Here is a 144,179-nt window from a genome sequence, read left to right as displayed (position 1 = left end):
ACAGCACCTGGAGGGGTTTGCTGCTTGTCACTCACAAAGTGTTGTGAGAGATGGCCCAGGCTGGAGAGTTAAGGGGGTACAGTGGTCCCACAGTCCCAGGCTGCTCCCCGGGGATCCCATCACAGTGGGGGACTGGAACTGGAACAAGGAGTCAAGAGGTGGGGGACTGGGATGTGGAGCCCAGGGTCTGCTAGTATGAGACTAGGATATGGAGCTGAGGGAAGAAGGGGAAGGGGGAGACTCAGACTGGGACAAGTACAAGCTGGGGGGTGGGGGCAGAAGGGATTGGGCTGGACAGCACAGCAGAAGAAGGGTCTGTAATCACTAAAGCACACTCCTCTCAGAACCTGGAATAGGAATCAGGACTTCTGAGGTTGAGCAATCCTCCTCTAGCAGCAGATAGCTGTAAAATCCACTGGCAAAATGTATACCTCTAATGGCTAGTCCATACAGAGGATGACAACTTACTATTGCTCATAGTTACTTTATTTTCAAGTGGCAGAGGTCTCTTCTGTGGATCTTAACATAACTCCTTACATATTATCCATACATACATGATGATCAGTGTGACACAAGCTTTCAATAGAGATCTTACATGACACCCTTTGACAAACTATTATGTAGAGACCAGACCATGGGGAGCCCTGGAACCCTATGTGCCTCTGTGCCCTCTGCCAGTCAGCACCAAGAAGTCACAGGGTCACTGGGTTTAGATGTACATCTGATAGAGAATCCATTGGTACAGTTATAAAGTATAATCAATGTCTCCTTGTTGTCTGCCTTTAAGTTAGATAATGAATAAAACTGATCAGTTAAACTATTGTTTATTATTCTGCATATCATTGGTAGAGGCCTGCTGATATGGTTTTAAATAACACCAAGAACTTAGGAAGACAGAGAGGAAAACCTTGTATGGCATTTCAATGAGGTGTCTTTCATTCTCATTTTATGCCAACAAACCAAAGCAAAGGGCCTGATTCTCTTCACATTTACACGGGCGCAAATCTGGAGTGACTCCATTTAAGTAAGTAAAGTTACGTTGATGTAAAGCTAAAGTATGTAAGAGGAGAATCAGATTCAAAGACTTTGTGTGAAATTATGGATGCCAGAGAGTCTCATACAAAATTTGCTATAGTCCTATATCCAGGTTTTCACTACTGGGAAAACCATCATCAAAATTATAATAAATACAATACAAGTACTCCTAAATTTAATATACACACATTTCATTATAAGGAGGAGCAGGGAGTCAAAGAGGAAATGGGCCTCCATAGCTTAAATTAAGAGACAAAAATGGCATTTCCATACTTTTAGTTATGGAATTTTTTTGTTTTAACTGGAATAGTTCTTTGTATACAGAAAAATAACTTTAAAGCTTTTTTTTAAATTTGTTAATTTCCTCGTGGGTTTTGTTTGTTTTTTAAGTATGAGCCAATGAAGAGTTCAGGAGCTCCACAGGGTTCCCAGGCCCAGCTCTCCCTATTCCCTGCAGTGTGGATCATAAGAGCTTTGCAGAATCTGCCTGCAGTGTAAAGGAACTGAGGAATAATATCCCTTTAAATAGTTTGGGAAACCTCTACTGGGCCACCCAATCTTCCGTTGTAGAAGCCACCCAGAACCCTGCCAGAGCAGCAGTTTACAGTTTTACTGTATGTTACCTTCACCATAATTACACTCAGGGGAGTGAGGATTCCCTCCTCTATATATTGTTAGAAGCACTGAGGTTTTCTGCAACATCACCTTCTTAAGTATTCTCTGATAATTCTGCAGAGAAATTACCGAAACAGAAGATCCTGTGTCAAACTTCATTGTAAGTCATACTCCTTCTATTTGTAAAGGAAGTCAAATAACACTCCATTTACTGTCTTCTAAACCGTTGTAGAGATGCTACAACATTCTCAGAGGATTCCATATTATCTGCAATCTGATCAATTTGAAACTCTCTGGAATTGCCCTTGTGAGATGGTGTTTGTATTTTTTCCACTGACCTGCTCATCTTCTGTGTATACCCAATTTCTTGCAGTTTCTACATGGTTTGTCTTTACACCAACAACCTTTAGCATTGTGAGACTGTGTCCCACAATGAAAACACACAATCTTTGAATGTTCTCCATGTTGTGTTTTCTGTTTGATGCACAGTTTATTTGTTGCATAGATTACATGCTGTTGTTGCAACTCTTTGCCAATTTTAGGAGTAATCTCCATCGAAACAGCAATTTCTAATGCACATTTTAGGGTCAAATCAGATCCCGCCCCAAGAAGCAGCAAGCTGAGAAGAAAAGAGCAGTATAGATAAGTCCTCCAATCTTGCCTAGACAGGATGCTCTGGAGCAGCCATTTTGGAAGCTAGAGAGACCTGGTCCTCCATGGCCTGGAGGGGCTAGTAACAGCCAATCAGGGACCTTCTGGCCCAGATAAAAGGAGCTGCTTGGACTTAGCAGTTTAGTTCTTGGTTGGGACCTGAGAAGAGAAGAAGGGTGTTTGTCTCTGGTGTGGTACCAGAGAAGACCGTGAGGATTCTGGTCCTGAAGTAGGGCTGGAGACAAAAGGGGCCTAGTAAGAAGAGACCTAGGGAAATAGAAGTGATGGACTGGAGCAAGCAGTGCGTGGCTGCTGTGTATGGGGTCCCTGATTGGACCTTGGAGTAGTGGATAGGCTCAGTTTCCCCTACTGGCCACAGGCAAAATGATGTAAACTCCAAGAAGGGGACAAGTCTTTTTGGGAGCCTGAACAAAATGTTGAATTTAAGGGCTTGGAGCTGGGGTTGAAGACCCTAATGAAGGGGAATAAACTGCTTATTTGTTGGACTCTGATACCCCAGAAGGGGTTGATTTAGATTTTGTGACTCTGCCAGAGGGCCAAGCCACTGAAGCCCCACCAACCTCTGTCTGCAGGGGGTGAGAAAAGGACTGCAATACCACACCCATCTGGTAGGATGTGGTTAAGAAGTGAGTGCCTACTTTACAGTAATGTTAAATAGATGTCAATATTGGAAAGTAGGGTGATGGTTTGTTTTGTCTTTTGTTTTTTCTAAGTGTCCTGTAACTCTAAACCACTTTGACCAATTTTTTTTTTTCAATCACTTCAGAAAATTCTCCTTTTTCTTTCAGAGAACTTTTTAATTTTTAGGCCAAACTAAATTGCTAGCCAGAGTCATAAAGGGTCTAAATATAGGGCTTACTATGAAACCCAGCTAGAACCTTAACCATGACATGACTACAGTCCCTTCATAATAAGGGTACAAGTTCCATAGTTAATACTGATCTGAGTTGCACACTTAACTAGAACAAGAATGATTTTGGGTTAGTGAAATGATTAGGAGCCAGGAGATCCATTATAGCTTAAAGTGAGGTGGCACTTAAGGGTTGATATAGCTCCCCTTTACTAAAATGAGGTAAGGGAACCAAATTCTGCACAAGTTCTGCTGTGCAACCCACAATAATTTTCTCAATTATAACTGAGAAATTGTAGGATTTGCCCTTTTATATCTAATACACCTAAAAGAGGAAAGAAATCCTCTTTGTGGAGGGACAGATTGTGGCCAGCCCCAGTAAAAGTGCACAAGTGGCTTTGAGCCTCCTGAAATGGAGATGAGCACAACTGCAGCCCTTAGAATCATAGAATCATAGAATATCAGGGTTGGCAGGGACCTCAGGAGGTCATCTAGTCCAACCCCCTGCTCAAAGCAGGACCAATCCCCAATCAAATCATCCCAGCCAAGGCTTTGTCAAGCCTGACCTTGAAAACTTCCAAGGAAGGAGATTCTACCACCTCCCTAGGTAACGCATTCCAGTGTTTCACCATCCTCCTAGTGAAAAAGTTTTTCCTAATATCCAACCTAAACCTCCCCCACTGCAACTTGAGACCATTACTCCTTGTCCTGTCCTCTTCTACCACTGAGAATAGTCTAGAACCATCCTCTCTGGAACCACCTCTCAGGTAGTTGAAAGCAGCTATCAAATCCCCCCTCATTCTTCTCTTCTGCAGACTAAACAATCCCAGTTCCCTCAGCCTCTCCTCATAAGTCATGTGTTCCAGACCCCTAATCATTTTTGTTGCCCTTCGCTGGACTCTCTCTAATTTATCCACGTCCTTCTTGTAGTGTGGGGCCCAAAACTGGACACAGTACTCCAGATGAGGCCTCACCAATGTCGAATAGAGGGGAACGATCACGTCCCTCGATCTGCTCGCTATGCCCCTACTTATACATCCCAAAATGCCATTGGCCTTCTTGGCAACAAGGGCACAAGGTGTTTGCACCTAAGCACAATTAGTGGCACAAGCCTCCTAAGAGTGGTAGAGAAAGGCAGGCCCACGGATGCCCTGCCTTTCCACAGTGGTCAGCAGAATTGCTAACTGTAGAAGGAATTGCATGCATTTTTCAGGGTGGGGCACCAGCTGCATTCCCACAGCTTGCATTTGGGTAGGGTCGCTTCTGCACTAGGTCTTCCATTTTTGATACCATAAACCCTCTTAGTTTACTCCAGAAGATTTTGGCATACCAAGATGCATATTATTTCTTCATTGATTCTTCATTCATTTTGGGTCTCTCTCTCCAGTGTTTCAGAGTACCAGCCGCGTTAGTCTGTATTTGCAAAAAGAAAAGGAGCACTAGTGACACCTTAGAGACTAACCATCCCATGACTTGAGCTGTAGCTCACGAAAGCTTATGCTCAAATAAATTGGTTAGTCTCTAAGGTGCCACTAGTACTCCTTTTCTCTCTGTAATGTGTAAGTTGCTACCCTCTCACTTTAACTACTCAAAGAATAAGTTTGCCTGTTCTGCCTCTTATCCACACTATTAAACAGAGAATGCCTTTGATTGCCTTATTGCTTTCCTTTGTATTATATGTGGCTTTTCTATGACTGCGATCAGCTGTCCTTTTTATAGCTAATCCTGTTTGCGCCGAGGAATGGTCCTGAAGCTCTCCTGGTTCCATGCTGTGGGAAGTAAGGGATGGATATTTGAATTCTAGATCCATCTTAGAGTGGCTTGTCATCCACAGATCCTGAACAACTCAGCAACTTTTGTCATACTCTTAATGTAGTGAGCATAAAACACACAAAGAAAGCTTTATAACAGGGGTTCTCAAACTGGGGGTTGGGACCCATTAGGGGGTCACAAGGTTATTACATGGGGGGGTCATGAGCTGTCAGCCTCCACCCCAAACCCTGCTTTGCATCCAGCATTTATAATATATATATAGAGTGTTAATTTATAAGTGGGGGGGGGGGGGTCACACTCAGAGGCTTGCTTTGTGAAAGGGGTCATCAGTACAAAAGTTTGAGAACTACTGCTTTATAACCATACACAGCGCTTCTCCCAGGCAGTTCTCTCTGAGTTAAATAAGCACATTAGCTGGTTGTTCTGCAGTTTGTACTCACAAATTTATGCCTTTTTTTTTTTTTTCAAATAAAGTATCACTCATTTTGCATAGCACAGTATTCTGAGAGTTCACGTTGCAAGATGGTCAGATTGCAGGCTTTACATATAGCAAGCAGGGTAAGTTTGAAATAAAAACTGGCATTTTTGAGCCTACTCTTGCCTCCTGTTCTCTTACTGAAATGAAGTAAGAGAGACAAGGTGGGTGAGGTAATATCTTTTATTGGATCAACTTCTGTTGGTGAGAGAGACAAGCTTTTACACAACACACTGCTCTTCTGCAGCTCTGGGAAAGGAACTCCCAACGTCAAAGCAAAATGAAATGTGGAACAGTGTTAGCATAAGTAGTTAGCACATATTGTCAGGGACCATCACCTCTGAAGTCCTAGGAGAAAAAGAAGGGGTTAGTGGGTTACAGACTGCTGTAATAAGACATAAATCCAGTGACTCTGCTCAGTCCATGACTTTGGTGTCTAGCAGAGTAATGAATTTAAGCTCCCAGATGCATCTCTTGAAAGTGTTGTGCCAGTTTCCTTTGAGGATGATGATTGATAGGGTCAGGTATAGAGCAAAAAGAAATCTTTCCTGAACACCTACTTCTGGCCTTCAAACAACCCTCCCAAGCTCATCAGAAATAAGCTCCCCACAGACCAGGAGACACCAACTCAAAGCGGCACCAGACCCTGCCAGAACAACAGATACAAAACCTGCAGACATATCTCCACTGCTACAATGATCAACAACCCCCCAACCCAGTTTTCAAAATCTGTGGATCCACTGCACCTGGAATGGTCCCTTACAATATGTGCTAACTACTTATGCTAAACAATCCCTTCCACCTTGCATTTTGCTAGGAGTTCCTTTCCCAGACCTGAAGAAGAGCTGTGTGTGCCTCAGAAATTTGTCTCTCTCACCAACAGAAGTTCATCCAATAAAAATTACCTTATGCACCTGTCTTTCTAATATCTTGAGACTGACATGGCTACATCTACATTGCATGAAACGCAGTAACACCATTTGTCCTCAGTAATATTGAAGCCCCGTGTAAGAGGGTGGAAACCAGTTTACAACATCTTATGTAGAAAGAATACAGACTAACAGGGCTGCTACTCTGAAACCTAACATCTTATGTGTTATTACTACTAGCAGAAAGGCCATGCTGTTAAGGTGTAATTAATAGTCACTCGTGCAAAAAAGCTGAAAATGGCTGAGAACTGGATGGTAATAGACAGCGAATCCCAGTGATGATTGAACCTGATGATATTCTAAACAAAAAGAGCTCTGTCACTGTTTCCATAACTTCACACTGACTCAACAGATCTTCTCGGCTTCAAACTGATGTTTGAGGTTAGTGTGCTGATTGTTTTGGGAGAGTAGTGTAGGTAGCCAATATGGGCTGCGTGTGTTTGGTGTTATTGTGGATGATGGTTGTATTGATTTGTGTCTAGAGGATGTAACAAGATTAGCTGCCTCCTCAGCAGCTCCTCAGAGCAAGAGGTCACTTTACGGCACTCTCTGTTTCCCCCTCTTCAGGCCCCCTTAAGAACTGCACAGTCCCAGGTATTTCCAACAAAACTACCCCTTCTGGGTGGGGTCTAGTTTATGTAGTCTGGCACCCAGTCTCCAGTGGCTCTCTGGGCTCAAAACCCTTCCTTCTTTACTAAGGGAACCCCAGAACACTCCTTCTGAGGCTCATGTTCTTCTTCTCCCTGATCCCTGTGATTTACCCTTCACCCGTTCCACTCAGGCTGGCAACAAAGCCTGTCATGAACAGAAGTCAATGGTGTCTCTCCCCTGGTAGTTCAAAACAAACAAAGCCTTTCTTTAAACCCATTTTAAACCCGTCCATCCCAAGGTATCTGTCATTCCTCCTCTGATTCAACTACCCCTCCCACGCTTTACCTGGCTGAAGCTCAGTCTTCTGGCTCTAGCTTCCAAAGTGCCCTGGCATCCAGCTCTTCCTTGCAGGAGGCTTCCTCTTCCTATTTGTAAGTGAGGGAATGGTCCCGCTATTGTGGGGAACTTTCCTGGCTTATACACTACCCTAGTGGAATTGGCTAGCGAAAGGATCTGAGTCCTTGCTCCCACTCACTTTACCCAGAGGCCTGCCTGACCTTGAAGAGGACTCCTCTTCCATTCTTCTGTGTGGCAGAGTCCCTGTAACCCCAACAAGGTTGGGCCTAGGATTCCTGGGGAGCTCAACCCCCAATCTTGTCGTGGTCACTTAAGACAGGGGCAAGGGTGTCCTCACTCCAGGGTGCTCCCTCCTCTCTGGATGTTTCCCTGATCCACTGATCATTGCATATAGTTCAAGCAAATACAATTTATTAAACAGCAATCAATTTAAAAAATAAGGAAAAAATGTGAAAGGTTCAAGGAAAACAACCCCGCTCTGTGGCATGGGAATATCACAACCAGCCGTCTCTGGAATGTAAGGGAAGTTCACCTTCCGTTCCTCACCTGTGACAGGCCTCCTTCCCAGGCCCTGGCTGTGCTGCAGGGATGCCACGGGTCTGGCGGCTCTGGCGGTGGCCACATACCTTCAGGCTCTAGGTGGCAAGATCCTTCTGCCCAGCATTGGCCCCCCTGTCAGGGTAATGATCCCCGCCCCCATGTCTGGCCTGCAGGCATTTCCATGTACTGGGCTCTCTGTCCAGGGTCCCCCTTTGCTCTCCCCAGCTGCTCAGCGCACCTGGCTCCAGACTGCTCCAGCCCCAGCCCCAGCCCCAGCTCCACTCTGCCTCAGCACTGCTTTTGGTCTGCTTTCAGCACAGCTCTCTGGCTGCTCCTCTGGCTTTGGCTACCATGGCTCTACTCCCAGCACAGATCTGCTCCCTGGGCTGCTCCTCTGTCCCCTCTGACTCTGGCTGGCACAGCTCTACTCCCCAGCTCAGCTCAGCTCGGGCTCCAGCTCAGCCCTGCTCTGGCCCAGGCAGCTCCAGTTCTCAAGGAGGATGGCCTGGCCTCCTGACTCCCTCATTAGCCTGTCTGCCCTTTAAATCACATTAAGAAAAGGAGTACTTGTGGCACCTTAGAGACTAACCAATTTATTTGAGCATAAGCTTTCGTGAGCTACAGCTCACTTCATTGGATGCATACTGTGGAAAGTGTAGAAGAAGCATGCTTTGTGTGTATAAAAAGATCTAAAAAAAAAAAGATCTATAAAAAGCTGTAGCTCACGAAAGCTTATGCTCAAATAAATTGGTTAGTCTCTAAGGTGCCACAAGTACTCCTTTTCTTTTTGCGAATACAGACTAACACGGCTGTTACTCTGAAACCTTTAAATCACATTGACTTGGAGCGTTGGCCTCTTCCCATTGCTCCTGGGGACTGTCAGTCTCAGGGTCCTGATTTCCCATCAACCCTTCCCCTTTCTTTTGGTACTGGGAGATGGCCAACCAAAAACCCCACTAAGTTTTAGTAAGGGGCCAACAGTCCTCTTACATATTTCATGTTCCCCTCTGGCTTGTCATAGGGAAACACTTGTCCTTTATCAGGCCCCATCAAGGCTGTAAACATGGCACTGGTAGGTTGGAGCAGTTCCCTCTGAAAAGGCCCAGTCCACCCTCTGTCAGGGGCGGGGGTTGTACAGGGAGAATTGCATGGATTTGTGTTGGTGGCAAATGAGGGTTTGTGCTTCAGTAAGGGGCTGTGTGTTTGTGGTTATTGTGTGTACTGGTCATGTTGTGTGGCTGTGTTGATTTGTTCTAGGCGGGTTGTGCTGGGAGATTTGTATTGATTTGTGTGTATTACGGAGCCAGTAATCCACCATCTGTGCTGTGTTCCTCACACACAACCAATGAAACTGTTGCATATAAACTAGTTGTAGAGTAAGGATGGTGATTGGCTCACTTACTTCTGATACCACAAGGATCTCAACTCTTGGCATGGTATAGATACATACAGCTATAGTAAGGTATGTCACACAGATGTAAAGTCAAAATGGTTGAGAACTTAAAATTGGACAGTAATAGACTGTGAAAGGCCCCAGAAGATTCATACTAGTAATTTTCTAAACAAGAAGAGCCCTCAGCCATGCTTGTATCTGTTTCCATTTTAGGCTTCAGGGTGACAATCCTAGAATTTTATTATATAGATACATTATTATTTATATGTCTCCCAAGAGCTTACATTTTAAACCAGTTTAACCTCAGAAGAACTTTATATATCACATAGGGTGGCCCAAAATTGGTTCCATGAGCTCATTCAATGTGTTATAAAATGTAAATTATACAAATACTATATAACAGCCAATTGATGTAGTCACATAAACTCTAACTCTATTAGACTTTGCAGAGAGTTCAGAATACTTTCCTTAACCCAAAATGTTTAGTTCAGCCACCCTAAATAAAATTATGTCCCAGTATTAGTTGATTAATTTAGGGTAAAATACATTGCAGATATGATGTAATTATCCAAATACAAGCAAAATAAACTCAGGGAATTAAGGTAAATTTAAAAGAAATCCAATCTTGTTAAGTATGAAAATGTAGTCAGGGCACTTAAATGCTGCCTTGTAGCAGCACCATGAGGGTAAAAACAATTGAATGTGTCTTTAAAAATCAATTTCAGTTAACGGGGGACCACAAACACTAAAATGCTTTAATCATAATTATATAGTTATTATATGGTGTCACTACAGATTGTTTAGAAATCAGAAGAATATGTACAATACATTATATATATTCTATCTGTTTGAGGTAAATTGCAGTTTCCTCCTAAGGTTTATCTTATCTAGATAACCTGTGGCAAAACTACAGCTTGTTTATTGTATCTACACTAGAATTTTAACATGTTAATTCATGTGTTTAGCTCACGTATTAAAAATGCACCTTTTTTCCTTGTGTAGACATGGTCAAAGCAGCATAGTTAATATTGCACATTCTACCTGAATGCTCTTCTAATATAGCTTTTGAGTGGAAAGTATATAAATTCTCAGTTTTCCTAGAGTTCAGTAATTTCACATGGTAAATTTTGTTGGGTTTTTCTTCATTTTTTCTGGGTCTGTATACTCCATAGTTCATTGTCCCCATCCTTCATACCACTACACAGAGCCCCTGCTCCTTGGTTAACAGTTTTGATTTTGATCTAGAGAGCACCAACACCCTGACCTGGAATTCCCATAACCATGTAACTCGGTCTATAGATAGCAAAACTTTTATTAAGAGGAGAAGGTGTCAGTGACTGGAATGTGGGCACTCATTCCTAGTGTTTAGAGTAGACACTGGTAGCCAAGAACCAAAGCCTAAGTCAGAAGCCAAGTGCCAGACCCAAGGGTCAAAGCCAGTCAGGAGCCCAAACTGGAGCCTGGGATTAGAGTCAGAGCCCAGATACCAGAGCCAAGGTGCAGAGTCAAAAACAGACGTAAGGAATTGGAGCCAAGGATCAGAACCAGCTTATGTGGGGCAAAGGAAGGGACAGGGCTAGGGCCAAGGCTGGAACAGGGTGGGAGCTATCACAGCCGTGGGCAAATTGTTTGCGCAGCCGCTGAACTGCTGCTGTTGCTGGGCTTAAGAAGTGGTTTGCTAACTCTTCCAGCCAGTCAGGCAGTATGGCCAATTAGGCAACTTCCTTCCGGCCAGCTGTGCTCATTAGGTTGCCTGGAGACTGGCTCTGCAGCAGTTCTGCTTCCTGACAGTATCCCCCCATCCCCATTGAGGGTGCCTGTAGGGCAGAGGTTCTCACAACAAATTTGTTGGTGACCTCAGAGTGCAGCCACCAACTCTGGCTGGTGGCCGTGCTGACAATTTTTCCTAAAATATTTAATTAATTTTAGGAAAACAAATATATGCACATATATATGTCCAAATCATTGTAATTTATTTATGTAGTTTTTTCAGACTCAGTAATAAAAATAATTTACAGTTGTCTCTATTCCTTACTGGATATAAACAGAATAGAAACACACATAAGGTGCTTTGCATGTTCTTGTCCTTTTTGTTGTTTCTTTTGGTTGCACTTTTTTTTCCCCCCTAAGACTTGCTAGCTGGTAAGTCTTCTGCTGTGAAAAGTAATATTTGTATGTTTGTTAATATCACTTTTCACAGTAGACTTACTCAGGCCCTGCAAGCCCTGGGACAAATTAAGCCTTGGATGGGGAGGTAGGCATGGAAGTAGCAGGGCCCAGGGACAATGCTGTGGGGGGGGGGGGCGAGCCTGGGCCAAAGCCTGAACCAGAGCCTGCCACTGTGTGGACAGAGCCTGAAGCCCCATGGCTGAAGTCTGCCTCCCCTACCCGCGGGGAAAGTGGGGAATTCACCAGCTGCCTGCACCTCCAGCGTTTCTGTCTCTGGAGCAGGGCAGAGCCCAACCACTGCTAGCGGCCCTGGGAGAGGGGCCACTGCTCTGTACGCCCCCATCACTACCCAGGAGGCTTTGACTGCAAGGAAAGGCCCTAGTGGCCGCAGGCAGCCACGTTTGAGAAACACTGCTCTAGGGGGCTTGGGGCCCAGTTTCTCAGGGTCCTTCTGATGGAACTCTTGAAAGAGGTCTGGGGCATGGATGATCTTTACCTGTTCCCTAGATCACTTGTCCAAACTACAGCCTTCACAGTCCACTAGGTACTTGAGCCTTCCCCTAGCCTTGATAGGAGTTGAGGATTCAGTGGACCAGGTACTCCCCCTGCCCACAGACTGTTCTGGATGATGGTGGCAGGTTGGACCTGTTTGGGTGTAGGTTCTCACTGTAGGGCTTTAAAAGTGAGGTGTGAAAGATAGGGTGCATCTTTAAGAACTCGGACAGCTATAACCTGAAGGCAATTGGGTTTTCGTTCTCTGTAATCTTAAAGGGGCCTAGATATTAGTAGTCTAATTTGGTGAATGCGTGACTCAATCTAAGGTTCTAGTTAGAGAACCACACCTTGTCCCCTATGGCCAGCCTGGAAGCACCCTAATGGTATTCTGTTTATAGGCTTCTCGGGAGGACAAGTGTTCCTTGAGCTCCTGGTGCACCTTGTAAAGGTGGGAGGTGAAATTCACAGCCGTTGGTAGTGGGGAACTCACAGGCAAGCTTGCTATATTTTGCAAAGAATGGGCTATGTGTGTGTGGGGGGGGGGGGAATGAAGGGTTGTATGGATTGTATTGTTATATGCGAATTCAGTGTAACACTGCAAGGGAAGCCAGTCATCCTAGTGGTAGCTCAAAAAGCAGAAAGACTGCTCCATGATTTGATTGATCCTCTCTGTTTACCTATTAGTCTTCAGGTGGGAGGCAGATGAGATGAGGAACTCGCTGCCAAGGAGTCTGAGAAATTCCCACCAGAACTGGTAAATGAACTGGGGACCCCAGTCGGACACTATGCCTGTTGGTAACCAGTGGTAGTTGAAGGCATTTTCCAGGAAGTGCTGAGCTGCTTCCTGTGTTGTAGGAACAGTATGACACAGGATGAAACATGCTATCTTTGTTAGGAAGTCAATGACAACCAGGATTATTGAGTGTCCCTGCGAGCATGGCAGTTGTATGATGAAGTCCATTGAGATAGTAGACCAAGACTACAGAGGTGTGAGCAGGGCAGGAGGAGACCTGGGGGCATTGATTGTAGGTTCTTGGTACAAGCGTATTTAATCCACCCCCAGAAGCTCATTGAGACCAAATTCCAAGTCTTGAATTGACCAAAATGGCTGGCAAGCAGCAAATCATGGCATAGCTTCAATATCTAAAGCGTATGTTGTTCCTTCTGAACATAAAAACAAGCTTTGTGATAGAGGATGCAATTCTGTAATTGGAACTTAGAATTGGGTCAAGTTCCTGCCTCATTAAGGGTCTGGCAGATCTAGGTCACAAATGGGTTGTTGAGGGGCAGGGAGTGGATGGAGGACATTAGATTGCTGTCCACAGTCCCATTGGTAAAGTTGGATGCTTTGAGCATGCCAGGTTTGAGATTTGAGATATTCAGCTGGGAAGGCAGATGACCTATCCTGCAAAGTTCTTGTCCCTAGGCACCAGATTACAACAAAATCAAAGCGAGCAAAGAAGAGGAACCAGTGGATCTGACAGTCCATAGGTATTTCAGGCTCTTACGGTCCATCAGGACATGGATCAAGAATCATACTCCTAGGAGATGGCGCCACTCCTTGAAAGCCACCTTGATGGCCAGCAGTTTATTTTAGCAAGTATCAATTTTTTGTGGCTAGGGTTAGCTTCCAAGAATAAAAAGCACAGATGGAGCTGATTGTGGGGGCCCACATCACAAAATAATACTGCACCTATGGCAAAGTTTGAGGCATTGGCTTCAAACGTAAGTGGTTTAATGTGATCTGGGTGAATCAGGATAGGTTCGAAAGTGAATGCCCTCTTCAGTTGATCAAAGACTGCCTGAGCCTCCACAGGCTAGGTGAACCAGCCCCCTTTTTGTAGGAGCACCTTTATGGGTGCAACCAGTCCAGAGAATCCTTTAATAAATCAGCTTTAGAAATTGGCAAATCCCAGGCATCACTGCATCCTGCTTACCTCCTTGCATGCCACCTTACGCGGATCCATGGTGAGTCGCTTGGGTGAGACAATATATCCCAAGAATTCTATGGTGTTCTTATCAACTCACGTTTCTCGGGCTTTGCATAGAAGTGATTTTGGTGGAGTCTTTCCAAGACAGTGTGCATGTGATGATTGTGGAGGTCCTGACTTTGTCATAATTTACCGAGACAAATATTCTTGTTTTCTCAAATTCTTCCAGCATGTCCCTAAAGATGACACTTACGAAATGTTGGAAGGTCGCCAGGGTGTTGCACAGTCCAAACAGGATGACCAAATACTCAAAGAGGCCATATTTGGTATGGAAGGCAGTCTTTCCATTTATCTCCTTCCTGGATCTTCACCAGGTTATAAGCTTCACAGAGGTCCAACTTTGTGAAGACCGTGGCAAAGTGGAGTTTTTCAAAACAGCTCATTAATAAGTGGTAAGGGTACAAGATTACAATAAGAAACCCTCCTTAAAGTATCTTGGGCAGTAGTCCTTTGCCTCAGTTTCCTACCTTGCAGTGTGAAAGTTCAACTGATAAATGTCCTTTTAACACTCCACTCATGGTTTGTTGTCTGAGGTCATCAAAGTCCCAGAGTCCAGGTGAACATTCTGGTGAATTCATCTCCCACCCTGGGGAAGGGGTGGTCACATGATATCTTTGCCTCTATTCACCGCTGCTGTCACTGCCTCTGCCCCTGCTCACAATCACTGCTGTCACTGTTACCTCTGCTGCTGCTGCTCTGCCCTGTTGTGAGCTTCCTCCCCCTAGCCCAGTTCTCAGTGATTTCACTGGGTAGTGGGGAACCTCCCTGCTGCTGCCGCCTCCTTGGGTGGTATTGTAGATCTCCATGCTGGCTCAGATGCTTCAGTCCACCGCCAGCCAGGCCCCAAGTGCTGGGTGTGAGTAACTAAAGCCTAGCAAATGTGGGTGGCTGTCCAGCCCTCTCTCTCTCAGGTGTTTACAATCTAGCTGCCTCCACAGCCTTTTCCTTAAAGGCCTCAAAGTCCATATTGAGGTATTTGATGCATAGGGAGCGCAAAGGCTCCCAGCCATTAGTGCCAGCTCCGTGGGTGATCCGGGGCTGGAGAACCCACAGGGAAAAATTAGCCCTCTTTTCTAATCCAATTTGACATCAAATCTTCATAAAACTGTTCTGCTGGCTGGTGTTGGCAGCAACAATGGCCAGGTTCCATATCTAGGGATTCCTCTTAAAATTTCAAAACAAAACTGATTCATGCCCCCACCCAGAAATGTGGGAGAATCAAATACCTCTCCTAAGTGCCTCTAACACTTTAGTTCCCATTCACAAGCACTAAGTTTGCCTATCACAAAAAGAAAAAACTTTTATGAAGGGGAGAGGGAACATGGTATTAATTTGGAAAAACATAGCAACAGTGATTCAAAAAAATATGCAAAACATAAGTAAAACACCCACCCTGCAGTATCTTGCCTCAGTTTTCCTCCTTGCAATGTGAAAATCCAATGGACAAATGCCTCTTTAATACACCACTCTCCCTTTCCCCTCACCTCATTTGTGGTTTGTTGTCGGCAAAGTCCCAGAGTCCAGTGATGCATTCAGGAGGGTTCACCTCCAGCCCCTTTGTGGGAGGGATGTTGCTGCTGTTGTGTCTTTTGTGCAGTCCAGTTCCACTGCGCCATGACCACCTAGCCCAGCTATTAATAATCACAGCTGTAGGATTTGCTGGGTAGGGGGCACTTGTGCTGCTCCTGCATCCCTCATCACACTGCTTTCAGCTACAATGCCATGTTCTGAGGTTCCACTATCTAGCCCAGCTCTTAGTGATTTCAGTTCTAATAATTTCACTGGGTAGCAGAGAACCTCCTTACTCCTGGGGGAATTCTGCACCACTGCGCAATGCAGAAATTAATATAAGGCATGCAGAATTTCCTTTCCCCCACAGAAATGGGCTGCAGTATTGACAGGTACTTGCTGATGGGTATTTTGAAATAAATTACTAAAATAACTGAAACTGGTGTGATTATGTAGCATTATTTTGACAAATAAGATTTGCAGAATTTTACAAAATTTTAAAATATTGTGAGCAGAATTTTTCATTTTTTGTTGCAGAATTCCCCCAGAGTACCTCACTGCCACCTCTGCATTGTCTTCGATCAAAACATGATCTCCATACTGGGAGTAAGGCTTATTAGTGATTTCAGCACAAGTAGGCAGTGAGAAAAAGACTCTCAATTAAGTCTATTTAGCTCTTCCTTAAAACACTGGAGAGTCAAAACCCTTAGAACAGTCCTCACCACCAAATAGGAACATCTATTCCACCCCTTGTGACTTTAACTTGGATTTGGTACCCCACCCTTAGTGAATGAATGAGGATTAAGTGTATGTCTGGAAAGAAAAAAGTTGCAGTAGCAAGTCTCAGTACCCAGATCAGCACTCTTGGGCTTGCACTATATAAAATGGCAGTGTAGGTGCACTCACTCAGGCTGGAGCTTGGGTTCTGAGACCCACCCTGCCCTCACAGGGTTTCAGAGCCCACGCAGGAGCATCTACTCTTTTTAGCACCATAGAGCCCGAGTTTGCAGACATGAGTTCTGAGACTCTCTGCCTCCGGTTGTTTGTTTTTTTGCTTGCAGTGTAGACATTGTGACCCCTCATTTAGGGCATATTAAGTACAGCTCTGATGCCCTTTAGTCACACAACATTTCATTAGCTTTGCATCCCACACTTAGGTGAATTTTAATCCAAAATGGGCAAATTGATCTTAGCAAAGTAGGTATGTCTATGCAAATGTCTATGCACATGGGGTCTTTTACTCTTGTTCATCACTAGATGGCAAGAGAGCTCATTCAGACCACTGGTTTACATCCATAACACATGAAATGTTTATCTTAAGTTATCAGATGTGCAGTGTATTTATTAAGATCTATTCAGAGCGATAACTATTGGAAATGGAAAAACATTTGTGACTGCAACTTGAAATGGTCACACTTTAAAACGCAAATATATATACTGGCAAGAACTTTAACTTGGCCACCTTGGTGTTCTGACCTTAATGCACAGCTGGCTTTTTTCCCCCCCCCTTGGTTTTTGTTTTGAACTTCACTTTGTAAAGAAGTGTGTTCTTCTCAGTTTATCATACATTTGCTTACTAAGGTGTTCTTATCCCTTCCTCAGAAGCATCTGGTATTAGACACTGCTGGAGACAGGATAGTGGAGTAGATGGACCCTGGGTCTGATCCAATGGGGGGCAAGTCCTAGGTGTTCTACTGTAAACAAATCTCTTTTAAACCTGCTTGTATTCTACTTACTTTACCCCATTCTTTGGGATCTCATTTTTTCCCCTTTTCTTCCTGGTTCTTAGAAGAACCCCTGTGGCATGCTAATACCAGTTTTATTAACACTAAACAAATTCACTGTTCAAAGAATTGATTGAACCCCTTTAAGTCTGAACAATTGACTGCTGCTGGAGTTGTTTATGATATCAGAAGGGGTGGAGCTGCTTCTTGCAAGAACCAGAAAAAAAGGGAGACAATTAGAAGGGAATGCCAAAAAGATGTAGCTTTTTTTTTTTTTTTTTTTTTTAAATTGAGTGCTATTGTCCTGGTTTTCTTTAAAGACCTACTTAGTCTGAATCACACCACAACACACATGCTAAACAAAGTAAGAGTAGTAATGCTGGCTATGCTTACACTGTAAAATGCCCTGTTATGTTTACTTTGGCAGACTTAACATTGAATTTACAGTCAACATCAATGCAATTACATTTTTAAAGAAATTACAAGAAAAGAAAGTGAAATACTTAGACAAATCTGTACAGTTAAGCCACATTTTATACCAGTATGATTCTGTCTGAAAGATTTTTCACGTGAAATCTCACCTGTAGGAACAAACATTTATTTAAACTGCATTTACATGTATTGCTAAATTTTAAAGTAACAAATTTTCCAAAATATTTCATACAAAATTCTGTTCCAGCATAGAAAATACAGAAAAATTTGTAAGTGTCATTAAAAATAGTGTACTGTGGCAGATATGATTTTTTTAGTGAAAGATTTCCATGTGAAATTGTGTTTGCTCTTATGGACCATAATATTGTGCTGGTTTTGTAAGTGCAGGCATGACTTGTTTTGCTTGTTGAAGACCATTTAAGATCCAGAATTCTGGTTGATGTAATTGTCGGCTGATGGGGATATGTAGCCCAAAGGCCATATGATTGGTCATGTGATCAAAGCAAGGCCTGTTAGTAGTTTTGGAGAGTCAAGGAAGATTGTAGGGAGTTGTTCTACTAGAACATTCAACAGGGGACATTGGCTATGAGGTCTCACCTAGTAAGGGCTTGGGAAAAGAGCCCACATGGGCTTATAGTCAGTAGATAGTGAGCGGCCCTGGAACTTCCTAAAATTTTTTCACAGGCTATGGAGGATCCTTGCAACCAAGAGGTTAAAGGACTGTAGTGAAGCCTCATACATGGGAAGAGAGAACTACACAGACCCTAATGAAAGGGCAGGGAAACCTGAAGTCAAGGTATGAACAAGAGGGGAGTTTCCTGTGCAAGTAGGAAATTAAATCTGTATATCAATAAGCCAGAGCTCAGAAGGGGATATTTGTAACACTAACTGTGTGGCATATGATTATCTCAGAAGCACAGGAGGGGAAACTGAGGCAGTAGCACACCTATCAAAGGCTCCCCTGGGGCACAGTTCCAAAAGTGAATGAAAAACTAACTATGTGCATACCCACCCATATGGAACCTAAAATCTTTCATGGTCAAATTTGCATCCCCGCCTTCCCAACTGTACAGAGCTCTGCTGTTTTACTTCCCTCCACTTGCTTTTCATATATTTCTCCCATAAGCACTGCTCTGCTTTCTCACCTACACCTGGAAAGTCCTTCTAGATTCTGTATGACTATTTTCCCTCTCCTCCTCTAAACTCTCCTAAAAAATCCTCTTCATTGCAAAAATCTCTCCACCAATAACCCATACTTCCATGCTAACCCAATAATCCTATGTCATCACCAATTAAAACATAAGGAATTAACATTCCATGTTAATTGGAAAAAGGTAAATATAATGCCCATATTTTAAAAAGGGGAAAGGAGAGAACCCGGGGAACTACAGAACAGTCAGCCGCACTTCAGTCCCCAGCAAAATCATGGAGCAGGTCCTCAAGGAATCAATTCTGAAGCACTTAGAGGAGAGGAAAGTGATGAGGAACAGTCAGCATGGATTCACCAAGGGCAAGTCATGCCTGACCAACCTGATTGCCTTCTATGAAGACATAACTGGCTCTGTGGATATGGGGAAAGCAGTGGACGTGATATAGCTTGACTTTAGCAAAGCTTTTGATATGGTCTCCCACAGTATTCTTGCAAGCAAGTTAAAAACATATGGATTGGATGAATGGATTATAAGGTGGATAGAAAGCTGGCTAGATTGTCGGGCTCAACAGGTAGTGATCAACGGCTCAATGTCTAGTTGGCACTCGGTATCAAGCGGAGTGCCCCAGGGGTCGGTCCTGGGGCTGGTTTTGTTCAACATCTTTATTATGATCTGGATGATGGGATTAATTGCACCCTCAGCAAGTTTGCAGATGACACTAAGCTGGGTGGGAAGAGGTAGATACAATGGAGGGTAGGGATAGGGTCCAGAGTGGACAAATTGGAGGATTGGGCCAAAAGAAATCTGATGAGGTTCAACAAGGATAAGTGCAGAGTTCTACACTTAAGGAAGAATCCCATGCACCGCTACAGGCTGGGGACTGACTTGCTAAGCAGCAGTTCTGCAGAAAAGGACCTGGGGATTACAGTGGACAAGAAGCTGGATAGGAGTCAGCAGTGTGCCCTTGTTGCCAAGAAGGCCAATGGCATATTAGGCTGTATTAGTAGGAGCATTGCCAGCAGATTGAGGGAAGTGATTATTCCCCTCTATTCAGCACTGGTGAGGCCACACCTGGAGTATTGCGTCCAGTTTTGGTCCCCCCGCTACAGAAGGGATGCGGACAAATTGGAGAGAGTCCAGCGGAGGGTAACAAAAATTATTAGGGGGCTGGGGCACATGACTTACGAGGAGAGGCTGAGGGAACTGGGGTTATTTAGTCTGTAGAAGAGAAGAGTGAGGGGGGATTTGATAGCAGCCTTCAATTACCTGAAGAGGGGTTCCAAAGAGGACGCAGCTAGGCTTTTTTCAGTGGTGGCAGATGGAATGGGTTACCTAGGGAGGTGGTGGAATCTCCATCCTTAGAAGTTTAAGGCCCAGCTTGACAAAGCCTTGGCTGGGATGATTTAGTTGGGGTTTGTCCTGCTTTGAGCAGGGGATTGGACTAGATGACTTCCTGAGGTCTCTTCCAACCCTAATATTTTATGAACCTTGCAAAAAAAAAATCAATATCATAACTTTGTTCAGCTTGTCTAAACTGGGAAACTATATTTTATAATACATCCTTGAAGAGTCGTAAATAATACGGTGTTAAACATTGAAGGCCAGATTCTCTGGTACACTATCATGCCACTTTAGTCAGTGGTTAAGGCTAACTTGACACACCATTAAACATGACAGTCCCTTTCTACACTGAACACCGCATCATGTTTAACATTGCAACTACTCAGGATTGTTGTGTTCTTGCACAATGTAATTTCCCAAAGTAGACAAATACATTCTAGTGTAAACCTCCTTTCCAACCCTTGCCTGATGTAATATCTTTCTTGTTATGTCACATCTAAAGACTTTTAGATATTACCTCTATACAGTTATGTAGATCTTCTCACATGAATAAATAATTGCAGTTCTGCTTTTGCACAGAGGAAAATGTTATAAATACAGATGCCTATATTCTGTCCTCCAGAAGAACCTATGGGAAAGAAAAAAGTAAGAAGAGAATTCAGTTTGGTAACCTACCTGGAGAATCTTTACAGTACTTGCCCCAGACACAATGATTTCAGTGCAATGGGTGTGACATTCTGAGTGTACCTGGTATGGCTCATTAAGAATTACAAGGAAATTTTGGTTCTACCCTGGCATATCTGAAGGTATCTGCACGGAGAGCCTTCTCATTCATATTGCTCCCCGACCATGGTTGCATGCTATCCCTGTCCTCAAGTTGTGAGTGGGGATGAGATGCTGTGGAGAAGAGGTTACTACAGTACTTAAAGGACAAATAATATCTGTGCAGATTTCGGCTGGAAAATCTGCTGGGTATTTGTGTTTTTGGGGAGTGCATGTGTGTGAGAGAGAATGTAGCGAAGCGACAACTCACCAGTGCGGCACCTCCTGCTGGTCATCTTGGGAACTAGCTCTTCCAGCCCAGGGCACCTTTTGCCGGCCAGTGTCTTGCCTGCCACTGGCCCCATGTCCCTCCCAGATCCCGGTGCCTCCTCACCCTGGGGTGCTGCCCCCGGCAGTGTCCCCACACTCTGGGTCTCTTCTCTCAGGGAGCCCCCAACCCTCTAAACCCACCTTGCATCAGTGGCTACTGCCAGTCATCATCTAGCCCCCGCTCACTGGGGCTGACTGCAGGGTAATGGCCACTCATCATTGGCAATGAGGTTGAACTAGCTGCCTCTGCCTATCCTCAGGCTATACCTCTGTGGCCCCAGTACCTTTCCTGGCCTTTAGCAAGGCCTGCAGCCTGGAGTTTTTCCAGGCTGGAGACCCCTAGCTCCTCTTGCCTTCCCCTGGCACTCCTCTACTCAGGTACCCTGCTCGGCTCCTAAGCAGCCAATTCCTTCTCTCTCTACAGCTAGAGAGAGACTCTTTTGCTTCTAGCCCACAGCCCTCTTATAAGGGCCAGCTGGGCCCTGATTGAGCTGGCCACAGCTGTGGTCAGCTACACAGTCAGCTTCCCCCAGCTGTTCTTAATCCCTCTCCCTGAAGCAACCCTCTCCAGCACTGCTTTTAACCCCTTCAGGGCTGGAGCGGGGTGACCATCCCGCTACAGTGAGAGAAACATAATCATAGAGTTTAAGGCCTGAATGGACCACCAGAGCATCTAGTATGACTTCCTGAATATTACAGGCCACTAAACACCATCCAGCCACTCTGCACCAAATCCAACAACCAGAATTGACCAAAGTATTACAGCCGTCAGGAGGCTAAGCTGTTGTGTGGCATAGGCTGTGAACAGGAGGGACCCAGGTGTATCAAGGCCTGAGGTGCCTGCAGTGTCAGGGAACTGATTTAGTGAGCATGCAGCATAGAACAGCAGCTCCTCTCTTTTGCCTGCCTCTGGCCAAACATCCCCCAATACTCATGGAGCCCAACCTCATAGACTTCACATAGAAAGGCTTCTGTGGGTTCACAGCAGTTGGAGAACACATTCCATAGACTTGCCCCCTGGCTCCAACCATCCTGGGTTATAACTCCATTTTACCAGAAAGTCTACTCCTTATGCTGCCCTCTTTAGCACAAACTGTGGAGAGTATGGGAACCAGAGTTTCCTGTAGTGAGCTATTCTCCCACCTACTTTTTACACTACTTACTGATACTAACTGACTAGACTATCAGCTTTGCTGCTGCAGTTGAATTTTACAGGCATTAGAGCTGGTTGGGATTTTTTTTATAAAACATTTTTCTGCTGGAAAATGCCAATTTGTCAAAAATTAAACTTTTCACAGGAAAGGGTTGGTTTTGACAGCTGTCCTGTTTCCAAAACATTTTGGAAAAAAAAGTTTCAAAATTATTGAAATATCCTGTTTCAACATTTTCTAAACAAAGTTCTGTTTTTCATTTCAAAATAACTTCTTGTATTGAATTGAAATTAATTTATAATTTAAAACATCCAAAAAATTAAAATGTCAAAACTGAAACATTAAGAATGTATCAAAATGAAATGTTTTGATTGACCCAAATCTGAAAGTTTTTGCTTTTCAACAAAAATTTGGCTCGTCATCCCAATTTGGGAGTGGAAAAATGGTCAACATGTCAAATTCTCACAGGATGACGGGAAAACCATTTCCCAGCAAGCTTTTTATCAGGCACCTCCCATTGACAGATATCAGTAAACCCAAAGATGTTTAAAACAAAGTATTAGTTAAACTTCTAAAAAAGGAGAGTTCAGCCTTTACTGACTCAAATACAAATGCCCTCCGTCACCAAGCAGAAAAACTCATTGAGCCTGGACTTGAAGAAGAGAAAGAAACAAATCATGTGAAGATGCATCATATGTTCCAGGACAGTATTCCACTGTCTGTCTGTAAGCCTATTTGTCTTTTTTAATCAAACTCTTTAGACTTATTGGACATTTACAGCCTCAATAAAGTTTTGGAGTGTGAATCCATTCACAAAAAAAAAATGTCCTGGTGCCTCATTTGTTTGGAAAATTATAGGAATAAGTTATTGTGCAAAGCCTGATCATGTAGGAAAAAGTAGGCAAGAAATGTTGTAGGCAGCTTGAAGGGAGATACAAAAGCATACTCTGTAATGCAAAGATCAAGATGCAAGAAGCGAACTCTCCTGTACATTGCAGAGGGGGCGGGGGGGATGTTGACTGAAACAGGAGAAAGAATTGACAATGGCCAGGAGTCTCAATCTCAGGTTTGCCTCCCTTCCTGTATCTATCACCGGGAGTTTGTGTTCCCAGATATGACTCAGACCGGATAAAGGTACAACAAGTTTTATTAATGGGGTGGCAAGGACTCCCCAAATAACAAAGTGAGACAAATAAAATAAAGCAGGCTGTATCAATAGGGATTTGTATACAGGAATTAAAATGACAATGACTCTACCATCTCTAGCAGCTTGATCTGACGATGTCTTCTCTTCTTCAAGATGGATGCAGCAGGGCAGGGCAGCTGGATCCCTCAGATGGGAATAGGACCTCAGGGCAGGAACAGATGAGCGTCTTCTCAGATAAAATGAGAGTATTCAGGAAATTGAATCCCTTCCCCTCCCTTCACCTGCGTCGTTGTGCATGGAGCAAGCAATCACAATAGGAGATGAAATACGTGCATGTAGGTGAGAATATCCCCTGCTAAGATGACCCTGGTGGGGTGAATGGCCTACCCTCAGTCACTTACTTTGTCTCAAACAGACAGCAAAAAGACTCTGCCACTCAGGCGGGCAGCCCCGATCTAATCTGAGCACCACCTTATATAGACATTGAGTTGCTAGGCAGATTAGCTGATTGACAGTAACTAACTTTTTCCGCCTAAACATAAAAAGGCGCCAAATTCGGAGTGAGGAGGGGACAAGAAGCGTTTACAAAATGGATGCCCAGTTGTCCTTTAGAGGATCCAAGATGGCCTTAGGATTTTTACCTCTACAGTCCCCTCCTTGGCGATGATGGAATGTAACTATTTACATAATCAGAAGTCGCCATACTTACTAGGGCATATTGGAGTATCTGAACCTATGCTCAAACTTATTAAACCTGGCCTTGGTCCAGGCAAACAACAATATATACAAAATGAACAGAATTAACTGTGTGACCAATATTACAGAAAATGGATGTGCCAATAAATGCCATCCCTCAGACATACCAGTTGGGTCAGAGAAAAAGGAGCTCCACCAGTGGGTTACTCCTGCTGTTTTGAGTACCCTGTTTAAAACTGCACCAATTTGATTGGTGGAGTGATGGACAGCTAACATGGTGATCCTACCTTGTTCCAGCATGTTACTGATTTGTTGAGCCAAATCAGGGTGGTTAGCGAGATCTTTTAGCAGAGAAGCATTGATATCTAACCTTACAGGTTCTAAATGCTTATATAAATGGTACGCTGTCCTTATGGTACGAGATGTTAACTTTTCTGACTTAAACATAATATCACCCCTCAACTGTTAACACAAAACATAAACACAAATTAGGATGTAAAGGATTTCACACAGTATAATAAGAGTTAACCACAAAACACTTACATGTACTTCTTATACACACACAGTGGTCATTGATAACTGCTACTTGTGAATGAGCCCTTGGTTGTGGATGTAACTCATAGTGGCACCTCCCTTCCTCAGGACTTAAACAGATGTGTGCATCTGGCGTTACTTCAGCAGGGCAGTTGTACCCTATCGAGTGTCTCCGTAGACAAGAACTCACATCTATAGCATGGTACTCCATATTTACAGGGGTTACCCATTTAGGAACATCAGTAGGTAACATAACTGAATCCTGAGCTATTATTTCTAAAGTAAACAAAGGGTACACCCACAGGACGGTGGCATTATTTATGGTTAGTACTCTGGCAGTTATTTGCTGAGTGCTGGGAAGGAAGTAAAAATCGATAAGTTCCCAACAAGCTGAATAATGCTTTTCAAAAGAGGAAACATCCTTAATCATTTTATTTTTAATTTCTACTGGGAGAATTCCTTGAAATCCAGACCTTAGTATGTTGCTTGTGATTGGCTGCAGCCATAACTGAGCTTGGACACACGAGAGTGACCAAGCATTAGAGTTTTCTAATACTTCAATGCCTCTGCCACCTTATGCCAGCCCTCCAATTGTGTGGTATACCATGTTTTAATGATATCAGTGATGTTACATGATAGATCTCCCACCTTGTCAAGGGCAGATGTTAATGGCTGACTGAGAGATGCTACCTCGTGACCCAGAGCCCCAATTTTCGCTGATAGAGACCCTATGCCAAGGGCACTCACAACCCCTAAACCTGCACCGGCACCTCCCAGAATTTTAGCGGCGAGGTCTTTTCTTACCCTACCTGGGTTCAACACTTAAGAGCCAAGATTTCCAGCCCGAAATAGATGGTGCCACAAATGGGGTGCAGTTAGACATGATCCTGGAGATTAGGGCTTGCACATCAACAACCACTCTTTTAATAGAATATACAGGGTTGGATACAACCATTCTTTTGAGATTCTGGTTGATAACCAAAGGTCCAGCATGACTGAGATGTGGAGATGGTATTATAGTTACCTCAATGGTTTGAAGTAACCCAAAAGGACCTGCTGGGGACCAGCTTCCAGAATCTTTAAATGTCATATTTGCACTAAGGACACCAGTGCACTCAACCATAAATATTACTCCTGGCTCTTCACTTAGACAAAAATCATTTTTAACACTGGGAGATTTACAAACTTGAGAAGGACTGCTGGCGCAATCAGCAATGATTCCATAAGATTGCATAGCAGTGTGTAACCTAATGTACATTGAAGACTGATGGAACTGAATGGAGAATTTGAATGAGGAAGGCCCCTCTCTCATGAAAGATTCCATATTGGAGGACAAGCACATGCACCATTGGTAATAGCTGGTCCCCCAAAGCATTGTTGTCCTGGTAATGTCATATTCCATGTACAGCTTTCTCTAGGTAACAAAACTTGTCCCAATGGACCAGTTTCACTACTCTCTATGTTACGAGAAGTAGATTTGGTACCTATGACTTTGCCCACAATATTTTCGGTTTCCATGATCCAAATCAGGTCACATTGACAGTCATCCTGAACAGTATAGACCGTCACAGGAGCTGTATTGTTCGCTCGCTTTATGCCGCGGATAGCTTCCAAGGATGCTAAAAAATTTGGAGTAGCCCACCCAGTTGTTCCATCACGCGCCAGTTCAATGTTACAAAAATAATGTTCATTAGGTTTCACATAAACTGTCGTATTGACATAACTACAAAGGCAACCATCCAGAGTATTTGATGAATGAGGTTTTCCTGCAGGTAAACAGAAAAAACATTTGTTAAGTATTCGAGACATCTGGCTCAGCTCCCTTCCATGGCTTTAATTGGCTAGAGTGAAACCATTTTACATGTCTTTTCTTTTTGTTAGGGATCTCTATTTGATATACATTGGAGCGGGCCTTCTTAACAATTGCGGGTAGACCTACCCACCTAGGACTCAAAGCATGACCCTTGTCGGAGTAATATTTGTAGAGGACCTTATCACCTACGTCCCACTCAACAACCTTTACATGCTCGAGTTTTCTATCCATTACTTTTAATGTTTGATTTCAGTTGGGCAGCCACTTGTTGTTGTATATCACTGATACTATGCAGTATTTGAGTCACATAGGTGTCTATCTTAAGCCTAGGTTGGTAGTTATCTGGGGCCTGTCCCCCTGCCCACCAATGTTCTGGGGTTCTCATGGGTCGTCCCATCATTGTTTCAAACGGGGTAAAGCTGTGAGACGCTATCGTTGACCTGATGGCCATGAGTACGAGGGGAAGCCTTACATCCCAGTCTTTTCCCTGGAGAGAGATGACCTTCCTTAATGTGGATTTGAGAGTTCTGTTTGTTCTTTCGACTGAACCAGAGCTTTGAGAATGGCCTGGAATATGGAGGCTCTGTTTTATTCCTAAAGCCTGACATAGCACTTGAGTGATTTCTTTGGTGAAATGTGGACATTGGTCTGAGTCCATTTCGAGAGGCAATCTGAACCTGGAGAAAGTCTCTTCCAGGAGAACCTTAGCGGTTGTTTTTGCTGTGCAATTTTTAGTTGGGTAAGCTTCCACCCATTTAGTGAAAATATCAATGATCACTAGACAATATCTGTGGCCTCTGCCAGTGCAGGGGAGAGGGCCAATATAGTCAATTTGGATTCTACACCAAAGACCTTCTGTGAGATGGTGCTGCAGGGGTCCTTTTGCAATTCTTGGTGTTGCGTTGTTTTCCGCGCATTTTAAAAAGGATTGAATGTGCAAGGTAACGTCCTTCCACATTCCTGGCCACCAAGCCACAGGTGTTATACGTGCCATAGTCTTTTGGGGACAAAAATGGCCTTGCTGGTGGGCCAAATTGACTAACTCTTTTCTTAAACAACTGAGCATTACCAGCTCTGGAAGCGCGTTATCATTTTTTCTGAGAGCTAGGATAAGCACATGCTTATCTAGTGTGACAAAGTTCCTCCTCTACCTTGGTGGGTCTTGCGCTTATTGGCGGATTTGCTCACCTTGGAGCTTCACAGCAGCCCTCAGCTTGGCCGTTTTTCTGAACCCACAGTCCAGGTCAACTCCTCCTGTGTCTGACCAGGAGTTGGGAGGTTTGGGGGGAACCTGGGCCCGCCCTCTACTCCGGGTTCCAGCCCAGGACCTTGTGGACTGCAGCTGTCTAGAGTGCCTCCTGGAAGGAGCTGTGCAACAGTTACAACTCCCTGGGCTACTTCCCCATGGCCTTCTTTATTCTCACCATAGGACTTTCCTCCTGGTGTCTGATAATGCTTGTACTCCTCAGTCCTCCAACAGTCCGCGTTCTCACTCTCAGCTCCTAATGCCTCTTGCTCCCAGCTCCTCACATGTGCACCACAAACTGAAGTGAGCTCCTTTTTAAACCCAAGCCCTGATTAGCCTGCCTTAATTGATTCTAACAGCTTCTTGATTGGCTGCAGGTGTTCTAATCAGCCTGTCTGTCTTAATTGTCTCCAGAAGGTTCCTGATTGTTCTGGAACCTTCCCTGTTACCTTACCCAGGGAAAAGGGACCTATTTAATCTGGGGCTAATATATCTGCCTTCTATTACTCTCCTGTAGCCCTATGGCCTGGAGGGAGAAGGAGGGAGAGGGCTGCTGCTCCCGATGCTGATACTGCTGCTGCTAGGCCCTGGGCTCTCCCTGCTGCTGCTCCTGCTGCTCCAGCCACTCCCCTGGCTGGGCCAGACACCACCCCCCTTCTTTGCTACCTGGTTGCTGGCCGGCTGCTGGACCCCCCCACCCTCAGGTGCTGCTACTGCTCCAACTGCAGCCCCTTGCGGGGGGGCTGCTGGCCCGCTCCCCAGAAGGGGAGAGTGAGGGACCCCAGCCCCAGCCATTGCTGCTGTGGACACCACCACCACCTGAGAAGGATCCTTTCTGCCTACCTGGACCACCACCTGGAGTTCCTAGAGCTGCTGCTGCGGAGTTTGCTGCCTAGAGCTGCTGAAGCCCCGAGGAGAAGAAGAGGACCATCTACCAGTGGGGGAGCACCTAGGGACTTTGCAGACCACCATGGAGGGGGCCTTTCGAACTGAATAACTTTCAAACTGTGCTCTTGTGGTGAAAGGGGGTTTTGACTGTCTTTGTAGGGACACAGGGTGTGGCGTGGAGCTGCCCCCCGATCCATCTGTGTGTCCCCCAACCCCCACCACCACCACCACCGCTGCCCCCTCCACCACCCCCACTGGCTGTTTACCATCTGCCTCTGGACTCAGCTGCTTGCTTGGTTTGCCAGGCCCTGATTCCACCATTTGGGCCAGAAGGAGCAGACAGCCTAAACAGGCTTTTTGTGCAAGCGCACGTGGGCGCACATGCCCCCCCCCCCCCGGACTGCCCACCTCACATCTTTGCCCCTTGCTACCTGCCCCATTTACCCTTTGCAGCCTTTTGCCCCCCTTTTACCCCAGCCCCCTTACTAACTTCAATTTGTTTGCATGCCCCGCCCATTTCCCTCTGCAGCCTTTGTTTGTTTGCCCCACCCCAGCCTCTGAAGCTAGCCCCTTGGTTTCCCTGTCCTACCTCCAGCCCGCTTAGCCCCTTGCTCCGCGCGCCCATGCCCCCTCCCATGCGCTTGTGCCACTCCCCTTTTTAGTTTAAACCCTCTTCACTGCACTCCCAATGCTGTTGTATCCCACACTCCCCTAGTGCAGCTAGAGGAGCCGGAATCCCACCCAGTATTGGTTATTGCCCCTAACCCCTGATTGCCCCCCTGTCCAACCCACCCCCTTTGGCGCCCTCCTCCCCTGCCTGCAGCCTAGCAGGGAGGAGTGGTCAACCTGCTTCCCCTTTCCCCTCCTCCTTCTGGTGTCTCCCCTTCCCTCCCTGCTCATGATGGCGGGGGCCAAGACGGGTGGGGCTGCTCCAGAAAACCCCACTGCACCCCCTCACCTGCCACCCCAATGCCCCCCCAAGCCTCTACCTCCACTGCCGCAGCCAAACCACCTGCTACTGCCCCCACTGGGGCACTGGCAGTGGTGGACACCGGGGTGACCTCCGCTGCTGCCACGTTCCTCGCCCCCTCCGACCCTGGGGAAGCCCCCCCAGCCGGTGGGAAGGGCCAGGGAAAAAAGAAGGGTAAGGGCCCTACAAAAAAGACCAGGCCCTCCATGGCAGGGGCTGCCCTCACTACCACGGCCCCGACATCGGTCGTGGCGTCCCTCCTCGCTCTTCCCTCCACCAGCTCTGCGGGTGTCCCTTCCCCAGCCCCCAGGACATATGCCCAGGTGGCGGCAGCCCCCCCGCCTGCCATTATGTCATCTCTCCTGCCTACCACCTCTGCTACCATCTATAGCAGCTGGGGCCCCTTCCCGACCTTGACCAGGAAGCACGGCATCCGTTGCCTCCTGGTGCCCGCTTCGCCCCATGTGGAGACCTATGTGCGGGCGTTGGCAAGGGTGGTGGGGCCCATGGCCATTGCGGTGGCCTCCAAAATGTATGGAAAGATCGTCTTCTTTTTAGCATCAGAGGCCGCCACCCAGGAGGCGGTGGAGAAGGGCCTGGCGGTGGGTGGCGTGTTCGTCCCCCTAGAGCCTTTGGAGGACCTGGGCGTCCGTCTGTCCCTCCCTTTCTTCCCAATGCTGCCCTTTTACCTGCCCTCTCTACCCTGTGGAAACCCATCTCCATTGTGAGCCCTCTCTCACTGGGCTGCAAAGACCCCATCCTCCATCACTTCCTCTCCTTCTGCCGGCAGGTGCAGCTTCAACTGCCGCCAGCGGCGTGTGGTGGAGAGGCGCTTGAGGGGTCATTTCTAGTCCCCTACCAGGGGGCCCATTACCAGGTGCACTACTCCACGGGGGAGACCCAGTGCTACCTCTGCTGGGCGATGGGGCATGTCCAGAGGGACTGCCCCTTGGCCCAGCAAGAAGGGGCATCCGGGAGCCCCGAGCCCTGGCAGGGTGCCGGCCCCGTCATCGCCGGCGCCCCTGGCTGCCTGGCCCCCAAAGCCACCCCTCCTCCTTCCCAGTCCACCACTGCTCCCACTATGCCCAGATGAGCGGGAGAGCCCCGCCTCCACCACAGACAATCTGGCGGGGCCTCTGGAGGAGGGTGCGGCAGGGATGTCGCCGGGAATGGGAGAGGGTCCGCCCCAGGGGGAATCTTCCCTCGTGCTGCCCCACCATTACCCCCCCGAGTCCCTGAGCCATCGCCCCTGCCCCCTGACTCAACCCCTGTTAGCCAGCCCCCAGATGATGCCATGGAGGGCTGAGCCCTAGTACAGGGGAAGCGGGGCAAGCGGAAGGCTTGAGCTCCTCTCCTCCCATCTGATGCAGAGGCCACCCAGAAAACCAGAAAGGGGGGCACTGATGCCAAGCCTTCCGCTTTGCCCACGGGTGCGTTCCATCCATCGGTGCTGGCTGGGAAAGACGTGGCAGCAGTGGAAGGTAGTATCTCCTCTCCACGGGAGTCCCTCCCCTCCGAGGCCCCGAGGGAGCCCCTCCTGCCCTGGTACCATCTGAAGCCCCTGTGAGCCCCGAGGCGACCGTCGCTTCGGGTGCCAGCGTGGAGAACCCCAGGGTGGCAGAAAGCAATCTCCCCTCCATATATGAGGAGATCGAGGCCCTGGGTCTGACCCCGGTCACCCAGGTGGAGGACGACCCTTTGCCAGCGGGCCTCAATCTGGGCGACCTCACTCCAGCCCCCCTTTCCCCATGGTCCCTCCCCCTAACCATTCTTTCCGCTCCCACCTCCGAGGAGCCCCTGGACTCCTCCATCAACCCGGCCGCAGAAGGCACCCTGCTGACGGCCGCCGAGCCTGTTGAGGCAGAAAGGTAAACGCTGAGATGGAGCAGTGGACCCGCGCTCCACCAGATGCCTTGAAGTGCAGGTGGGAGGGAGCTCACCTGCCAGCCGTCCCCGACCACCAGGACAGAGCTCTTGACCCAGCTGACCCGGGCGGAGGAGGCTGCCGAATAGATGGCCTGGCAAGCCTGCACCCGTGCCAAGTCGCCTGGGTCCTGGACCACAAGGAGCACGTCGTTGGCGTACGCCGACAGGACCAGCCGCAGCTCCAGCTCCTGCCGCACCAACCCTGTCAACCTCCCGCGGAGGAGACAGGGGAAGGGCTCGATCGCCAGAGCGTACAGCTGACCCGAGAGGGGGCACCCCTGCTGTACTCCTCATCCGAAGCTGACCGGTTTGGTCAGGGTCCAGTTGAGCCTGACCAGACACTCTGCGGAAGCGTACAGCACCCAGAGAAAACCCACAAACTTGGGTCTGAAGCCAAACGCTTGCAGAGTGCTCAGGAGATACCCGTGGTCCGCCCTGTCGAACACCTTCTCCTGATACAAGGACAGGAGGGCGAACGACAGACCATCCCTACACCCGAGTTCCAAAAGGTCCCGGACCAGATATAGGTTGTCAAAGATGCTGTGGCCCGGGACGGTGTAGGGCTTGTATAGAAGGCTCTCGCCCTCCCGCACATCTCCACCAGATCCGTGAGGGGGGTGCCATCTTCTGCCAGACGCCTCTCCAGCTCTAAGACCTCCGGTTCCAACTGCTCTATCGCCGCATCCCTCCGTCGGCTGGCGCCCCAGGTGTAGTCACGGCAGAAGAGCCGGGCGTGTACCTTCCCCAGGTCCCACCACCGCCGCGCCGAGGGAAAGGCATGCTACTGCCCTCGCCAGGCCAGCCAGAACTCCCGGAAGGACGCCACGAAGCCCACATCCTCCAACAAGCTGTTGTTGAAATGCCAATAGGCCGGCCCCGGCCTCTCCGCGCAGAGGGAGGCCATCAGGGTGGCTAAATGATGGTCAGAGAATGGGGCCGGCCGGATGCTGGAGGACTGGGCTCGTGAAAGGTGGAAGTGTGATAAATATATATGGTCCAACCAGGAGTGGCGCGACCGATGGGCCTCCACCCGGACAAAGGTGAACGTGGAAATGTCATCCGGGTGGTGGTCACGCCAGACGTCCACCAGGGAGTGATGTTCTACTATCTCCCAGAGGACGTCCGCAGCGGCCAGGCACTGCTCGGTCCCTGAGCGGTCCCGCTCCTCAAGGGTGGTGTTGAAGTCCCCGCCCAGGACCAGGCACTCGTGAGGATCCAAGGTGCTGAGGAAGGCGGACACCTGCTGATAGAATCACAGCCGCTCCGGGCCCCATGGACCCAACCGACCTCCCCGCCCCTTCACTGTGAGCCGGCTTTTCCTTGATTTTTCCCGACACCACGTACTTAATTGGAGTGTGTGTTGTTCTCAGGACGACTGGAGTCAACCCCATTAATTACTCCCAGTAACTAATCGCCCATACCAGCGCCAGGACCTCCTTCTCACAGGGACTGAATGTACGTTCCACCTGAGTAAGAACCCTTGACCCATAAGCAACTGGGCGTAGTCCATTGCCTTGATCCTGTAGTAACAGCGCACTGATCCCTTCTCCATCAGTAGCCAGTTGCAGGTGAAAGGGATTCTCAGGCTTAGGAAAAGCTAAAGCCGGAGCCTTTGCCAATGCTTGCTTTAAGGTGTGGAATGCGGTTGTAGTGGGCTGGTCACCCGCTCCTGCCCTGAAGGGCTTGAAATCAGCCCTGGGAGAGGGCTAAGACTGCGAGATGGCTGCTGCTAGGAAAGCAGCAAGCCTCAGCTGATTGGGGAAACAGCCACAGCTGAAGCCACGCCCCAGTCAGACCCCAGCTGGCCTGTAGAAAAAGGCTGTGAGCCAGAGGCCCAAGGAGTCCCTCTCCAGGCTGGGAGAGAGCAGGGCCTGGCTGCCTACCTGACAGGGTACTGAGAGTGGTGCAGTGCTGGGCAAGGAGCAGACTGAGGGTGCTCCAGGCTGGCAACTCTCCAGGCTGTAGGGCCTGGTCCAAGGCCCACAGAGGTACTGGGAGGCAGAGGAAAGCAAGAGGTCTGAACCCCCTTGCCTATGATGAGTGGCCTTTACACTGCAGTCTGCCCCAGGGAGCGGGGGCTTGGTGATGACTGGCAGTAGCCCAGACTGAGGCAAGGTGGGGATAGGGGGTTGGGGGTTCCCCAGGAAGGGGAGACCCAGAGGCAGAGTGTGGGGGTACTGGCAGGAGGCAGAACCCCAGAGAAAGGGCCACTGGGGTCTGTGAGGGTCTGACGGGGGCCAGAGCTGTGCGGATCACCGGCCTGCAGAGGGCGCTCCAGGCTGGAAAAGAGCTAATTCCCAAGGACGACCAGCAGGAGGCGCCGCAGGGGTGAGTCTGCTCCTTTACAGCGGTTGATGAGTATCTTCCACCTCCATTCTCAGCCTTTCTGGAACAATCTATAGAGGGGTCTGGCGATGGTGGCATAGTCCTCTATAAATTCTCGGGAGAATCCCTTGAGGCCCAAGAATGATAGCAATGCTGAGATGTCTCTGGGTATTGGTAGCTTACAGATTAGCCCAACTCTTTGCCTGTCCGGCTGCTTCCCATTTGGGGACAAATGGATGCCCAGATATGTTACTTCAGTTTGTACCAGCTGAGCTTTTGCTGAGTTGACCAGGAAGCCAGTGGAGTAGATTTTCTCCAAAACTGTTTCTAGAATTCGCTGATTCTCTTCATGGTCCACTGTGGAAATCAGGATGTTGTCCACATAACTCAATATCTGGTCTTGGTCTGACATTCCTCTCCAAATCCCGGAGACACAGCGGTGGCATATACTTGGGGTGTTCTGCAGGCCCGGGGAACACGGGTTAAAGTCAGTTGATGTCCCCCGAAAGTGAAAACGAACTTATGTTGGGACTCTTGGTGCATTGGTATACTGAAGAAGGCATTGACAAGTCAATTACTGAGAAATACTTGGCTCCAGCGGTGATGGCAGCCATGATGTCAATAAACTTTGCCACTACTGGGGCCAACTGAGGAATCACCCAGTTCAACTCCCTATAATCTACGGTGAGATGCCATGTTTTTTTGTCGGCTTTCATCACCGGCCAAATAGGTGAGTTGCAGGGACTTTCTACTACAATCAACACATTCTGTTGCACCAATGCTTCAGTTGTCACCTTCAAACTCTCTGCATCTTCTTCTGGGCATCTGTATTGTTTTAGAGGGCATGGGTTAGGTCCTTCTATCTGCACTTCTGCATGTATGCGTCCACATTGCAGTTTGTTATTCTCAAATGCTCCAAGGTGTCTTTGAACTACACAATTGACATCGTGCTCTAATTGAGGTATAAGAAGCTCTTCGGGGCCTTTAAAGCAGACACTCTATGGGAAGCCGGGATGACACCATGCTGTTTACCCTTGCCTTCCATGAGCAGTTGTCTACTGGGGAGATCTACAACAATACCTAATCTCTTTAGGAGATCAGTCCCTAAAATCCCCTGTCCGTCGGGCAATCTTTGTATACCAAAGGTAGCTTTGATGGTAACTGCTGTCAGAGTACATAATATGGGCACCGTAAATGGGACAGAGCAACTCCCACCACTATAACCCTCCAGCGTCTTGCTTGATAATATGGGAATGTGATTGATTCCCGGGTTTCCACAAGAACTCAAAATGGAGACCAAAGAGCCAGTGTCAACCAACATTTGCTGACTGAAACAACCAAACCCACCCTTAAACAGAGCCATTGTAGTAGGCTGTCGCCACTGATCCAGGTTAACTGGCTCTTTAACGGGGGAACAAAGAGAGTCTTGGCCCCATCACAAAAGGTTCGGAGATGCCAGTGTTTGTTGGTTTCCGAAGTTCTTTCTATGCCTAACCAGCTTTGCCAGCAGCTCGTCTGTTGAAAGCCCATCAATATCCTCCTTAAGCTCAAACTGAAGCAACTGCCTCCAAATCATGGTGCGGAAAGACTTGGCATCATCTCTAGACAGTGTTTCCCCTGAATGTTTCACTGAGCTAGGTTTTTGTGCAGCAGGGCTCCTGGGGTAGCAAGAATTTCTTGGGCTATACTGGGGGTTCTCTGCCTTATGCTAGGAGCTTCTCAGGTTAGCTCAAGAACTTTTGGTGTACTCCTTCCCTTTGTCGGTGATCACAGACACCCATTTCTTAAGGGCAGTAGGGAAGGCCTCCTTCTGGAGCTCATACGCCACCCTTACTTTCTCCTCCAGCTCTCATAGGGGAATGTTAGCTGGGTCTATGGATCCCAGGGCAATTCGCATGGTTGATGTTAGACCTTGAAATGCCGCCTCCACAAACTCAGAGGTGTAGCATGTCTCTGAACTCGCCAGCCAGTATAGCAGCTTTTTGTGACTTAGATACTTTTCGGGGCGTTCTCCGGCTCATTGACAGTTTCAGAGTAATAACGTCCTATTACATTTTGGCTGGGGTAGTAGAAGTTTAACACACCCTCGTACAGTTTCAGGCAAGAGGGGACATCAGCTACCTGCAAGTGCAACCCGAAGTCTTCCCCAGTCATACACTCCCTTAACAGAGATGCGGCATCTTCCTTGATAACATTAGGGAGGGCACAGACTTTAGCTAACCAGTCTAGTGCCATCTCTCTGGTTAAAGGGCCCAGGGCTTTACCCATAGCATGGGCCTGATCAGGGGTGTACACCTTCAGTTCCTGCCTGGTTTCTATTGGTTGGGCGGAACCAGGACCAAAGCTGACCACAGTAATGGTCACTGGGGCCATAGGAAGACTCTTCCCCTTCTCGTATGCTTCTTTTGGGAGAGCAGTTGGCAGTGCTGTTGGTTTGGCTGTCTTGAGGGGAGCTCTAATGTACTCCTTCTCTGATGCTGGAGAGCTGCTGTTGTGATTACCACAAGACGATTCCCCTCTGCAGATGAGGGCCTTGCTGACAGTTCTCAGGAGGCCCCGAGTTTTTTCGAACTTCTTTGTCAGCCTCCTTGTCTCATGCTGACACTCTAGGTGGTCAGTGGGTTTACTTTCCCTGGAGCTCAGTTCTTTAAGAAGCTCCCTAATAGCTGTCTGGGATTCTACCTGTTGGGTCTGATAGGAGAGAGCTTCCTTCTCCCTTTTTGCTAGTGAGATGGTTAGATCTTGGATCTGGAGCTCCAGATGCCCCAGCTGGGACATGTAGGTGGTGTTCTGTGCCTCCAGCCCTTCTAATTTGTACCCCAGTTTTTCTATTTCCTGATCCCATGCTTGCAGTGGGTATTGGAGGTCACTGATCTTGGTAGCCTGTGTCTTTCCGCTCTTATGGAGCTCAGCACTGGCTAAGTACAATCTGTAGATCAAGGCTCTTTTCTTTACTTTTCAGGAAGCAAAGCAAAGCAATTTGGTTTATCATTGGCCATAGCCTGCCATGTACGGGATAACACACTGAATGCTTCCCGCCCATTAATTAACACTTCGGACCATGGGTTTTTGCCCTTTCAAAAATAATGGACGCTGGAAAACAAAGAATTTTTATTCCGTTCCTCTTCCCATCCGGTTGCCCCTAAGGTTCGCATACTACTCATGGGTAACCTGAGTTGTTCATGTTACCAGTGTTATACCAATAAAATAAAAACCAGCAGGATCTTATTAAAGGGGAAAAGGCAAAATGCCACATTTATTGTGAATACAGAAAAAATCATAGTAAGCAGTTAGTTATAGCTATAACATTCCATTCAATTTCATATTTATTCACACATTCATTCATGCACACACACACAGAGGTTCTGCAAGGTTGTTATCATAGTTACCAGCCTTAGAGTTGCTCATGCCAAGCCACTGGCCAGGTGGCCTGGACATGAGGAGGGAGCAGGGCCTTGTCAGATGCACATCTGATGCTCCTGGAAGTTGGTTTGCAAAATCAGACCCCAAAGTTCTCACTTTCTAGAGTCCATTTTTATAGGAATTCCTTCCTATGCCAGTCTATGGGAATTGCTTCATCATGCTGTTGCTGAATCAATCAGCAGATGGCACATTCCTGACGGCTCCGTGCTGCCAGATGTTATCTTGTTCTTTGGTTCTCCCATTCTTGAGGCTGTTGGGTGGATTCCAGTCTGCCCTCCAGGGGTCCTCTGGTTATTTCCAATTGACGCCTTCTTCAGCCGATGGACACTGGATTCTTAGGCTGGCACCTCCCTGATCATTCAGTTATTATCCACAACAAGCATCCATCCACATACATCCTCTATCACTATTTTAATCACAATTGTTAACAAAGCGAGATGAATACAACAAAAGGGCGGGGAGTCTCTGGGTGCTGTTTCTGTTGTTACAGAGTATTGCTTTGAGTCTCTCTCTCTGTGTGAGTAGTTGTTGTTACAAAGAATTGCTTTGAGAACAGACTCTGTCTTAGAGTGTACTAACACAATTAGCAGCTTGCAAGTTTCACATATAGAGGGAGAGAAACCGTACCAAAAACCAAGAGACCTCTTAATTAGTAATACCCTGGAATTTAAACTATGGGGAATCAAACTCATTTGTGATTTTAATACAGAACTTCTTTAATATGATCCAATACCAGGACCTTAAAGCTTATTACAGCTTACTGCCGTTATCGCTGCTCGGCACGGCAGTTCCGCACTCCACAGCTCCTCCTTAGGCGCGTAGGGGTACGTGGACCCCTGGGACAGTGTCCATTGCTGTCCCTCTTCCAGTGTGGGGGAGTCAGATCTCTCTTCTCAACAGGGGATATCCTGCCCTCCGTAGGCCTACTGCCTTTCCCAGCCCTGGCGTGTTGCCGGGGCCTTGCTGGATGGTGATCCAGCTGCTCAATTCAAAATGACCATAGCCAAGTGGGACACAACCACGCTCCTTGTGGCCGGTACACAGACCGCCCACTGTGGGAATCAACGGCCCGTGCTACTGGCGTTTCCGCCCACCCGCTGGTCTCTGCTCTGAGTATGCCTGAGTACGTGGGGCCAATGCGGTCTGCGGGAAGAGCGGCCAGTAAGTCCCTTGGCCCGCGCCGCTTCCCGCAGCCCCCATTGGCCTGGAGCGGCGAACCGCGGCCAGTGGGAGCCGTGATCAGCCGAACCTGCGGATGTGGCAGCTAAACAAACCGGTCCGGCCCGCCAGGGGCTTTCCCTGAACAAGCAGCGGACTGGCTTTGAAAACCACTGCTTTAGAGGATCCAAGATGGCCTTAGGATTTTTACCCTACAGAGCATGCAGGGTAGCAGGCAAGGAGGGATTCAAGGCAGGGGCAGGACAAAGGCAAGGCTGGGTGCAAGACAGGAGTAGCAGGAACAAAGTAACGCAGGAGCAGGCACAGTGATGGGCATGAGTGTTGAGAAGCCAGTGACCTGCTGCTACTGCTGGCTTCTGCAGCTGATCAGGTGGTGTGGCTAATCAGGCAGCCTGCTGCAGGCCAGCTGTACTGATGAGTCTGCTTGGAAACTAGGTCTGCTGCAGGCCCTGATTACTGACAGTACCTCCCCAGGGGCCTTGAGATCTGATTTCTCAGGTAAGTGTGATGAAAGGTGTGTAGGAGTTTCAGGGCATGGATATGTTCTGCAGGTTCCCATGAATGTTCATCGGGGCCATATCCATCCCAGTTAATTAGATATTGTAGTTTTCCTCAAATCTGACAAGAGTCTAGAATCTGCCAAACCACATATTCTTCTTGGCCCTGAACAGTTATAGTCAGAGGAGGGGGGTGCTGAGAGCCATTTAACCAAATTATAAACCCTGTATATATTGGAAACCACTTCAAGCCAGGGGGTTGTGGCAGCACCCGCAGCAAGCCTAGTTCCAGCACTTATGGGGACAACCAATCATCCTGATGACAGTTTCGGAAGCAATGTAGGTACTGTTCAAGAACCTGACTGACCCACTCCTCCTGCCCATTGGTGCTGGGATCATAGATTGTTGAGGTTAAGATCTGAAAACTCAGGCATCATAGAAATTCTCACTAGAAGTGGGAAATAAACTGGGATCCTCACTCAGAAACCACACCTGTAGGCAAGCCATACAGATAAAAGATGTTGCTCACAAACAGGCAGGGTGTCTGCTCAGCAGAGGGAAGTGCTCGACATGGAACAAAATGCACTATCTTCGTTAAATGGTCAACCTCCATTAGAATGGTAGTGTGACCTTGGGAATGGTGGTAATTCCACGATAAAATCTATTGATATGATGATGACCCAAGGCCAAGGTGGAGTGGGTAAGGGCTGGAGAAGACCAGCAGTCTTGAATGGGGAGTATTGGTCCAGGCGGAAAGGTCAAAAGACTCTGTGTAGGAGGACCCAACAGAGATGTGTATAGCACCCACCGAAAGTTCCTGGAAACCAATTCTTGGGTCTTGAAATGGCCGAAGTGGCCTGCTAGGAGAGCTGTGTGGCAAATTGTAGGACTCAAAACCAAGTGGCCCCTTCGGGCACATAGATGCATCCCTTGTGGTATAGGATCATGTCCTGGAATGTGAAGCCCATGGAGGTTTGGTCCTGGTCCTGGTCTAAGTCTTGACGGGTTTGGATTGCAAAAGGATCACTAGGTAACTGAGAGCAGATGTAGGTCAGAGGCCACATAACTTCAGAAATGAAGTTTGAGGGCTTGAGAATCATGGACATAGTCTCCTCACCAGGTTTTTAGTACTCATTTTTTGGAGACAAATGCATCCGCCTTCTTGTTCCTTGTCCCTGTCTAGTAGGTGACTACAAACTCAAATAGCATGAAGAAGAGAGACCAGCATGCCTGCCACAGTTTCAGGTGCCTGGCCATTTTTAAGTATTGCAAATTTTTATGGTCTGTCAGGACTTGGACTGGGAACTAGCACCCTCCAGAAGATGACACCATTCTTCAAAGGCTGCTTTGATGGCCCCAAACTGGATATGACACAGAGGCGACATGTGGGGGGTGCGCCAAGGTTTCTCCCATGCAGTTGGTTCTGCTATCTCCTCACGGAGGAACGTTGACGGAATGAGGGGTGGTTGTTGGATCATATTAAAGAAGTTCTGTATTAAAATCACAAATGAGTTTGATTCCCCATAGTTTAAATTCCAGGGTATTACTAATTAAGAGGTCTCTTGGTTTTTGGTACTGTTTCTCTCCCTCTATGTGTGAAACTTGCAAGCTGCTAATTGTGTTAGTACATTCTAAGACAGAGTCTGTTCTCAAAGCAATTCTTTGTAACAACAACTACTCACACAGAGAGAGAGACTCAAAGCAATACTCTGTAACAACAGAAACAGCACCCAGAGACTCCCCGCCCTTTTGTTATATTCATCTCGCTTTGTTAACAATTGTGATTAAAATAGTGATAGAGGATATATGTGGATGGATGCTTGTTGTGGATAATAACTGAATGATCAGGGAGGTGCCAGCCTAAGAATCCAGTGTCCATCGGCTGAAGAAGGCGTCAAGTGGAAATAACCAGAGGACCCCCGGAGGGCAGACTGGAATCCACCCAACAGCCTCAAGAATGGGAGAAACAAGATAACCAAAGAACAAGATAACATCTGGCAGCACGGCGCTGTCAGGAATGTGCCATCTGCTGATTGATTCAGCAACAGCATGATGAAGCAATTCCCATAGACTGACATAGGAAGAAATTCCTATAAAAATGGACTCTGGAAAGTGAGAACTTTGGGGGTCTGATTCTGCAAACCAACTTCCAACCAACTTCCAGGAGCATCAGATGTGCATCTGACAAGGCCCTGCTCCCTCCTCATGTCCAGGCCACCTGGCCAGTGGCTTGGCATGAGCAACTCTAAGGCTGGTAACTATGATAACAACCTTGCAGAACCTGTGTGTGTGTGTGTGTGTGTGTATGAATGAATGTGTGAATTGAATGGAATGTTATAGCTATAACTAACTGCTTACTATGATTCTTTCTGTATTCACAATAAATGTGGTATTTTGCCTTTTCCCCTTTAATAAGGTCCCGATGGTTTTTATTTTATTGGTATAACATGGTGCCAGGAGCTCTGTGCCTGCTGGGCAGTTTCCTCACATGGGCTGTGTAAGGGGAGGGCAAGAGAGCACTGACCTCACAGCAGAGCTCCTGCTTCAGGCTGTTTCCAATAAGAGCCAGACAGCTGAGCTGCTTCCCAACCCAGGTGAGTGCTGAGCTGCTCATCCCAGTGCATGTGGGGGGTGGGGGCAGGGGAAGAGGACGATGGGACTTCCCCTGCAGAGAGCCACTGGAGCCAGGTCAGACCCACTCTCAGCAAACTCCCCTGGCTCTAGGAAGGTTTGCATCCCCTGCCCCCATCACTCCTCAGCTGCGGGGAGAGGGGTCACTCTATGGGGAGCTACCCTCCCATCTGCCCAGCCCCAGTGCATCTGGACCCCCAGCATCCTCCCACTGAGCTCCCCACACCTGAATCCCCACACCGTCGAGCCTCACCCCCTGCATCCAGAGCCTCCCCCCACTGAGCCCCTCCCAAATATAGAAGTCCTTGGATGTGGTGGGAACAGCATGGATCTTGGCAAAGTTTAAGTCCATAAAATTACAGGAGGCCTCCGAGTTGTCTAGGGTCTGTAGAGGGATCTCGGGGCTTACTGGTAGTCAGATTAATAGAGATATTCAGAGAAACTGACTCAGGGATCCTGTTGTGCCAACTGTGGCCCATGGATGCTGGGAACCACCGAAGTGGGGAGAAGACCAGCTCGGCTTGGACCCACTCCTAAAGGCTGGGGACGTGGTCTTTCCCGGCCCTGGTTCTGCCTTAGTCTTCACTGGACATGTCAAGGCAAGATGGCCAGGTTCTCCACAATATAAGCACAAACCTAATGCTCAGCATTGGTGCTTCTCCAAGTTGGAGAGGTGCGGATTAACCTGGTTGGTTTTCAGAAGCTCTGATGCCAGGGAAGACCTGCATATTTGCGATGTCAGGGGCAGGGTGAATGGCGGCTTCCAGAAAATAGAGGTATGCTAATGACAGTGCTCCATGAGGTGAAAGTTGATTCTGATGCACAAATCAATCAGATTGTTCAAACTGGACAGAGGCTCCATCCATGCAAACTCGTCCTTTATATCCTCATTTAAACCCAAGCGGAAATGGTGATGCTGTGCTGCCTCATTCCACTTGGTGTCAGAAGAAAAAATGATGAAATTCAGCAGCATAGTTGGTATGGGCTGGCCTCCTTGCCATAAGGTGTGAAGGGCTGCCTTGGTGGTCTGCACGTAGTTGGGGTCACTGAAGATGATGGACATAGCTTGAATAAATTCCTCTAATTGTCACGAGAGGGCCGGACTGTTTCAGGAAGCCAAGGCCAAGGCCTGAATCAACAAATTTAAGATGAGTCTGCAGGGGCCTTATCCATGGGAAATGATTGGTGGTGGAGGAAAAACAGTGGCTGACATTGGTTCAGGAACCTCTGAAACGTGTCCCAATCTCTGTCAAATTTGGCAGGAGGAAGTCCCCCAGAACTTACACCAGCAGTTGAGGTATATCTGTTAGGATTGATGGGCTAGGCCTGCTGCATTCTTCTCTGGCCATATGCAAAGTCCTCTCGTGGGGTGGTATTGGTGGAGCCTCCTCGAGCAGTGCATCTTGAGTTAGCATCTCATTAATTTGAACAGGGCAGTTTCTCCTCTCGGATCTACTGTTTTAGGTTGTCTGCAGACATTGCTGCATCAGTTGTGTCATCCTGTGTTCATGTTTAGGAAGCAAAACTTGAAAACAGGAGAGCTAAACCCTTTTTTTAAAATGTAATCTGAGATTCTGATGTAATCACATGTCTCCTGGAGCTGGGTCCTAGGCACAGTCCTGTAGTCATGCCACAACCTGACAGAATGATTGATACTTTGGGGCTTCTGTCTACTTTTATCTAGCAGAAGGAAAAGATAATTTCTGACATCTTGCAGTTCAAGATGGGCCTGCTGGCCTGCTAGGGGACCATGGGCAAGTCAACTCACTTCTGTTTCCCCATCCATAAAATGGGGATAATGTAGTTACTTCCTTTCAGTCGGTATCAAGCGGAGTGCCCCAAGGGCTGGTCCTGGGATCGGTTTTGTTCAATATCTTCATTAATGATCTGGAGGATGGCGTGGATTGCACCCTCAGCAAGTTTGCAGATGACACTAAACTGGGAGGAGAGGTAGATACGCTGGAGGGTAGGGATAGGATACAGAGGGACCTAGACAAATTAGGGGATTGGGCTAAAAGAAATCTGATGAGGTTCAACAAGGACAAGTGCAGAGTCCTGCACTTAGGCCGGAAGAATCCCATGCACCGCTACAGACTAGGGACCGAATGGCTAGGCAGCAGTTCTGCAGAAAAGGACCTAGGGGTTACAGTGGACAAGAAGCTGGATATGAGTCAACAGTGTGCCCTTGTTGCCAAGAAGGCGAACAGCATTTTGGGATGTATAAATAGGGGCATTGCCAGCAGATCGAGGGACGTGATCATTCCCCTCTATTTGACATTGGTGAGGCCTCATCTGGAGTACTGTGTCCAGTTTTGGGCCCCACACTACAAGAAGGATGTGGAAAAATTGGAAAGAGTCCAGCAGAGGGCAACAAAAATGGTTAGGGGGCTGGAGCACATGACTTATGAGGAAAGGCTGAGGGAACTGGGATTGTTTAGTCTGCAGAAGACAAGAATGAGGGGGGATTTGATAGCTGCTTTCAACTACCTGAAAGGGGGTTCCAAAGAGGATGGATCTAGACTGTTCTCAGTGGTAGCAGATGACAGAACAAGGAGTAATGGTCTCAAGTTGCAGTGGGGGAGGTTTAGGTTGGATGTTAGGAGGGTGGTGAAGCACTGGAATGGGTTACCTAGAGAGGTGGTGGAATCTCCTTCCTTAGAGGTTTTCAAGGTCAGACTTGACAAAGCCCAGGCTGGGATGATTTAGTTGGGATTGGTCCTGCTTCGTGCAGGGGGTTGGACTAGATGACCTCCTGAGGTCCCTTCCAACCCTGGTATTCTATTATTCTATGATTCTAAGAGAAGAGGAAGGCGATGCTTCCTATCCCTGATGGATTATTAAGCTTGCCAAATTCATCTGGCTTTCACCTGTTACCATGACTGCAACACACGAACAAGGCTGATTGCCTATCCTAAGGGCCCTACCAAATTCATGGTCCACTTTGGTCAATTTCACGGACATAGGATTTTAAAAACCGTTAATTTCATGATTTCAGCTATTTAAATCTGAAATTTCATGGTGGTGTAATTGTAGGGATCCTGACCCAAAAAGAAGTTATGGGGGGAATCGCAAAGGTTATTGTAAGGGAGCGTTGCAGTATTTCTACCCTTACTTCTGTGCTGCTGTTGGCAGTGACACTGCCTTCAGAGCTGGGCAGCTGGAGAATGGTGGCTGCTGGCCGGGACCCCAGCTCTGAAGGCAGAGCCGCCACTAGCAGCAGTGCAGAAGTAAGGGTGGCATGGTATGGTATTGCCAGCTTTACTTCTGTGCTGCTGCTCGGGGGGCGCCGCCTTCAGAGCTGGGCGCCCAGCCACCAGCCACTGCTCTCCGGCCATCCAGCTCTGAAGGCAGCGCAGAAGTAAGTGTGGCAGTACTGCAGCCCTCCTAAAATAACCATGCCACCCCCCTGCAACTCCCTTTTGGTCAGAACCCCCAATTTGAGAAACACTGGTCTCCCCTGTGAAATCTGTATAGTATAGGGTAAAAGCACACTAAAGACCAGATTTCACAGTCCATTTTTCATGACCAGGAATTTGGTAGGGCCATACCTATACTGAGTGCCCCAGAAAGAGACTTCTTTTTTCTACATTAGCCATCCTTTTTTTCTCAGCAACTGCTGTGGCCACTAGCTGAGAAATCAAGATCTCAGAGATTTTCTCCTCTTCTGCTCCAGAAGACTGCATATCAGAGGCAAACAGATACAGGAAAATAACTGCTTTTGGTTGCATTTAATGTGGAAGGGGATAATACATTGCAGTGAGTATTCTGACATACCTATTTTGCTTCAGTCTTCACTAAAAAAGTTAATTATGGTCAGGTGCTTAACACAATTAATATTAACAACAAGATAGAAAGAACAGGTTAATGAATGTTTATATAAGTTAGATGTATTCAAGTTGGCAGGGCTTGACAAAATTCACCCTAAGGTATTGAAGGAACTAGGCAAAGCAATCTCTGAACCATTAACAAATTATTCAACAGTAATCTATGCTGCTGTACAGCCAACCTCGAAAAGGCATGGTCAGGCCATATGCAGCTAAGGCTTCCGAGATAGTGGCAGTTATGGCTGTCCTATGCAAAGAAAAACAGGAAGAAGACATTTGCATCTGCTCTGATTCAGATTGGGTGATCTGAGCCCTAAGTGACTGGATGCCTGTGTGGATTCAGCGTCAGATGCACTCGGTAGACGGAAAACCCATATAGTATGCTAATTACCTTCAGCATGCCTGGGATCTGGCATCCAACAGGTTGGGACAAACTTACCTGTGTAAAGTAAAAGCCCACAGCAAGGACCACATAGAAGTGTCAAAGCTGAATCATCAAGTGGACCTTCTAGCAAAGGAAGCTGCACTTCTCAACGAAGATCATCTCTGGATACACACGTCGCCACCTATCTCCAAGGTCCAGCCATCAAATCCTAATGCAAACAGTCAGTTTGACATCAAGCAACTTCAGCAGCAAGACCAGCAAATCAAAAGTCTGCTGGAAAAGAAGGAGTGTAAAGGTTATTCTGTCTACCTAGTGTGACAGGGTCGGGCCAGATGGCTACAGGAGAGTAATCCTATTGAGATCTGGGAAGTGGGCTAAAGGATCCCCCCCCCGGTCCTGGGGATCCCCCTCCTAGGCTCTTATTCAACAATCAGTTTGCAAGCTCGTAGGAAATTAGGTTGGTTTGGCATGACTTCTTGACAAGTCCATGTTGGCTATTACTTATCACCCTATTATCCTCTAAGTCAGTGGTGGGCAACCTGCGGCCCATTAGGGAATAGAGAGTATGCTTATAAGATGTGTGGATGATTCCAGGCTGGGTGGGGTTGCAAGCACTTTGGAGGACAGGATTAGAATTCAAAATGACCTTGGCAAATTGGAGAATTGATCTAAAATCAACAAGATGCAATTCAGAAAAGACAAGTGCAAAGTACTTTATTTAGGAAAGAAAAATCAAATGCACAAATACAAAATGGGGAATAACGGGCTAGGCAGTAGTACTGCTGAAAAGGATCTGGAGGTGGTAGTGGAACACAAATTGAGTATGAGCCAACAATATGATGAGTTGTGAAACAGATTTACATAATGTGGGGTATATTAACAGGATTGTTGTATGTAAGACATGGTTAGTAATTGTCCCACTCTGCTCAGCAGTGGTGAAGCCTTAGCTAGAGTATGGTGTCCGGTTTTGACACCACACTTTAGGAAAGATGTGGAGAAATAGGAGAGAGCCAAGAGGAGAGCAACAAAAATGATAACACGTTTAGAAAACGTGACCTGAGGAAGGGTTAAAAAAACTGGGTATGTTTAGTCTTGAGAAAAGAAGATTAAGGGGGGATCTGACAACAGTCTTCAAATATATTAAGGGCTGTTATAAAAAGGACGGTGAGAAATTGTTCTCTATGTCCACTGAAGGCAGGACAAGAAGTAATGGGCTTAATGTGCAGCAAGGGTGATTTAGGTTACATATTAGGAAAAAATTTCTTATTATAAGGATAGTTAAGTACTGGAATAGGCTTCCAAGGGTGATTGTGGAATCCCAGTCACTGGAGGTTTTTAAAAACAGGCTAGACAAAGATGGTCTAGGTATATTTGATCCTGCCTCAGCAGGGGGATGGACTAGATGACCTCTCAAGGTCCTTCCAGCCCTACATTTCTATGATTGTACCACACATTTCCCTGCTTGACTGGGATACAGCTGCACAAAAAGTTCCAGATGACTTGTTTGTTTGGGTAAACTGCCTGCCCAAGTCCATCTCCTATTTTTGAACACAGTTTAAGTGACTGGTAAGAAATAGCTGAGCGCATATTATATTTCAGATGTTGCTGCATTACACAGTGGAAAGATTAGTACACTGCTTTCTATTTTAGTTGGGAGTCTGATTATATCTTTCTTGTAAGCTGGAGTACAGGCAAAGTACTTTAGTTGGAAAATATTGCCAAACACATATTCTGTGACCTAGCAATGTTTGTGAGGGATACAGCTTTCAGAGTTATTTCTTTAGAAAAGCTAGGATGCTTTCCTCAAGCTCAAACTGGTGAGTCCGACAATCAAATTTCTGGCAGCCTTTGTTTCCTTGACCAAGATCAGCATTACTTATAGGAGTAAAAGGGAAGGCATATTCAGAGACATTGGCTTTCCCCCTCACTTTTTCCAGATTCTAATGACGGCCTGCAAAGAAATGTTGTAATAACTACATTCGATTGGGTTTGATGGAGCATCTTGTAAAGGTGGTATGTTTAGAAGATTACTCTCTCCATTTAGACCCAGCAGCCATCCATTGTATAATTACGTTTAGTAGTGAATTGAACAGAGAAAGGAAGCCCACTCATACATTTTAAATTAGAAGTCCTCATCATCTTATTTCTCTAAGACTACAAAGGATAGACCAATTTATTCTAGGTTTCCCATTTTTTCTTTCCAGGTGATTTGATTAAAATTATTGAGACAATCCTGGATTTAGTCACCAGATGGCACTATAATGGTATTTTCTTGTAATCATAGAATATCAGGGTTGGAAGGGACCTCAGGAGATCATCTAGTCCAACCCCCTGCTCAAAGCAGGACCAATCCCCAATTTTTGCCCCAGATCCCTAAATGGCCCCCTCAAGGATTGAGCTTACAACCCTAGTTTTAGCAGGCCAATGCTCAAACCACTGAGCTATCCCACCCCTGCTCTCTGAATAACTAAAAGTGACCCATAACATTGTCTACAATGAAAAATTATTGCAATTGAAAAAAAAAAGAGTTCTAACACCTCCAATGTTTGCAGTTTTACTTTGAACTTTGGCATGGAGATAGTTCTTTATTGGCCTCATGAAAATACCTTCAGATTTTTCCAAGTTAAAGGTTTTGACAATTGCCCCTGCCTGTCTTTGTCTCACACACAGCACAGGTATTTTTGGAAATACACCAAAATCCCATAACATGTCATTGGCATGGCACATGCAGCTTCCTGTCACTTCAGTATTTTCCATTCAGAGCTGAACCTTCAGACGGGACAGACAAAAATGCATGATGATGGTCTTCATCCTCTTCAGCCTGCTGCAGCTTTTCCCTATCCCTATGCATTTTGGCGTAGGTCCAGGAGAATATATAATGTACTAAAACCCAGCCCTCGGTAACCACAGATTCTAATCTAGTCTCATCTGTTTTACTAACTGGTGTTAGAGTAGCAGCCGTGTTAGTCTGTATTCGCAAAAAGAAAATGAGTACTTGTGGCACCTTAGAGACTAACCGATTTATCTGAGCATGAGCTTTCGTGAGCTACAAAAGCTTTTCTTTTAACTGGTGTTAATAATTCTGTGCCTTTCACAATCCTTATTACTGATCACAAACTGACACATTATACAAATTGGGAATACAGCACAGATCGCTATCTAATGCAGCAGAACCTGTCTCAAAATTAAGAACAAATAAACTGGTTGTGTGAAAACATGCTTATGTTGCAGTCATGTATCCCATCTCTCTCTACCCCCTGCTTGTTTGTTCTGAGTCTTGTTTATTCCAAGGGCCTGATCCTCCTAAAATACACGTGCAAATTAGGGGAGTACTGCTAGTAATGTTCTGCAGGTGTGTTTGCAGGGTTATGGTCTAAGCGAGTTAGCACTTCAGGGCAGTGACTACTATAATGAGACCCCAAACTTTTTCAGGCCTTTAGATATAACGTAGCTTTACGACGAAGGACCCAAAACTGCTTCACTCGCTGTAGAGAGAGAAAAGGAGTACTTGTGGCACCTTAGAGACTAACCAGTTTATCTGAGCATAAGCTTTCGTGAGCTACAGCTCACTTCATCTGCATATGCATCCAATGAAGTGAGCTGTAGCAGCTTACGCTCAAATAAACTGGTTAGTCGCTAAGGTGCCACAAGTACTCCTTTTCTTTTTGCGAATACAGACTAACACGGCTGCTACTCTGACACCTGTAGAGACAGCCACTCACCCACAGCCGCTTCGATAGAGGCTGGCTGCCAAGGAGGGTGCGGCGGGGATTTAAAAGGGCAACCCCCAGCGCCTGTGAAAAGCGCCATGGGGCGAATGTCCCAGCGCAGCGAGAGGGGCATCCCGTGACACAAGCAAGCCTGCCCCACCCCTGCCCCACCCCTAGTCCCAGCTTCCACGCGCTCGCCTCGGACGGTCTTCCCCCCCCCCCCCTTTCTCCCGCCAGTGGGAGTCACTGGGCAGGCGCAACGGTTGAGCAGTTGGTGGGAGGGGCTTTCCTCAGAGACGTTAACTCGTTCGGGCTGGCGCCGCCGCCATTTTGAATTCGCTCGCTGGTGGTCCGGTCAGTGGTTGCGGCGGCTCCGTGACCCCCTCAGAGCGCGAGAGAGACCGAAACATGGCAGCGAACAGCCGGAACTTGAAACAAGTGCGGATCGAAAACAGCTCCCCGGCGGCCCCGCTCGGCATGGTGGGGGGCGGCGGCCTGAAGGGGATGCGGGGCCTGGAGGCGGACAGCGAGGTAGGGGCCATGGCGCCGGGCAAAGAGGCTGGCGACGAGGAGCGGGAGGTCGGGTTCACCATCGACATCAAGAGCTTCCTCAAGCCCGGCGAAAAGAGCTACACGCAGCGCTGCCGCCTCTTCGTGGGGAACCTGCCCACCGACATCACCGAGGAGGACTTCAAGCGCCTCTTCGAGCGCTACGGGGAGCCCAGCGAGGTCTTTATCAACCGCGACCGCGGCTTTGGCTTCATCCGCCTGGTAAGGACTTCTTCCCCCGTCCGTGTCTGCGAGGGAGTGGGACAGGCCTCGCCCCTCCGGCCGCCTACAGGACTCCGGTACTGACACCGTCCGGGGGGCAGTGGGAGAGGCCTTGTCTCGGTGTTTGCATGTCGTACAGGGATTGTATGTGGGGGATTGGGACGGACCTCGCCCCTAAAGTCGCCTAACCTACATCTCCCTGATACTGTGTGGAGGGGGGGGGGAGTGGGACAGTGCTTGTGTCGTCGCCCCCCCATGGCCTCCGTGTGCGTGTTGGAGGCGGAGTGGGACAGATGGTTCCCTGCAGCCTCGTCTCCTTTCCCTTGTCAGTACAGTCCGTGCTAGTTTCACTGCCACCAGCCTTATTGCTTCCCTTCTTCTGCTCCTCCGCCTGGTACAGTTCTTTCTTTCATGCCTTGCCATGGTTACTCTTCCATACACTAAAAAGAAAAGGAGTACTTCTGGCACCTTAGAGACTAACCAATTTATTTGGACATACCACTGAATGCATCCGATGAAGTGAGCTGTAGCTCACGAAAGCTTATGCTCAAATAAATTGGTTAGTCTCTAAGGTGCCGCAAGTACTCCTTTTCTTTTTTGCAAATACAGACTAATACGGCTGCTTCTCTGAAATCTTTCATACACTGACTGCCACCTGCCTCACCGCCTCCATTTCTATCCCCAAGTAGTGCACACTGTTGCCTGTCCACTTACATGTCCAGCTGCCTTCACCTCCCACCCACCAGCCCCACTTGTTCTACACAGATAAGCTGATACTTTTACTACCTTTTAATTTTCAGTAGTAGAAAATGGGAAATGCTTCTTTGAATAAGAAAGCATGTTTAGTTGGGTTGAGATGGTTGGTCCACCCTTGTATTGCGTTATTTCATAAGTTTCTTTGTGTGATTAATTGGATTTTTCCTGTTTATGATGTAGCATGAATTAAGTTTTATTATACTTCAAGGAGGAGACTCTGGATACTTCTCCCACTCCTTTTGTTCTTTATTTCTTTGAAAGCCAAATATGTGAAGTCTGAGCCGGGTAGGATTATTTGCTGTAGGCTTCCATTCATGAAAGAATGAGGCTCAATTTCAGAGGTTAAGTTATACCATTAGCATTTTAGTGAAATATATTGTGAGATACACTTACTGTTTCCTTGAGATCCTTTAGAAAAGAAGAGCCTACATTTTCAAAAGCTACTAGACTGGTACCAGTGGTTTTGCATGCCCCACTTAATGGTCTCCACTTTAAGAAACCTTAAAGGGGCCTGCCTGGTTTTTGGATTATATGTGCTCATCATTTTTGAAAAACTGGTTTCTGGTGTATCATGAAAAAATTGAGGTAGTCAAAGCTAGGTTATTGCCCACAGGTTTTAAAATATCATCAGTCTGTCTGCTATGCTGGGATGCTTTTCATAGTCAAAGCTGCTGTCAATAGAGAATGCACAGGGTGGTGGGCATAGAAAAGGAGAGTTAAGATTTTTTGGGGTACTTAAATTGTCAGTTTCCAATATTTTAGATTTTTTTTTTAAATTGTAAATTTGACATTGATTTTTCTAATGTGTAAATACTTGTATTTTTTAAAATATTGCTATACAGAGGCTTTTTTTTCTTGAATATATAACTGGGATAGAATACTGTCCCTTTGCTAGTAGTAGCTGAGAGGATTAAGGAATGGAGCATCTCACGTCACTCTTTTGTAGTCTTTTTGGCCAACTGAATAATTTTGCAGAGGTTGTGAAGAAAGCTGTCTCTCACTTTCTTTGGCTTGATTCCTTTAGTACAGTAACTTGGGGTATAGGTGAAAGAAGTGAAAGAAAAAACTCCAGGATAAGAATGGGAGGGCAACAGAAGGGAAAATTGACACTTGGGTAGATAGATGCAAAAGGCACAAAAACAAGTGAAGGGTAATAAATACAACAGGCATAATGAAAATCCCTAGAGAAAACAAAATACTGCTTCTAGGATGTAGATTGTATTTGACTTTATTTCAGCAATCAGTTCAATCAAAAGTGATAGTGGATAAAAAGAACGGTAACAAAAAAAATAAAATAAAAAATTCCCTATAAATTTTAAAATTTTTGTCAAAGAGTGAATGAGGGAAACTTCCCCCCTCCCTCTCACAGAGGCAGAAATGAAAATAATATATATGTCCCTATGAAAAAAAGTTGTGTGAAAGTTCTGAACTCACTTTGACTGTCCATATAAAGAGTTGCGTACTTTTCTGCTGTAGGAATGTTTGGGGAATCATCCTCTAGCACATGCAAGCAAAACTAATGGATTTAAAGTACGATATATTAGAACAAATTGTATGGAAAAACAAATGCAGATTGCTGAAATCATTGAACAAACGGAATCTGAAAAACTCTTGCTTTGGGAAGAGGATACTTTGAATGTTGACCAATCCCCCCCTTAATTTTAATATGCTCATAACTTTAAAAAAATGTTTTAAGTAATGGTAAAATAGCTGAAAACTAATAAATTGACTCAGTATCCTTGAGGCAAGTATAGAATGGATTCATATAAAATGTTTTTTTTCCCCCTCTTGGAAAGGAATCTAGAACACTGGCTGAAATAGCAAAGACAGAACTTGATGGTACTATTTTGAAGAGTAGACCACTTCGAATTCGATTTGCTACACATGGAGCTGCCTTAACAGTCAAGAATCTTTCACCTGTGGTTTCCAATGAGCTTCTGGAACAAGCTTTTTCTCAATTTGGTCCAGTGGAGAGGGCTGTTGTTGTAGTAGATGACCGTGGCAGAGCTACAGGAAAAGGTTTTGTAGAGTTTGCAGCAAAACCTCCGGCAAGGAAGGCTCTAGAGAGATGCAGTGATGGGGCATTCTTACTAACAACGTAAGTTACAGGTTTTTTTTTTTCTGGTCAGATTTGTGGGTGAGAGTTTTATAATGTATAGAAAACTGCAACCAGGAGCATGGCCATACCTTTTATTGTGTTCTCAGAACTTGGACACCAGATTTACTGTGAAATAGTTGTCAGCTGGAAGGTTGTTTTGAGTATTCACACCAAGCATACTTTGCTCAAGAATTTTTTTCTGAATCCCAGCTAGTTATGAACTATATCTATAGCCATAAGATTTATTTGGTTATATGTAAATACAGTATTTTCATGGGTAGGTGTTATTTTCTTTGTAGGTTCTTTAATTATTTTCCAGTAACTTTTACTTTCTCCGTACCTATTCAGAATTCTCCAAAGGTTATTAGATTCTTTTTGGTTTCATTCTTGACCATGAAGTTTCCAATAACAGTAGTGAAAACTGACAAGACTCTAGTTGGTGTTTACTTTGCAGTATCTTGGCAAAACTATAAGAAGCACTGAAGTTTTCTATTTGCAGACTTAGGAGGAACATGACCCTGCATCTGTTCATATTTTGAAGGTTATGTTAGCAACTGTATGGTTTCCTACTAACTGGACATGTAAATTTTTCAGGTCTTGCTATTATTGATAGCACCTCATCACCTTTTTTTAATCTCTTCCTTCATACTTTTGTAATTCTGCCTCTCCACACTTTGCCATAATGGCAGAGGACTATCAGTGGTGGTGTGACTGCTTGCCTACATGCATTTGCCAGCAGCAGTTTTATGCTGCTTTGCTGAATATGGTTGAAATTGCAACTGCTTAGGAAAAAAATGTATTGTGCAATTATCTATAACTTTTCTCATTCGGGTGAGTGACATAATGTTTGAGTGAATAAAAACACATGATTTTGGCCTGAATTAAAAATCCAAAATATTCCCTAATGGACTAAATTACAGGCATATTTAGTAGGTCCCTGTAGTGGCTGCTACATTGTGTTGCAGGCACATTACATATGGCACTCATTACGAGATGTAACTGATAATGGAATCATTATGCAACTGTTTTGTAAATATACTTTTGTGCAAACTGCTGTGCTACAAAGATATAGGATAGGGAAAGAAGAGCCATGGAAAGAACAGTGTGGCTACCAGAACTTTACATTACAAGTTTTAGTATTCCAGAAAACTATCATACAATGAAACAATTTGTTACACTCTAATTTATGTAGCTTTTTGGGTTCTTTGTGAAGATCTACATAATGGGATGAGATTTTTCACATTTTTTACTCACCCAGATTGGTTTATGCAATTGTATTGAAAAACTCTTCTATTATATGTTGAATGCCCTTAATAATCAGGGATCGAGGGGGCTTTTCAGACCATTGAGGGCCAGATTTTGCCACCCTTGTGTTTCTGTCTTGCTCTGTGACTATTTCCATTGAAATCAATAGGTCTGCTCATGAAGCAAGGTTACTCAATTTGAGTAAGGGTGGCAGAATCAGGTACTCATGGTTTAATTTATTTTTTTTTCATGAAATCTGTTTTCTTCCATTAGCATTTGATTCTCTGCATAAGCTGAACATGAGTATGCCCTATGTTGTAATGGCAATGCCATCCTATTACTTTGAATAGTATTGTGCATTCCTGTAAGGTTTTCATTATTTGAAGCCCCTCTACTGTTCGTAAAATAACAATATTAAAAAGTCTAGAACTGACGATGTTGGGAAAGTAATGGAATTGGCTTTCCCACAAAAGCAAATCTCTATAATTTGTAGCTTGTTTGTGTTTGATACTCTGGTGCGTATAGCTCATGAAGGGAAGATGTTGATTTCTAAGAATATGGCACTTTACAGAACAGGACATTTAAAAGTCAGTTATGCTGAAATTATTTTTTAATTGTAGTGGGAACTCTGATGTCCACTTATCAATTCTATTTTTAATTGTGCAGGTAACTTTCAAAAGCATCTCTGTATTTCTTGTATATCCGAACAAAGCTGCTGTTTGTTTGTATTGTGATAGCTTCTAGGAGTCCCTCTCATGGACCCAGACCCATTTTTCTACATTTGTACAAATGCATAATAAAAAAATGATTCCTGCACTAAAGAGTTTAGTTGCCTGTAAACAGTTATTTTTAGTTTTTTTCATTCTTTAAATTGCTCAGTTTATTTTTCCATCAGAAGGGCAGTTGTGTTTTCTAGATAAAGTTGGCTTGTGTAAGACAAATTTATTCACTAAGACGGTGCTTTTTTAAAATTTCATTAAACATGAAGGAGTTGTACCTAACAGACCCAAGAAGTCATTTTTTAGAATGTTTCCCAACAATATTACAAAATGTAACTTGTTTCAATGTGGATTTCCTTGGTTTAATTAATGAATTAAAATATTAACACAGAAAACCTTTAATATTTCTTTCAGAACACCTCGACCTGTTGTTGTAGAACCTATGGAACAATTTGATGATGAAGATGGGCTACCAGAGAAATTAATGCAGAAAACACAACAGTATCATAAGTAAGTTGGATTTAGATTCAGATTTCATTAAACATTATTAGGTTAGCTTGGTGAACAAAAGTTTATTAAATTTTACCTTGATGTGTGGAGTGAGGATGGGAGAGTGAGTGCTGTTTGTCTAATAAGCAGATTTTTTTTGTTTTTAAATATATATACAATTGTTAGGCTTTCCTGATTATGAAGTGCAAACTCAGATAATAGGCACTCAGTCCCTGATCCTGAAAAGATTTGTGCACGTTTGTTTTTACTCTGAGCAGTCTCATTGACTCTGTACATCAGTGTTCCTGCAGGATCAGGGCTTCAAATACCGCAGTGATGGTTGCAATAAAGTAAACTGTGTAAGTCTTGAGTGTCAGGAGAAACCAAAGTTCTTTTAATTTTAGTGTTGAAAGTTGAGACTCTCCCCAAGAAATCCTGATTGGTGGAGCCAAAATGCTTACTCAGATGACAAGGAAAAATAGAACGATTTATTTTTAAAATAGTGTATGAGATAAATATTTTGGTTCATTGCTCTTTAATGAATTATTACAATAGAACAAGCATTTGAAAAGGATATTGTGAACTAAAATTTTGATGGGCTTTAGTTTTTGAAGGCTTTGAGTAATATGTTAATACAGCAAGCCATGACAAGTTTTCAAACATTGGTGTTAAAAAAATCATGTTTATAAGCCACTTTCTTAGCAGCCTGATAATTATTAGTTTAGTTGCATAGCCTTCTGCTAAAGCATCAGAAATTTTCAATATAATGCAAAACAAGTCTTCCTTAAAAACGAATAAATTTACATAGGGTTTGATTTGGACTATTTCTCTGGTCATGCAGAGTAATCTTACTGCAGAGTCCTACCATAAAGTTTTGGGACTGAGTTCTGAAAATGAGCTGCTAATTTATAATTACAGAAATTGGCAACTTGATTTAAAGTTAGAAATTAAACCAGAATGTTTGATTAGGAATATATTTTGCTACTGCAGCTACTTTATAAATAAATTTCTGTACATTTTAACTGTGTACATTTTTATTAGGGAAAGAGAGCAGCCTCCACGTTTTGCTCAACCTGGAACATTTGAATTTGAGTATGCTTCCCGATGGAAGGCTCTTGATGAGATGGAAAAGCAGCAGCGAGAACAGGTTGACAGGAACATTAGAGAAGCCAAAGAGAAACTAGAAGCGGAAATGGAAGCAGCTAGACATGAACATCAGTTAATGCTGATGAGGCAAGGTAAAAATCAGATACTCCACCAACTATAAAAAAAAAAAACCTGTTTCTCAAAAAAGGTTCCTTCGCATAACATATTGAGTGATGAATCTCAGTTGTGTGTGACACATGTAAATGTTTGAGATTTTGTTAGACTAAATATTTCTTGGCTTTTTAAGAAAATACTTAGAGGTTGGAAACAGTTTTTCATTTGAACCAAAATCAAGTCTACTCATCTTTTATTTTCAGAGTACAATATAATCGGATGTAAAACTAACTCCACTTACATCTAAATACTGTGTGTGGAGAGGCTGGGTAGCTTCACAAGTTCAGTAGGAAGGGTTTTTTAGTTTAATGTTGATTGTGATCCTGGGCTGAAATAAGTTAGATTTTGCACACTGTGTATAGAGAAATTGTGTGACTGGTGCTGCTCTATTATTTTCCATTTCTTATACATATGAGTGTTGAGGGAGATAATTTTATAGTTTTAATAGCTGAAAGCCTTTTGCTTTGATGCCCAACTTAGGAACCTGGTGATTCAAGGAGTATTCCATCCTCACCTTCTTGATTTTTAGTTTTTTTTTTCTGCACAGTTGGAAGGACTGTCAGACTTCTGAGTAAATAACACAATAGCGTGTTTCATTACAAAGGATCCAAAAGCTTTTAACAAACCAGACACGTACAGCACTGAAACCTGTTGGATAGTGGCAGACCACCGGCACAATGCACAACAGTGGAAGTAGGGGAAACTGGCCAAGTGTATCTGGGTAAGCCCTACGAAAGGTGTTGTGGGATCTTCTGATCCACTTTGGGGAGATAACAGCTGGATTTTCAAGTTCTTATCCAAAAGACCACTACACTACGTATCATGCAGTTTTATTCTGTTTATCTGTTACTGTTTAGGCTGAAAGTCTGTATCAACACTTAAGGGATTTGAACCTCCAAGAGAAGGGAAATTATACGGTCATGGAATGATCACTTGTTAAAACTAAACATGAAGAAAAGACACACAATTGTGACAGAGGGGACATATTAGTTGCCTAGGCTTAAGGTTTGAAACATCTACATGCTCTGAAACCTTCATTATCCCCTGGCTTACAAAGCTTGACCCAGTCAGGCAAATCCACATTCCTTTGTCTAAGGCAGGCTGGTTTATCAACTCTCTCAACAACATATCTCATTGACTTTAAGGCCAGAAAGGACCACCATGATCATCTATTTTGATCTCTTGTACGTTGCATGCCACAGAACCTCTCCCACCCACTCCTGTAATAAGACTCATAACCTCTGTCTGAGTTACTGAAGTCCACAAATCATGATTTACGTTACTGAGAATCCACCCTTTGCACTAGTTTAAACTTGCAAGTGACCCGTGCCCCATGTGACAGAGTAGGGGAAAAAAAACAACAACCTCAGGGTCTCTGCCAGTCTGACCTGGGGGAAAATCCCTTCCCAACCTCAAATATGGCAAGTCAGTTGGATCCTGAGCATTTTGGCAAGATCCAACAGTCAGACTCCCAGAAAGAATTCTGTAATAACTCAGAGCCCTCTCTGTTTAGCGTCCCATGACTGGTCATTAGGGATATTTGCTACTAGAAGTCGCAGATCGGCTGTATATCATTTAGGCAGTCTCGTCATACCATCCCCTCCATAAACTTATAAAGCTCTGTCTTGAAGCCAGTTAGGTTTTTTGCCCCCCACTGCTTGTCTTGGAAGGCTGTTTCAGAACTTCACTCGGATGGTTAGAAACCTTCATCTAATTTCAAGCCTGAATGTGTTGATGCCCAGTTTATATCCATTTGTTCTTTTGTCAGCTTTGGCGCTTAACTTAAATAACTCCTCCCACTCCCTGGTATTTATACTTTTGATGTATTTATAGAGAACAGTCATATTTCCCATAGTCTTCATTTGGTTAGGTTAAAGAAGCCAACCTCTTTGGAAAGCCTACATTATGAGATGAAAATCATTCCTCTGATTCTAGTAGTCCTTTTCTGTACCTGTTCCAATTTTGAATTCATCATCTGGAGACCAGAACTGCACACAGTATTCCAGATGAGGTTTCACCAGTGCCTTGTATAGTGGTAGTAACACTTCCCTATCTCTACTGGAAATATCCTGCCTAATGCATCCTAGGATTACATTATTCTTTTTCATAGCCACATTGGCAGCTCATAGTTATCCTATGATCAACCAATACACTCAGGTCTTTCTCCTCGTTGCTTCCAGTTGATACATTCCCAGTTAATAGCAAAAAAAATTCTTGTTGTTAGTTTCTAAGTGCATGACCTTGCACGATTAAATCCCATTTCATCCCATTGCTGTTACTCCAGTTTTCAAGATCATCCAGTTCTTGTATGATGTGTTCTTAAGATAAAATATCTTAGGAAATATGTTCCTAACACACACCTATAACTCGTTGTACAAACACCTGTACATAAATTACACACTATTCATGACCAGCATGTCACTAGCTTTCATAAAAGACCTTACTTGATGCTCTTAATTCGATTGCTTATTCTTTGGGGTTCAGATCCACCGTTCTTCCAGTGGGGTGGATGGACCCTGATTGTCACACCTTACTACTAAGGCTAACATCCGTTATCTCCTGTTCTGCTTCTGGGTCAAACAAGCCCCAGTGTTTTTTTGTGGAGTCCTTTCTTGAACTGGAATTTGGAATTCTTCTACACATTCTGTCTGATTCTGCTGGTTTGGAAGATCAGCTGAGACTGAGCCAAGCCCAAAATGGGTTTTGGCAGCTTTGTCTTCAGATGTCATAGGTCTGGTGTGAGCACCACTTTCCAGTTTACTGGACCTTCATTTTCAGACTGGAGTAAGAATATCCACTTGAACCTCAGTCTTACAAGTTCTTGCTCAATTTTGGATTGCTGATATGCTTGATGAGGATGTTTTTTAAAAAGTTGATCAAGTACATTTGAGAGTTCTAATAAGCTACCTGAGTTGTGGTTTCAGCTTCCACCTTCCAGGCTTAGGCAACAGTTCTCAAATGGTAAAAGTCCAAGAGTTTGAAGGAGCTGTGTTAAGTCTGATATTAAATATATTAACAGTCTGGGAAGTGTGTGAGCAGTGAGGTAACATTGGACAGATTGCAAGTTATTTAGGTTATTCATGTCCAGAGAAGACTTCAAGGAACATCATAGGGATTTAACCAAGTTAGGTAAATAGGCAACGAGATGGCAGAAGAAATTCAAAGTTGGTAAGTGCAAAGTAATGCATGTTGGAAGGAAAATTTTAACTACTCATACACTTTACAGTGTTCTAAATTAACTGTATTGACTCGGGAAAGGGATTTGGGCATCATGTTGGCAGCTCAGTGAAGACCTCTGCTTAGTGTACAGCTATAGTCAAAAAGCAAACAGATAAATAAGAAAAGGAATAGGAAATATGAGAAAAATATCTCATTATATAAATTCATGGTGAGGCCTCATCTGAAATATTGCATGAAGTACTGGTCACCTCATCTCAAATTAATGTTGCAGAATTAAAATGAGTTCTGAGAAGTGAATTGAGAATGATTAGGGGCATGGAAAAACTCACATGAAGAGGGATTGAAAAGGCGGATTGTTTAGAGGAAATATGTTGAAAGTATATAAATTAATGAATGGTGTAGATAAGGTAGATCGAGAGCTTACATTCTCTCATAGCACAAGAAGAAGGCAAGGGGACGTTCAGTGAAACTGAAAGTTGCAAATTCAAAACCGATAAGAGGGAATGATTTTTCACACTGTGTGTAATCAGACCATGGAACTCATTGCCACAGGATGTTGAGTCCAAGAACTTCTTTGTATTAGATGAGGTCTGGATGCTTATATGAACAAGAGAATCCAGAGTTGTTGTAGTTAATGGGGAACATGATGATGGTGATGAACTAAAAAAGTACTGTAAGGGAGATCAAACCAGGTTTTAAATTATTCTCTGTTTGGGATTAAGATGAGCTCTTCATTGAGGGGCAATTACTTTACATCTGCCTGTTTTGGAGGTTCTTGTACATTCCTTTGAAACATCTAATGCTGGCTACTGCTGGAGACAGGAATTGCTGTATTAGATAAGACCCGTGGTCCATTTAAAAAGAAAAGGAGTACTTGTGGCACCTTAGAGACTAACAAATATCTTAGAGCATAATAGTCTCTAAGGTGCCACAAGTACTCCTTTTTCTTTTTACGGATACAGACTAACACGGCTGCTACTCTGAAAAATGGTCCATTTAGTCCAGAATCCTATGTGCTCTTGGCCCTAAAGGTAAATTACATTAGTTAAATGCATTGACCATTTTGATATGAGTTAGTAGCTCGTTCCTTAATCACATTCAGACTAAGTAACAGAATGGTAATTTTCTAATTTAAAAATAAAATCACTTTGTAATGGTGGTGACAGGGTGGATTTGATTTAAATCAAATTGATTTAAATCAGTAGTCAGGAAGACTCAATTTAATCAAAACAAGCATATGAATTTTTGAATTTAGTTAAATATTCAAGTTTTTAAAAATCAAGTTTGTTTTTGTTAAAATTGTCGATTTTTTTTTTTAAATATTTCATTTAACTGTTTTAGTTAAAACAATCAACTGGGTCAACATGAGAGACTTAAAATATTGGCTTCTGCAGCTAACTCAGTCGTCTTCACCTTCATTTTCCTGTTTGTTCATAATCTGGAAAAGAAAAACAAGCTTTCCTGCTTTTTCAGGTCCCAAACAGTTTCTCAGTTTGGAATGAATTAGTCCAAAGGAAGAAAATATTCTTTCTATACTGGCAGAAGAAGCTACTGCTGTTAAAAGTGAGATTGTCACTTCAACGGTCTCTGAATCCAAGTGCTTATGTGACTTCTACCAGTTCGCTGGTGTGACTTTCTTTAAAACATCATCAGCAACATATATTTCTTGAATGGTTTTTATTCTCGTATTCTTTTACGGCCTGTTGCCATTATAGGTTTTGCCTTCTAGTGAGAGAATGGTATGGTAGATCTCAAATCAATGAAGGCTACACTCAAAAAGACCTCAAGGCTTCTGAAATTTGCTGCTCAAACAGTTTCACTTTCATTTCTGCTGCATGTCCCTCCCTTCTCACATTTATCTTCAGACTTCTTCTCCTTGTCCAGATCTATTCCACCCCAACAATTTTCTATTATTGAACTTTATGAAACTTTGCAATTTTAGAGAGAGGGGAGGGATTGACTCTGTGTACACAAATTTGCAGAGGGACGATAGGGTTGAGGTCTGTTTCTCACCTGTGTGTGTACGTATAAACAAACATTTTTGCTCTAACGAGCATGTTAGCTCTGGAGATACAAATCCACAGTTTGAGAACTGTAAAACTAAGCATCTCTGATGGTATCTTCTAGACTGAGCACTGAGTCCCATTAGGTAGATAGAAAGATTAACCTAACTAATCTATACAGAAGCCCTTGGAACCCCATAAGATTGGGTTCCTAATCCATGAACTATTGGAATTCATTTACAAAACTTCTTAAACATTACGTGAATATGTTATCTGCTACTATAGAATTAGAATTTATAATCCCTATTCCATGATGAGAATATCTTTGAGCTATAACGTATCTTAATTAAAACTATCTTTAGATAAAATGCTTTTTGAGGGGAAAAAACCTATCCAAAAAATCTAATTTAAATTAAAAAAAAATCTGATTTTTATTCTTTTTTAAAATCATTGATTTTTATCCACCCTGGGTAGTGAACATTTTGCAATGTGCATTCCACTACTGACACTAGAACACTTGCAACCACTGAAGTCAAAAGAATAATTGAGGGCCTTGTATAATATTTAACTTTTTGCAGATCTCATGAGGCGCCAGGAAGAACTGAGACGTTTGGAAGAACTTAGAAATCAAGAGTTACAGAAACGCAAGCAAATACAATTGAGGTATTTTGTTTTATTTGGTATTGATCCAGCAAAGTGCTAGACATTCTAAATTTTAGGTCTAAGTGAATGAAGGTAGGTATTTTAGTTTATAGGGACTGATTTTGAAATCTAGTTCAAGCAGTGTTTTAAAAAGAATGCTAGAATAATGCTTCTCTGCAGGTGCAGAAGAATATAAATATGACATTTCAATCCAGATATACTTAAAAATAAACAGACTATGAAACAGAGGGCTCACACCAATTAGAAAGTAGTATGTTTAATAATTCTGTGGGTTTTATTATTTCTTATGGTCAGCTGCGCTCAGACTAAATAGCGTAGGATTATATTAATTTGTTTTCTACATTCCTTGTGCCAATTTCTTTTAAGATTTTATAAGAGGTGCATTTGTAGTCAGATATGAAGTTGAATTTGACTCATTTTGGGGCACTGTTCTTCAGTTAGATTAAAATGATAATACAAAATGATGCAGTCTTTTTAATTTATGATAGAGATTTTTCTGCAATAATTACCCAGTTATAACTTTCTCATATGCATCTCTGTGCTCTGACATCTGTCTCTGAATACTAAAATAAACATTCTTTTTTAAGATCTGTTTTTACAAACGTGGATGATATTTTATTAATGTGCTAAGATTAAATAAAATTGGAGTAGGGGCTTAGTTACTTGAATTGAGTTTACCAATGCCTTTTGGAAGAACTGTTTTCTGATGCTCCTATTGCTTATTTTTGCATTTAAAAGTAATTTACTGTAGTGAAATATGTACCAGAATGCAAAAAACAAATTTCAGGAGTTATTGATAAATTGTAGTTTTTAATGTTGTTAAAAAAAATCATTTAGGATTCTAAATCACTATTGGAAATAATTGAAATTCTTCCAGCAGAGACTGTTCTGTATTTATAAATTTGAACTTGGTAAAAACTGAGCTCCCCGTCTTCCCCCCCAAACCCATTTTTTTTCTCAGTTTTCACTGTTGACAGTACCATCATGTTTTCAGTTACCCAGGCTTAAACTATCATAACCATGGCAAGCAGAGCACACACCTATAATGCTGTTAGGTATATACCAGGTGTGTGCCAAAATATTTCAGTGAAATGTCAAAGCCCAAAAGGTGGAGTGGAGGACTAGTAGTAAAATGTTATGATGCTATATAATGATTTAATTAAAAACACAACTTCTTATAGCTTAACTTAAAATTCATTCACTTTAGCCCTGAAAGTCTATTGAAACTCAGGTATGAAGAGGTCATGAACATAATTTACACAAGTTTATGAATAATTTTAGACATGAAGAAGAACATCGACGTCGTGAAGAAGAGATGCTACGCCAGAGAGAACAGGAAGAACTGAGACGACAGCAGGAAGGAGGATTTAAACCAAATTTCTTGGACAATGTAAGTAGAATTCTATTTGATTAAAACCTGAAGTGCAGAAGAACCTTTAGTTCTTTTTCTGTATTTTCAAGAATGATCATATTGAAATGACTTCCTCTTCTGGCTACTTGTACTACTTTCATGTGTATGCTCTTATTTCTGTAGCAAAGAGACCACAGTGATCAATAGTATGGTCTCATTTTATCCCCCATGATTTTGCCTAGGGTTCGTATTGACAGTGCTCTTATTCCTCCTGGTCAGTTATTCAGAATTTTAACTAAGCGAAGGTTTTTAGATATTCATATATTTTGTACATTCAGGAAGTATTATCTCCTGTATAATCCCGCAATCTAAACACACTACCACTTTTTTTCCAAGGTCAGACAACAGTTTTTCGCTTCTGAATGGAAATGCAGATAATAGCTAAGGCCATGTCTACATGGAGAGTTGCACTGGTTTTATTAAAGGCATTAATTTTATATCACTTAAGTTAAAGTGGTGCAAACCCCTGTGTAAACACTTATTTTAGTTTGAGTGGTATATTTTGGTTTAGATTAAGTCTGTTAGGGAAAATAAGCCACTTTTAAACAGAAATAAGAGTATTTACGCAGTGGCTTGCATAGTTTAACTAAATTGGTACAAGTTTGTCTGTAGACAAATCCTAACATACAGCCCATCTTGATTCTCTCACTGTGGGTGAAAAAAGGAGAATGGTCTTAAAATTAAGCCTAAAGGTAACCTGCAAAGAAAAAATGGGCATATATTCCTTTTCATGAACTGGGTTAGGTGGCCTAGTTGTTAGAGCACTAGTGTCACTACCCAGTGGGTAGGTCTTACAGTTCAGGCCCTCTTTTAATTAGAGGTGCAGTGAGGTGGGCAGATGGCTTGGATTTCTCCTGTAGTAGAGGCAATGGTGTGGGGCCTGGGCCTGACCACTCAACCAGGCTCCAACCTAGGGGCCCTAGGAGGGTCAACAGCATGTGACCCACAAAAGCGCCCTCCAAGTTACTGTCTGCTTCCCCCCACCGCCCCAAGTCCAATATAAAGTGAAAAGAAAAGGCAACCATACTATCAGCCCTCAGCAGGGCTCTGCACACAGTCTTATTTCCTCTGGGAGTCTTCTCCAGCTCCCTTGTCAGGAGCCTTCAGGGTAGGTCTGTCTACCTCCCTCCTGAGCTGGGTTGTTCCCTTTTCAATCCTTTCTCTAGTTGGAGCATGCTCTGGCGGGGCGTGGAAACCTGGGCCCAGTCCTGTCTTTTAACCCCTTTTAGCCCAGTATAGAGTTTTTATGCTCCATCACATTTGGGAGATACTGATGTCTGGAGCTCTAGTGAAATGATGACATCATGAGAGAGGGAGAATTTTAGACTCTTAGGCCTGGTCTGTGGACAATTATATTGATCTTTTAGTTGGGGGAGGGGTGACTTTTCTACAGAAATACTTAAATCAGTACAACACCTCTTGTGGACACAGTTGTAATGTTGTTATAGCTATCGTCTTTGGGAAGGGGAATAAAATATGCATGTATAAGCCATCTTTATGCCAATATATCTCCGTCTGCATTATGGGACTTGTGCCACTTTAAATATCCAATATATGTAAAGCAGTACAATTTCTGTATAGACAAGGCCTTAGCTTTTGGGTTGTTTTTACCATGTTCCTCAATGATTTCATATTTTGGAGAAAGAATATCATTGTTAAATATTCAGCACCATCACACTAACTATTAAGCTTGAAGAGAACCCAACATGCATGTACTGAGACATCCCAGGAGGTTCTTTAGCAAAACTATACAAAACCACGTTTGCTATTCCAAGCAAAACTCCCTTTTTTCACCCCCCCCCCCCTTTTTTTTTTTTTTTGAGGTGGTGGTGATAGGAATGGAGCTAAAAAAGGCATGGGTTATAGTTTTCTGTGAGGCATTGCCAAGTGCTATTAGAGGTTTTGGTCAGATCTGTGTTTGATTACACCTCTCTAAAAAGCTTGTTGCAAAAAATATTTCAGATTTTTTCCTTCATTTCTATACATGCTTGCATTGTGAAAAAGAAAATGTGTATGCCTTGTGCATGTTTTTTCTTTTGGGTGAGGGAAGTGATAGAAGAAAAGGAGATTTCAGAAGTCTGAAGGTTAAAATATTGCTATTGCCCCTTCCTGTGTAGTTTTTAACGTAGGGTTATATAGGATTTATGTATTATAAAACTTACAAAATTATATTTAAATAAAGGGATTAAATATTTTATAACAGATCTTGAGACTATACTTGTAATGCCAGATTTGACTCTAGTTCACATTAGTGTCTAAAGGACCCACAGCATATAATCTGTTACATACAGCATGTCTTTTACCTATCATTATCTTTAAGGCTGTATGAATATGAACCTCAGATCCTGTCATTTCACTGAAATTAGACCCTCCGTTAAAATTGATGTCCTGAACATATACCGGAATGTAGCATGAGAAGAGAAAGGGATGGCTTAAGTGGAAAGTATTTTAATTTATACTGTTCCACACATTGAAGTGGTCAGGATGCCTTTTTGGGGGAGCAAAGCGGTGGTGTACTTACTGTAAGCTCTTTTTGAAGAAACTTGGGTAACTGTTCCATTGAGTGCCACTCTGAGTAATTTGTGATCACCTGAAACAGTGCTGCTGCAGGAAATTGTATGTATATTTTGTAATAGTCATACAGTATGAAGCTACTACAACTGGTATGAGTTACACAAAAATGGTTGCACATAAATTTATTTTAAATTGGGATATGTCATATGAACTTGAAATGGCAGATTCCAAATACTACTATTTAACTATCTCATGGTTTTCAGGTCATGTTTAGTGATTCTAGTATTGTAGTGATAAGTTGACTTTCATTCCAAAAGCATTTTTAAAGCTGTGCAAAAATTAAAATACAGTAATTTACATGATTATGGAACTTTTTCTCTAACAGTGGTTTCTAATGGAAGGAATCCATATTATACTTACACAACTTTTACTTTTGAATGTAGCAGATGAAACCAATTTCGTATATGTACATTACAGCACATCTGTAGATAACTATAAATAACAGTAATTTTAAAGTGTGAACAAGAGCTTCTTTATTAAAAACATCTGGTTTTGGAATAAACCGGAAAGATGAACAGCTAATTTCAGGATATCGTGAAGGGGTGAATCTGAATTCTGCCATCAGATTAATGAATAGGTTTTTTTTCTATGATCATATTCCCTTTAAGTGATCAGTTTCTAACTCAGACTTGTAGATTGTAAGAAGATTTGATCTGCTAATTTGTCTTTGCATTAGACTGCCATTTTATCAATATTGAGAATGTTTACTTCTGTATTTGAAGCCTCAAACTTTGATTGTTGTGGATGAAACAGTAATTTCTATAATATGAATATATTCATGGATGATTTTCACTGTATCCAGTCTTTGCCAGCAAACTGTAATTATGGCATGTTTCTTTAATCCTTAGAAGATCATACACTCTAATATCATTTTTGTATATGGAAAGAAATTAGTAATTGTTTCTAATACTTGTTTTTGTTTCTTAAAAGCTTTGAAAATATAAGCTTCCTTCACTTATATCCTATCCTTTTCACTGTTCAGTTTTAAAGAAGGACCTAAATGGTAAGTGTAATAATTACCAGAATTGGAACCCTTCATGCAAGGATCTTATATTAGGCTATCTTCATTCACTAGGTTACTTTCCATATCTTTAATTATTTTTTCACTCTTAAACTTTGATTTTCAATATGTTCGACTAAAAGAGCACTTCTTTTGAAAAGAGTTTGATTGCTATTTTTTAATATGCTCTACTAATTGCATTTGATTCAGTTATTAGTCAGTGTTTCTCAGTTTTATTTTGAACTGACAAAAATATAAGCCAAAAAACATTTTCTGATTTAAGCTGTTTTAAGTCTTTGAAAGGCTGATTTGGTCTGCTTCCTCAAAGAAGTAATATTGAATTTACAAAATCAGGAATCTGCTTGCTCTCTGGCTTAATGGACGACCTTTTCCAAGGGTTGTCTAAGGATTTACTTCAGTAATTAGTGTTACCTGTAATGCAGCGAGAGTACCCTTAAATCCTATTTTTTATACTGTTTAGGGTTCTGGTTTCTTAATGTCTAAAGGTTGGTGCTCACAGACGTCTGCCTTTATAGCTCAAAGATCACTATATAAATTCTATACAATTTTCAGTCATTGAGTTTTGTTCTAATTTAGTTTGGAAATTGTTACCTTTTTCCTGCTTAATCTCTTCAGATAACTGGCACTTTGCATGAATACTGTTCCTTGCTAGAAGGGGAACTTGTCTACAGTGGATAACAAATGCAGCATTTTATTTATTAGCCACATAAATATTTGCTTTATAGTGTGATATTTCTTACCCTTGAGCACAAATAACTTCAAAAATTATACTTTTTTTCATAGATTCATAGATACTAAGGTCAGAAGGGACCATTATGATCATCTAGTCTGACCTCCTGCACAATGCTTAGTAAACCTATTCAAATTGCATAATGTTTAAAAACCTCTCAGTTGGATGCTAAAGTGAACGTTGTGTGCGTATGTATCAAAACCATTTCCCCAAATGTTCGTTTCAGTGCTTAAAATCTGTTCTTTTAATTCACTTTCCTCTTTGGGTGGGAGACGTGGAGATGATCATTCTGAACCAGTACTAACAAAAATATTGAGCTTTCTGGGCAGGTCTACCAAAAATAGGCAGAATATGCAGGAATTGTGTTCTTAGAGAGATGGTTCTGCAGCAGCGACATAAGAAAAAGTATATATAATAAGATCAAATGGAGTATTGTAACCTGCTAAAACACTAGTTATAAGGATTGAACAATGCCATCGCACTTAAGATCTATGTACTGATCTTTAAAAGAGGAAATCATGGTATAGACTTTGGTGTTTTTGAAAATTTTACCCCAAGTTCTGTTTTCAAAAGTGACATAGGCGTTTAACTGAATGTCATAGAAAGTTAATGGGATTTAGGCTCCTAAGTCACTTACTCTTCTAAGAATTTTGCCCCTTGGTCTTTTAAAAAATTGTTAATTGTAGATGTTTAGTTGACTTCCCATTTGTTTCCTTACCTGAACAGTGGGGCTTCTACCTATGTTCCATAGACTTCAGAGTAAGGAGCCCGCCACAGCAGAGGTTGCATGAATAGAAGTATCTCTAGTAGCTTCAAAACGCAGAAGCCCTAAAAGAGCTGGGAGCAGAACAGAGAAAAAGAACTTATAGTGCCATCCTTTTCTCTTTTCCCCCTCCCCCACAAACAAATGGTGGCAAGTGTTTTTTTAAGGATTTTTTCCTTCCAACTCCATTGCAAAACTGAGTGTAGGGAAAAAACTTGTTTCCTCTGTTTCTTTTCTCTCTTGAAGGTGCTGCTGTTGTGGCTGGCCCTGTCTCATGCTGATGTGCAAATAAACACCAGTAATAAGCATGAGTTCTACTTGTGATGAGATAGAAAAGGAGAGGGTCAGTTGAGGGCCCCTAAACAGGAAAAACAGGATTGGTCAATTACACACCCTGGCCCTTAGGTTAAAAAAAAAAAAAGAAAAGAAAAGACATTAGTGAATAGAACTGCACTTCAATCATTCTGATTTTCTTGTACATCTAAAGGCCGTGCTAACTTTGTGAATTTTGAATGCAGGGTTGGGCACTTGTGGTAAAACTAATATTCTTTTCTTCTTTTAACCCTTTTTTGCCCTTTGAAGAAATTCTCTTGTGCCACATAAATACTTTAAGTAAACAAGGTCAACTGAATGTCTGTTCAAACCAGTGTGTGACAGCAAGCCGTCTACTATCAATAAATGCCAATTAGCTTCTATAATAATTTGGTCAACTTAGAGTGTGCTTTTCAGATCCTGACTCATCCAAGTAGTCCATGAATAGTACTCTGTTCCTCAGCATAAACTGCTGTAAATTAAACAAACTGCTTTATAAAAATGTTACTGAAGTGTTTCACTTAGAAATGTTCTCCTCATTGTAATCCAGTATACATACAGATGCATGTAATGATAAATTGTTTGTTTGACACCTTAATAGCTTTTATAGGTCTTTTAAATGTAAAACTGTGTTCTGAAAAGACAGATTTGACTAAATGAAACTGACAAAACTAAATGAACAAAAGTCATGACTGTGACACTTTCCTGCTCTGGCTTTTTATTCAGTGGTGGATCAAGTTCATTTCCTGGAATAAAGTCCTGTAGGTTGGGGGTAGGGCAAATGTTTTTAAATGTGTGGCATGTTTCAGCATTTCTTTGTAACTCTGTTAAATTGGTTTGGCAATACCATTAAAAAGTTTCCTTTCAAAAAGATGGTGGTGATGCACGCTGTAGGGAAAGCAGTTACTTTTTTTTTTGCCCTTACGCTTCCTCCATGCACAAAACTCCCACTGAAATATATATTGCAGCCTGTAGATGGTAATGGACACAATTCTGCAACAGCCATTAAACAAACATTAAGAATACATCAGTTTTATTTTCAGAAACAAAACTTCTCCATTTTCAGATTACAAAATAATTAAAAGCTATAAATGGTGCAGTTATCGTATTTTCTTACAGTAGGGAAGAACACTGCATGCATAGTGTAGATCCCACTTTTTACAGCAAAATGTCTATTTGTGTTTGTATTTTTCATATATATATTTTGTTTAGCAAAGCTGTATGAAAGTGGTCTTCCAGTTTTGCAGGTAGCTGCTGTATTAATGAAAGTAAACATTTTTTTGAGTATTAGTATGGGAGGATACTGTCTAAAATTCTTAACCTGTTTCTCTCCTTTTCTCATTGTTTCTGCAGTGGGAGGGTGTAAAGCAGGTAGAGTCACCACCCAGCTACACGGGAAAGCTGCATGTTCATAGAGAGAGCCTGCTTTTATTAACAAAAATGTAATTCCAGAATAACACTATGAACTCTAGTCTGAGCCTTCTCTTTAGAACTGGGTGCTCCTGAAGTTCCTACCACCAGGACCTGTCTGTTGTAGACTCTGGTCCCCTCTGCCAAAGGTTTATTTCCACATTCCATATATTCAAGATGGAGTCAATAATTAGCCTGAAATTCCTTATAGGTTTCCAACACCTGCTAAGATCAATGGTTCCAAAACTTTACTGGTTGACACATCTCCTTATTTTTATTTTTTTAAAGATATTTGAAGTACCACATTCAATTTTATTTCTTTTGTGCATGTTTATTTTTGGCCTTAATAGGTTTACTTGAATATTCACAAACTTGTACTAAAATAAATTTTTGAATTTGGCTGGTGGAGATCTGCCTGGGAAAAAATTAGAAGAGAAGGGGGATTAGCTGGGGGGAGTTTGGGTGGGAGAGTTAGAGGACAGTTGATCAGGAATTATTTGACAAAACATTTTTTGTCGGGAAATGCCAGTTCATTGAAATTTTGCAGGCACCCACCTGCTTTGACAAAAATTCAGTTGGAAAAAGATTTCTCGAGTTCAAGATGGAAGTACTGGTGCAAACCAGGCTCTCACCCATCCCTGAATAGCTTGGTGGTCAGGACACTCTCCTTGGATGTGGGAGACACTGGTTCAGTTCCCGGCTCTGCCTAGTTTAGGTGTGTGCCTTTAACACCAGGCTATTTTGGGATTTCTCTCTCTTCTGAAGTTTTGTTTTTGTGAAACAACTTCAGAAGCTTTAATTTTTGTCCTGATGCACAATGGGAGAATTTTTTGAAGTCAGAGGTTAGACTGAGTGTAGTTATTTTGGTTGGAGTGCAGGGAAGGCTCTGATGGTGGGTATGTGGGGAGTGCAAGGAAGGCTAAGAAGGGAGGAGCGCAGAGGTGGTAGTGGGGAATGCTTTACCTGGGAATCAGGCAGCTTCAGCTCCTATCATCCTTGTTCCTGGTTCCCATCCAGTTCTTTGAACCAGAGATTTCTGCCAATTCCACTGCAGCCCTAGGCTTCCGTGGAGACATTCCCACAGATTTCCTCTTGCCCTGGTCCCTGGACTCACAGTTCCTTCCTCTTGGTTAAGGGATTCCATAGCCCATCTTCACTGGATTATGCTAGGATTCAAGCAGGCTTCCCCAGCCCACCAGTATCTAGGTTACAGCCTTTTCCACGGAAACTCCCTTGGTCCTTGAATTGACGCACTGTGTCCTCTTCGTCTCAGGCCCCCACAGTTGTCCTCTCTGGCAGGAGTGGCCAAACTTATTGACCCTCTGAGTCACATACAGTAATATTCAGAAGTTGGAGAGCTGCAAGATGTGCACAGCCTGTCCCACTGGGCGGTGCCTGCCAGGGTGCAGAGCTTTTTCCCCATTGTCCGTTCTTCTCCCCACTGGGCTAAAGCCCTTAGACACCACCTGCAGGGCTGAAGCCCTTAGTCCCACCACCCCACTGCAGGGCAAAAGACCCTAGTTCCACCACTCAGCTGCAGGGCAGAAGCCCCTAGCTCCACCCTGCCCAATCTTGTAGGTGGAGAATGGGGAGGAGGTATGTTGGGGGCTCTGGGAGCCGCATTTTAACTGTAAAAGAGCCACATGCTGCTCACAGGTCATAGTTTAGCCATGCCATGGGTTTGGGTGGTGATTCAGGCAGGCTTCCCCAGCCTGCCAGCTTCCCTTCTGATTCTGGTTCCCCTGTCAAGGAGTGTATCTCCTGACTCAGTGCTCCCCTGCAGTTCTGCTTTCCAAGATGTCTACCCTCTCCTTAATCTTCTTGGAAGTCACCTAATAGCTGGATTTTATGGTATTAAGGAGGTAGCTATCTAACACCTGGCTCCCATGCCTCAGTTAGTTTGCTGCTCTCCTGAATATCTTTTTCCTTAAAGGGGCTATATAATGGAACAGGGTTTGGCTGGCCTTGGGCCTCATTTCCCCTTAAAGGGGGACAGACCACCCTGTTCCAGTGTACCACTTCAAACAAGGTTATATACACAGTTTGGGAACGTCAGGAATAGGTCAGTAAGAGAATTCCAGCATCCTGCTTTGTGGTAGGAAAACTTTCAAAAACAAATCAAGCAGAATTTTTTCCCTTGCTCAGATAGTATTTTATGCAGGTTGGGAACTGATTTCTAGTCTTATATTGGGCTTCTAAACACGTGTCATTAATGTCATTTTTCAGTAATATAGTAACCACCGACTTTGGCTCAGATGTATTCATTTAAAGAAAAACTTGAATTTTAGTTGTAACTCGCACTTCATACAGAGTGAAGTAGGAATGTTTAGATTCTTTAGAACGTAGTATTGAGTAAAAAGGTTTTGATTTTCCTATGATATGTGCAAAAATAGTCTTACCCAGGTTATTTGGAGGTATTCAATATACGGTTTTAATCTTGGTTAGTTCTTTTTAGTTTAATGTTGCAGTCATATTTTCAGTGTTTGTACAGAATATTTTTGAACAAAATGTACATTAAATTTCAGTTTTTTCATAAGAACATACAAACAGGTGATTTTAGAAAACAGAATTTAGAAGACTTGTCAGTTCATACATACTAAGCTTTTGTCTGCATCATGCAGTGGGCAGGATCACAGTAAAATAAGCAGAAATCACTAGTGTGAATCCATGCAACTGTTTCTTCAGACTCACAGTTTTGTTGAGTCTTGCAGAAGGCACAGAGGCTATTCTCTCACCAGTTCCTTTTTCTATACTTTTATATCTAGTTTTCTTGGTTTAGTTCTTTCAATATGGTTGACAAATCAAGAAACTGAAGGAAAAGCTCTTGTAAATATATTTCTTGTGTATGCAAATGCACTCAAGGTGAGTTGATAAACATCTTGTTTAGAGCCCTAGACAGCACTAGCATGCCAACAGAGACCTTAAATACAGCTGACACAAATATTTTGAGTTAATTGTGGTTTGCATGCTCATTTTATACTATCACATGATTTTATTTACTTATGATGTCCTGCTTCATCCATTTTATGTCTGATAACGGTGAAGCCCTCTCCTTTTCTGTGAGGCAGATGAAATCAAATGATGCAGTTTCATTCCAGCACTTACTGTTAATGCTCAAGTCCTGGACACTAAATTTACATTGCCAGTTATGAAGCTCTCCATAAGTGACCACCAGAAAAGTCTGATTCCCAACATTGGACTCCTGCAAGAGCATACTGCTCCAGCAAATCTTTTCTCTCTGAGGATAACACTGCTTCCAGAACTTCATCAGCAAATTAGGGCAGCTTTTGAAGAGATGAGGATCAGGTGGTCTGTCACTAGAAAGTGTAAATCTGTTTTTTTAAATGGGACCAAAATTAGTTATTTATTCGCCCAGCCCTTTTCTCTCCCCTCCCCCAATTAGTGAGGATCAGTTTGCTTTGAAGACCCCATATATATATGTGTGTATATATATATGTATATATATATATACACACACACACACACACGTGCGCGCACACTCAAGCTGAGAAGAGAGAAACTTTTAAGTTTTAGCCCGATTCGTCCATCTGTCTGAGCCATAGAAATCATATCTGTGCAGATTCTCTTGAGATTGAGAATTCTTGGCTTGATTAACAATCCAGTCTCCTGTTTCTGTGGTTAGGAAAGTTTGTAATTGTTCTAAGAACCTATTATCTAGAGCGAGGGATAATCTACCATCTAGCAGGTAGGATAAGTATATCCAGGGGAATGGTATCTTTTCTTGTCAATATTCGCATCTCTGGAATTCAGTTTTGGCACCCATCGATGGAACTATTAACATTCTCAGTGAATACAAGGAAACCTGGTTTGCAGATCTGGGTTACCTGTTTAGATACAGGTGCAGACTCTCCCACAGCTTCCCATCTTTTTTTTCTGGGACATGGACCTCATCTTGGACTTACAGATGCTAAGGCTTGATGTGTGAAAGTTTAACTATTCAGTAACAGTGGGGTTAAATTACTTAATTTTAGGAGAACCAGGATGTGCATTATATGATTTTGTGAGTGTCTTTTGATGTCAAGGTGCGTGTTGTCCTGTTAAGTAAAAATCCTCTATCTTTTTTGTAACTGTTTTGATCAACATTGAGAATTACTCAAGCTTCAGTTCTGTGCTTTACAAACCTAAGCTTTATGCTCTCACTGGTTATTCAGTAGAGGCTAATGCTCTTATTGTCTGATAATTTTAATCTCAGACCTCCCATAAGAAATACTGAAATTAGTTCTTGCAGCTCTGTGTATGTCTCCCTTTGAGCCTGTTGGCACACTTTAAATTTAGTTCTAGTTGCCATTTTTTCCCCTAGAGTAGTGAGTTGCTCTTTTCTTTTAGCAGCCTTTTACATGATTATTAAGAAAACAGTAAATTTGTGTACTAGTTCTTTTTCATAAGTGTTCAGATGAATGGCTGACTGGCTCGATGAATCCAGAAATAGTTTTAAAGCTTCCAAAGGCTGTCAACCAAATGGGTCGAAGTCTGCAATTTAAAGAAGCTTGTTTTTAGAAGGTGCCCACAGCAATGTTAAGGGTCACTCAGTGAGATCAACAGCTGTCTTGTAAAATAAAAGGGCATACATTATAGAATTTTATGCTGGAACACAGTTGGGAGCACTCGGATTAGATAACATGTTGCTGAATACATCTTGGCGATCAAAATAGATCAGGATATGTTCTGGTCAAAATTGTAATCTGACTTGAGTGCTCCAAGTTAAAACAAATAAAATTTTCTAACAAAGACCAATCCAGAAAGAGGAGCCCTTCATGGATGAGACCTACAGAGCTGCATTTTGGTCCTCAATTCAGCCTATGACAGGGATTAGAATCCTACCCTCACTTTATTGACACCACTACATGCGTCCTGATATCTTGCCCTTGCTTCTGTATTACACTTATATCTTTAATTAGGTTAATTGTAAATTCTTTATGACAGGGATCATGTTTTTCTGTACATTTGCATAATGCCAGGTGTAATCCACTAAAGTTTGATTTTACAAGTACCCCTATAATTCCATTTTACTGCAGGAATAGCGAGTGGGTTCAGTCTATTTTGACAGTGGCACGCCCACCTGTAAATAGTAACACAGAAGATAAATGTGCAGATTTGGACAGTAGTGGATGTCCATATCCTGAGTTGCTCTGGTTTGAAATAAGAGCACAACAATGTAGTAAAACTGCTCAGACTAAAAATTATGGGAAGACAGTGTGCAGGTTAATTAAGACTCCTTATACATTTAAACATGATGTTGTTATAGCAATACAGTAAATACCATGCAAACAAAAACGGTATCAAACATACTGTATTGTGTGTGTTTGTGATGTATATGTAATTGGGAGGAGGGTGACGGGGAGAGGGAAGATTTCTTCAGTACCAAATGGTACACAGGACACAAATCCTATGCATTTAAAACTGTGATCTGCTGTTTGGGCATTTATGTCACTGCACCATCCTGCTCTGAACAAGTGACAGGTGCCCAGTTCTTTGAATAGGCTGGAATCCTTCTCCTTGTAGTTATTTTCTTACTGCAGCTAGTAAAAGTAGGTCTATCACCTTTAGCCCTCAGGGCAAAGAACTTCACCTCCCTTCCATAATGGCTGTCTTCCTCTGGGTTTGGCTGAACTCACTCAAGAATTTTGAGCAGCTGCTCCCTTCCTCCCCTCTCCTTCCTCTCCCCCCCCCCCCCCCCCCCCCCCCCCCCCAATATATATACATCACAAACACACACAATACAATATTCTTAAACATCTAACAGTAATTCCTAACAGGGAATCCCTAACTAAGTTTGGCTCCAGTGCATACCTGCAATTTGTAAAAACAGGCCTGCAAGCATCAGCAGTCAGGGCAGAGATCTTAATACCTCTCCTTTGTAAAGCTACCTCAGATGTTGGGATGAAAAGTGCTGTTTTTACGCTTAAGCAAGATTGTATAGACTGGTCTGAATCAGTGAGGATGTCATTTTTAAATTTTAAACAGTATTTCACTTGATTTGGATTAGTCCAAATTATCAGCTTACTTTTTTTTTTTTTTAGTACTCACCTCTATTTTAGTATAGGTTTTGCTTACCATATAGTCGGCTCAGTTTGATGTATTGCATTTTTGTCTCGTGAATAAATTAAAACACTTTTCTGTATTAGTTTCATTCATATAATTTGCTTCCTCGTTTGCTGAGACTTGTGTTATACACCCTTCTCTCTGTTTGAATAGTTAATAACAATCTTCTAATCTGTATGGCAGTGGTTGTTGGAAATTTAGGGAGAGATGGGATGGTGCCTGGCTTCGTGCCAATAAAATTTGTCATGTCATTGGTGCTTCTTTCCGCTTTACAGTGTGTGGTGTAGATAAAGGCGATGTATGTATGGACTGACCTAAAACCTGTCAGAGAAATATAATTTACAAGTAAAATATTTTTACTTCCCCAACCAGGGACACATCCTTTCAGTCTGCAACATTATTTTATATGTAGGTCCCTACCAAATTCACAGTCCATTTTGGTCAATTTCATGGTCATAGAATTTTAAAAATAGTAAATTTAATTATTTCAGCTAGTTAAATCTGAAATTTCATAGTGTTGTAATTGTTGGGGTCCTGACCCAAAAAGGAGTTGTGGAGGGGTTGTATGGTTATTGTAGGGGTGGGGTTGCAGTACTGCTACCCTTGCTTCTGTGCTGTTGCTCGCAGCAGTGCTGCCTTCAGAGCTGGGCAACTGGAGAGCGGCGGCTGCTGGCCGGGTGCCCAGCTGTGAAGGCAGAGCTGCTGCCAGCAGCAGCATAGAAGTAAGGATGGTATGGTATTGCCACCCTTACTTCTCTGCTGCTACCTGCAAAGCTGGGCCCTCAGTCAGCAGCTGCACTCTCTGGCCACCCAACTTTGAAGGCAGCATCGCAGAAGTAAGGGTGGCACAGTATGGTATTGCCACCCTTACTTCTGCACTGCTGCTGGCGGGGCGCTTCTTTCAGAGCTGGGCGGCTGGCCAACAGTTGCCACTCTCCAGCCACTGAGCTCTGAAGGCAGTGCACAAATAATGGTGGCAATACTGCAACCCCCCTAAAATAGCCTTGCGAGACACCCCCCCTGCCTCCCCCAACTCCCTTTTGGGCAGGACCCCCAATTTGAGATATGCTGGTCTCCCCCTGGGAAATCTGTATAGTATAGGATAAAAGCACACAAAAGACCAGATTTCACGGTCCGTGATGCATTTTACATGGCTGTGAATTTGGTAGGGCCGTATTTATATGCAAGTTATCAGTTCAGTATATAAAGATTTATGCTGAAAGTATCCTTATAAGAACTTCAGTGTGATTATGAGAGTTGCTATGTTTCCACCTCTGTTGGAAAATTTGACTTTTGGCTATATTGTGGTATACAATAAATAATTGGTTGTGGTGATGCATGTCCAAAATGCTTGGCACTACCCAAGTTGATTGTATGATAAAACATATTAGAAATATATAACTAATTGCCGGTATATACTGTGAAACAGTACATGTTCCATTGTAAGAAAAACATTTAAACTGGAAAAATAGTTAAGCTTTCTGCTGAAAAGAAATACTGTGTTTGCCAGGCTTTGAAATTGGCTCTGCTCCTCTTCCTCTCTTTCAAAATTTTGTAAAGATAAGGCAGTGGGGTTATATTTCGCATTTCATCAAAAAATAGTACCAGAATTTCATTTTATGTGTCTGTTGCACTTCAACTATGAGACGTGATTTTTTGGGGGGGGGGGGGTTCTCCCTGGAACCAATTAGGTATACTTTTAATTCGATTTTTCTATCTTGTCATGGCATCTCATATTTTAAATTTAATCTTCAGAAGATAGACAGTTCTTTTCAAGTATCTAATGCCCCCTCTATCTGGGTCCAAAGATTTAATTAGCTCCTCTGTCATATGCATTGTTAATGTATATAATGTATTAAACATTGCATTGTTTTAAAATTTCGTAACTTTAAAGTTAAGATTTTTTTTGCTGTATTTCTACATGTACAGGTGGTACAGTTAGTCCAGCTTTCTCTCTTACTGGGTAAGACAGCTCTTCATCTCTGCAGCCTCCACAGGTGGGGATTTGTGGAGTATGGAATTAATTGAAAAGTTTGTAACTGAGGTTCTCTGAAGGTAATCTATTCTCCATATTGCAACACATCCTCCAGTTTTCCTTGAGATTCAACTACTGTGATGTTAAACTACTACTGTTAGTTAAATCAAATATAAAGTAAATGACTGGAGGATAAGTTATTGCATAAAATCCTTTAATATCCATTCCTGGACATTTGAACATAAGGACACACCATGAGCTTGGATAAAGTGGATATTGCTTTTAAATAACTATTTTTACAGGTAAGCACTATTTTATTTCTCAAAATAGTTGATTTTTGTCACTAGTACATTGTAAGCAATAAGTGTGTATGAAAAGTGAAGTCTGGTCACAAATTGGTATGATGTTTATCCTATGTTTAAATAGCAACAAATATGGTAAGATGGATTATTATTGAATTAGATTTTTTTTTGTACGTTTACATTTTTGGAGTAATTGAAATGGTAGTGAGGAACATGAAGCTAGATTTTTTTCATGCCTGCTGCTTCCTCAGTTCCTAAGCTGTGCTTTACAGCTCCTGGGAACCAAGAATAAAAATGTAGGAACTGTTTGATTCTCATTTGCTTTTAAAAAAATGTGTTTTTTAAAGTGACTTGCAGACACTTTCTTTAAAAAAAGAATTGAGCTTATGCCCTCTTAGTTTTGATATATAAAGAAGGCCTGAAAGACTTAGTTGTTCAAGACGAAAAACATAAAAAGATTTACATCAGGAATGTAAAATCTAAACTTCTCTTGTTTTGATGGATAGGTCCAATAGATCAGCAAGAGCTCTAAGAGATGTTTAATGTGAGCTCTTTATATTTTAATTGAAGTTCTGAGGGTGTTGAATCAAGACTTTCGTTATTGAAAGGTTAGCTGTTAAAGTTGGATTGATAACAAACACAGTACTAAAATTCTCTGGGCTCTTGTGGTGGTGTAATTTCATTAGCATTCCAGTCAACATAGTCTAGATAGATCCTGAATTTCTAATTAAAAGCAGGTTTTTTAAATAAACCCTTTCAGTCCTGGTTTATATACAATTAAGAAGCAAAAAAGGGCACAAGTCCAGTTTTTTCCTTTGTGAGCTTATCTTGAAGTAGTTCCCAGAAGCAAAGGAGAGCTAGGCAGCACAAACTGCTTTGTGAGCTTGGGATGCGGTATCCTCTGTGAGAGAAGGAGCCTATTTTGAATGGTGCTTTGAATAATGGGGAAAAAAGGCAGGGGGAGAGAAAAGAAATGCCTGTGTGATATTAACTTCTGTTTTTTAAGAGGGAGTACCCATCTGTGTACCCTCTAATTTTTTCCATCCATGTGCGGAATGAATTTTGTTATATGCACTATATCAAGGTAATGTGTGCCACCGGTAGAAACCAGAAAACTAGATATAATATATATTTTTAAAAAGTTAACATAGGGGTAATTATTCCAGCAAGGACAGGTTAGGCATTTTAGAACTCACTACTCAAATAATTAAATTTAAGCATAAGAGAGAAATAAAAGTTATGAAATGCATAGACCAGTCAAAAAACTAAAATAACACACTTTGAAAGAAGTACAGTATCAAGAAGTAAAAACAACAATACAAGTATATGTTGGGAGGTGAGCGTGAAAGACAGAGTGCGTGTGTTTCACAGACACACAGCGTGTGTGTGTGTGAGAGGGACAGATGCTCGTTGCTCCTTTAAGTTTTCTGACTTCACTTTAAGTATGCTGCCCTTTTAAGTAGATCAGCAAGTTAAGACACAGCAGCAGCTGCCAGCAAGCTCCTTCCATCCTGAGCCCTGTCATGTCTCTCCCCTCCCCTGCACTCTGTGGAGATGGGGTACAGGGGCAGGGGGAGAGGAGGAGACCCTGACATCAGCACCTTTGTTTGAAAAAGGAGTGTAAATAACCAGTTATCTGTACAAAGAACACAAGTTGTCTTCTCTATAAGTTGGTATATATACACCCACAGTTATACATTGTGTGTGTGTGCACGCGTGTGTGTGTGAATCAATATGTATACTTAGATATTTCCCTAGATAATGGGAAAACATAGGGTCTGTTTAAAAAACAAAACAAAACAAAACAAAAACCCTTCAGCTCCATAAAATCATTTTGTTCCACTTAGTGAGCACCAGATCTATGAAGTCCTGCACAATGGACATTAAAAAACCTTTGGGGCTGGGGGATTTTCTTAACAGATTAGATTCTAGTGACTGAGTCTAGAAGAGGGGGACAGTGAGGCTAGAGCAGGGAGCTGAAAATTGGGGAAACTGGGATTCTACTCCTCTCTAAGGTGCCACAAATACTCCTTTTCTTTTTACTCCTGAGTAGACTGTGATGGTGAGCAGTTCATATAGCGGGAGATTCTTCCACCCATATTTATGGACAGTATAACCTTGTTTTGTGAGTACTCAGTCAATTGAAAACAACTTGAGTAAAAATGGCAGAATCTGTCTTTTAATGTGTCTGTTCCTAATCTTCTCCATCTGTAAATACCCACCTTTTGTATAGCACTTTGATATCCTATGAAGGAACGGCAAATGTTTATTATTATAATGTAAAAAGACCAGGTATAAAAATTTACTCCAGAAAACTTCTAAATCTTAAGGCTAATCCTGAATATACTTTTCACAAATGCAGGAAAGTATAAACAATTACAGAAAAAAGGCTGAAATGTCAATCGACAAAGAATATATAAAAATTTCCAAATTTGGAATGAAGTTTTGTAATAGATCAACAGATTTTAAACCTTTCCTAGTTTTAGGCTACAAGTTTTGGGTTTGAATCAACAAAGTTCTAAACATCATCAGAATAAGAATATAAGGAAATTCTTGCCATCCATTATCACGTGCATTTTTGGTTTGGGATATGGCATTGTCCAAATGAAAGATTTTTGTTTGACTATATGAAATTTTGTCTCAAATTTTCTGTAAAGCATCACAGGAATGAAATTTAGTTTCTAGAGCCAGGACGGTATTGCACAGTCTGTCAAAGGAGACTCCAGGTTAAGAATTCAAAAAGACCTTGGGCAAGAATGTAGAGTGAAGTTTGCCTGGTCTTCTGTGGTGGGGCTGGATGAGAGTTGTCTCTGAACAGGCAAGAGGCACTTGAGCAATAGTCTGACTGAATTTCTCCAGTGCTCCTACAGTAGACTTTTTCTTGGGTGCCTCTTCAGCACAATCATACAAAACAGTATGTTACTTAAGAGTCAAGTTTATTTCAAAGTGATCAGAGGAAAAAGTCTCCTTGTGAAGACAGTAACTAGTTCTGCTTAATTGTACACTAAATTGCCATTGTACACTAAAGTACACTAAGTGGGGTATAAACTGTAATAAGACTGAGCTTTTGTTCAGAAGAGTTGCATTTTGTTGTCAAAAGTTTTTATATTTGACTGTTTTAAATCTGAGGGGAATTTTTGCCGGATCAATGAGAAACCTCCTTGCATAGTCAAGGGAGAGACTTATACCCCAGTATGTTGTCATGGTAAATATTTCTGGCTCAGACTGCCAGTGCTGTCATTGGGCTCCTCCACCCTTCACTTGCCCAAGCAGGCACAATGATGGCCAGTCATTGTCCACAATTTTCCTGCTCTGAGTTTGGTCTTACACTTCTCCAGTCAGATTCCTGCCTTACTTAGAACAACATACAGGAAAGTGACCTCTCTGGTTGCTTCTGACTCGAACTCAGCAAGAAGTATTTTTCCCATCCTGTGATACGAGTTTTTGAACATTTTTCCCATCCCAATCAAAATCTCAATTTTTTGTGAATCAAAAGTCAGTTTTTTACGCTTTCATTTTTTACTGTAAATTAACTTAAATATTGAAAGTTATATGCTCTGAAAAACTTTCATTTAGAAGATATCAAAATGGGACGTTTTGACAATTTTGAAGCTTTACAAAAGTTTTTAAACTGGAAATTTGTCAAAACCAACCTTTTTGGTTTTGGCAAATCAGCATTTTCTGAGGAATAACATTTTGTTGAAATATTCCGGACCAGCTCGACTTCCCATGTGACCAGCATTTGTCTTTTGACCACAGAAGGCTAGTAGAGAAAAAGAAGAACCTTCTCCTGAATGCTACTTACTTTCCTGCAAGAGTCTAAAGTGTTTTCTGTGGTCTCCTGCTCAGTGACTGAAGCAATTTCTGGAGCTATGACTAGGGGGGAAAAAAAACCCCTAAAACAAGCACTTGGTTTGCCTAAAGGGTAGAGAAGCTCTGCTTAATGCAGCAGTGGACAGAGGCAGGTTCTGGAATAGTAAAAGAGAGAACTCCTCTGCTGTCCCCCTACAAAAAGAAATTCACAACAAACTGTGAAATACTTTGAATCCTTCCTGGCTACTGATCTTTAGTAGGAGGCATTAACTTCTTCCAGGTATTGCTTAATGTCTGAGAGGGGCTTGTTGGGCTACTCTGTCATATTAGCCCTGTTTAGGTCATATGTAAACCCTTTACTTAGTGAAAGGTTTCAGAGTAGCAGCCGTGTTAGTCTATCTGCAAAAAGAACAGGAGTACTTGTGGTACTTTAGAGACTAGGAAATTTATTAGAGCATACAACCCACTTCATCGGATGGACAGAATGGAACATATAGTAAGAAATTTTATATATATATATATACACACACACACATACAGAGAAGGTGGAAGTTGCCATACAAACTGCAAGAGGCTAATTAATTAAGATGAGCTATTATCAGCAGGAGAAAAACACTTTTGTAGTAATAATCAAGATGGCCCATTTAGACAGTTTACAAAAAGGTGTGAGGATGTACGTTGGCCAAACCGGACAGTCTCTGCGTAAAAGAATAAATGGACACAAATCTGACATCAGGAATCATAACATTCAAAAACCGGTAGGAGAACACTTCAGCCTCTCTGGCCACTCAGTAAAAGATTTAAGGGTGGCAATTTTGCAACAGAAAAGCTTCAAAAACAGACTCCAATGAGAAACTGCTGAGCTTGAATTAATATGCAAACTAGATACCATTAACTTGGGTTTGAATAGAGACTGGAAGTGGCGGGGTCATTACACATATTAAATCTATTTTTCCATGTTAAGTATCCTCATACATTCTTGTGAACTGTCTAAGTGGGCCATCTTGATTATCACTACAAAAGTGTTTTTCTCCTGCTGATAATAGCTCATCTTAATTAATTAGCCTCTTACAGTTTGTATGGCAACTTCCACCTTCTCTGTATGGGTATATATATATCTTCTTACTATACGTTCCATTCTGTGCCTCCGATGAAGTGGACTGTAGCCCACGAAAGCTTATGCTCTAATAAATTTGTTAGTCTCTGTGGTGGGATGGTGCCCAACTCCCATGCCAGATTGGGCTACGACAGGCCAGAGTGGCTGTGCAAGGCGGCAGCCAATCAGGGAGGGCCTGTTAGAGAGCCAGTCAGGGCCAGTATTACAGCCAGCCAATCAGGGCTAGGCTAGGCCCTATATAAAGGCTGCCCAGGAAGAGAGCTGGTAGTCTCTCTCAGGCCTTCAGAAGGTGAAGGTCTGTCTTCTGCATGAGGAGACTAGCACCAGGGACAGCACAGTGCTGGGGAGGTGGAGGGAGCAGAAGGGAACTCCTGCCTGGTACCTGCCGGGCTGCAGACCCTGAGAAAAAGGGCCTAGCCGGTGAAAAGGGGCCAAAGGGGAAATGGCCCAGGGAGAGAGATGGCAAAGGGAGAGGAGGAGGGCAGGCAGGAAGGCTGCCGCCAAAGGGTCCCTGGGTCGGGACCCAGAGTAGAGTGCAGGCCTGGGTCCCCCACCTTCCCCCTTGCACATCCACCTGGCCTTTTGGAGTGGCCATCACGGAGTGCATCAGATCTCTGCCAAAAGGGGGTTAGACTTTGGGGTGTAGTTGGCCATTGTGACTGGGATGAAGAGAAGGACTGCTGATAACACCAAACCCCCGGAAGGGGGTGAGACCGGAGCAGTGGGCACTGCCGGAGGGCATTGTCCTGAAGAGGAAGTCGCAAGCTGGGAGCAACGTGGGTTGATCAGCCAATCTAGGGCAAGAGACGGACAGGACACTACTGGCAGAGGGCGCTCCGCATTAACTGAGCTAATTCCCAGAGTGAACAGCAGGAGGTGCTGCGGTGGTGAGTCCCAATCTCATTAGTCTCTAAGGTGCCACAAGTACTCCTGTTCTTTTTCCTTAGTGAAAGGATCTCCCAAATTTCTGGTGGTGAGCTTCTCAAGTTTTGCTAAATCTGCTCAGGCACTGTGTATCCTTCTAAAGAATTATGGAAATAATCGGATCTGCTTCCTTAAAGTAGATTCTGCATTTCTTGCTCATGACCTGAAGAAGAGCTCTGTGTAAGCCCAAAAGCTTGTGTCTGACCGAAAGAAGTTTGTGCAAAAAAAGATACTACCTCACCCACATTGTCTATAAACTCAGACATCCGTGTGTACTCTAACATCAGCGGAAAGGATATTCAGGGTAGGAATAAGGAGTCTCCTAGAAAGCTGCACACAAACCTTGCACCTAGGCTAAAAAATTAAAACGATCCAGGAGGCCCTTTCACAGTTAGGAGCCTGACACGTATTATCCAGAACTCCCTCAGGATTTCTACTAACATCCTCGGCTCACTGAGCGTGATAGATTTGGATAGATACTGTGCTCTGAATGCGCAGGCGACTCCAGATAGAGTAATTGACCACGGAGTGCTTACAGCTGGGCTTCTGTGAGAAGCTGCTTTTTTTTTTTTTTTTTTTTTTTTTTGTAGAATAGGCAGAGGCTACAGATTCCTGTTTCTATTCATTCCCCTCCCTTTTCCTCAGGATTTTTCTAGTTCAACCTTGTCTCTTGTTCTCCTTTGATGTTTTCTAGTGCTGTCAATCGCAGTTAATGCATGTTGTGATTTTTTTTTTTTAATTCTCACGATTAATTGCAACTTTTTTTAAAAAATAATTTGACAGCCCTAATGTTTTCTTATAACATCTTTCTGATCAGAAACCAATTCCTCTGCTGTTGTGGACCAAGTCATAAAAAGACAAATTATATTTCCCACTTTTATTGCTCGTTGTGATTCTAGACGCTCCCGTTCTTCCTCGCTTCAGTAAGAGAATTGCCCTCTCTCTTACCAAGGTGTAGCAGGCCAGCAGACTTTTTTCCAGATGGATGGCATCACAGTGTAGAAGCAGGAGAGGGGGAACCCTGTGAGCAGGAAAATCTTGGATGGTGATTGCTTATTACCCTGCTTGGCAAAACAAGTGAGACGAAAGAGCCCAGCATCTGTGTTGTCTTGAATGATCCACAGAAAACATATTACCTGGAAAATGGGAATATTTTTTTTCCTTGATAAGGCACAAAAACAAGTATGTTCTAATAAAGAACTTGAACTGCCTTTACACTTGCTGGATCAGGTTTTATAGAAAACCTGTGAAATCTCATAAGGCATATAATGAGATTCAGCCTTTTAAGAAATTGATAGCAATGAAAAACACTGCTCACATCAGCAATTTTATCTCTTATACTAGACAATAAACTTACATTATTTGCTTATTCAAAATTTGCAACCATCCAATCAAATCTGCTTTCAAATAAGTGAAAGGTTACACTGACAGGCTGTCCAGTGACCCAAATAATCACATTAGCTGAGTTGTTTTTTTTTATCATAGAATCATAGGCTTTAAGGTCAGAAGGGACCATTATGATAGTCTAGTCTGACCTGCACAACACAGGCCATAGAATCTCACCCACCCACTCCTGTAGTGTTAGCATGTAAAGCCTGGTATACATTAAGGACAGTTTGCTAAAATTTCTCATTGGGGCTAGAATTGTTCAGTATCAGTGGTGTTAGCAAGGATGGGAGCCTTTCTGTTGAGCTGCTGCTGCTCTCCTGTAGATGAGTTGTTGGCTGCTGTTCATTAGATCTGCTCTCTCCATGGGTAGATTACAGCATGTTTGGCTCATATGCACTAGGGCTGTTAATGTGCTAACATTAGTGGAACTGAACCAGACTTGGCAATAGTGATAATTTTTTGCAAAAATTTCCTAGTGTAGTCAAGACTTAAGTGATCAAAATTAGAGGAAGTTAGCACTTTTCAGTGTTGGGTATGAAAGGGCACCCAAATAAGATAAAACATTGCATCTGTTTTCCATGGTCAGGGCAGGCATTCCACACAGGAGTTTAAAGGAAAATGTATATTTCTGTGGATACACAAAGTCAGCAAGAAGACCCTAAACCAGTGGTTTTCATCCTTTTTTCATTTGCAGACCCCTAAAAATATTTCAAATGGAAGTGTGGATCCCTTTTGAAATCCTAGCCCTTGTCTGCTGCCCCCAGTGGTCTGCGAAACACAGGTGAAAACCACTGCCCTAAATCTAGTGTTAATGGAATTGGTATGCTAGCTGATTTCTTGTTTCACCTGATGCTCCGTTAATTTTTTTAGATATGATTATTAAGCCTGCACTTTCCCAAATGGTACTGTTGTTTCCTGGGAGCTGAGCCAATGCAATAATATTTTAAATGCTTTCTAGAATTTATTCCCATATTTTAGGAAAGGGTAGTGAGCCATGCTGTAGAGCAGTAAATCAGTGTGTTTTGAAAAAGCGGGTAACATCTTCAACTAAAGTAGCCCAAATCATTTTTTTATTATAGAATAAAAAGTGGAAATTTGTGAGCAAGGCCTTCAGAGTTTTGGAAAACAATTTGCACTTTCTGTTGGTTTCAGTATATTCAAAATATTTAAATGTTTTTACAAGATGAAGTTAGTTTTACTTTAATATCTTTCCCCCTCCCCCCCATCTAAAGGCATTTAAGAACCTATAGTTTTTAAAATGAGAATTGGTGGATTTTTTTTTAAAAAGCTGTGGATTTTTAAAGATGGATTTCTTTCCATCTGAAAGTAGATATTCGTCTTACCAAACCCATAAGATAATATATTGAATTTCATTAATTTGTATATTCCCGTTCAGTCTTTAATGGCCTGCCAATGGGTGAGACGCTAGGATACATTTATGAAGGGGTTTATTAATAAAATAGTACATTACTAATGAAACCCTATCTAGTTTTTGGGTTGGTCGTGTGCATAGTATTTTTAGCATTAGTTAACATTTAAATTACAACGCATATTTTGACTGTGTATTTTTATACAACACTATACCCTACTTGACTTGCATGGTGTTAGAATTAAATATCAATGTGTATTTTCAATCACATTGTAACTTTTTTTAGAAAATTTTCTCTTGGGAAGTGTTAAAATATGTTGTACTCTTTCTGTTCAAGGAAATATCCATGTGTGATTTTAACTTCTGTTTTTAAGACTAGCTGAAGACTGAACACTAAATACCATAGACAGCATTAACTGGTCTTATATGCTCTTCGATTCTATCTCAGCTAGGGTCTAGACTGGGGAGTAAGGGAAGGTTCCACAAAAGTGGGTGACGTCCCCCACGTGCGTACCTCCCAAAATAAAACATATAGGACAAGGGAGTTTAGCATGGAGGTTTCCTTGAAAGTGATAACTTGTGGGGAATGATGAGTTCCTCTGAAAAGTGCAGGCCTAAATAACTTGTACTGGTTTTTCTACTATTCCTGCCCACCTAATTTTAAGGAAGTTGTTACATTTCAATTTTCTCGCTCCCTCTATGTGTATGTATATATATGTGTGTGTGTATTACACTTAGGACAGATTATTAATGTATCTTTTTTCCCTAAAAGATCAGATTTTTTGGCCAGCTATCTTTACCCTTATTACTAACATTAGTAATATTTTTCCAACATGAAGATTTCATGGGATGTCTGTTTGTGTATATTTTATATAAAGTATATGTTGTTTGTTATAGGTTTCATTGATTTGATTCTTACAGTATCCGCATTTGCAGTAGTTTGTAAGTTGGTTGAATTTAATACTTAAAGGCAGGCTTGGCAGAATTAATTTTTTATAATTTCAACAGATATCAGTGTTTATTTGTGGGGGGGGGAATTAGACTTTGATTTAAATTTTCATAATTGTGGGAAATTCTGGGGGGATGTCAGACAGTAGTTCTTAATGACAGCAGATATTAAGATTCAAAAAGTTAAAACACAAATTGTATATTTTGATATGTGATGTTGACAAAGTATAAAGATCCTTATTCGAACTCTGGTAAGTTCTTAAACAAAATTTTTCTTTATTAATCTGTAAATTTTAATTAACATTGGTGGAAATATTTTTCATCTGTTTTCATGTGTAGTGAAATTGATGTTTACCAATATTTACTGATAAAAATCTAATCCTTTCAAGTCTACTTCATCTGTTTGGTCTTAAAAGCTGACCTAATCGAAAATTTGGTGTAATACAACAGTTCATATTTGCTGTTCTGTTTCCAAAAATCTGGGTTGGGAGGGAAGGGAATGGCTCCTTTTTAGGAGCAGTAACCCCAAAATAGAATTTCATGTGCTGCCCAAGGTGGTCTCTGGAATGGAGTTAATATTGCCACTCTACGTTGAAGTTTTGAATGAAATGGACTGCAAGCTTCTGAGCTGGTCATTTTCCTACTAAACAATACATGCTAGTGCACAAAGGATTATGTTCAGTCTTATAATGGAATATTGACTGTTTTTTCCAGAGTGTTTCTTTTAAACTTCGTGGGAGATACTGAAGTGCTAAAGATCTGTACTTATCTGACATTGTAGTCAAAGTCCCCTCTGTTGTGGAACGAATCCTATTTTCTATTTAACACGTTGAATATCCTTACAGTGAGAAAAACATGATGTCACCGGAGTTTTGTTTTGCTTGAAAAATTAAAATGGTCTGATAACTGCATCCATATTTTAAAAAAATAACTTGATTTTAATGGATAACATTTAAAGTGACTTCACAGGAAGTGTTCTGGGACCAAAATTGCAGTGTTTCTTTTTGAATTCCCTTCTTTTCATTTTGCTACTCTTGTGATCATTAATCTCAGCTGGGAAGGTGAGTGATTGGTCTTAGATTGGTCAAGATTTGCATTCACTGCCACTGGGTGCTGATGAGAATTACATGGTTTGCCTTCTGATATAAACCCAATATAAATATTACATTGCTGGTATTCTTGCTTTCTGCCATTGTTGTTCCACAGAATAGTCCATTTCAAATATATTTCTATTTACAGCTTTATTATGATGAATAACGTAGTATATGTAGACTTGAATTTTTTTGGTTCCTTAGGCTACTGAAATTGGAAGGCAAACTTCCTAGGAAAAAATGTGGTGGTTACCTTGTTTTGGCTGTACTTTAACTCTTGCATTCTGATGCTTTTTTAATACTAAAGGGGAGATGACATTTAATGATGATGGAGATGCTTTCATCCCTCATCTCAACAAACTTTTCCCCATACCTCTTAATTTCATGAAGTTTTATAGCAATAGACTTCAAAAATTCTTTTAATATTTTAATATTTTAAAAAGATGTGTATATTTTTAAAGATTCTTAGTGTATTTATTTAGCTCAGTGGTACTGATATTCCTGTTTTTAAAGATCTTTTTTGTGTGTGTGTGTGTAAAATTAATGTAGAGGAATGGCAAGCTGCAAGTAGATTTTAAATTGTATATGAGGGTACATGTTTGGTACATGCTCCAGGAATTTCTTTTGTATAAAATCCTAAAAAAGGGGGAGAATGCATAAAATTAAAATTCTATGAAGATACAAAAATGCAGGGAATACAATGTAACTTCTACAGTGTTGAAATAAGAGAGTCAAAAACCTACAAAAAAAACTCTGTTTTGGGTTCATGTGACTCTTACAGCTGCCCAGGACTATAACCATAGTTGCCAACATACCAAGAAGTTTTCTAGGGACAAATTTTTCAGATAAATCGGGGCCACTGGAGGTTTTTAGTTGCATTCCAGCACGTTTTAAATTTATTTTCTTAGAAGTGTGTGAGAGGCAGGAAAGAATAACCTAACATTTGCAGTTAAATCATTCTAGACCCTTGGTTTATTTGAAGAGTTGTCCTTTGAAAATTGTGTTGCTCCCTTCTGTCGCCATTATTCATTCTCTGCACTCCATATGACTCCTACTATGCTCTTCATGGTCCAGCCTTCTCTTCCCATGGCTTCTTAATTATCTTCCATGGCTCCCAGAATCCCATAGGATTGCAAACTCTGTCCCCTCCCAATCTCTTGGTTGCTACCTCAGTTTCTCAGCCCTCTTTTCCCATCTTCTCCCCAACAACTCCTATCCCATGCAGGCTCCTGCGTTGGTAGCTTAGATGTTCCTGCCCACCTTTCCTTCTCAGTGTCAGCTGGCTCCACTTTAATCCCCTGCTGTGCACAGCTGACAGGTGTCTGCAGGGGCTAGAACTGGTTCTGCTAGCGAAAGGACAAGCATCTAGAGAGTGAGAAAAGGGCCCAGTGATCTGGAAAGGAGCAATTTAGTCCTGCTTTTGTACTGTCCTAAGGTATTCTGGGACACCATTTATGTGGGATAGATTTTTTGACTCTCATGGCCAAACCCAGACTACTGTTTTGTAATTCAGTAGGTGGTCTTATTCTGAATAAATGATTTTTAAGGATAATATGGCTGTTAAGAATTATATCAGTCAAGCCACAGAGTAACCCTTAATATTTAGTGATTTTTTGTGAAGCTAAATGCCTCCTTTTGTCACATTGATGTGTTTTTTGTGTCCTTGTGTTTTATTTGTACCTCACAAAACAAGTGAAGAAGAGAATGTCCCAGCTCTGAAGAGTATAAAAACTAAAATTTAACAAGACACTAAAAGTTGGTTACAACCAGACACAACTGGGGAAGATGGAAGAATAGATTTGTTGGAATGATGGCAAACAAATGGACATCAAACAATCTGCAGGCAAATTTTGTGGTCCTTTGGTCTGCTACCTGAAACATTACCTCTCTCCTTTAAAAGTCAGCAGCAAAGCTAAAATGAAAGTAAAGTTGAATAAAACCCAGTAGATACTGTTGAGTACTCTCACTAACCAGTTTTTTTTGGGTGGAAAGGGGAGTTAGTTTAAAAAACAAACAAAAACCCCACCCTAAACCATCACCTTAAGTGAAATCCTTTAGCATTAACTGCTTTACTGAAGACATGCAGTATTACATAGCAAGCCACGTAGTGCTGGTGTGATTGATTGGGGACGAAAAGATTTTTTAAAAGCCTAAATTAAAACATAATGTATATGGTAAATGCTTCCTGTCTCCAACCCCCCCCCCCCCCCCAAAAAAAAAAAAAAAAACCCTACCCCTCAAAACCAAACACCAAAAACTGGTTGCTTTTGGATATTCACTGATTTTGATGTAGTTTGGTGTTCAGTACCATTGCAGCTTGCTTTAACTAAACATTTGGGTATACATTTGGCTCTGGCACAGCACCTTTCATCAGATTTTCTATGTGCAGTGGAGTCTGAGATGCTGTAAATTCTAGTCTTGCGTGCTGTGGGAATTGGTAGTGCCTCATACTAGATTGTGTAGTAATTCACCTAGATGTTGCTGACTTCCAAGTCTGTCTTTAAGGGCAAAATAAAATGGGTTGGGATTGGTAATGAAATGTGGCCCATTTCATCTCTAGGTCACCTGTTTCAGTCTAAGCCAGCACTTGAGTCAGCTGTAACTGAAAGTCATTTTCTGCTCGGTGTTTTGTGGCCCTTATGTATTGGTGGTCTATGCCTAGTTCCTAACTGGTTACAAAACCAAAAAATATCAATACGATTGGCACAAATTGACATCTCTGCTCCTTGTGGTGATCTTTTCAGCTCAGTAGTGAGGCAAATTAACAGAGCAGTGTGGTACTGCTTCTGTGGATAAGTGGTTGACAAGTGTTTCAGGATATGAATTGGCACCTTGTAGGAACATTAATTTTGCCTCTTCCCCCCTCTCCCCCCCTGCAATAGTGCAAACTATTTTGAGAGAATACTCTAAAGCTGTGGTCTAAAAACAGAATTACTGTAGCATCATTAGACCTTTGCTTCTGTTTAATGAAACTTCTCTGTAAGATTTGTATTAGGTTTAAGGGAACTTTTAATAAGACTTATGCACTTTTGTCTTGTTCGTTTATTACCAAATAATCCCAATTCATATCAATTGAAGAATATATTTAATTGTATTTCCTGTATTTTTTCTAAACATGACGAAAGAAATTAAAACATAAAAGAAAATTGTGCTTTTTTTGTAGTAGATGGGAATGTTAAAATAATCATGATAGGTTGACCATGAAAACTATGTTTACTTTCAGAGAGAACAGGAAATGAGAATGGGTGATATGGGTCCTCGTGGAGCAATAAACATGGGAGGTAGGGATCTGAAGCAAATAGGCTTCTATAATATAAGACTACAATTCTTTGGGACTGTACATGTTACTCATCGGTATTATACATTAGTGACAAGAGCTAGTAGTAAGGAAAAAGCATTTTAATGATAGGTAATATAAAATCTCATCCATTTTGTCTCTGAATAACTGATTCTTGCAGTAAGTATCTATTTACTGAACTTGCATTTTATTATTTTAGTCTGTGTGTGGGAGAAAAATTTGGATATTTACAAAGTAGGAAAACAGGCGAAGGTAGTGAAGATGATATCCTGAAAAATGTTGTTTGATGGAAAACATGAAACAGTTTCTGCTGTTTACAAGAAGTCTTGGGAGGGGAGGGGGAAGGACATTTTGTATCTGAATACAAAAGTTAAATATAATGTATATTCTGTTCATGGCTTTATTAGATCACTTCTTACTGCTATGTTACTTAACAAGAAGTTAAATACTTTGTGGGGGCTAAACTTTAATAATTTTATCCCAAGTAATAGCTGGAAATTGTCTTGCAATTTCATTGTTGCCCTCAGTGATATTGTCGCTGTTACAAACCTGCTTTTATTAACTGAATGTTCAGGCTAAAAATATAAAACTATTTTGTATATATAGATTGGGTATATATATATATACACTTCTATTTCATACTGAATCAGTCAATGTGAAAAAAGTGTTCAGTTAGACTAAGCAGAATATCTGCTTTTAAGCTACACTAAAATTCAAGTAGTCTATCTCTTGAAGAATCAATTCTGTTAAAATAGATTACTCATGAATATGTATTTTCACTGAGCTTCATAATCTTTGATTAAAAAAATCTTGAAATGTATTTGTTAAGGAATAAAATTGGCATACCTTTTAAACTTTAAATTATGTATGAACCGTACATCATTCATCTTATGGCTTTTAATACCTTTTCACACTTGGTAAAGAAATTATTTTCATTTTCAAAATAAGCTGTATTTTACATCTTCTCTGTTGTGCCTTTTAAAATATAACAGGCTTGGAAAATTAAATTTGACAAGTATACTCTAAACTTGAATCACAGGTTTACATTAATATCCAATGATACTTGATATGATCTAATCCAAGTTCTAATATATTGGTGCCTATTGTCACATATACCAATAGAAAAAAAGATTTACAACTTTAACATAACCTCTTTTGCCTTTAAAAATGTATCATCCAAGAAATAAGTAATGAGGAATTCAAGAAAGACAGTTCAGAAAAAAAATGAGCTAGAAATGTAACATATCTAAAAGACCATTAGTCTTGGATCTAATGCTCAAATCATTGAATATATTACATTTAAAAAGGGATTCTGCTTATGTTCGTTAAACTGAATATTCTTTGGTTTCTTAAATAAGAGCCAGAACTTCCCAGGGTGTAGCTCATACACTCTCACAGGTGTGTGCCCATGTAGAAAAGCATAGTCTGTTTTCTTAGTAGCATTGCAATAGTGATGCTCTGTGCTAGTTGTATATGCACCTATTGAGTCACCTGTGATACCAGCACTGAGCACTGCCATCATTATAGGCAGTGTGCTGCTACTGTCCGAAGATGCATGTGTGCGCCTGTTATGACTCTAGCAATAGTATTAGCTCCTCTCCCTTTTCTTTTTCTATCTGCTCCTCTGGAATGGCAAGAGTTAGCAGAGGATCCATGGTATGCTCACAAGGATCGATACTCAGAGCAGACTGTTCTTGTGGACTGAGATTTCTGCTTCTCTACATCCCATGAACTAATCTTGCTCATGGTTGAGTGAGAAGCTCTTTACCCCCCTCTTATTCTCCACCCTCTAGAGCAGCATCTATCTGTAGTGGGTCAGGGAGACATCTGCTGAAGTTCACGTGGAGGAACAATCCTTCAGAACTGTGATGAGTTCAAACTTTTCTTTAATTAAAGACTAGTGCTTCTCCTCCAAATCTTCTAACAGAAAGTCCTGTAGCACTTATCACTAGTACCACAGATCCTTTGCAAAACCTTTTCCTCCAGCGGAACTAATATAAGAGGGTTAGGGTGAGTCTGATTTTAGCACTCCTCTAGTATCAGAATCGTGCACATACATCTTTGGGGGCAATGATTTGCTAGTTGATCACTGTGATAACGAGCAGTCAGTGCTAATAACACAGAGGAAGTGTCATGTACGTATTATAGTAGTAGCAATATGATAATAGTTCTGAATGACCTATTTACAGTTAATGAATTTATTATAATTTCTTCCTAACATGAAAGGTAGTAATCTAATGGAGAATGGGAAGGACTTTACTAGGTATTTCAGTCCATCCAACATGTTTGATCCTTGGATGGAATTCACATACTACAGTGACGGACATGGTGTAAAACCTTGGAATTTGGCACATTTTTTTGTTTTGTTTATTGTCAAAGAAAATGGATGCATATAGTTGGCTGAACAGGATGGATTGTCCATCTGAACAAATACTGTTCCATTCCCGTTCTATTTGGATTTTTTTTACATTACATCTCATATGTCTAATTTACATACCAAGTTTTTTCTTCCTTATAATGCAACCTTGCAAATGTATACAATTAGTCTTACTGTATCTGCTGATTAGTTTAGTTGTTACTGACAAATGAATCATATATGGTAGCTGAATTTTTATTATAGATAAACTTTCTGTCCACCTCAGATTGCTGTTTCTTTTGTTTTTGCTTCTACTGTCTTACCTCTTACTGTTCCAACAATGGATCAAACGTTTTAATGGTTTAGTGTTAAATGTTCCATTTGTTTTGTTGTATCTTCTTAATTTCAGAATCTGTTGATGTTTGTAATATTAGCCATAAATCTCTTTACAATCCTGTTCTTAACTTTCCACTATCCAACACTTCTGTAAAAGAGCATGTTTTTAAAAGAATTGGAAAACCTAGGTTTCAGTATTGCAATTGATTTGTAATATGGAATGAAGTAGAGTGTTGTCTTTTCTGATGTAAGGTGCTTGAAACCTAAATGGCCAAGTTGTGTAAAAGTTGGCCAGCTGCAAATTGACTAATTTTTCTCGTCTGTTGTAATTGTGTATATTACTCACAAACTATAAATACATTTAGTAAACTTTTGTTCAAAACCAGTAGAAGTACATTTATTTGCATACCTTGAGGTTCTCAGATTAAAGGAAGAAAATGTTTTTGTTCGGAAAGCAAGTTGTAGAATAAAAATCATTTGAGCAATAACTTGAAAATGAAGATCAATATAGAAGTAGATTGAGATAAATGTACAGTCTCAAAGAATAAAAGCAACTTTTATATTTCAAGTAATGGAAGTCTTGTATAGTTGGTTTCTTAAATATTATACATTGTTTGTTGCTTCTTGTAAAATTCAGATAGGACAGCTCTAAGTATAGATTGTTTTGCATAGATGCGTTTAGCCCAGCACCTGCTGGTAACCAAGGTCCTCCTCCAATGATGGGTATGAATATGAACAACAGAGGAACTTTACCTGGCCCTGCACTGGGTCCTGGTCCTTCCATGGGACCAGAAGGAGCTGCAAATATGGGAACACCAATGATGCCAGATAATGGAGCAGTGGTAATGTATCATTATAAAACTTAATTACTTTGAACAGTTGTCATGTCTCATGGCACATCTTTTGCACCAAAGTTAACTTCACACTAAAGTGAGTTTATAGTATCTCACATTTTTAATCTAGTGACAATACTTACCTGAAAACATTTTTAGGAAGTTTAAACAAAAACGTTCTGAGTCTGTTAAAGGCAACTGATAGGTAAATCTTTTATATGCTTAAATTGAATATTTTTGCACAAGAAGAACCTTTTTCACTTTAAAATCTGTTGAGGATATAAACTAGGAATATTGAAAATCCGGAATTAATTTCCCCCCCAGAACAGAGATGATTATCTTCAAATGGAAATGTAGCTATTAGTGGACCAGTCTTCTAAGAAGTTGTCTGGTCCTTACTTTAAATGAACCTTAGACTAAAATTGTCACTTGTAGTAGAACTGTGAATGTAAAATCTATCATGTAAAAATACATTTAATCTAGCAAAATATTAATTTTTGTGAAGGGTATTCTTCATGTGTTAAATATACTTAAATCACTATATTATGTTACGTGTTCTCTATTCTGTTAGTTATGAAACTAAAATGTATTTATTAGTTTTACTCTGTTATGAGGTTGAATTTTTTAAATAACACCAAATACAATTGTGATTAAAGGTATACATAGTGTGAAGATATCTTTGGGTAAAATTCTTTTAAAAATTATTTTAGTATATAAGCACATTATTACAAGGGCACTGGCTCAAGCACGTGAAAGAGTTAAGAGTTATGGCAGTGATTTCATATCATTGTAGAATAGTCACACCAGCAAAAATTATGTGGGATAATTGATGTACCAGGCTAGGAAAAGTCCTATTGTCCAGAAGATCAGGGTGACCAAAAACCTGGTCTGGACAGTTGGAATTTACTTACTGAACAACAGAAGAACTCCTGGCCTGCACTTAAAAGGTGGTTATCTTGGCTCTGCCCATTAACTCATGCACCCTCTTTTCCTATCTAATATCTTTTGGAGAGAAACAGCCATCTGTTTTTAATAACTTTTTAATATTACATATTTTCTGTGTTTCTGGATGTGTTCATGTCTGAGGGGATGTTCTGATGGCAATATATGAAGAGTAGAACAGGCAGCTTACAGTATTCCATGATCGCTTTGCTGGAGCACTGAAACATGTAGCTGATTTTTTTTTTTTTTTCCCCCCCTCTGTTTCCTCAAAGGAAAATTAACTTGAGGAAACAATATACACTGTCTCAACAGCTGATTTGGAGAGGTAGATGCTGACAGGAATGCATGCTCCTTCAATACCAGACTCACATTTTTGATTTTTCTAGTGAGAATGGAGAACCTCTTTCACCTTCTGGACTTTTACTATCAGTGCTCACAGGAGCCAGCTTGTTCCCTCAGTAGTGAACATGAGAGCGGCCATACTGGGTCAGACCAAAGGTCCATCTAGCCCAGTATCCTGTCTTCCAACAGTAGCCAATGCCTGGTGCTCCAAAGGGAATAAACAGAAGAAGTGATCCATCCCCTGTTGCCCATTCCCAGTTTCTGGCAAACAGAGGTTATGGACACCATCCCTGCCCATCTGGGCTAATAGCCATTGATTGACCTATCCTCTATGAACATATCTTTTTCTTTTTTGAACCCTGTTATACCTTCACAACATCCTCTGGCAAAGATACTGTCTCCTGGAAATGGCTCACTTCCTTCTCCATGGGACAGATCAGCCTAAAAGCTAGTGAAGAGAGTAGATGCTGTCATCAAGGTAACAGACTGTTGCTGGTAACTACTGTACTGATTAAATGGGCCTTTCATGCATTTGCCAAAGTTTTGGCTTCATTGTGCTCACTGAAGTCAGCTTCTCCAAACTGGTTTCTTAAAGAGGGAGCGCAAAGGAGAAAAAAAGTATATTAACTATTGCAGTGATCCAGCAAAACTGTTGAACACTGAAAAAGTCCTTATTCTGCTTGCTCAGCTTACCTCTGGAACACACCCTTAGGGTTGCATAAGATCAGAAACTGAAGGCAGGTATGGAAAAAGACAAGATTTTATTTTAAGTGTATTTAAAAATAATCCCCTAACTCTCCTCCCCCCCCCCCACCCTCCCATGGTAATGTCAAATATTGACACTTCAAAAGTGCTGGATATAATGACACGTCAGTTTGACCAGCCTAAAGTTGAAGATTAAAACTGCTGACATTTAGAAGGAAATGGAAGGTTAAAGAGCAGAATAAGTGGATGATATGCTCATCTGGCCCTCTAATTTTAATAATTCCTTTTTTGGCTTTGCTCAGACATTTATTTTTGTGTTATGTGGTGAAAGGAATGTAGCTGGCTAATCCTTGTGTTCTTCTCAAAGGACTGTAATATAGAGTATTTGTCATTTGGTGGGTACAAGAAAACAGAGAATGGGGGATGGAGAGAGGGGAATCCAGTTTTCATTTTCAACTTCAGATGGACATGCACCTAGAATTTTTTTTTAAGTGCAGGTGATATCAGCATCTTGTTATTAATGTAGACATACAACCATAATTTCATTTAAAATAAAACACCTCACTTTGGCTTCCGTAAATCTTGGACAGCCATATTTTCTTCATACACAACCAAATTTGAGATCCAGATTGTCATTGAAGAAATCACTTTAAAATGTCCTAGCTTGGCTCAGACCTTTACCATAGATACTTAATAGTCATAGTTCATTTTTCAGTCTAGAAGTAGAAACTCTAATTAAAATACCCATCATTAGCTTATGACTATCTGAAAATTAGACCAGCAGTAAGTTATATTATTAGGAGTATGGGAACCTTGCATTTAGACAAGCCATTCTTTCATGTCTGGGTATATTCAGTGTTGGCAGATTTGAGTTGATTAGAAACAAGATTTTATTAAAAGTACTTTCTTATATTTTAAAATTAAATACCTGTGTAAATAATTATCTCCCAAAAATTACCTAGAAGGGGGAAAAAAAGGAGCACTGCAGCATTAAGAATTAGGGGCTAGATTTTCAGAAGTGGTTAGCACCCAAAATCTGGCCACTTCATTTAGGTGTCTAAAGGGGCTGAGCTCTGACCCAATATGTAGCAGTACATATTATATCCACATTGTATTTAGATAAAACTTTTAAAATGTTAGCGACTAGAGCCCTTATCTTGCAAATGCTTATGTTTGTTTAAATTAGAGTACTTAGATGTGTAAGTATTTGCATAATTGGGGCCTAAGAGAAGACTTTTAAAGGAGGATTATGGTACCCACATCTGTATTAGTTTATATTTAACTTTTAATATGGTTCAGGGAGCGAAATAAAATATGTGGCCTAGAACACTAATCTGATTTGTATCTTACATCTGTATTTCAAGTTGGGCTACATTTAAATCTGTCTGAAGAAACGTAGATGTATAATATTCTCTGATGGGAGAAACTTTATTCCTTGAGTCAATAAACTTTGGAAACATTGAAGCTATAACTCACAATCTCATTTTTTTTCTACTTTGACAATGCTTCAGTTTCTGAACAAGCTAGTGAATAGAGGAGCATTGAAATACGGGAAGAGTCGCATAAAATGTTTGCTTCCTGTCTTCTAATAGGCTAAAAAATGTTTTTACGTTTACATGGAGAATAAGTACGGCTTTGTGGAGAGGCAAGCTTTAGAGTGTAAATTTTAAATTATATACTCTATAAAAGTGGTTGCTGATACAATCTGAGTGGGATGCAGCTCTTTAGTATTTATTTCATGTACCTTTGTTTTAATTTTACAAAGTTGGAGCATAGTGTTTAATAAGCTTTTATTTTCAGCTCCTTTTTGAATAATAACTAATTTAATTGCTCCTTTCTTCCTTCTATGTATGATCCTGATTCTGCTGGACTATCTGCCGAACTTCATGACAACACCACTTGGGGTTTTGCCATTTTTGTTATAATTTACATTTGGCGCATTCCAAATGGACTTAATATTCATTGTATGTTGTTAGCATAATGAGAGATTCCCACAAGGAGGCCCATCACAGATGGGTTCACCTCTGGTTAGTAGAACAGGCTCCGAAACCCCTCAGCCGCCAATGAGTGGTGTAGGTGCCGTGAGTGGTGGACCTGGTGGCTTTGGTAGAGGAAATCCAGGGGGCAACTTTGAAGGACCTAACAAACGTCGCAGATATTAAAACTTTCTTTCATTCCTTACTGTTTAGAAAATTCAGTACAAATATCCGGTGGTATGCCTTTATAATTTTTAGCTGTTATCTGGAAAGCAGTTTTATTGTTAATGTAGTCTTTAAAACAATTTATTTTGTAATTCCTAAACTTTTTTGTATTCCATCTTAGGCTATGTAGTGTAGAGCAGAAATGATGTGCATCATTATGTAAGTCAGCTGTGTTTGTGACTTCTGCGAAATATCAATGTGTGACCATGCTGTAAAACTTGTGCAGTTATTTGATCACAATAAAATATAAAACAAATTACTTTAAAGGATTTTGGAAATGTTATTACAAATACTAATGAATTTTAAGTTTAATTGTAAACAGCTTCATTTTCATTCATCTTATTACTTAGGAATTCCCACCTTAAGTGTGAAGAAAATTCCATACTTAACTGCAATTGTGTGGAAATAGAACTGTGAGTTTCAGTACGTGTCAGGAATACTTGTTATAACAAGCGATTGAAGCTAATGCAACTTTTGAATGGTATCCCATTATCTATAAACCCTTAATGATCTGTAAAAAATACTGTTAACCTGTTTCTCACCTTCCTGTACAAACTTAGTCACAATAGGATTGTCAACAAAATATGTTCTGTGTTGAATTTTTCAAATAAATATTTTGAACCTTGGAAAATAACTTCTTACAGAAAGTAAATCTTCACCTGTGCTTATTCATTCATAAAACGCAACAAATGGTATTAAGGATATTTTACACAAAATAAGGTTTTATAAAAATTAAGTTGTCATTTCTGTGCATTTGTGAAATATGGTGAGCATTAGCGAATAGTATTAAAGTATCCTGTTATAACAGATAATGGTGCATTATTTACACCTAGTTTATTTAAGGCCTTTTATCAAGTTACACACTGGGCAGATGTGTGTCTCCTTCTAGCAGCTGGTCCATATAGCAAATATTTATTTACCAATGGCTTGTAAAAAGACACTATATCAGTGACTTTCCCATGTTTATTTCAGAGAGGGAAATCATCTTTGTTTTTCCAATTTATTATTGCAATTACTGGCATTTGCCTCTGGTGTAGAATCAAGTATTTTTTATTTAGAAATAACTAAATATTAATACCAGTTATTCTAGATTTTGAAATGAATAATTACAATTTGATCATTTAATTAAATGTATTCTGGATAAAAATGATTTATTGAAGTGTAAGACTTAAAACCCCACTTCCAGCACAAGTACCCAAGAGCAAGTAATGAGACAGAATTATTGGGAAAGTCTGTTATGATAAACAACTTGTTTTTGTGGAAATCCACTTCTGTAAATGATGGAAGAGATGGAATGACCTATTAGATTATCTAATCCTCTGTAAAGGCAAGTGGGTCTAAACCTTGGCTGCCTTGCACTTTTTTGTCACTTTCACCTGTGCAAAAATGGTATAAAATGCTACCATTTTGATTTGGGATGATTTGCACCCATTTTGCACAGGTAGAACTGACTACATGGGGATTTATGTACACAAGTTGCACTGGTTTAAAGGTATGATGTTACACAGATTAAGTTAAACACCCTTAATTGAAGATCATATCTTTTAGATAAATCAGTGCAAATTCTGTGTGTAGACCAGGCCAAGGACACAAGGCAGCTGATAATTGGGCCCAAAGGCTGTATGTCATGTTAAACTTTCGATATAGAGGTGTGGTGATCTTGTTGAATTTCTTTCTAAATAAATGGATAGCCATTTAAAATTAGAAGTAGTGCCAGGAATTGAAAAATACTTTTGTGCACACCATGTTATTGAATTGCTTAAGGGAGATATTAACTGCCACAAACATAACACAAAAATCAAGAATACTGCTCAGCAAATTTACAGCTGTGTAATTTGTGACCACTATAGCTAAATCCATTAGCAACATCCTTTCTCTTAGGCTATTGCTGTATTTTGTCTAACAGCACAAACTTGATTGTTTCTTACAGTTTGCTGTGCAAAACAATTAGTTTGGTTAAAAGTTTGGTATATTTTTGTTGCATGCTACAAATTGCAAAAAAGAATACCCATTCTTAAAAGTAAGCTGCACCCAATTTACTGAGCATATTATCCTTAAACTTAATACAGTGAGAAACATTACTACTTGTCCTTGTATTAAGTGTAAAAGCTTTCCTACTTGGCACTCAGTCTTGTCAGAAAATGACATTTGTAACAATGCTATTGTGGGGGACCAATGTTGGAGATTAACTTTATCCCATCCTTTCAGGCTGCATTAGTTGAAGATGGCAAATTTTGCCTAAAGATTAAGAAATATATTATTTTTACATTTAAGCTGGCCAATGATAAATTTTTCCAGTGTGTGTTTAAATTTATAATTTGAATGAGAGGCATAATGAGATCTTCATCAATTGATAAAGATCCAAGAGTGTTTTTTTTTCTTTTTTTTTTCCTAGTAGGGGGTTTCATTCTGAGTGTCCTGGCCAAATCCTTATGTATTAGTCAGGCTTATGTATGGCCATCATAACTGTAGTATCCGAACATCTTCCAGAAGCATATTAAGCAGTGTAACAAGAATCTGTCATGTGGTTCTTTCTTTTTTCCTTCTTCCACATGGAGAAATTGTCTTTTTTCAATATATGGTGTTACACTGATTAGCAAAAGTTAGTTCAAAGAAGTACACCTTGGATTTAGAAATGAGGTTTATGGTACATTTTAATTCCTGTGGGAGTTAGTTCCAGTGTCTTGAACTGGTCCCCCCCCCCCCAAAAAAAGTCTCCTGCACACCCGTGTGGTGGGTAGTTCCATGGTGCCGCAGGAGTAGAGCTGTTGTCTGCTGTATGTGTGCCCGAACAGTAGTGATCTTATGTGAACTTTTAGATATTCTGGTCCAAAACCATTGGCTGCCTTAAAAATAACATAGATCTTGAATTTGACACATTATTCTATGAGAAGCCATCTTAGAGAACAGAACATAGGTTTGAAGCGTGTGCGGTTCCTGGGTTGTTGAGACAGGCTGGCACATTCTGTGCCAGCTGGAACTTCCTAAATGCTGCCTGCTTCATGCCCAGGAAGGTATCATTCTGTAGTCCTTTGGGAAGGTGGTAAAAGCAGGTATAACTAAGGCCAGCTGTAAAGTGGGAGTCCTAAAGTATTTCAAATGGTAAGTAGAGATGGCTAAGGCTGCTGGTATGTTGACTACTGCCTGTCGTGCCTATCAGTATTGTCTCATTGTTTCCTTTTACTCCCATGTCTATTCGTCTATCGTCCTTTGTGTTATACTTAGATTGTAAGCTTTGGGAGCAGGGACTGTCATTTTGTTCTGTGTTTTTGCAACACAATGGGGTCCTGCTTCATGACTATGGCTCCTAGGCTCTACGGTAATATAAACAATAGATAGTAGTAGTATATATTTTTATTCTGTAAAGGAAATGAGAATTTATGTAATTCATATAATAGTTGTCTACTGTAATGCCTTTGAGTTATACATGAGGAATCAGAAAGATGTTCCTGAAATTTCTTCCCAAAGTGACTTAGTTTTTGTGAGACAGTTTATCTTCCTGTAGTGTCGTCCAGAGGTTTGAACAGCATTAACGTTCTATTTAAACAAGTCACAAAACTTGGTAGAAACTACCACACTTTTCATTTTGATAGAATACAACAAACTTGAGAGATTTTGCATTTTGGAGTCATTGAAAGCTGTTCTCTGTACTATTGTGCTGAAAACTTTTATAGTAATATTTAATTTTCTGCTTTGGAAAGAAAAGGAAAGATAGCATCCATGCAGAAGAGGACACAGTACATGTACAGGATTTAGAAGAAATATGTCAATTCTTATTGTAACACAATTTTTTCCCAACTATCACAGGCCTGGATGCATGATGATGTGTGGCATGCAGATGCCTCATTTGAGTCTCAGTTACTTTGGTTTAAGGAGGACTGTCTGGCTTACATATTACGACTTTGATTTTCACTTTTGAGTTCATTACTATTTAGTACCTAGCTGCCCAGATTTCTGGTTCTTAGAAAAAACAATTTTTTTATTTGGAAATTAATTTTTGTGATTCAGATCCACTCTGCTGGATTTCTCACAAAACAAAATATTTAGAAGAACATCCTGAAGACCTGTCCAGATGAGTGAAAGTTCCTGAACGTGCAGTGCTTTTTTTATTGGCTACATGTCTTTCAGACAGAAGAGATCCAGTCGGACATAGAGATGCAATAAAAGTTGAAACCAAATTTTCTAAACGACAGACCTTTTCTCCTTCTCTTATTTACCATTTTGAATATTGTACTAATAATGTACTAAGAACGTGTCCTCCTGAATATAATACAAGCCTTGTAATAAGATCAAGTAATCTGAATAGGACTTAAAAATATTTAGTATTTACATAGTTCACTAACATAATTACTTAACTCATTATAACATATACTGTTTTGTCAGCCCTACTCTTAAAGGTATTTTTCTATATAGTTCACTGTTCTCCCTTACCCAATCTTCACTTTTATTTCTTAATCTTCTTCCTGGCTTGAAAAAATAGAACCATTTTAATTGGCATTTCAGTTGGTTTCAAATAGTTTTTGTGAAGCACTGCTTTCTTAAATAATTCTTGTATTCTAACTGGAAATAACCTCAGGAGTTGTAAGAGGCACAACAGTAACTTCGTGAGATAGAAAGTCCATTGTTAAGACACGTGCTCCATACTTGCAAAAATAATGCACTTTTTTAGAAGGTGTGTGCTCATCTGACTCCTGCTACATAATGCAAGAGCTAGGTAAGATGTGATATTACTGTGATTTGCCTGTGATGGGGAATGGGAAAATTTTGCGTAATGAGCAGTTCTAGGAAAGCAACTTTTTTATACAACTGTTCTACTATGTATGTTACGTTTATACAGCAAGGTGAATGAAAATTTCTTTGAAATCCTGTTTTCACATTTTAAACCGTGAAGTAGGCTTCTGAGTCACAAAGCGAAATAAGCGTCTTGTATCTTCTTTCTAGGCTACCAACTATCATATGTTACCTTTATAGCAAATGTCTCAGAGACTTTTCATTATTTAGATTCAATCATTTTTACTAAAATCCATTTGAAATGATATATATATACAAATGTAACAGAGAATTGCATAAAGAAACTTGCAGTATTATTTAAACTTGTCTATAACTTGTATTGAATGTTTAATTTTGATTCCTGTGACTCTCAACATAAATGATACTTATCTTTTATGGATATTTTTAATAGCAGGTAATGTCTTCTCACCAATGCATTGTGCTGATATGAAGAATTAAAGCATAAGTTTATCAGTAGATTTTTTTTCTATAAAACATCTATAATCTTAAAAGCCTCACTTCAGCTATATAAATTTCAGAGCTTCATTTTACTTCTGTGACAGTCCATGAGATGTGATACTTTTACCATGATTAATCAATCCATGATGAACTTTTAACTAGTAAAACTTCTGTTGTAACTTTCTTAAATATAATAAACTGAATTTTTAATTTTGTCATAAACAATACTTATGAATACATTCTGAACATATGGAAAGAAACCTTTACTATAGATACATCTTTCATCTGCATTTTCAAGAGGATAGATTTAATAGGTCTTCTCCATCTTAAATGTACTTTTATCTACAGTAAAAGTTAAAATCAGATTTAAAGTTTATATTTTAAAGCATTTTTTATGTTCCTGTTTTATAGAATGGTTCTACATTTGAGTCATGCAGCATTAAACAGCTGGTTGACGTGAGGAAAACTCCCTTTCTGTCTTTTGTGCTGTCCCATTAATTAGAACAAAATGCTGCTGTAATCTCTAGCAGTAATCAGAACAAACATAACCTTGGTATTTCATGCACACACATCTGAGCGTTAATATATTTTTGACTTTCTTTGCTGGTGCATAGTGAATGTATTGATCTAAAAACTTCTAACTGTGCCTAATTGTTTTAGTGCTTTCATGTCTAACTCTTTTAGATCTGACCACTGTCAGAAGACAGGATACTGGGTTAGATGGACCATTGGTCTGACTCCGTATGGATGTTCTTGTGTAGTACATTGCTGTGTAATTTGATTCCTTCGTTGACTGAGAGTACTTATTCTGCTATCCTGCTGGATGTGGGGCATAAGTGTTGCATTTTTTAAAAAAATGCACTGAATATGGGGTGGTGGTGTTGCCCCGATGAAAAAGGTTGAATATCTGAGAATAACATAAGCACAAACAGTTGTGTGTAAACTGTAAAAAGTGGAAAATAAACAAACATGCAATGAAAATAAAGCAAGACTGTGGTTTAATTTTGTATTTATATCAAATGTACCACCATATACTTTTTGAAGTTTGTCATACATGGAAGTTTATAGGGGAAAAAATTGAACCAATTGCTGTCAGGGATACTGGAAAGAATGTACGTTTGAGTTACTTTTCCTGTTAGTGTCTAAAATACTTGGTTACATTTAAAAAAAAAAGTTCATCTTTGTGTGCATTGTCAGGAAATATCAAGAAAAGTACTAGATACAGAGTAATTGAAACCAATTAAATATCTTAAAATGATTTTGCTGTGAAACAAATAGTGAAATTTCTTGCACATCACTCTTAAGGGACTGGTGGGTCAGACTCAGTTTCATGGCTGAATATTTTTTGCCCACAAGAGTAGCAAAAGATTCAAAAAATGTAATTTGAACCCTTTCACTGTTATGTCCAAATGGTATAGAATATGACTCTCCCTACTGACTTTATTATAGTTGAAAAAATGTAAACAGGATGGGGTACAAGAATATAACTTGGCAGTTAACAAATTTTAAATCTAGGTACTGAATAGAGCTGGAATGTTTCGGGGCCAGGGTCTGCAAATGCCCAAGCCCACTCTTCAGCCTATAAATTCTAATCATATGGTTAAAAGGGAAACTAGAATATTATTTCAAGTGAGGATGTTTAAAAGAGGCAAACTAAAGTTAAGTAAAAGTTCAGCTTTCTGTGTACCCATACATGTTTACCAGTTAACCTAGGTAGCAGAGAAAATGTGTTATCAATAGTCTGAGCCATAGAAGATTTAAAAAAGAAACATGAATGTTCATTATAAAATAAAAAGAACAGGAGTACTTGTGGCACCTTAGAGACTAACAAATTTATTTGAGCATAAGCTTTCGTGAGCTATAGCTCACTTCATCGGATGCATTCAGTGGAAAATACAGTGGGGAGATTTATATACACAGAGAACATGAAATAATGGGTGTTACCATACAGACTGTAATGAGAGTGATCACTTAAGGTGAGCTGCCATTAGCAGGTTTCAGAGTAACAGCAGTGTTAGTCTGTATTCGCGAAAAGAAGAGTACTAGTGGCACCTTAGAGACTAACCAATTTATTTGAGCATAAGCTTTCGTGAGCTACAGCTCACTTCATCGGATACATTCCAGCAGGAGAGTGGTGATCACTTAAGGTGAGCTATTATCAGCAGGAGAGCGGGGGGGGGGGGTCTCCTGCTGATAATAGCTCTCTTTACAGTGTGTATGGTAACACCCATTGTTTCATGTTCTCTGCGTATATAAATCTCCCCACTGTATTTTCCACCGAATACATCCGATGAAGTGAGCTGTAGCTCACGAAAGCTTATGCTCAAATAAAGTGGTTAGTCTCTAAGGTGCCACAAGTACTCCTTTTCTTTTTGCAAATACAGACTAACACGGCTGCTACTCTGAAACCGGTCATTAGAGACTAACAAAATTATTAGAGCATAAGCTTCCGTGGGCTACAGCTCACTTCATCGGATGCATAGAATGGAACATACAGTAAGATATATTTTTATGTGTATATATACAGATAAGTTGGAAGTTACCATACAAACTATGAGAGGCTAATTAGTTAAGATGAGCTATTATCAGCAGGAGAAAAAAACTTTTGTAGTGATAATCAAGATGGCCCATTTAGACAGTTGACAAGAAGGTGTGAGGATACTTAACTTAAGGAAATAGAGTCAATATGTGTAATGACCCAGCCACTCCCAGTCTCTATTCAAACCCAAGTTAATGTATCTTGTTTGCATATTAATTCAAGCTCAGCAGTTTCTCCTTGGAGTCTTATGCTCAAATAAATTGGTTAGTCTCTAAGGTGCCACAAGTACTCCTTTTCTCCTTGGAGTCTGTTTTTGAAGCTTTTAATATGCAAACTAGATACCATTAACTTGGGTTTGAATAGAGACCAGGAGTGGCTGGGTCATTACACATATTGACTCTATTTCCTTAAGTTAAGTATCCTCACACCTTCTTGTCAGCTGTCTAAATGGGCCATCTTGATTATCACTACAAAAGTTTTTTTTTCTCCTGCTGATAACTCATCTTAACTAATTAGCCTCTCACAGTTTGAATGGTAACTTCCAACTTACTCTCTGTGTGTGTGTGTGTGTGTGTGTATATATATATATATACACACATATCTTACTATATGTTCCATTCTATGCATCCGTTGAAGTGGGCTGTAGCCCACAAAAGCTTATGCTCTAATACATTTGTTTCATCTCTAAGGTGCCACAGGTACTCCTGTTCTTTTTGCGGATACAGACTAACGTGGCTGCTACTCTGAAACCTGTCATTATAAAATAAGTTATTTCTGTGGCTAATTATCCTTACTCATTTTGTGCTCCCCACTATGCCTGCTCCCTTGATTTTCTTAGTATCCATACTGGCTATATTAATTCTTTGATTAGTGAATATTAATATTTCCACTGGGGTTAAAAAGATACATGTTTGACTGGCATATTTTAATCAGACTGTTGGATCTTGGTGGTCCAATAGTCCATATGATTATTGTTTTAGATTATTTTATTTCCCAGGGAGTTAAATCAGGCATTTTACTTATAAACATCTCAAATGTCTGTAACCACCCTCTGCAGCACTATCTGCATCCGCCATCCACATTGTTACTTCCCTCCTCTTTTTCTTTAGTACGTCGCATTTTTAAAAAAGATATTCTCTGGCTGGAATTGTGCTGCTGACGAGCCTAGATATTTGTCTAGCATAAAATTGAAAGAGTTCTATGTAAACCACCTACTTCACTGTCAAAATGTAGTTCCAATATAGTTCCAAACATAAGTGGCCTCTTAAACTGTTAGTACATGTGCTTCATGTAAAGATTTTTCTGTTAATTAGAAATGATTAAGCAGCATTGATGTCTAAAATCTAAATATTCATGGATCCAGCCTAGCTAGCATGAGTGAGCTGCTTGTCAGATATTACTAATTTTTATTTGTTGGTAGATCGTCCATCTGGTTGTGACTGAAACTGTAAGGAAGCTGTTTTCAGTCATAGGTAAGAAGCTTTGCCTGTAAGTGTCCTCTGTCCGCAGTAAATAAATATTTCATGAGTAACTGCCACCTTTGTGTGTGAATCTTTTTCTGGTTCAGCATCTTGTGCAATAGGAACTATGAAAATAAATAAATATTCATTGCTATCATGTCCTGTTTAAGTGTCTTTTCAGTACTATCAGGCAAATACTTGGCTTAGAAGTGAGTGGATGAGAAATGAGTTGGGAGCTTCAGTCACATTCTTCATCTTCAAACGTCCACATTACAGAAAAATCATAAGTGGTACTGTTAATGTCAGTCTCAGCAGAGGTCAAGAATTAAAGGCGTGGAGAGTTAATTAACTAACCTATAAATGGTCTCTCCAGATTTTGCTTGTGTGCTAGCTGTGGGAGGAAGCTTGCCTGTTTACTGCCTGCATTTTTATTCTGTCTGTGGAAAAAATGAGAGCTTTGGTATTCAAAGTTCGCAATATATTATTTGTCAAGAATGCTGAAATTCATGTGAAATATTTTTTTGTGTAAGAAATATAGTAATGGTAACAAATGAATGATTAATAGACTCCAGGCCAGAAGGGACCATTATGATCATGTAGTCTGACATGATATGTATGTAATCACTTAGGGGGATAAAGTATATAACAGATAAGATACAATTTAAAGCAGAAACATTGAAAGGAAGAAGAGAACTGAGTATAATATGAAGCAGTAGTTTTATGTCCTCTATTTTTGATGCAATTTAGACTTCAGACTCCTAGAATTTACTGCATTATCTGTAACTGTTCAGCATCTGAACCTGTTTGGAATAACCAGTGCTGTTCCAAGTAATACAAATATTTTTGATCTAGTGTTGGGGAATGTGATTTTTCACTTTTCAAAGTACAATATTTAGAGATCAGAAATCTAATTTATAAGAGAATTACAATGGTATATCAACATGTAAATTATTACAATCACATTAACAGATGTTCATATTTTAAGTATTTTGATTTACAGTAATGAAAGTGATATACAATTTAACTTCATGTTGGCATGAGCTGTGAATATGCAGAACCTTTATAATGTCGGTTTACTGTTGCCTTACGTCCATCTGATGTCTCTGATTTTCTGTTCGCATTTTTGCGTTAATACAATTTCAGCACAATTAACTGATATACACTGTGTGCCGTGTACATACATCCTACCCACCCATAGCTTTGAATGCTAATGCACCAGTGTGGGATCAGTTTGTTAGAGCATTTATTTCAACCTTCCTACTAGGACTTACTGTACTAATAACTATGAGGTTTTTATTGCTAAACTTGCTTTCCTTTTTCCTTTGAACAATGTAAATGTTTTATGGATGTTGAACCTATTGCACATGAGGATGGATAAAACATTGATTATTTAAAAAATCAGATTTGTATTTAAATTGGATTTTTTTAAATTAAATTTATACAGATTTTAAAAAGCCACCTATTTAAAATTAAATTTAAAGTTGACAACTTACGTTAAGGCTTAAACTTCTTATAATTTGGTATTTAAATTGAATACCAAAAATAATATTAAGCAGTACATGTTTGCTTCCATGTTTTAAAGAAAGACCACTGAATTCATTGCCTAAGCGTCTGGAACCAGAGTTTTTCCAGTGCTAAACCAGTGTTTGACAGCTGTAGCTTCTTCTGCAGAATATTTTCTTCATTTATTCAATTAGTTCAGTTCAATGACTAGTTCATTCAAAGCTAAGAAATGAGTTGGGAGTTGAAAAAAGAAGGAAAGCTTGTTTTCAATTTCCAATCTCTGAATAGATATTAGGTGTGAAAGGATGAGATCTAGTGCTAAAATCTTGGACAGGGTGACCAGAAACAATCAGAAAAGGAGTACTTGTGGCACCTTAGAGACTAACCAATTTATTTGAGCATGAGCTTTCGTGAGCTACAGCTCACTGCTCACTTCTCACTTCATCCGATGAAGTGAGCTGTAGCTCACGAAAGCTCATGCTCGAATAAATTGGTTAGTCTCTAAGGTGCCACAAGTACTCCTTTTCTTTTTGCGAATACAGACTAACACGGCTGTTACTCTGAAACCAGAAACAATCAGTTCACTAACTAGGAACCAGATTTCCTTTTTAAATAAATCATTTAGTTTTAAAAGCACATCATGCTGTGATATACTTTCTGAAACTTTTCTCTTATGTAAGCAGCACATTTAAGGTAGCTTTATATATATAACTAGTTAATCACAATTAAAATGCTGTTTTTGTGCATTTTTAATTGAATTTGAATTTCTATCCAAATAGACCTTGACACAAAACAAGGTTAAAAATTAATCTAGTAAATAAGAAATGCATCATTCACCATTTTTCATCATTCATTAAAAATCAGAATAAATGTATGTTAAGATGTATAATTGCTTAGACAATAAATATACATATAGTGTACTCTCTTGATTAGCAAACAGAAGCACTAACTGTAGTGTAAAGGCTATATTTAATAGCAAATAAACATGTTTTAATGGTCCCTAACCAGGGAGAAGGAACCTTTCTTTAGGAAAATAACTAAACATACCAGTGCAAAAGCTTATTTAAATCAATGATTTTATACTGTAATTTGGGGAATTCAGATCTATAATCACAAACTACAGTTTGAGTGTAGTCACTTTCACCTTTAGAACTGAGAAAATAATTGAAGATGCTGTGTGGACTAGGATTATCCACTGCATAAAACTAGTCTATATAAAATATATTTGTGGGGGAATAGTAAACTTTCATAGTTTATGTGGGTTTATGAGATGCCACTGGCCATGTGCTGTAGTACTTGGCTCTTTCATTTTGTTTTATTGGGAAATACCACTTTACATTATAATGGGATTTTTCATTATAAAAAGAGTTAACCAACTGGTGTACGAAGAGAGTTGAAATCGAGGTCCAGTGACCATTCTTAAGTCCGAAAATGAACCAGTTGGGTAAAACTGCAACTAATTATGTCAACATCTCAGGCAGTACAATGTCATCTATAGTAATAAAAGCATGCTTTGAGATGAGGAAAAAATCACAGCAATGTCAGAAGTCAGAAAACAATTGAATTTAAGTGATGTTTGCACTTACTGAATATTGTGATTCATTTATATTCAGTGTTTCTAGTCTAAGACTAGATGAGGATTTTTCATATTTTTTTCCCTCATGGCATCATTATGGAGCAGAGCTAAGGTTGTTTGAGTGTCTTAACTGTGCAATTGTGTTTTTTAATATGTTGGATTTCTTTAAAGTTTAATCTTAACTCTGACTTTCCAGGGTTTGTAACACTTGCTTTGGGATGATTACAGCACTCTTGTACCCTTTTACCCTTAAATTACTGATAAGTGATCATAATCTTAGACCCCAATCCTGTAAACACTTAGACTATGCTTAACTTTACTATAGTAGGAAAGTTTTGCATATGTGTGTTTGCAGAATCAGGGTCTTAATGTAGATCTTACATCTGGGAGTAATTATATATTCATATATATAATTGCGTCTAGACCTTGGAAGGAAGGAAGAAAGAATTATAACGAATACATTTTAGAAAACTGAATATTACTTAAAAAGCTTTTTCATAACATCTCTCTCAAAAATTGGATATTTTGGGGACTTTCTAAGGCAACAGAATCAAGTGGTGTATCCCATTTGAAAGTTATCTTTCTTTTCCCAATGATACTAAGTTTTTGTGACGTATCAGAGCCTTAAATCAGTATAACAGGATGGTGGGGAGGGAGACTTACACGTTTTGGGGGAAGGACAGAATTTTTTGGAAAGCTGGCTTCAAAAATAAAAATGGTATCTGTTATGCAGGAAGGCAACGTGGCCTAGTGGATAGAGCATGGGACTCAGGAGACCTGGGTTTTGTTACCAGCTCAACCACTGGCTTGCTAGTCACCTTGGGCAAGTCATTTCCTGTCTTCATGCCTCAGTTTTCCCATCTGTAAAATGGGGTACTGCTACTGTGACCTCATCTCTAAAGTGCTCTGAGATCTACTGATGAAAATCACTATATAATTGCTAGGTTGTTTATTATATAATTCAGAGGATTGGAATAGTAAACCAGGCAGAATTTGATTAGTGGGCAGCTGAAGAAGAGGAGTTCAAAGTGCATGGTAAATACAGTTTTATCATATGGTCCTGCAGGATATCACCCCCACCTATGTATTCTCTGTGTGTATCTGTGTTATACCTTGTGTGAGTATATGTATATTTTATTTTAACCTGTTAATTGAGGTTAAAAAGGGGTTTGCACAAGAATTGAGCTACAGAATATATTATGGCAATTCTAATTAAAAGTAGTAGGTGATATCTCTTCACTGCCTCATGGAATGCTTAGGGATATTCATGTGAAAAAAGCACCATTGCGAAATTTGATTTGACTTACCATTTTTTCAATTTCTTTATCTCCCCCTCATTCCGTTAAAAAATTTGGAAGTCAAAAATTAAAAAAGCAAGCAATCAAAAGAACCCCACTCCAAACTAAGCTGATCCATCTCTTCATAAACTTCATCTGTGTAAAATTTTTCAAAATTTTAGAACGTTTATTTACATAAGTACAAATGCATTTAATGTACACAGAATAAATATATGTACCATATGCTATGGTGATCGCCTCTTTTAGGCTTTAATTAAGCCGTTCTTCAGATATGAAGAAGGAAACTAGTTAGTTAAAGGGTATTACTCATTACAGGGCAAAATGAGGCAACTCTAGAGATTTTTCAGATCATCTTTTCACTGAAATTTGTTTTGGCAACAAACAGACCCACCTAGGTGGAAATTTCATGAACGCTTGAAAAGACAGTCAACTTATTTTTCATAATTCTAATGAATTTGTACTTTATTTTAATATTACGTGTGCTGAAACATTACATAAACCACAAGTTGTATACTTAATAAAAATTAGGTTGGTTTCCTGGTTTGGCAAATGATGAGGATTATAATTAGTAAACCAAATACCTAGCAAATAAGAGTCAAATTGGTCACAAAGCTAGTAGGGTATGACCATTGTCAGTGCTTCTGATGCTTTTGTATCTTGTGAAGTTAACGCTACTACTTTCTTCATGGATGTTAGTGAAATGCGTAAAGAATCGTGACATATAAGGGAGAGATGAAGAGACAGCCTGGGACCATGCTGTAAGTCAAAGGGCTGAGTTCAGAACATGTGAAACTGGACACGTATGTTCTATAGAAAAGTGGAATGTTAATGCCATTTTAGAGAACTCTTCACTTCTTTATAGAAACAGACACTGCACAGCAGAAGTGCTCCTTGGAATTCTACCCACCTCTGCGATAGCACTGATATCATGGTGGAAGCTGTGATTGGTGACTTCCAGAACAACAAGAAGAAATACGTTTATAAAATTGCTTTGGCAGAAAAATTCCTCCTTCAGAGTTATAGGTTTGGAAAAACTAAGGTATACTCTTTTAATTCTCCCATTCCTATAATACTCGAGTTTCTGCCAGTAACAAGTAATGTGACATCATTCTCAGTAAGGGATAGACTCAGTTAAATACGAAATATAAATTGAACTGATTACCACATCCCAATTATACAAAAATGTAGATAAATGGAATGTGGCAACAGACAGCTCTCATGGGTTTAAAATTCCTTATAAATTATTTTAAGGCAAAAGCCATTAAGCTAGTATTACCAGATTTATCAACTCTTTAAGTTTTAAAAACACCTCATTCAAGTAAAGAAATGGAGCCAGACTGGATGAATGTTCCTCACTAGATACATTTCTCAAGTCTTCCAATAAAAAAGTGAGGTCAGAATTAGGAGTAAAAGACTCCTTGCCTTTCATTCTCCAAAACGACCTCTATATTTGTTACAGTTTTAGTTTATATAAAATCTTGGTGGTAATAGGGCTTTTTCTGGTCATTTGCTGTTACAAGATTTTATACTGCCTTCACAAGAGAGAGAGCAGAAATAGGACTTAAGTAGTAATTAAGAGTAAACCTGTTAAAGGTGAGCAGGAATATGAATGTAGAGTGAAGGAAGCAATAAAGCTCATTGAAAGATTTGCTATTTTAGCACCACTCAGGGAGAGACTGATGTCACAAGAACAAACCATGCTGTAATCTTGATAACAGCTTTGTTCTATTCACTTTCCAAACAAACCAACTTATCAAGTTAAACAAGGCTGTATATTTCATTTGCTCTAACAGTTCTCTTATGACTCAGCCTGAGATAAACTTCTGAATTGAAAACTCCGTGTGCCCTCACAGTAGAGAAGTTTTCAAGATGGATGGCAATGCATGCTAAATTGTACTAGAATCAAACATAAGATTGGAGAGCATTCCTCGTTTTGCATGATGGCAGTATACAGTGAAGGTTAGAAAAAGGTAGCTTTTAAGCTCTCACTTAATTGTCAATTCCACATGCTGCTTCATATATATGTTTATTTTAAACGTATAGTTGATGCTTTTTTGAGTAGTGTCCCTGTATGTGCTCCACTTCAGGTGCACCTGAGCCCTATGCCTTTGATTGAAAATTTTTGGTAGTAGTGCTTGTGCTGCCTGCTCATTTAGACCCCACACATTCTCATGCCTGGTGCTGAGGCTATATGGGGCTGTGTAGGCAAACTGCCCTCAGTTCCTTCAGAGCTCCCTTTAGCGTCTACTGTGTGCCTGTTCTCTAATATTTAGCTTTTTCTCACTTAGTTACCTTATAGTGATAGTTGTTGGAACAACTGTTCCCTCAGGGATTTTTTTCCTTAAAAAAGCCAAATGTTTTATTCACAGAGACAGTTATATAGTTTGGAGATTTCCCCTTCCAGGGGTTACATTTTCATTAGTTTTTCTTGGGACAGCTGGGCTCCCATTCAAGAGATGCCTCTACTATTGTGTGGCTATTCCAATAAGTGATGGACATTCTTAGTGCCTCTGCTGTCTGGATGATATTCATATCCCCAATAACTGCAGGATCTGCACTTTCTTCAAAGATAGATTTTAAAAAATAGAGAAAGTATCAGCTCCTAATGATGGAGAAAGCTTTAGGTCCTGTGTCGGATGTAGGAGCGGAGGATCCACTCCTCCACCCCCCAATACATTGAACTCCCAGTATAGGTAGTGCCCCGTTCAATCAATGTCTGAGTCACTGGAGACTGGTAGAGAGGTAGGCAGCACTGTGGCACAGAGTACATCTATGGTCCTTATTTACATCTGGCTCTAAGCAGGAGGAGGAAAGGAATAAATCTCACGGGCAAATATGGCTATTTAAATTACAACAAATTATATTCTTTAATGAGTGTCTGCCAGAAGAACATCAAGAGCAATTTAAGTCCATTATACAAGGGGGTCAGCTCCTGGCATCACTCCAGGCCCCCTTGGATGGGGCACATAAGACAGCACAGTCTAACTCCACTGCAGTGGTTATGAGAAGAGCATCTTGGCTATAGCTGTCGGGCTTTCCAAGAGAGGTTCATAGTACTGTCATAGACCTCCCCTTTGACAGTCGCAGTCTCTTTGCAGACTTGATGGATGCCTCTCTCCACATTTTAAAAGACTCAAGAGCCACACTGTGATCACTAGGGATTTAAAGATCTGTAAATAAAAGATTTAGTAGGTCTGGTACTGCACAAGGAGCATACCAAGCCCTGTATTCAACATACCATAGACGAGGAATATTCAGTTATTTTTTGTCAAGGTTCAAATTTCTTGGTGAAGTTATAGTCAAAGTCCAGTCTGCAGAGAAAATAATAAAAATGTTGGGGTCTATACAAACGCATCTGGCAGTCTGTATTTGGTCCGTGGTCCGCCTGCTTGACTACCTCTGCCCTAGACCCTTTGAACCCCCAGCCAAGAGATGATCAGATGTTTTGTCCACCAAATGACAGTTTTGATGGCTTGGTTGAGAGTCTCAATCATCCAATCAACAGAATAGAGGGTGGAAGCCAATTTTAGACTTCAGGTCTCTTGACAAATATGTAAAGCAACAAAAATTCAGGACGGTGACTCTGGCAGCAATAATTCCTTCATTAGAAGTAGGAGATTGGTTTGCAGCTTTCAACCTACAAGAAACGTATTGTCATGTCTCTATTCACCCTTTTCGTTTTCTAATAACAAACACTGCCAATACAAGGTGCTCCCTTTAGGCTTATCTTCAGCACCAAGGATATTTTCAAAGATTCTGGCAGTAGTTGCTGCTCACCTACGGCGTACTCATTCTGCCATCTTAGACAATTGGTTAATCAGGAGCGGATCATATCAGGAAGTGTTGATGTCAGTAAAGATCATGTGTTCCCAGTTTCACAGCCAGGACCTTGAGGAGCTCAGTGGTTTGAGCATTGGCGTGCTAAACCCAGGGTTGTGAGTTCAATCCTTGAGGGGGCCATTTAGGGAACTGGGGCAAAAATTGGGGATTGGCCCTGCTTTGAGCAGGGGGTTGGACTAGATGACCTCCTGAGGTCCCTTCCAACCCTGATATTCTATGATTCTATGAAATCAACCTTGAAAAGTCCATTTTGACTCCACTACCATGTCTAGATTTCATAGGAACTTTCTTGGATGCGGTGACAGGCAGAGCATATCTACCATTGAGCAGATTTCTCACATCTCAAAGATTCAGCATATTCCTCAAGTAACAGAAAGAGATTGACTTCAACTGCTGGGACACATCAGCTTGTGTCACTGTAGTGCAGCATGCCTGATTCAACCTCCAAATTCGACAGGGATAGTTTCAGTTTGCAAACCAAGCAAACACAGTCTAGTCAGGTTACTGTCTGTTCTCCAGTGGGTTCTGCAATCACTCAGTTGGTATAAAGACCAGACCAAAACCTGTGTAGGTGTTCCGCTCTTGCAAATTCCCCCTACTGGAGTCATAATATCAGATGCGTCACTTTTGGGTTGGGTGGGCACATCCGGGACCTCATAAGGTATAAGGAAAGGGACATTATAAGAACAGCTTCTCCACATCAGTCTTTTGGAATTGAGAGCCATCAAAAATGCTTCCTTATGCTTTCTACCGCTAATCAATTTGAAGTCAGTAAAGATAATGACAGACAGGCATTCATGTATTATGTCCGTTGTCAAGGAGGTGCACTTTTCCCAGCAGTCTGTGCGGTAGCAGTAGAACTCTGGAACTGGTGCATAGCCAGCAACACAGTCATCTCAGCTTCTTACTTCCCAGGTATTCAGAACACCATGGCAGATGACCTCAGCATACATTTCTTTCTGTATTACGAATGGGAATTGAAGAGTCCTCCGCAAGATAGTCTTACCCTGGGGGTTCCCGCAGGTCAGTCTGTTTGCCATAGCAGCCAACAGAAAATGCATCAGGTATTGCTCCATGAGAGGGCTCGATCCTCAATGCATTGGAGGCATGTTCCTCATCTCATAGACAAAAGGACTTCTCGGTCCATATCTACTGATACCATTATTATTAAAGGTTCTCAACAAGATCGAGCCAGAGTCATACTGATCATACCAATGTGGCCAAGACAGGTCTGGTATCCCTATTTGATCAGATTCACTTCTTGCCCTTTGTGGAGGCTATTGGGCAGTCCTTATCTACTGACCCACGATGCCAGTCCATCACTTCACCCCAACCTGAAGATCTTGAGGCTACAAGCATGGTTCCCCAGTGGTTCTCAGTAATAGCGGTACCCTGTTTGTCAGAGGTACAACATGTTTTATTAAATAGTAGAAAAGAATCTACAAGAAATAACTTTAGAAAATGGAAACAATATTATCTTTGGTGTAACATTCACCAGATGTTGCCAACTCGCTCTCCTCTTCCCAGGGTATTGAATTCCCTATTGGAACTGAAAACATTGGGTCTTTCTCTAAATTCCATAACTTTTCACATATCCATAGGGGTTTTTTCACTCTTCACTTACCCAGCTATGGCAAGATCTCTAAGGGGTTTATTGAATATCTCCCCTACTCCAAGGTGGGACTTGAACCCAGTACTTACTTGCCTTATGAAACACCCTTTTGAGCCACTGACTACATCTTCTTTGGTAAATTGATCAACAAAGACAATCTTCCTGATAGTAATAACTTCTGCCTGAAGGGTGAGAAAATTGGGGGCCTTAATGGCAGACACAACATTTACAGTATTCACCAGAGAGAAAGTGTCAGTACAGGCACTTCCAAGGTTTTTTTTACCTACAGTGTCCTCCGAATTTTATATTAATCAAACCATTCCTCTCCCAGATTTTCCCCCCAAAACCGCACTGGACTACTCAGGAAACCATATTTGATAGCCTAGATGTCATGAGGGCGTTAGCCTTCTACATAGTTAGGACCAAACCATTTAGAAGATCCCTTAGACTATTTATATCCATTGCAGACAAAAACAAGGATTCAGTAACTTCAAAACAGGTTATCAAAATTGATCTCCGGTTGTATTAAGATTTGGTATGACAGAAGTCATGTTCAACACCCTTCGAGAGTGGTAGCACGTTCCACAAAAGCATTATTTACATCTATAGCCTTACTTAAGGATGTACCAATTGCAGACATCTGTAGGGTGGCAACTTGGTCATCTGATCATATTTTGTTTAATCATTATGCTTTGGTATCTGCAGCAAGATCAGATGCTGCTGTAGGCAATACAGTTCTCTCTTCATGTTGGACTCTGCTCCGAACCTGCCACCTCCTTTAATGGGGGTACTGCTCACAAGTCACCTGAAGTGGAGAACCCCCAGAGACACTACTTGATGAAGGAGAAATTCTGAGGACACCTTAGGTAAAAATCTTGGACGCTTTCTCACCTTGTACAATAGCTGGAGTTTGAGATGTTTGGTGCTACACTACCTGCCCTCCTTCCCCTCTGTTTTGGAGTCTCTGTTATGGGTCTTGGTGGTGGAGAAGGAACTGAAGGTGGCTTACCTGTGCAGCCCCATAGAACCTTGACACAGGGCACAAGGATTTGTGGGGTACACATGCAGGCTGAACGGTCACTGCTACCAGAAATCTCTGATCAAAGGTGCAGGGCACAAGCGAACCTGAAGTGGAGCACCAACAAGGGGACATATCTCAAAGAACTCCAGTTACTGCTCAAGATGAGTAACCTCTCCCTCCTTCCTCTGCTATGTGGCTGGTACAGGTGTGAGCTATATAATTGATTTGACACACTAATACTTGAGTGTTATATTAAGAACTTCTTATATTTTGAAAGTGAAATTTTGTTGAATGCTATATACAGTACCAAATAATGCTTACAACAGTTCTGTACCTTTTGCGTGAAATATTTCAGTCTGGGTAACAGTTTTACAAATAATAGTTTAATCTTTAAACTGGTATCAGCTGATCTGCACTTGGGTGGGAAGAGGGGAAACCATGTATTTTTGCCTCTTTCGGACCATAAATCAAGGGCTAGTGCTGGGGAACATTGTTTTGCCATGAAAGCACTTGACTTGGTCTGCCAAGGCATATTTAGGCATGGTAAGTTGCTGTTGGTTGAAGGATGATTTTGTGGTGAATGGCATTAGACTGGGAGTCAAGAGACTTCTGTTCCCAGTTCTACCACTGACTTGCTGGTTAATCTTGGGAAAATCAGTCCTTTTGCTTCAGCTTTTGCCAGCTGTAAAATGGGGATAAAACTTCCACTTCGCTGTGTTGAGCCTTTTTTCATAGACTGATAGCTTTTAAGGTGAGAATGGGCCATTATGGTTCTAGAATTTCATCAAGCCCAGTAATTTGTGCTTGAACTAGAGTGTATCTTTTGGAAGGTCATCAAACATGTCTGTAAAATGCATTGAGATGCATAATAATGTTACTAATATTACTGCTTTTCTTCTATTATCAGAACTTAAACTCACTTTATTGCTATCATTGTGCTTTTCAGTCCTCAGTTAGGACTTGATATTAGTGATTATGTCTCAAACTCCAGAAACTAAAAACTAAGGGTCAGATTTTTAAAAATGGATTTCAAAAGTTATTCCTAATTTATAGTTAACAGTTTACACCTATTTTAAAAATATTTCTAAAATAGTGTGAACATTGATTTCTGGTTCTAAAGATAGTGGCAATTCTATCAGAATTGGTATAGGAAAAAAAGCAAGATGAGAAACTGTTGTGATGTTACTCTGATAGCTCACAGCTTGCCAGGCTGTAAATGGATGTGGCATAATAGTAAATCTGAGAACCAGCCTCTTCTTTCTAATGTTACGTGGGGCATTAAATTCTAGCCCTAATATTTCACAAGATATCCAGACTTCACTTTATCACTTGTTCCTTGCTTTTAGTAGTGCTGTTTAGATGATGGTCCAAGGCTGAGTATCAGTTGTCCCAGATTTTGTACTAGTGCAGTTTTTGTCCCCGGGAAGTCTTATGCAAACACATGCCTCCATCCCAACAAAATATGTATGTTGACTATTTATTTGAAACATCTATATTTAATTTTTTCTGTTTGTTTTTTTATAAGCTGTCGGGTAAGTCACATCTAGATAGACCTATAAGATGTAAAGCATTTGTGGCGTATGCTACCATTTATTAAAGTTGCTTGTGTATTTTTTGTGGCTATCTTGAAATACTGGCTTAGTTCCTTGTTTCAGATCAAATTTAGAATTTTTTTTCTTTCAAGATTATAATAGAAGCTTTAAATAGTTACTGTGTGCTTATATCATGATAAAGAAATAAATTCTTATGAAATGGAAGAGACTGCATACGCTCGTGAAGGTAGTTCAGGACTTTACTGCAATAAAAATAATTTATTTCAAAATATAGGTCAACTGAGATACGTAAAATAAAATTTGGTCTAATTTTTTGACCTGTGTGAATTGGTATAAATTATACACCTGCTGCTAAATTTGTTTCCTTTTGCCTGTTCTCCTTTTCATGCATATATGTATGTATTCTCAGTATCTCTATAGATATTTTAATTTTAAATTAAGGATTTAAAAGATGGGGGTTCTTTGAATAAAACTTCTTGATCTTTACAAAGACATGCAACATAGCCCTTCCTTGCCCTTCCCCCAGAACATTCATGTCATGGTTTAAGAAGTTGTAGCCCTACAAAGACTTTTCAAATCTGCTGTCATTATTTGGAAGAGGATATTAGAATACTTACTTGATACCTGCTGCAAAATGACAGGTAAGAAAAAATACACAGGAGGGAATGGGAAGCATTGAGTTTATTTGTATAAAGCAGCAATATTAAAATATTCTGAAAATTATTTTACTATTTTAACATAAGAAATGCATTTAAATAACTTAAATATTGCATACTTTGAAATGCTGACCTGATTTATGACATACAGATAAACTCAGATTATCTGTAACTCAGATTATCCAAAATTCAGAAATATCCCCTGAATTATAATTTTGTTTTCCCAAATTTTATAGTTTACTGAAATTCATATATGTCCTCTTACAGTTAAGATACCCAGGGTTCAGCTACACTTAAATACTTTCTGTATGCTGGAAAACTTGTTCTTGTTTTGTAAATTTTACATAGTGTTACTAAAGTGTAAATATAAGCACACCTTCTCCTAGACTTTGTCTACACACAAATCTTGCACTAGTTTAGCTAAAATAAGTTTTAAAATTCCTGTAAACAGGTACAAAACTTTTCATGGAATGACTTAAATCTGTTTACCAACTAGCTTATATCAATATGGTTTAATTTGATAAGGGATTGTTTTACATTATAATGTAGAAATCAGTTATAGGTCAAGTTTGCTGTTTGTACAGTGCCTAACAGTGGAGTCCTGGCCATGACTAGGGCTCCTAGGAGGTATGATAATACAAATAATTAATAATTTAAGTAGATCCATGTTTGTGCTAGTTTAACTAACTCTATTTCAAAACAGACTTTAGGTATATCAGTGCAAGTTCTGTTTGTAGATCACACTTTAATCTACGTTTCTGTAACTGGAAAAACTGTCATTCAGAATACTGTAGGAACATAATTTTAAAAAAATCCTTAAATTTATAAATACAATTTTAAGACCATGATTGATTGCACTGACTTGAGGTCCTTTTCATCCTAAAATTTACTGATTTATTTTTCATTTGAATCTAATGTCACACCTACACCTCAGAATATTTGCAAGTGAGAGATTACCATGTTGGGGAGAAGGTTGTATATTTTCAGTCTCCCTCTTTGAGCAACTTTGTATTTCATAGCTATCTAATAATAATATAAAATATAATAATATGCTTGTGTACAGTTAGCAGTTAAGTGTAAAATTGATAGGTATTAATCACTGCGTGTGACCTTATTGAATGGAAAAAGCCTCCTTATTCCTTTCAAGATACCATTATCTCACATTTATAGTGTGGAAATCATATCAAATGCTTTTTTAAAAGTCCCTTTGTACATATGTAAAGTATATAAAGAACTAGTGTAAATACACACAGCTGTTTTCTAATAATTCCAACAGATATTTGTAGTGAATGCTTACAAAAATCACTTGGTGATACATCAAAATACTTCACTGATACATATGTTAAATGAACAGTCTGACCACAAATTTTATTGGCTCAGCAGAATAAACCAACAGTTCAGGCTCATATCTGTCAATCTTGAGATCTGGTAGATCCAGATTCAAAATGTACTCATTTAAGACCTGTTGTTTCATATACATTTATTTTAAAATATACCATTTCAGTTATATTTATAGACAACTTAAAACCCATAAAGCTTTTTATAAATATTGTGTCTTGTATCATATCTTCATTACACATCACATGGCAAATGGAAATCTTTGTGATACAAACTGCATTGTCTTTGCTTTTTCACTGATCTATTAAAGTCAGTTTTTTAACCGTTTATATTTGCTGGTCAGATCCAAAGCCCACTGAATACATTGGGAAGCTTTCCATTGACTTCAGTGGGCTTTAGATCAGGCTCTAAATTTAGGCAAAGTAGTTTTTACTAACAATTGTAAGATACAAGATCTCACATCTAGAAACACCTGACTACAAGTAAACAAATTGTGGGATTTTCAGGAATTATTTTTTTTAATGTCCAAAAATCTACAGCGTGCTGTAAATTCCATTTTATCTTCAAATCTACATTTCAGCTGAATTATGTTGCGTAAAGCTCTGCAGCTGCTGTGTTTCAGGTTTCATAAATATTTTCAAATAAGTCCAAATATTCTTCAGAAAGTAATTGCTTTAAATCCTAGCATGAATAAAATATGATCTAATAAAAGGCTAAATATAGTGAATGAAATCTTTCTCTTGAGCATGCTGTCTTTTATCCCCACTGACATTTGCTTTAACATTATTAAATCTCCCATTTTTTCTTATGATTAAAAGTTCCTCTGGAAAGAAAATAGTACTGTATTCACATTTTCTCATTCCTTTCAAGAATGATAATTTTGCAGATATCTCCAAAGCTGTAAAATAGATGGAAAATGTCTTTTCAATTTGTAAGCCCTTCTCTGCCAATAAAAATGATTGTTTTTGTTTGGCATCAGTTAACGCAGTATTTACCCTTGATATATACAACAGTTTAATTTTGGTCTGTACTGTGTAATAAAGTTTTAATTATTCCTTCACATATCCCGCCTTCTCTCAGCTGTCTGCTGATATACATTTGTTGTTCTTAAGGAACAAATTATGCTTGTTTTATTGACAATAATGCACCAGTTTGTTTCAGTAGGGTCTATACTCATGTTTAAGTTGAGCAGGATTCAGCCCTGAATGAATAAGAAATACTTAAGTAAAAGTGATAGCTAAGGGAAACAGAGTCATTGGTTGACAATTTTTAAAATGTATATCGTATTTTTTTATTGCTACTTCAACAGCCAGTGTTGTTCTCTGTCACCTTTTGCCAAGAAGTCAAATGGACAAATGCAAATACGAATACAGCTGTGCGGAATATCTGGCTGAAGGTTTCTTTTGGATAACATCTGTTTCCCCAAATACATGATCACATGTCCTGAGTGCATCTCAAAAATAGAGTTCTTCCTTTCTCTGTGGTGGATAGTGGGTATGCTGATCATAAAATGATTGCTTTTCCTGCTGGCTAAGTCAAAGTGCCATATGGCCCACTTCAGTGGAAGTCTATTTGCTCGGTAGTTATATATCTTTAGGTAAATTTTATCTAGACACACAGTAAAGAGGTGGGTCAGGGTGGAAGGGGAGACCAGATATAAAAATTACCATTAACATTGTCATTTATGTTAAGAAAAAAGTAGGAAGCAACCTCAGCCTGTGCACTCAACCAAGCCAATGAAGCTGTGTAAGGAATTATGTCCGGAGAGAATGAGGGTACGGTACAAATGTTAAAACAGAAATACACGACTCAGAAGGTGCTTGGCTGTAAGTGATAAGTGTGGTATAAAATCATAGATAGACTTCTGCTATGTATTTGGATTTTAACTAAGAGATTCATACCAAAATTGTGTATTAATTTTTAAAGAAATAATATATTTTAAAGAAGCTCTTAATTAAACTACACATACCAATATTTGCAAGTTATGTGCAACTCATGCACTGAAGAGCTAATGCTTTCATTAGATTACTGAAGAGAATAACCTCCATGAGCCTTAGAAGGAAGTAATATTTTGCTACAGTAGTATACTTGCAAAGAGTCAAGAGTGTTTAGCTCTTATATTCATTCTACTCTCTTAACATAGAGCATATTTTTTGTGCTCTATAAGTGTTTAAATAATATTTAAATATTACTACTTATTGAGTAAGTAACCACATTCTCGGCTTAAAAACCAAAACCAAACCTCTTTACCTGAATTAACATGATGAAACTTCCAGTTATTATACCAAAAAGTGATCTTTCCTCATCAGTGCACTCCATCTAGCTATTATAAATCTCTGAGCTCAGCTGTTGCCAGAATACTCCATTCAGTCCTCACTAAGAGTAATTCCTTTGTAATTAAATTCTACCTCACAGTTTGGGTTAGAGTGACAGGGAGGGGTCAGAGTTGAGAGGGCATAGCTCATTGTGGGGATTTGGTTCTGATGAGAGTAGCCAGTCAGAGCACAAAGAGATATAATCATAGTTACTCCTGTGCTCTCACTAGCTGAGAAAATTCTATTTTAGTATTATACATGCTTTTTAATTAAAATAAGTGTAATAAAATACAGTTTGTGTAATCAATTTAATGATGGGAAAATACACTCTATAAAATATCACTTCTTACAAATTTGTTTATTAGCATTCAGATTGCTGAAAGCCACTGACACTGGTTTTGGTAAAAGGATACCTACCTATTTATTTTGCCCTTGTGGTTAATCCGGTTTTAGCTAGCCTCGCTTTTGGCCAAAGAGAACAGTTCTAAAGCAGGACTGACCAATATTGGCCCTTCTATAGTAGGTGACCTGCTTCAGATGGAGATTGGCTATGATGGGGGAAGGCAGATTGAGGACTCTTATCTGTTAGTGTGGTACATGAGAATGTGGAAGTTGTAAAGATCGCATTGCTTATAATGAGTGTACAGGATGGTTTTGGAAGCTGGGGGGGTAGTAAAATTTGGAGGTTTGCTATGGCATCTTTTGGAGGCTGGTTCATATTGGGAAAGTTACTTTCATTGTGTCTTAGACATTTCACCCTTCTTCCTCCTTTCCTGTCACCTGTGTCTGAACCCCTCATGCTTCAGCCAGCCTTCACCTGCATCACTGGCCTCCGTAACTTGACCTGGTGGACCAGTTGAACCTGTGCTGACATACACAGCATTTCTTTTTTAAATCAGACCCAGAGCCTTTCATGTATCAGATATATGTGACAGCTGCTTCTAACAGCTCTTTATTTCTGATCCTGCTGCATTTAACGTATTTTGGAGGATTTTAAAAATAATACCTGAATGTAAACATCTACAATGGAAGATCAACTGTGCATTCAGCCAAATTCTACAGTGGAAGTGGATAGTTTGGTAAACGTGAGCTGTCTTCATCTGGGACCAGTTCAGTTTTTCTTAGCGAGGATTTTTCTGGTTACGTTGCAGATAAAAAAAACCTGGGATTTCACATGGAACTGGTCATATCTGAGGGTGCAGAGCAGTGTTTTAATATTCAAAAACCAAATCTTCTCTGATTGAATTTTGACCAGTGTTACTTACTAAACACCTGGAAATGTTGGGGCACCTGCTTATTGCAGCCCTGTCCCCCCGTCTGATAAAACTCAGTAGTGAGAAATGGGTACTTTGTTAGTGGAGATTGTCAATTCCTCCTTATCTGAGAGTGGAGTTGGGACTGCTACATAGAAAGGAAATCAAGTTTTGACCTTGATAATCTCACCCAGGGTGCAATTGAATCTCCCATGTATGAAAAAATTTACAGAAGGTGGCGGTGAAGCAGAATAGCAGTATTTCCAGTATCAGAAGGGTAGCTGTTAGTCTGTATCCACAAAAACAACGAGGAGTCTGGTGGCACCTTAAAGACTAACAGATTTATTTGGGCATAACCCTGGTCAGTCTGGGTTTAGACCTGGATGTGGGATAGAAACTGCACTAGTGGTGGTAGTTGGTGTTCTTCTGGGTAGGGTATTAAAGGCATGCCCAGGCTGATTTTATTAGAGAGATGTATGTATATAGTCTACTTTTGATACACTTGATCATGAAATAGTGCTGCTAGAGCGGTAGTTCTTTGTAGTATGAGCCCTTTAGAAGTGTTAGTAAGAATATATGGGCTATAGTGTCTGCAGTAGGCAGAGGATACCCAGTTGAATAATTACATTATGGCTAGTCTCACTGGTGTAGTGGAATGGATGACCATATGTCTATGGAGAATGATGTGAATGAAGACTAGCTAGCTGAGGATCAGTCTAGATCACGCAGAAATAATTTTAGTGTAGAATAGGGGAAGCAATTGGAAAAATTGGCTAGAATTATATTAGCACTTCTGATTGGATGCAGCTATTATTTATGAATCATTTTTCAACTTTGGAGTCTTATTAGACCCAAAGCAGCTTGTGGATGATTATGTAGCAACTATGTGTCGGCTGTACTTGGTATGGATATGTGACCTTTATTTTGTGTGTGGACCTGCTTTTGTAACTTCAGTTGAGTACTGTTGAAATGTATTGGGCCTCCACCTTGCAATTCAAGCAACTGAAGCTAGCCTAGAATGCTGCAGCCTGCTTATGTGGATATTTACTTTGGGAGTACATAACATAACAAGATATCCTAGGTGTCTGTCAGCTTCAGACTAGAACTCAAGGTGTTGGTAAATGATAGTTTTAAAAAGCCCTGGATGGTTTGAGTCTAGGTTACTTGGAGCACACCCATCTCCTTGTGTCATACTGCTGTAGTTGACCCTCAAATCAGTTCCCTCATGTAGAAAGGAGGGTTTCCTTAGGGCTTTTTAACTTTGGAACATGTGTTTCTCTCCCTCTGCCTCCCTGGTTTGCCAGTGCCACGATTTGTAAAAGACCTGAATACTCTGCAGTGTTTTGGTGTTTTTTTTTTTAAAACCCTCAAGTGTTTGTGGAGAGAAGATGAGGGTTAAATGGGTCTTTTTTTTTGTTTGTTTTTGTTTGTTTTTTGTAATTTAAGTTTTGGGGCCAGATTGATTTGTGGAGGCAGTGGATTTAAGCGGTCTGAATTTTTGATGATTCTGGATGTTAAGTGTTCTAAGGGGCATCCAGAGTTTGGGATGCATACCCCTGTTAGTTTTTAAAATAACTAATTACTTTGACTTTTTTGTGCTTTATAGTAACATTCATTGAAAAATATGAATTAGTACTTTTAACAGAAATAAAATTATAACTTGTATTATGAATTGCTCTTTAAAGTTGTGACTGCATTTATATTTAAAGTGAGCAAATCTTGTGTTTAAGCTGAATATATATTTATAAAGAATTTTAAACCACAAAACAAATGTCTTAAACTTGAGTATTAAACTTTACAGTTTAATATTAAAGATCTGCATGGATTAAGTATATCATATTTAAATATATTAAAATATGATTCTGCTCCAAAATGTTCCTAAAAAATATGGTGGTTCCTTATGCCACATATTTGCTCCCTGTTTGCAATTCAGCAATATCTGCTGGTTTTAGATAGTGTTTACTGCTTTGTATATCTGCTAGTTATATTCATTCTGTGGAGCTAGAGGGGAGGGAACTGAATTCTATTCCTGCTTGCACATCATCAGCAGAATTATGTACAACATTGCAATACACTTGTGCAATTCCACTGAAGGCACTGGGATTGCACAGATGTTACTGAGGGCCTGCTTTGGCAGAATCTTTTACTAGTGGTAACATGAGAAGAAAAGAACCTAGTTTGATTCTCAGATCCTTCAGTGTGTTTGAATGGGCAAAGGGAATTAATGTCATACACATTTTTCTTAGTAGAACTGCACTTTGAGCTGAAATGTTCATAGCAATATAATGACAAAGGAACTCATAATGACTGAAACACCAACTGGCTGTTAGCTGACTGGTACAATAACAGATTTTAAAGATCTTAGTAATTAAGAGTAGGGAAAACTGCTTATAGTGGAGGGAATGGTTAGAGATGAAAATGAATTTGTGAGGAGGTAATTTCAGTTTTGGTCACGTGTCCTACAATAATTCTACCTTTAAAAAATTCATATGTTAGGGAAGGGAAGAGTTATTGTACTTTGAACAGTATAGGGCCCACTACCATGTAGATGATTGTTTTATTTTGCTTAAAATGCCCCAGATATTTGACTATAACTACATATTATTTTTTTTTCTAGGTTAAAATTAAAATGCTAAAATGCAGATGAAGATTGGTTTAAAAACAAAGTTCTACTCTGTCTTAAGAGTACAGAGGGTCAAGATCCTGAAGCTTTTTTTTTACACGTTCAGGTATGTATTTGCACATTTGGCTTTTTATTTAGTAATTACTTACAGTTATGAGACAGATGGATTTTTTGTTTTTGCATTTAATTTGATGAAGGAATTTGTTCATACACTTCCACCAATACCTTTGAATCTTACCTTCAGGTAATAATTACTATATCCTTTGACACTTATAATTTCTATCAACCATTATGTTAACAGACTTGGTCTTTTAAGATATTGTTGAATTTGTGTTTCCCTTTGCTTCGTCTGTGAGGAGAGGGCTTGAGTAACAGTATGTTGCTCTAATACATATACAGGACATATGAAAGGCTAGTGTTGTGGGACGCACAGTGTGTAAATGCATGTTGTGGCACCACGTTCTCCCACTTGGTCTAAAACTGAGGCTTTGTGTATATTACAGATTGCACCAATTTAACTAAAGGTGTGTTTTTAAAATTGATTTAAAGTGGTCCAAACTCCTATGTGGACACCTCAATTTAGCATAAATCAGTTCATTAAACTAAATCCTTATAAGCCAGGTTTAGAGCATGCAGACTTGCACTGCTTTAACTATATTGATTTTTAAAAATCGGACTTTCGGTTAAACAGCTGCAACTTGTGATATAAACAAGGCCTAAATAGATTCTATGAGAACTTCATCCAGTCTAAAATGTGTCTAATCTCTGAAGATACTCAACAAACAAATGTTTGATTCACATATATATTGAAAGATAATTGGAGTTTTATCTGTTATGGCATCTCCCATAAAAATAGAACAGAGTTTTCCAGATTTTTACCCCAAAAAATATATTATGGAGATGAGATAATTGTGATTGCTTGGATACAGTGTTGTTTGGTGTTTCGTTACTTAAGGAATCTTAAGCAAGATTTGCAAAGGTTGAAATGATCAGTCAGGAGGAGTTCAGATAGATAATTATTTCTCTGTGTTTTTATACTCTGCCTGTCACTGTGGGGTTAAAGAGCCTTCCCAGTGGTTTTGCCATCATCAGTAAATAGATAGGGAGAGGAGAATTAAGAATAGCCCAGTGCACCATGAATATGGGGTGCAGTGGAATACATAACGTTAAAGGGTGAGGCTGATCAAGAATTTTAAAGCCAGTATATTAAGGCTATGGACAAAAGGTGTGGATGAGAAACCGTAAAACTTGCGGAAAGTTGCATTGGCAGGGAATGGATCTAACAGATCCTTTCCATTTCTAACTGCTGAGTCTGTTGGGATGGGGTTTGTAAAGGGTAGGGAAGCTGAAGGGAGATGTCAAGAAGAAAAAAGGAACAAGAGAAAAATTCTAGGGCAATGGATAGGGTGAGAGCCAGGGTGGTGGTGTGACGGGTTGGATTGCAGAAACCCCCTTGGGGCTGCCAGCTGATGTGCCAAGACTACTACTTCCCCTGCTTTCCTGCCCTGGCAGCTTGGGACTTCAGGGCTCTGCCTGATTTGAGCCAGACCTGCTAGCCTGCTGCAAACCCAGACCCAGATCTGAACCACATCCCCTAACAGCTGTAGGCTTAATTGATAGCAGCTTGAGAAGTGTTCCTGTCTTTAACACACAGATGCTCAACTCCCAATGGGGTCCAAACCCCAAATATATCCGTTTTACCCTGTATAAAGCTTATACAGAGTAAACTCATAAATTGTTCGTTCTCTGTAACATGCTTAGAGAGATGCACAGCTGTTCCTCCCCACTCCCCCCCAGGTATTAATACATACTCAGGGTTAATTAATAAGTAAAAAGTGATTTTATTAAATACAGAAAGTAGGATTTAAGTGGTTCCAAGTAGTAACAGACAGAACAAAGTGAATTACCAAATAAAATAAAACCCACAAGTCTATGCCTAATACAGTAAGAAAACTGAATACAGATAAAACCTCACTCTCAGAGGAGTTTCAGTAAGCTTCCTTTTACAGACTAGTCTCCTTCTAGTCTGGGTCCAGCAATCACTCACACCCTCTGTAGTTACTGCCCTTTGTTCCAGTTTCTTTCAGGTATCCTTGGGGGTGGAGAGGCTATCTCTTGAGCCAGCTGAAGACAAAATGGAGGGGTCTCCCACGGGCTTAAATAGATTGCTCGTGTGGGTGGACACCCGTCCCCCCCCGTGTAGAATCCCAGATATAAGATGACATTTTGGAGTCACATGGGCAGGTCACATGTCCATGCATGACTCAGAACTTACAGGTAGCAGCCATGGTTCACATGCTATCTTGAATGTCTCCAGGAAGACTTCTTACGTGGATTGGAGCCTTCTAAGAGCCATTGTTTAAGTGTTTCTTGATTGGGCACTTAATTTGCACATTCCTTTCTCAAGAAGCTGACCAAATGCTTTACTAAGGCTATTTAAAAATCAAGCAAGTACACAGCCAGTACCCAGAACGTTAAATACAAAAATGGTACATGCATACAAACAGGATGAATAGATTCAGTAGATCATAACCTTTACAGAGAGATGTTACATGGCATATGTAGCATAAAACATATTCCAGTTATGTCATATATACATTCATAAGCATATTTCCATAAAGCCTTATGGGGTGCACCGTCACAGTTGTTTTTGAGGAACACTGAGGCACCCCACCACAACCTGTACAATAAAGCTAACATGCTGGAAAATTTGATTCACAAAGTATATGGATGAATATAAACACTGGAAAATCGCATATGGAATCCTAGAATTATTCTGTCTTGGGAGTGAAAATTAGTACTTTTTGTTACAGGATCCTTAGAATCATAGAATATCAGGGTTGGAAGGGCCCTCAGGAGGTCATCTAGTCCAACCCCCTGCTCAAAGCAGGACCAATCCCCAATATTTGCCCCAGATCCCTAAATGGCCCTCTCAAGGATTGAATTCACAACCCTGGTTTTAGCAGGCCAATGCTCAAACCACTGAGCTATACCTCCCCCTTCTCCTGCTTAAACAACTATTTCCCCCTATAAGCTTGAGTCTCCTATTCCTACCACTCCTGTGGAGTTGCAACTTTCCCATATGCCCCTACCACTCCTAGGGAGAGAACTTCAATTTTCAGGTCTGTATATCTTTCATAAACCCCTAATTCACTGAGTAAAAAATAGGGCTGTCAATTAATCACAGTTAACTCACGTGATTAATTCAAAAAAATTAATCGTGATTAAAAAAAATCAATCATGATTAATCACACTTAATAGAATACCAATTGAAATGTATTAAATATTTTTGGATGGTTTTTCTGTGTTTTCAGTATTGATTTCAATTACAACCCAGAATACAAAGTGCACAAGTGCTCACTTTATATTATTATTTTTGATTACAAATATATGCACTGTAAAAATGATAAAAGAAATAGTATTTTTCAATTCACCTCATACACTCTTCCATGCTTCGGCCACCATTCCAGAGAACATGCTTCCATGTTGATGATGCTCATTAAAAAGTGTCAATTAAATTTGTGACTGTACTCCTTGGGGGGAGAATTGTATGTCTCCTGCTTTGTTTTACCTGCATTCTGCCATATATTTCATGTTACAGCAGTCTCGGATGATTACCCAACACATTTGTTTTCAGCACACTTTCACAGCAGATTTGACAAAACTCAAAGTTGGTACCTATGTGAGATTTCTAAAAATAGCTACAGCACTCGACCCAAGGTTTAAGAATCTGAAGTGCTGTCCAAAATCTGAGAGGGATGAGGTGTGGCGTATGCTTTCACAAGTCTTAAAAGAGCAACACTCTGATTCAGAAACTACATAACCCAAACCACCAAAAAAGAAAATCAACCTTCTGCTGGTGGCATCTGACTCAGATGATGAAAATGAACATGCGTCAGTCCGCACTGCTTTGGATTGTTATCAAGCAGAACCCATCACCAGCATGGAAGCATGTCCTCTGGAATGGTGCTTGAAGCATGAAGGGAATCTGGATCTTTAGCACATCTGGCGTGTAAATACCTTGCAACACCAGGTACAACAGTGCCATGAGCACTCCAGTTCTCACTGTCAGGTGACACTGTAAACAAAAAGCAGGCAGCATTATCTCCTCAAATTGTAACCAACCTTGTTTATCTGAGTGATTGGCTGACCAAGAAGTGGGACTGAATGGGCTTGTAGGCTCTAAAGTTTTACATTGTTTTATTTTTTAATGCAGTTTTTTTGGTATATAATTCTACATTTGTAAGTTCAACTTTCATGATAGAGATTGCACTATAGTACTTGTATGAAGTGAATTGAAAAATAATTTATTTTTTACAGTACAAAAATTTGTAATAAAAAAATATAATTGAGCTCTGTATACTTTGTATTCTGTGTTGTAATTGAAATTAATCTATTTGAAAATGTAGTAAATATCCAAAAATATTTACAAGAAATGGTATTCTAGTGTTGTTTAACAGCACAATTAATCACCCTGGTAAAAAACAAACGGGGGAAATTTAACAGGAAATGAGATTCAGCCTGAGGATTTTCAAGTTATGAGAGGAAAAATGCCTGGAAAATAGTAATAGTTAAATGACTATTTATTTGGTCTGGGAAGCAAGTCCCTTCTTGCAATTGCTCGAATAGCCCTGAGCTCCTAAAGATGCGAGCATCATACACCTTTTCTGGCCATCCCATGTTGATGTCGATGAAACGGCCCTTGTGATCCACCAGTGCTTGCAGCACTATTGAAAAGTACCCCTTGCAGTTTACGTACTGGTTGGCAAGGTGGTCTGGTGCCATGATAGGGATATGCGTTCTATCGCCTCCCCAGTTAGGGAACCCCACTGCAGCTATGACCTGCACATTTCTTTTTAGTCATTGGTATTTTTAGTAGTCATGGACAGGTCACAGTCAGTAAACAAAAATTCATGGCCCACGACCTGTCCATGACTTTTACTGTATACCCTTGACTAAAACTTGGACTTGGGCACCACCTGTGCTGGGGTGGGGGTTGGCGAGGCTGGCAAGCTCCCTACCCTGCTCTGACTGACATGGCCCTGGAGTGCATGGGGGGAGGGCCATCGGGGGGCTCCGTGTGCTGCTCCCCCCCAGAAGTGCCAGCTCCGCAGCTGCCAATGGGAGCTACAGGGGTGGCACCTGTGGGTATAGGCAGCACACGGAGCCCCCTGGTCCCTCCGCCTAGAAGTTGCAGAGACATGCTGGTGGGAACCAGGGACCCCTCCTTTCCCCCCCGCCCCAGGTAAGAGCCACCCCAACCCCATGCCCCAGCCCTGAACCACCCCCACACACCCAAACTGCTTCTAGCCAAGCCCCGGAGGCAGCACCGGCAGCTGCAGAAGTCATGGAGGTCACGGAAAGTCATGGAATCCGTGACTTCCATGACAGACACGCAGCATTAGTCATGACAGATTGATTTGATGTTCACTGTGGTACATTGTGGAAGGGAAAATAGCCTTCTCTGACCTCTTACTGGGGCTGTTGGGGAGAAAACTGTACTCGTTCTAGGGGTAGAATGGACATGCCATGCTTGTGTACATCATACCTGAAGTAGAAGGACCATTGTGGGGGTGAGAAGGTAATTAGCTTCTATGTCTGTTCAGTCCTGGTCCCTCTGAGGGTATGTCTACGCTACAAAATTAGGTCAGTTTTATAGAAGTCGATTTTTAGAAATTGATTTTATACAGTTGATTGTGTATGTCCCCACTAAGCGCATTAAGTCGGCAGAGTGCATCCTGAATACTGTGGCTAGGATCGACTTATGGAGCAGTGCACTGTGGGTAGCTATCCCGCAGTCTCCACTGCCCACTGGAATTCTGAGTTAAGCTCCCAGTGCTGGTGGGGCAAAAACATTGTCGAGGGTGGTTTTGGGTACATGTCGTCAGTCGCCCCTCCCTCCGTGAAAGCAATGGCAGACAATCTTTTTTTCCCCTGGGTTATCCGTGCAGATGCCATACCACAGCAAGCATGGAGCCCGCTCAACTCACCACTGTTATGAGCATTGTAAACACCTTGCGCATTATCCTGGAGTATGTGCAGAACTGGGCTAAGAGAAGCCAGCACGAGGATGACTGTGATGAGGACAAGGACACAGATGTTCCTGAAAGCACGGGCTGTGGCAGTTGGGACATCATGGCAGCAGTGGGGCTGGTTGATACAGTGGAATGCCGATTCTGGGCCCGGCAAACAAGCACAGACTGGTGGGACCGCATAGTGTTGCGGGTATGGGATGCTTCACAGTGGCAGCGAAACTTTTGCATGCGTAAGGCCACTTTCCTTGAACTTTGTGAGTTGCTTTCCCCCACCCTGAAGCGCAGGAATACCAAGATGAGAGCTTCCCTGACAGTTGAGAAGCGAGTGGCAATAGCCCTGTGGAAGCTTGCAACGCCAGACTGCTACTGGACAGTCGGGAATCAATTTGGAGTGGGCAAGTCTACTGTGGGAACTGCAGTGATCCAAGTAGCCAATGCAGTCACTGATATTCTGTTATCAAGGGTAGTGACTCTGGGAAATGTGCAGGTCATAGCTGCAGTGGGGTTCCCTAACTGGGGAGGCGATAGAACGCATATCCCTATCATGGCACCAGACCACCTTGCCAACCAGTACGTAAACTGCAAGGGGTACTTTTCAATAGTGCTGCAAGCACTGGTGGATCACAAGGGCCGTTTCATCGACATCAACATGGGATGGCCAGAAAAGGTGTATGATGCTCGCATCTTTAGGAGCTCAGGGCTATTCGAGCAATTGCAAGAAGGGACTTGCTTCCCAGACCAGAAAATTACAGTTGGGGATGTTGAAATGCCAATAGTTATCGTTGGATAACCCAGCCTGTCCCTTGCTCCCATGGCACATGAAGCCATACACAGGCAGCCTGGACAGTAGTAAGGAGCAGTTCAACTGTAGGCTGAGCAAGTGCAGAATGGTGGTAGAATATGCCTTTGGACGTTTAAAAGTTCGCTGGCGCTGTTTGCTGACTAGGTTAGACCTCAGCGCAACCAACATTCCTATTTTTATTGCTGCTTACTGTGTGCTTCATAATATCTGAGAGAGTAAGGGGGAGATGTTGATGGCAGGGTGGGAGGTTGAGGCAAATCGTCTGGCAGCCGAATTTGAGCAGCCAAACACCAGGGTGATTAGAAGAGCACAGTTAGGCGTGCTGCGCATCAGAGAGGCTTTGAAAACCAGTTTCATGACTGGCCAGGCTATGGTGTGACAGCTGTATGTATTTCTCCTTGCTGCAAACTCACCCCCTTTGTTGATTTTAATTCTCTGTAAGCCAACCACCCTCCCCCCTTTGATCACAGCTGGCAAAGGAAATAAAGTCACTATTGTTTTGAAACCATGCATTCTTTCTTTATTAATTAAAAAAAAGGTGAGATAACTGACAAGGTAGCCTGGGTGGGGTGGGGTGCAGCAGGAGGGAAGGACAAGGCCACATTTCTTATTGTAGCCACACTACAAATCAAAACTGTTTGAATGACAGCCTTCTGTTGCTTGGGCCATCCTCTGGAGTGGAGTGGCTGGGTGCCTGGAGCCTCCTCTTCCCTCTTTCCTGCCCCCCCTCCCCCCCTGCGTTCTTGGGCATCTGGGTGAGGAGGATATGGAACTTGAGGAGGAGGGCAGGCGGTTATACAGTGGATGCAGCTGTGGTCTGTGCTCTTGTTGACTTTCCTGCAGCTCCAACAGACACTTCATCATGTCCGTTTGCTCCCCCATCAGCCTCAGCATCGCCTCCTGCCTCTGTTCTTCATACTGCTTTCCTGGCCTCTGCCACTGAATGCCTTCATGCATTAAGCTGTGCCCTATCAGTGCGGGAGGACTGCATGAGCTCAGAAAACATGTCATCACGAGTGCGGTTTTTTTGCCTTCTAATCTGCGATAACTTCAGGGACGGAGATGATAGGGGGAGCATAGAAACATTTGCACCTGGGGGGAGATAAAAAGGGAGAGTAAAATTTAAGATGATACATTTTTGAGAACAAAAGGGAGACTTTCAGAGTGAATCAAGCAATTCGCAGCAGGCAGCACATGTGCTTTAGGTACAAGGTCACATTTTGCCTTTTATTTTGAGCGCCTGCCAGTATGGTGACACATCACAAATGGCTAGGCAACAGAATTCGGTTTCCAGGCAGCCATGGTAAGCCAAAGGGTACGCGAGGTTGGCTTCTTACATCTTCATAACATGTGGGAATAGTTTCAAACTGCAGCGCTCTCCTTTCCCAGAGCAAGCAATGCCAGTTGGGTTTCACATTTAAAAGGAGGGGCTGCGGTTTTCGGGTGGATGTGCAGCACACACCTTCCCCACCCCACCACGTGGCTATTCTCTGGGATGATCCCTTCACCCCTCTCCCTGTCACGTGGCTATTCTCCGGGATGATCCCTTTTAGCCAAGCGCAAACAACCCAGCATGAATGGGGTCCTTTTACTGTTCCCTTACAAAAATTCCCCTATATGAACCAGGTGACCATGAATGATATCGCTCTCCTGAGGCTAACACAGAAAGATAAAGACCGAATGTTGCTTGGGTGCGACCAAAACCCAGGACTATTTGCTGCCATGCTTTGTGCTGCAATGATTCCAGAGTACTTGCTTTGTGTAGTAAAGTGTCCTACCATGGGGGACAAAATAAGGCAGCCCTCCCCAGAAACCTTCTGCAAGGGCTTTCAGAGTACTTCCAGGAGAGCTTCATGGAAATGTCCCTGGAGGATTCCCACTCCATCCCCAGACACGGTAACAGACTTTTCCAGTAGCTGTACTGGCCGCAAATACATCCCAAGTCTTCAGGGAAAATCAAACATTAAACACTATTGCTTTTAAACCCTGTACTGTAGTTACAAATGTGCACTAACCAGAGGTGCCTTCTTGGGCTTCAGGGTTGGGGATCCTGCCGTGGGAGGGTATTGGCTCCAGGGTGCTGAAAAGGTCCTGGCTGCCGAGCAGAGCGGATTCACCGCTTGCGTGCTGCCCATTCTCCTCCTCCTCTTCTTCTTCCTCATCCACAAAATCCTCCCCCCTTGCAGGTGTCCATGGACAGTGGTGGGGTAGTGGTAGGGTCCCCCCCTAGAATGCCATGCAGCTGAGCATAGAAGCGGCATGTATGGAGCTCTGACCCGGAGTGGCGGTTTGCCTCCTTTTGTCATTTACTAGGCTTGCCTGAGCTCCTTAACTTTCACATGGCACTGCTGTGTGTCCCTGTTGTAGCCTCTCTCCACCATGCCATGTGCGATTTTGGGATATATATTAGCATTTCTTCTTTGTGATCCGAGTTTGGCCTGCACAGATTCTGCTCCCCATACAGCATTCAGATCGAGCGTCTCCCTTTCGGTCCATGCTGGAGCTTGTTTGCGATTCTGGGGGGACTGCATGGTCACCTGAGCTCGCCACGCTGACCAATCAAGAAATAAAATTCAAAATTTCCCGGGGCTTTTCCTGTGTACCTGGCTAGTGTATTGGAGTTCAAAGTGCTGTCCAGAGCAGTCATATTGGAGTACTCTGGGATAGCTCCTGGAGGCCAATACCATCCAATTGCATCTGCACTACCCCAAATTCAACCCAGCACGGTTGATTTTAGTGCTACTCCCCTCGCCAGGGAAGAGTACAGAAGTTGATTTTAAGAGTACGTTAGGTCGACAGAATGGAGTTGGTTGTGTAGACACATTCATTTTAAAATCATCCTAGCGTAGCTAAATTTGACCTAACCCTGTAGTGTAGACCAGGGCTGAGACTGCTTATAAGGCTGGCAGTTGTTAGTACATTTTGTGATGTGGCTATTTGTGCCCATGCAGTTAGATGGAGACCAGCAACCCCTCTAGTTCCCTTGTATTATTTTTGTGTGCAGAACCTCCTGTGTTGTGGTAATCTGTGAAATTAACCCCTACCCAGTGCTTCACTACACTCTTCGGGTTTTTTTTCCTCATCATCCTTTTTAAGGCCCTTGTTGTCAGTAGCTAGCGGTGTGGTGCTCTGCTCTTGTTCGATGTTAACCGTCGGCTGCGTGCATGTTCTCTGTGTGCTGCCCCAGCTCTGCGCAGGTAGCTGACACAGCAGACCCCGAGAGAATCCCCAAAGACCGTGGACTCTAATGAGGTATGAAGGCACCCGGCCAGGTTTATTGTCAAACAAAGCACAATAATAGTTTCCTGTAGACTCTACCGGACATACTACAAATGTGTGCCCCCTGGCAATGGACACAGCTCAGTCAGTGGCAGGATGCTCCACTGCACCCTAGGCTGGATGATGATGTGCCCTTCCAGACCTGTTCTTATACAGGTGCAGAACAGATTACTCATCCCTCCTGACGTATTGAGGTGCAGCCCATTTACTCATTAGGGTGCTGCTTCTCCCCTGTTACATGTTGGTTCAAACAAATCTATCCATCATGATGTCCTTTTGACCCTGTCTTTAAGATGCACCTGCCTGTTCCTTGTTATTTCTGTGGAGTGTTCTCTTGGCATCTTGGCACAAGTTCCTCTTATTAGCACTTATGTAGCACTTCTAGCAGTCCTCTTCTTGCCAACTTCTGTGAGTGGGGCCTGCCTCTTGCTCACAGCCCAGCCTTTGCTTAGCAATGCCTGGAAGTACTTTGGTTCAGGCTTCAGGCCTCAGACTGGGCCTCTGATACAAGAGTTTGTTTCAGGGCCTCATCTTACTACAGCCCTTGGCCTGAAAACTGCTCTGGGAAAATACTCAGATCTAAGCCAGTTCTAATTAATTTTTCAAGGTGGAATGAAATGTTTTGATACTTCCTTCCTCTACTGTAAGTGAATTAAAGGAAGACTTTGTAGACAAAATAGTATCTTCACAATAATGATTGGCATTCTCTGTAGCTCAATTCACAGAGCAGAAATTATCATCGTGCTTAAGGCCTATTCTGTTTTGCTTCTGAACAGCTGCTACGTATTAAAATAGCCCTGCACTGATGGTGGAGAGTGAGGAAATTATAAGTTGTTTGTAAAATGGTGGAGAGCAGCCAGATAGTGACCATTCACCTGGAGAGATTTATACTTAAAATATGTGTTGTTTTGCAGGTTGGAAAAAGGCAGTAATGAAGTCATTCATCTTCACCCTGAGGAATACTTTGCAGAGCATTGAGCAACAAACATACTATTCTCTTAGTGTGAAGGAGATAGAGCTGAAGCATGTCTCTCACTATCAGCATCCTCAAAAAAAAAAAATCCAGCTCTTTTCAAATAAAACAGTGCTCAATCAACAGTGATTTTTAACTTTTGATTTATGATGTGGGGGCTATAAGCACGGAAAATACTGTTAGTACCTCTGTTTATAGTATTGATAGCAGGGTTTTTAAGTTTGTAGACACTATAACCCAAAAAGCTCTTTATTCTGATATAAAACTTGTTATATGACTGAACTGCATTTATGGTGTTTCTCCAAGATAGAGAAATAACTGAGTTAAATGACACCATTAGTTCTTATAATCAGGAAAAGGATGGGAGTTGTGTGGTAAAATTAATGGACATTGCAGTAAAATCAGCAAACTTGACACCCACTGATATACAAAGTCTGGAATAAGTTGTTATATACTATACTTCAAAGTAACACCCTGTAACCCCCATATTCATCTTTTGTATATCATTGTGATATTTCATAAAAAGCATGCCGTGTAAGATACCAAAGCTGCTGAAACTCATTGTTCTGTCAAACTGTGTGTATTGCTATTGTGTATGAAGTTTGAGCTTTTGCTGTGTGGCTGAAATATGTTGAGAGTTTGGGAGTCGCCCACTGCTAGCTCTCCAGTGACTGAGGGTGGTGACCCACACCCAAGCTGCTATTAAAACTACAATTGATCAGAATGGTAAATAAGAAATCTACAATTCAATAAGAGACAGTTACCCAAGAACCACACAGTTAAGATTGCTCAACTCTCTGACTCAGCAAGGCATGCCTGGCCAGTTTCTTTTCAGGGACATGGACTAAGAGTATAAAATAAGGGACAGTGACATCATGAGACAACCTCTCTCCTCCCCTACTTTCGCCGAAGGCAACAAGAATTCTGGGAAGACAAAGACTGAGAAGGAAATTCAGACTGTATTAAGAACTGCAACCTACCTGCAACATCCAGTGGGGTGAGAAAAGCAGATTCAACTCTTGGTTATGCTTTGTCTACACTACCACTTTTATCAGTCAGGGGTGTGAAAAAAAAAACGACACCCCTGGCTGACACAGCTAATGCGCCTCAGTGGGGGTGGTTTAATTATGCCAGCAGAAGAGCTTTCTTCTGCTGGCAAAGAGCGACTACATGGGAGACTTTACAGTAGTACAGATATGCCACTGTAAAGTCTGTCATGGAGATGTAGTCTCAGTGTAAAAGTTTAGCATTTAAAATGTGTGTTTACTTTTTCTCTGACTTGTCTGCCATGTAAAAAATCTATTTTCTGTAGTCAGTAAACTTGTTCTTCTTCGAGAGCTGTCCCTGTGGGTGCTCCACTCTAGGTGTTGGTGCGTCCCTTCGATCGGAGATTTTAACAGCAGTACTCATACTGGTCGTGTGCACGCAGAGCTTGCCCGCCCTCCCTGAGTGTATCTTAATAGTACGCACGCAGGACCGGTCCCCTCAGTTTTCTCTCTATCGTCCCCAGCCTGAGACGGAGCTCAGCAGACTCGTTAGAAAATTCGTTCTCCCTTGTTACTCTTACGCTTTTAGATAGTTAGTTTGTTACTAATAGTGTTAGTTATTAGTGTTACCAGTAGTGTTAGTTTCGCTTAAAAAAAAAAAAAATTCTCTTAGTTCCTGTCAGCGCAGCCGCTTCTGACATGCCTGGCTCCCCACACTTTAAGCGCTGCTCTAATTGTAAGGATACCATCCCTCTGTCTGATGGCCATTCAAAATGCATAAAATGTTTTGGGGAGTCCCACATCCCCCAAAAATGTGCCCACTGCAGCAAACTTAAGTCTAGGGTACGAAAGGACAGGGAGTTGAGGCTAAAGCTGCTCCTGCTGCAAAAATCCTTAGGGTCAGCTTCAGACCCAGATGCTGAATCCAGCTCTGCTCCACACACCTCTAACTAGCCAAGTGATAAGAATACACCCTAATTCTTAAAGTACAGGCCTTTGCAGACAGGCAAAGGATATCTATATCTTAACAAGCTGTTTTCCATGAACCTGGTTGACTGGCTTTAATTAGTTCTATTCTTCTTTCAATTGAATTCCATGTCAATTTTCCATTATTGTGCCCAGGTTTGATGTTAGATTAACCAATAGAGTTTGTCAGCTCATCACACTTGTTCTTTTTGCATCTTGAAATAACAGTTGCAGTTTTCTGGAATTCCTTCCATGGTAAGTCGGTAATACAGTCACTTTCCTAAAGAAGGAAATAACTAATTCTTGTTTGAGTGCCGCTACAGATGTGTAATGCACTTCTGGGTATGCATGTGCTCTGTACAACTGCGATGGGAGGTTTGTAGCAAGTAGTATCAATTGGTCAACACACAGTTGCACTCCTGCTCCAACCCAAG

At 41.2% G+C, this 144,179-nt stretch overlaps 1 protein-coding gene across 8 annotated transcripts; it reads left to right on the top strand.

Moving 5' to 3' along the window:
- Positions 1-49,572: 49,572 nt before the first annotated feature.
- Positions 49,573-143,128, top strand: PSPC1 (paraspeckle component 1). 8 transcript variants are annotated; one of them, XR_006286129.1, is made up of 10 exons: positions 49,762-50,250; positions 52,803-53,104; positions 55,483-55,578; positions 56,599-56,795; positions 62,579-62,663; positions 63,945-64,053; positions 93,099-93,156; positions 96,538-96,707; positions 130,699-130,810; positions 141,735-143,128. XR_006286129.1 is itself a non-coding variant. In XM_027821574.3 (9 exons), exons 1-9 carry the CDS (start codon positions 49,888-49,890, stop codon positions 100,847-100,849), a joined length of 1,566 nt encoding a protein of 521 aa, XP_027677375.2. In that variant the 5' UTR covers positions 49,573-49,887; the 3' UTR covers positions 100,850-103,591. The 8 variants fall into 8 exon arrangements, 5 of the variants coding, with proteins under 5 accessions (XP_027677375.2, XP_037746570.1, XP_043386213.1 ...); XM_027821574.3 differs by lacking the exons at positions 130,699-130,810; positions 141,735-143,128 and adding an exon at positions 100,664-103,591 and having other exon boundaries at positions 49,573-50,250; XR_006286128.1 differs by lacking the exons at positions 93,099-93,156; positions 96,538-96,707 and adding an exon at positions 115,356-123,160.
- The last annotated feature ends 1,051 nt before the right edge of the window (positions 143,129-144,179 follow it).

Source organism: Chelonia mydas, chromosome 1 (assembly GCF_015237465.2).
Source record: "Chelonia mydas isolate rCheMyd1 chromosome 1, rCheMyd1.pri.v2, whole genome shotgun sequence".
Taxonomy (NCBI): domain Eukaryota; kingdom Metazoa; phylum Chordata; order Testudines; family Cheloniidae; genus Chelonia; species Chelonia mydas.
This window is presented reverse-complemented; position numbering and strand designations above follow the sequence as displayed.

What these genes read in the sequence shown, in the direction of transcription:
- PSPC1 (XM_027821574.3), top strand. Translation starts at nt 49,888, where the DNA reads ATGGCAGCGAACAGCCGGAACTTGAAACAAGTGCGGATCGAAAACAGC. An exon ending in GCTTTGGCTTCATCCGCCTG is followed by an intron (nt 50,251 to 52,802) that starts GTAAGGACTTCT and finishes CCTCTTGGAAAG; the next exon opens with GAATCTAGAACACTGGCTGA. An exon ending in GGGGCATTCTTACTAACAAC is followed by an intron (nt 53,105 to 55,482) that starts GTAAGTTACAGG and finishes TATTTCTTTCAG; the next exon opens with AACACCTCGACCTGTTGTTG.